The 121,896-nt window shown below is 42.1% G+C and overlaps 1 protein-coding gene and 1 pseudogene across 1 annotated transcript; one reads left to right on the forward strand and one right to left on the reverse strand.

Moving 5' to 3' along the window:
• Positions 1-14,754: 14,754 nt before the first annotated feature.
• LOC137498557 (uncharacterized) lies at positions 14,755-15,782 on the reverse strand (annotated as a pseudogene).
• Positions 15,783-37,316: 21,534 nt separating this feature from the next.
• LOC136865462 (uncharacterized) lies at positions 37,317-121,537 on the forward strand. Its single transcript, XM_067142408.2, has 4 exons — positions 37,317-37,473; positions 102,967-103,089; positions 119,459-119,591; positions 120,965-121,537. Exons 1-4 carry the CDS (start codon positions 37,382-37,384, stop codon positions 120,971-120,973), a joined length of 357 nt encoding a protein of 118 aa, XP_066998509.2. The 5' UTR covers positions 37,317-37,381; the 3' UTR covers positions 120,974-121,537.
• The last annotated feature ends 359 nt before the right edge of the window (positions 121,538-121,896 follow it).

Raw genomic sequence — 121,896 nt, forward strand, 5'->3', positions numbered from 1 at the left:
AACCGTAAAAATTGTTACTAGGACATACAATTGACAACAATAAAATAATAAAAATAATAATATATTTCATAAGTTTTGTAATTCATTCCAGCTCGGATGTAATACTGCTGTTGCTAGAACATGGCTCATTTTCTATCGACGATATGAAATATCCACATTCATAAATTGTAACTGTACAATACAGTGGTCATGGAGTTCCTGGATCACGTTTACTTCAGGTATCAATTCGTAGAGTAGTTTCTGGGGTGTACAGGTGAGTAATGCCCTGGAGTCAACATTCCAAGAAGTTAACTTCCTGGCAAACGTTCGGGGGAATTATGAAGAGTCGGTCAGCGTACAATCCCAACACAAGTCCAGATAAACTACACACATTTTAGCACAACCTTCTGAAATCACATGACGATGATCATTTTGTAGAGAAAAAGGAGGTGCGTGTAAACTACAAAATGCTACAGTAGGTACACATATTTCTTTAGATCTGAAAGCACTATAAAGGTAACAACATGCTGCATTGCTTCATGTATTTCAGTAAATTCCATAGTATAACTAAAGAACCTTTCTAAATAGAGCTGTCGTGCACATTCTGGAGCAAGGTCAGTATGATTCGTTTCACTTGCATGTGACTAAGATATCTCATATCCACTTTCGAAGTCGAGCTGTTAAGTCACGCTTTGAGATCCTATACCGGTGCTAACAATGGCCATTCTGATTTATATCAATACTTTTTCCAACCTTCTTCCAGGAACGTTTTGGGACAGCACCTTATTTCACTTATGGTATGTATCCTTATAACCATCATCTACTCATTCAAGGTATCTCTTGGGTCACCGGAGCCATCCTGACTCATTCTGAGTTTTATTGGGAGTTTAAGACCCGACTCAACGCGATTTTCCACTCTAGTATCCATCGAAATTTAAACCTCGGCCGTGTCGCTGGAAATTCCATAACTAATCCCCTAGAATAGTCACGTGCCCTGTGGCATCTGTTCTAAACTGTATGCCCAAAATAATTACAGTTTCACTCACTGCTGATCTCACACTACTAGCCCTGGTTATTGTAGTGTTCTTACGCTCATAAATAATCGGGATTCATCTGTGGATGGAGGTGGTAAAACACTTCCACAGTAACCCCTGCCTGTCGTAAGAGGCAACTAAAAGTGGATCTCAGGAGCTCTCTCAACTTATTCCAGGCTCCTCACTTCCGTCTTTCCTGTCCAACCTCCCCTGGTCGACTCTTGTTCTCTTGCGACACCGACGGTATTAGGTTTGCGAGGCGTAGGGAGTCCTTAATGTTCACGCCCTTTGTGACTTCCTTTGCCTTGGCTGGTAGCTTCAGTTGTAGAGATATCGGTTCTCTTACTCTTTCCTTCTCATTAGTGTTTGTCCGATTGCACTTCCTCTTAAAACAATAATCAGTATAATATTTGAACATGAATCCCAAGCGACAGTGGTAATGCGCCTTCGTTAGTAAAAAGGTGTATTTTAAATTATTTAATTATAATTTGGTATATATTTACATCTTTAATAATAATAATAATAATAATGTTATTTGCTTTACGTCCCACTAACTACTTTTTAAGGTCTTCGGAGACGCCGAGGTGCCGGGATTTAGTCCCGCAGGAGTTCTTTTACGAGCCAGTAAATCTACCGACACAGGGCTGTCGTATTTGAGCACCTTCAATTACCACCGGACTGAACCAGGATCGAACCTGCCAAGTTGGTGTTAGAAGGCCAGCGCCTTAACCGTCTGAGCCACTCAGCCCGGCTATTTACATCTTTAATCAAGTGACAAACATAATAATCTCCACTAATTAGAAAAACGTGTGTAAACGTTCATTTACATCACTTGCTACCTCCAACTCTGTCATATGTCTGTTCGTCATTTCCCTTCATTTCCATGTTTAAGCATGGTTTTAATCATAATTAAAAAACATTGAAGATATCTGCATGGTAGTATATTTTATTTGTATGAACAATATACTCAAGATTCCTTACTTGACACAAGTATTTAAAGATTTAAAAATTAATTAGTAGTGCAAAAAGTATGACTGATTGGAAAGTAGTATTTTCTGAAGAAATATCTTAAGAGATTCTAGAGTATGTCTGTTAGATTATCAGCCTGCAGTCTGATTTCATCCTCAAATATCGGTTATCGGAAACCCGTAAAAACAAAACGGATGGCGGAGTGAAAATGAGGTGTACTAGGCAAGATAAAGAATGAGTTTTCCAGAAAATGCTATTTCAGCACGGCTGGCCCAATGAGTAACACTTTTCATAACACTCTGACGCAATTTCTGTGTTCATTACTCAGCACCACCCATACCCAAGCAGCTTCATATTGTCACCGACATGGACGAGTCTGGGACTTCGGTGGAAGCTACATTTTGCTGTGGGCTGTCCCAAGAGACGGATGAAAAAGTACTGCATCCATCAAAACACGCATGTCTAGAGTATGACTTTCATATATTTTCTTTATTTCATTAAAACAACTTCGTAAATATTTACGGGGTAAGTCCCATTTATATGCAAATAAACAATATGAACATTTTTATCAACTATTTATTAGAAATTACTTGAATTTTCAAAATGGTAATGAATATGTGTTGACCATGTAAAATATTGTTAAAGTAACACTTGTACTTCCGGAGCTATAATCTGAATACTAAATGTAAACTAATGGAAAGTGCACCTACCCCTTATTTTGTACGTATGAAGCGGTTTTTTTTTTTTTTTTTTTTCGGTATCAGCTGTCGGTAACTTTCCGCGAATTTTGCTATAGACTGAAAATGACAATAAAATTTCCAATTTATAAAGATCAGTTTCCCAACTTGAAGAAATTTTTCACTTCAAGTGTTGGGAAAGTACAATTAAGCCAAGATAAATGGCGTAGCAATATTAAATTTTACAGAAGTTTTTTAATTTAATTTCGTGTGGCTATTTCTAGCCGAGTGCAGCCCTTGTAAGGCAGATTCTCCGACGAGGGTGGGCGGCATCTGCCATGTGTAGGTAACTGCGTGTTATTGTGGTGGAGGATAGTGTTATGTGTGGTGTGTGAGTTGCAGGGATGTTGGGGACAGCACAAACACCCAGCCCCCGGGACATTGGAATTAACCAATGAAGGTTAAAATCCCCGACCCGGCCGGGAATCGAACCCAGGACCCTGTGAACCGAAGACCAGTACGCTGACCATTCAGCCAACGAGTCGGACTTTACAGAAGTGAAGAACAGTGTAGATATTGTAAAGATGACTCCTCTCAGCAGGTCAGCAGCATTCAGCCGTTCCTTTGTTGCAAATGGAGCTAGAATATGGAATTCTCTCCCCCACAACATTAGAGCCATACAATCCTTAAATTCCTTCAAGTTGTCTTGCCGTGAGCATCTCCTCGATATGTGCCGCCAGGCTGAATGAATCTGGCAGAGTGAATGTGTGTATGAATGTACGTTTACTGTGCTTAGGGTATTTAGTGTCAATCAACTTTTAACTTGTAACGATAGTTTAAGACATGACTAAGAATATTTATAGAGTTTATGTTATTTTGTTTCACATTTTGTTTCTAGTTTGTAATGGTAGTTTTAAGATAAGATTATGAATATTGCTCTCAGATGTACTATGTTAATGAAGTGTGGTTAAGTGTAAGAGAGGACCATGAGTCCTAACTTCGCCACTACAAATAAAGGCAAATATAATATAATATAGCAGTGTTGAAAAGCTACAATATCTGATACAAGAACAGTGGATCAAGGAAATAGACTTAGTAGCAAATCTATTATAAAACATATTTCAGAGAACACTACATTAAATTAATGATGATACTACCAGCTTTTTTTCCCAGGTCCGTCTCCGATGGGATGTAATGTTTTCTAACATAAGCTAGAACAAGTTCATTAAATTCACATTCTGCCTCTCTCATTTTGGGCTTTGACAATATGCATGTGGCAGATAGATGAGCAAAGCTTCTTACGCAGCAATTATCTGCGTCTCTGTGATCAGGACCGGTGTAAGGGTGTCAGGTTAGCTCGGATCTGACAACATCGCGGCTAATGGGAAATCTCCTACGTCAATTCCCAGCAGGCTTCTTCAGTGAAGTCTAGGTTTACTGTGGAAGCAGATGATGGTGCCGTTGTGAACTCGGCCAGGCTTCACTCTGGGAACTCAACATTCAGCTATTTCCTAACAGCAGAATGGGTGAGTGGCCCAGTTGATTTGGCTCTCACCTTAGAACAGAATCGCTTTTGAAAGTGTCTAACTACCAGACGTCCGAGCTAGCAGATTTACTAGCGCAATGAAGAACCACTTTCACGACAACGTTTCAGCATTTAGGCGTATTTCGTAATCGATAGCAATTATTATTATTATTATTATTATTATTATTATTATTATTATTATTATTATTATTATTATTATTATTATTATTATTATTATTATTATTATTATTATTATTATTATTATTATTTCCTAACATTTTACCAATTATTTGGGGTCATCACAAATATGGATTAAGCCCTTTTCTCGGTCATATGCCGTTCCTGACACCTACTAGGAAGAGGAATTAACAAAACGCAGACAACATCCCTATCCCTGCCGAGAATCAAACCCGAGGTTGTATGAACCGAAGACCAGTATATTGAACATTCGTCCAAGGAACCTATTATTATTATTATTATTATTATTATTATTATTATTATTATTATTATTATTATTATTATTATATAATTACAATATATAATTTTTTACAAGTTGCTTTACGTCGCACTGACACAGATGTCGACGCATATAATTCTTACAGTATATAATTATACATATACATACATTATCATTATAGACTGTTATGCCTTTCAGCGTTCAGTCTGCAAGCCTCTGTGAATTTCCTAAATGTCGCCACAATCCTCGATTTGCAACTAGTGTTGTGGCCTCATTTAGTGCTATACCTCTTATCTTTAAATCGTTAGAAACCGAGTCTAACCATCGTCGTCTTGATCTCCCTCCCTCCATAGCAGAGTCTATTATTCTCCTAGGTAACCTATCCTCCTCCATTCGCCTCACATGACCCCACCACCGAAGCCGGTTTATGCGTACAGCTTCATCCATCGAGTTCATTCCGAAATTAGCCTTTATCTCCTCATTCCGAGTACCCTCCAGCCATTGTTCCCACCTGTTTGTACCAGCAATCATTCTTGCTACTTTCATGTCTGTTACTTCTAACTTATGAATAAGATATCCTGAGTCCACCCAGCTTTCGCTCCCGTAAAGCAAAGTTGGTCTGAAAACAGACCGATGCAAAGATAGTTTCGTCTGGGAGCTGACATTCTTCTTACAGAATACTGTTGATCGCAACTGCGAGCTCACTGCATTAGCTTTACGACACCTGGATTCAATCTCACTTACTATATTACCATCCTGGGAAAACACACAGCCTCAATACTTGAAATTATCGACCCGTTCTAGCTTTGTGTCACCAATCTGACATTCAATTCTGATGAATTTCTTACCTACTTCGAGAGGCTAATTAATAATCTTCATCATCATCATTTGAAAATTTATCGCGAGTTTACCGACCAAAATTCAATTGATTATATTAACTCAGGCTAGGTAAGACTGAAAGTTGTAGCTCCTAAACATATCATCTTCCATTTATTGATCACTTCAAACAACAAATACCACCAGTGGCTGCATACTTAGAGTTTAGAGGTAATCTCATGTGTACAGAATGTGCTTGAAAAAGGTTCCAATACTTACAGGGGTGATTTTCCGTGGTTTCCCATTTTCACACCAGGCAAATGCTGGAGCTGTACCTTAATTAAGGCCACGGCCGCTTCCTTCCTATTCCTAGGCCTTTCCTCTCCCTTTATCGCCATAAGACCTATCAGTGTCGGTGCGACGTTAAGCAAGTAGAAAAAAAAAAGAAAAATACAGAGGAGACAGCACGCAACAAACGAAGAAAGAAAAGGTCCTATAAACATTGGTCACAAACCCAATATATTTCAGAGTTATGGCCCGCTACTACTACCACCATCAATGATCACCATGTCTTTGATCTACTCTTCACAACGTGTGCTCGATGTGATCGCCATCCATTGCAATGCAACCTTTCACCCTACGTCACTTGGAATCGCGCATTTGGTGAAACACCCCTGGCTGTTGCCGTATTTCATCACAGGCATTGAACACGCATTCTCGTAGTGTACCTACATCATTTATGGGGACCTCTTATACCCTGGTCTTCATATGTCCCCCAAAGCCAAAAAATCTTAAGTATTAAGTTCAGGCGAACGGAGAGGCCAAGGTACTGGGCCTCCCCAACCAATCCATCACTTACGGAAGACCCGCGTTAGGTGTTGCCTAACACTACGATGAAAATGGGCCAGTGCCCCATCATTCATGTACGGTACCACATTTGCAGTCGTTTAAGACCAATGATTAGGTAGGAAGATATTTCCGTCTTTTGCTGCATACAACCCTCCATAAATTATTGGAACATCATGATCACTGATAGGATAACTCCGAAAATACAGGGTTTGGGACCAATATTTACGGGACCTTTTCTCCCTAGTTTGTTGCGTGATACATCCACTGTAAATACTGGAAACGTTTCCAAGGACACTCTGTATATACAGTATAATATCCAATTCCTGATCCACCGAGCTCGATAGCTGCAGTCGCTTAAGTGCGGCCAGTATCCAGTATTCGGGAGATAGTAGGTTCGAACCCCACTGTCGGCAGCCCTGAAGATGGTTTTCCGTGATTTCACATTTTCACGCCAGGCAAATGCTGGGGCTGTACCTTAAGTAAGGTCACGGCCGTTTCCTTCCCACTCCTAGCCCTTTCCTGTTCCATCGTCGCCATAAGACATATCTGTGTCGGTGCGACGCAAAGCCAATAGCAATAGCAAAAAGTTCCTGATCCCTCAGTGGTAGACTGTCGGCCTACGGCTCGCAAGCCAGTGGGTTCAAACCTAGCAGAAATAGTCCGACTTTGAAGTCCATTCAGGACTCCAGGCAATTTTTAACTCAGCCATAGATAGTTCAACAGAGATCCATTACTCCGCCATCTGGCAGAGTAAAACGGAGCATTGAAATTGACATGCAGTCGGCCTTGTTGTGAATATACGGGGAATACGTCACCGTATACCTTACGTAGATAACACTGTTTTATTCAACTACTTATTTTACAATATGGCTACCGGTCAGATCATATATATATAACAAAGGATATCCAAAGATGTGTCTCTCCCGGGTAGTAGCAACTTTATCTGTTCATCTCGAATCCCCAACATACTCCCCACCCTGGTCAATGCGAGCGCCGTCCGTCTTGGAGACCACAACTGTCCGGGCGTGTCCATCTCGTCCATGACGTAACTCCACGACACGGGCCTTATTCCACATATGACGTGGTCGGTGATCTTCCTGCAAAAGGACGATGTCTCCTACTCTGACGGCAGGGCGCGTTCCTCTTGGGCGTCGTACTTGGTGGAAGTTTTGCAGTTGCAGCAGGTACTCTTTATTCCATCGTTTCCAGAAATGATCCGCCAGTTGCTGCTGGAGTCTGATTCTTTGGTGGGAGAGTTTGCCTGGGGTTCAGGTCCAGAGGGTAGTGCAGTGAGTTTTCCGCCGACGAGGAAATGTGCTTGAGTAAGAACATCTACGTCGTAATCCTTGGTCAATGGTCTGGAGTTCAGCGCGGCTTCTATAGATGTCTGTACCGTCTGCAGACTGTCTTGATCTACTGAGGTTCGTCCCAGAGTCTTCCTCAGACATCGCTTGGTGGAGTCAATCATCCTTTATCACCAATCTTTGGATATCCTTTGTTATATATATGATCTGAGCGGTAGCCATCTTGTAAAATAAGTAGTTGAATAAAACAGTGTTACCTACGTAAGGTAGACGGTGACGTATTCCCCATATATTCACAACATTTATTTTGTTGCCGAGACCCGGGAAGTAGCATCTTTATCCGTTCATCTCGAATCCCCAAAAAGCCTAAATACCTCAAATCAAAATGCCTGCTCTGGTAGTTAAGACCTTTTAACTAGGAATACCTTTATTCGGATGATCTACTTGTTCAAAGTCGATATACGGACAGTGTTATTAACAGTCGGATAGAGCATACGTGGTCGCAGTTGCCATATTCTTATCTTTCCCTCAGTCCAGAAGATCGTGATCTTGAGGATATATCTGGCAAATGGATTGCTTGTATGAAAGATGTCTTGGAGGCACGTTTTATGAACGCTTCCCAACATGCAGGAGCTCATCCAAGTTTCCTTTTCACAGCCACATTTCCTAAAATCATGTGCTTTACAAGGCTGCCTTCCCTGCGTCGCGTGATGTGACCAAAGAATTTGCTGTCACAGTTCCTTCAGGATGGACAAGCTGGGAGCCTACGAAATGCTTCCCAAGGAAAGCGAACCGTTCTTCTCCAGCACCACATGTCAAATGAGATCTTCATATATGGAGCTCGCAATGTTCACAATTCAGTGCCGTAGAAGAAGACAGAGAACACCAGGGCTTGTAGGCTACTAGTCTCATGTTTTCGAAATGGAGTGATCCTTTCAAATAAGATTTGCAGTTGAGTCATGATCTTCTTGGCCATGATAATCCTAATCCTGATCACTACTTCACAGCTGTTATTGCTAGTAATAATATCACCAAGGTACAACATTTCTGAAACTGTCTTCATTTCCTTGGATGCGTTTCTTCGGTCAGTTGCCACAAATAATTGTAAATGCGAAAAATCTTATTTATATCTTACATATATCGTTCATCTACTTGTGCATCTTGAACCCCTGTTAGTACAAATAATAACTGTCTGTTAGGATAACATAGAAATGGTACTATTTTTTTTTTTTTTTTTTTTTTTGCTAGTTGCTTTACGTCGCACCGACACAGATAGGTCTTATGGCGACGATGGGATAGGGAAGGGCTAGGAGTGGGAAGGAAGTGGCCGTGGCCGTGGCCTTAATTAAGGTACAGCCCCAGCATTTGCCTGGTGTGAAAATGGGAAACCACGGAAAACCATTTTCAGGGCTGCCGACAGTGAGGTTCGAACCTACTATCTCCCGAATACTGGATACTGGCCGCACTTAAGTGACTGCAGCTATCGAGCTCGGTACTAACAATTATAATCTCATTGTAAATTGTCATGTAACATTAATAAAACTATAACATCTGAGCTTAATAACATTAGTAGGTGATACTTGGGATAGTAAAAGTTCCTCCAAGAAGTGAGTAAAATCACACAATAAATATATATATATTTGCATATTTGTGTTGTTCCATTTTTGTTGTTTTTATTTGAGTCATTAGTCCATAGACTGGTTTGATGCAGCGCTCCATCCCACCCTTCCCTGTGCTAAAATTTTCTACGTAACCACTACATCCTACATCTACTCTAATTTGCTTGTCATATTCATACCCGAGCCGGTCTTGCCACCTACACATCCCTCAAAAACCAACTCAACAAGTCCTGTGTATCTTAAGATGTGTCCTGTCATTCCCTCTCTTCTTCTCGTCAAATTTTGCCAAATCGATTTCCTCTCACCAATTCGATTCAGTATCTCTTCATTCGTGATTCGACCTACCCATCTCACTTTCAGCATTTTTTTTCTGTAACGTCACATTACAAAAAGGTTCCATTCTTTTTCTTTTTGAGCTGTTTACCGTCCGTAATAATAATAATAATAATAATAATAATAATAATAATAATAATAATAATAATAATAATACCAGTAAGATTTTCAGATATTTGTGGGGTAAGAAATCAACGACAAGCTGGGTCAATGAAGTAAGAAAGGATTTAGAAAAAAACAATATAACAACAGAAGAAATAAATAATAGAGAAGGCTTTCGGGAAAAAGTATTGAAAATAGAAGGATTCCAAGGTAGGAAAGTAAAAAAGACTGGTTCAAAGTGGTCTGAAGACAGAAAGAAGAAACATAGTGAACAGATGAAAGCGTACTGGAAGAAAAGGAAAAAACAAAGAAGAAGGAATTGAAATTGGCACGTGGTCCTCTAGTGGCCCATTCGAAAGAATAATTACCATAATAATAATAATAATAATAATAATAATAATAATAATAATAATAATAATAATAATAATAATAATAATAATAATAATAATAATCGTATGGCCTCAGCTATCGTGTGCAGACATTTCGATTTAACGCCATCTGGCTGTCTGCTCGTCAATTTCGACGTTCCGTTTTTCTCTAGGCCCACTAGATGGCAGACCGAGTAAACCGAAACTCTCTTGGGTGTCCGTGGCTGAGATTTTAATGAATTTTGTCGGGTAAAACACCAAATGTGTCACCAGAGATCTTTTACATGCCGACATCGTACGACATGGAGTGTCGAATGGACTTTTTTCCGCCCTTCAAAAATCCGACTACCTCTGCCGGGTTTGGACCCGCTATCTTGGAATCCGGAGGCCGACACTCTACCACTGATCCACAGAGGCAGCTTTTACCACATTTATCGGTGGTCTGTTGACACCAGGCTGACATATTTGAGCACCTTTAAATATCACTGGACTGAACCGCGATCGAATCCACCGTGTAAAGTTCAAAACGCCTGAGCCATTCAGTCTGGTTAGAGAAGGTAATCTCTTCTGAAATGGGTTCTAGGTACGACCCTGAGGAACTCGGAATAAGATCAGAACAATGGTTTTGCCTCATTATCGCATTATACTCACGAGTGGATTTCCCGATTAGTCGCACCTTTTTATGTTCCCGTAAGAACTGGAGGTGGGGAGTGTGACATTCCCACGAGCAGCTCTGACGCTGCTAGTAGAGAAAGAGAACGGAGAACTCAGAGTAGAACTTCTTTCATACTGGTCATATTGGTGACTCAGTTTATTGAAAACTGTTAGCGTGATTGCAGATCCTAATCGCCGCAGGTTTTCCTGTAAAGTATAACTTTCTACCCTTGTTAGAGTACAAGTTTCCTGCATGTAGTTTGAAACTTTCGTCGTCGCACTGCCAGACAGCCAATTCCCAGTAACTTTCTCTCTCAAATTCTGTATCCGTAAAAGATTGTTCTTTCCAAGAGGCGTAATAACTCAGTGATTCTCACTAAGGTGATCTAGGTTGAAATTGTGATTCATGGATCTGAGATTATTTTTTCAAACATGAATTTCACTCTCCTGTGGTTTGATCGCATTATTGGAAATTGTTTCGTCCTGGGACAACTAGGTCACCAGCCACGTGTACTTCTTTTTATTATTATTATTTTTATTTCCAAGACTAAAGTGATGTAAGTAGGCAAGAAAAGGTAAGGGTGTATTCTGCCCGAAGGCAGGTCCGAACCTCCGCAGAGGCGTGTCTGAGCTGGAGTTTACGTACGGTAGGGTAGCCAGTTCCTTTCCGCTCCTCCATTCCCTTACCCCACACCAACAGAGCGTGGCAACCCATCTAAATCTTTACCACGCCCAATGCTGCTTAACTTCGGAGATCTCACGAGATCCGGTGTTTCAACACGGCTACTGCCGTCGGCACAGTAGGCAAGAAACCTCAGAGAAATGAATGTGAGGTTGAGGATACAAAACTGGAACAGGTAGATCATTTCAAGTATTTAGGGCTTGTATTCTCCCAGGATGGTATACTATAGTATAGTAAGTGAGATTGAATCAAGATTCAACAAAGCTAATGCAGTGACCTCGCAGTTGTGGTCAACAGTATTCTGTAAGAAAGAAGTCAGTCACCGAGCGAAAGTATCTTTAAACCGTCTGTTTTCAAACCAACTTTGCTTTACAGGAGTGAAAGATGAGTGGACTCTGGATATCGTATTCATAAGTTAGAAGTAAGAAACATGGAAGTAGCGAGAGAAAGAACAGGTGAGAACATTGACAAGAGGGTACTCGGAATGAGGAGATTAACGCTAAGTTAGGTATGAACTCGATTTATTAAGCAGTAGGCATAAACCGGCTTCGGTGGTGTGATCCTGTGAGGCGAATAGAGGAGGACAGAAGAATAATAGACTCTGTCGTAGAGAGTAAGAGTAAAATAGGCTAAGTAGAGAGAGATCAAAACGACGATGGTTAGACTCGGTTTCTAATTATGAAAAATTAATAGGTTTAGAACTAAACAAGGCCACAAAGCTGGTTGCAAATTCACAAGAAGCTTGTAGACTGAACGCTGAAAGGCAGAACAGTCTTAATGAATATGTACGGTAAACGTCGTGTTTTAGATTTGTATAGATAGTAGCACTAGCCTGGTTCATTTTATTAACATTTGTATGCACATTGTCAGAGTTATAGGATACCTAGCAGGCAAGAAAGTTAAGAGAGTGTGACTTTACACCGGACGTACGTTGACCGAGGCAGGGCGGGGCGAGATAGGAGGAACGGGGAATGAAAGTCCATGTCAAATGACCAGAAATTACTAACAAGTTGTTCTTTGTCTACAATTGTATATCGGTATGTTCTGTGTCCGACACTCCCCTGCCTCCTCGCAAGCTGGGAGCCTGCTCGATGAGTGTTAATCGCGCACCGGTTCCAAACTGTGGTCACCTGGTCAGGAACTTAAACTTTCTTAGGTTTATTTCTATGGCTCGAGGATTCGTCAACATTAGATTTCATCCTAGGTAGAGCCAAATTCTCACACACGCGCAGGTCGTAAGACCTGCACTACGCCATTATTATTATTATTATTATTATTATTATTATTATTATTATTATTATTATTATTATTATTATTATTATTATTATTATTATGTACCCGCGACTTCGTCCGTGTTTATTAATTCGCCCGTTAGATATCTTAAACCAATTATTATGTTTATAATATTTATTATTATTATTATTATTATTATTATTATTATTATTATTATTATTAACAAATACATCGTAGTTGGGAAATATCCCGCTGGCAATGATCACTTAGGCCTACATCAGTGGATAATAAAGTTAAAACATAATCTTACTTGAAAGCAAAATAAAAACATGATATTTATTACCACACATCGTTTTTACGTAAATCGCATGAATTATATTATCTTATGTATAATTATATTGTTAGTTTCAATGCTTAAGATACCGAATAATGTTAAAACAATATAAAACACCACATTGTATAAAAATTTTTAAAAAAATCCTTTATAGAGCTTCCGGATAAGCTATGCTAAGTGTCCTTCAGTTTGGAGCTAAGATGTACAGAGTGTTTGCCTTTCCAACTCTTGAACAACCCACGTACAGTTGACCATCGGAGAAGCACCGTTTCCGAAGATCGAGTCCTGCAACTTAAAGCGATTGTCCTTGTGTTTTGTTGATGCACATAGTAAAATTCAAATGAACGGGGACCTGTAGACGTCTAAATTGAAACGATATATCCGAAGAGATGATTTGAATAGGGTTAAGAATACTGTCTGTCTTGGTGGTCCATTCTTCTTGTTCTTCTTCTTCCTATCCGTTTCGGATTTTGGCAGCCATCTTGACTGTGCTGTTCTTGACACCTGCTTTTCGGAAAAACTCTAGTCCAAGTTCTGATATTTTGTAACCGTCCAACACATCTCTTTCCCGGTATTTTTCCTTGAAGATGAAACATTTCTCTTTTACTTGAAGAATAGATTGTAGGAAATGGTATCTACTTTCACTCCTCATAATATGTCCAAGGTATTGATGTTCCTTGTTTCAAGGTGGTCAATACTTCCTCGTCTTACTTCATTTCCTGGAGAATACTAGCATTTTTGACATGGTCTGTCCACCGTAGCCTCAATATCCTTCTGTACAACCACATCTCGAAAACACTCTGTCAGAGTGCATGTTTCAGCAGAGGGTAGGGAACACATAGCAGCGCAGAAGTCTGGCCTTCGTAGTTATTGCTAGTCCATGATTTCTAAACAGATCACCCATCTTCATGAAAATTGACCTATATTTTCCAGTTCGAGACCTCGCCTCATTAGAAAGATCCCACTGGTCATTTATGGTTGTGCCAAGATAATGTGTACTTATGTACTTGTTCAATGAGATTCTGGTCTATCTTAAAATGGCACGCAGAGACTCTGTTCTTACTGATTATCATCGTATTTGTTTTCTAAGGATCTACAACTAGACCATATTCATGGCTTTTTTATATAACTCTATACTGACTATATTGACTATCTGCAAAAAAATCGTGTCGTAGGCATAGCGAATGTTATTTATCTAGTTGCCATTTAAGAGCACTCCAATCTCCGCCTCCTCGAGAGCTTCCTTGAAGATATATTCTGAATCCAGGTTCAATACGTGTACCGAAATGCATCTCTCACCAAAATAGAAATCTGGACGTTAAGCAGTTGAACCTGTGATCACATTTCGTAACTCAAACCCGAGAGTTAATGTATGTTAGCCGATTCTACCACTCCAGTCTTCGCACGATGAATACATATTCAAATCATCATTCTTAAAGAACTATCAGAGGAATGTTCTGATGGTGAAAAGCAAATGTCTGTCTTATTTTTACCCTTTAACAGGGAGCACAGTACAGGATATTTTTCGAATGTGGCCATAGCCTGACAACACACTTTTTTCTGTTCCGGTCGCATGTCGGACATAGCCTGCGTCAGCACTTTCGTATCTGTACTATGTGAAAACGAGCGAAGTGGAAGCGTGTCCCAAGGACAACCAGGTTCTCGCTCTGGAGCGAAGAGAAATATTATCTTTCGGTGCTGAATACATGGATGTCATTGTGATACATAATTGGTGAAGAAAGAACACTGAGAAGGACTTCTTCTTCAGCGTTTGTCCCACCTGGTGGCAGGGTCCACTGTGTTGATTCGTTGTCTCCATTTAATTCGGTCTCGGGCCATGCCTGGATGTAGCTTTCAGGTCGTTGAGCACTGTATCGGTCCATCGCTGTCTTGTCGTCCCTCGGGCCACTTTCCAGCGACTTCCAATGTATACACTGATTTTGCCAATGTATTGTCTTCTGCACGCAATACATGCCCAAACCAGAGAAGACGGCTTTCCTGCATTTTCTTCTGGATCGGTGCAACGCCAAAACGTTTTCTGATATCATCGTTTGAAAGTCTAGTGATGCCAGCTGTCCGCCTAAGCATCTTTGTCTTCATGACGCTAAGTCGACGTTCTACCTCCTTTGTAGCTGGCCAACACTCGGTGCAGTAGAGAGCGACAGTCCGGCTCCATGGCTGAATCGTTAGCGTGCTGGCCTTTGGTCACAGGGGTCCCAGGTTCGATTCCCGGCAGGGTCTGGAATTTTAACCGTAATTGGTTAATTTCGCTGGCACGAGGGCTGGGTGTATGTGTCGTCTTCATCATCATTTCATCCTCATCACGACGCGCAGGTCGCGTGCGGGAGTCAATTCAGAAGACCTGCACCTGGCGAGCCGAATTTGTCCTCGGACACTCCCGGCACTAAAAGCCATGCGACATTTCATTCAGAGAGCGACAGGACGTATAACAGTCCAGTAGATCTTAGATTTCAGATGATCCTTCATCCGACGGTCACAGGTGACGCCCGTTATCATTTGCCACTCCATCCAGGCCGCGTGTATTCTTGTGTTGACCTCGTTAGTAAGTCGGCCATCGTCAAAGATTGTGGAACCAAGATATTTAAATTTCTCTACTCGTGTTAGATCTTCACCGTTAACGTGGATGCTTCCAATTTCTCGAGGATCTAATGTCATGTATTCTGTCTTCTTTTTGTTGAGGCGCAGGCTGTACTGCGCCAGCCGGTTGTTCCACTCTTCTGTTTGGCGCTGGAGATCAAGCTTATTCTCAGCAGCCAACATGACATCATCAGCATAGAGAAATGCCCATGGTATTGGCTTGTGCAGGTCTGATGTAACAGTACCCATCACAAGAATGAACAGCTATGGTGGTAAGGCAGAGCCTAAATGGACTCCTACAGTGATGTGGAAATCATCGGACGCTCCTGGGGTAGCTTGAATATAACTCCTTGCTTCTACGTAGAGCATCTGTACCCACTTAACAAGGTGCTCTAGAATGCTATGTTCTCGTAGCGCTAACCAGATTAGGTCATGTGGCACTCGATCAAAGGCCTTCTCAAGATCCAGAAAATCGAGATGAAGTGGCTTATTGTTTTCATGGTGTTTCTCAACTAACAGCCATGCAGCGTGGATTGCATCTGTTGTGCCACAATTTTTCACAAATCCAGCTTGGTTCGTTGTAAGTTTCGCTATCTCGCGAATCCTTTTGTCAAGAATACGTTCGAAGACCTTCATCGCGTGGCTCAGAAGTCTGATCGGGTGATAATTAGAACAATTGGCAGGATTTCCCTTCTTCTTGAAGATTGGTACGGTAATGCTCCGTCACCAGTCTGATGGTATTTGATATTTTTTGATGATCTGGTTGAAAAGCTGTGTTAGCCATACTGCCGCATCCCACTGTTGACAGTACCAGAACTCTGCCAGAATACCATCGAGGCCGATGGTTTTCCCTGCTTTCATTTCCTTCAGAACAGCCTGGACTTCAGTAACTTCGATTTCCTTCGCTGGACCTTCAATAGCGAAGGTGATTGGGATTGGTGGGTGGGGAAATTCTTCGGCTGAAAGTTTCTCAAAATAGCTCCGCCAGCATTCTCGCGCTTTCTTCCAGTCGACCAGCAGGTCACCTGTTTCGTCACTGATGCCGTAAAAACGTTGAATGTCTTCCGTTTTGCGGTGCCTCAATTTGAGTAGCCGGCAAATGTGCCGCTCGCCTTCGTTGACGTCCATCACGCTGTGTCAGGGGAAATCTGGACTCTTCTGTGAACAACACAGGTCACCATTGGCGAAGTTGCCAGTTGACGTGTGTACAGGCAAACAGAAGGCGAAGGTGAGCTGCACGATGGTGCTGCGTTAAACGGGGCACTCGAACAGGACGTCTGGGTCGTCAGGACACTTTTCTTAACCTCTTCCTTACTGTATACTAGCAAGGCTCAGTAGGGCCATACATAATTCAACGTGTCAAGTTGTGCATATATCTCTGCATATCGCTTTGCTTTTGTTACGGCAATGACCTTCTTCGCTTCACTACGGGCTGATTTTTAGGCATTCAAACGAGACGGTGTTTTATCTGAAAGAAACTCATGGTGCAGCTGTTTCTTTTTCCGCACTGCATCTTAAACAACTTCATTCCAAAGCCAAGTGTCTTTGTCAATCCTCCGTCGTCCTGGTTTAGTTGTTACAAGAACAGAGCGTGCGGCTTCATGAACGCCGTATTTCAGTTTAGTCCAGCTCTCTTCATCTGTGGTGATTGGGGGCACTGTAAGTTTTGTGACAACGTCGGCCTCTTTCTCCTTCAAACGCCACCATCTGATTCTTTTAGGTCCATTTCTGGGTAAGAATTCGGCTCTTGGCGACTTCATCCGTAGCTTACAGATGACTGGTCGATGTTGCATCGCGACAATTTCGTAAGAAATAACTTTTGTATCTAGAACATCTTTGAAATTCCGTCGTCTCACAAGGATGTAGTCAATCTGAGTTGCATTGGAGCCACTGTAGTACGTGATTAGATAAGTATCGTGCTTTTTGAACCAGGTGTTCGTCTGTAGGAGGGAAGAGGATGTGACCTTTAATTAGGAACAGCCCCAGCATTTGTTTTGTGAGAATGTTGGAAACCTCAGAAGACTATCTTCAGGGTTCCGATGGTGCAGTTTTAACCTACCAGCTCTCAAATGCGAGCTAACAGCTATACCGCCCGAAACGGGCAGCCAGCTCGCTCAATTAACTTCTTCTTTTCCTTCTGTCCCTTCACCCCCTATCAATTCTCAAAAATCAACTCCGCGCTGTATGCGTAGCGTGTCTGCCTCTGCCCTGGGTTCGATTCCAGGACAGTCCGGGAATTGTAATTCTGAAGTGAGAGCTGGAGCGGGGGTCCACACAGCCTCATGAGACCACTTGAGGATTTGGCTGAAATGAGAGGCAGCAAACTCGGTCACCAAAGCCAAGTGATACTGCTGAGGATGCCGTTATGCTGACGTCGTAGCAGAAGAGAAATATCTGCAGGCCACCTAGCTGTACAGCAGTCGTCTTCCAAAGCCAAGACTCAAAAATGTGCCAAGAGTTTTTTAAGTCCCCATCTTTTTATTTCACTTTTTCTTCACAGTCTACAGATAACATTCTAATATTATTTCCACTTCTAAGATATTGAGAAAGGAAAGAAATGTCTTATAGAACATTACATAACACACCGATGGCAAGTGAATTGCACAATTCAGTACCGATAAACAATAATAACATAAAAGGAGGTAGTCCACCAATGCAAGGACAACGACGCTTCGCGAGAGTGTTAACAGCAGATTAATCCTTTTTCTCATGCAACCTGTCAATCTCCCTTGTAACACTCGCTCGCCCGAGGGGTGGAAATAACAACCCTCGCCTGAAGAGTTATTACACTTATTTTTACGCTGCAAAGCATAAATTTCATCACGATGACCGTGGCTCAAATCCTAATCAAGTAAGTGACAGTTTCAACACTTCGTACTAGTGGTTTGAATTCCATATACAACTGTTGGCTCAATGGCTTACAACTTATACGATTTATACTTACGTAAAATTCCAAGCTTGCTCCAAGGAAGAGAACACTGAACTGTGTTTCAGGATTTTTTTTTTTTGGCAAGTTGCTTTACGTCGCACCGACACAGAAATGTCTTATGGCGACGATGGGACAGGAAAGGGCTAGAAGTGGGAAGGAAGTGGCCATGGCCTTATTTAAGAAACAGCCCCAGAATTTGCCTGGTGTGAAAATGGGAAACTACGGAAAACCATCTTCAGGGCTGCCGACAGTGGGGTTCGAACCGACTATCTTCCGGATGCAAGCTCATAGCTGCGCGCTCCTAACCGCACGGCCAACTCGCCCATTGATTGATTGATTGATTGATTGATTGATTGATTGATTGATTGATTGATTGATTGATTGATTGATTGATTGATTGATTGATTGATTGATTGATTGATTGATTGATTGATTCTGCCCTGTAATATTTGAACGTGCTCACACATGCCACACTTACCAGCACGTAAAATAATTCGTTGGAGACAACGTACCGGCACCTTGGCATCTCCGAAAACCTTAAAAGTAGTTAGTGGGACAAGAAACAATTTACATTATTATCATTCCTGACAAAATTTCGTCGAACACTTAAGTGTGTTAGTACGGCGGTAAATAGACAGCAAATTATTATATTATTATTATTATTATTATTATTATTATTATTACGTCAAAACATCAGTAAAATGTTGGGGGGGGGATGATTAATGCTCGAAAAATGCAAACATTATTTCTTTAAGGATTACGCAAGCGATACACAATGACTAAATTTTAAAATTCGCACGGCTTAAGAGTGTGATACCTAAGTGACTAGCTGAGTGACTGGCTGAGTCACTAGCTCTTCACCAAGGTCATCGAAGTTTCAGTCCCTGTGAAAAGACAGAAGTTGAAGTGGAAAAATCTTGATCCAGTAATTTGGAATTCGCGGAACACTGTAAGTCATGTGACTTATGATTTAAAGTAAATAGTTAAGTAAACTTCTTGCATGGTTTTGCTTCGCACGTCATAGGATTACCTCGTTTATACCCACGGAGATCTTTCTAGAAAGGATGAATCACTTCACGAATACCAGCTACACACCGTCATTTCTTTTGAGTCGGTAAGGTTTTATGATAGTTAAGAAATAATACTTCTCTTTTGACTATGCTTCCACATCTACAATACTAACAATTATGTAATTTGTTTAACGTTCGCCTCCTCCCTCAGTGGACCGAGTTCGATTCCCAGTACTGTCGGAGATTTTTAAGAAAGGTGGGAGGGCTAGTATGCGGTTAAAAATGGTATATGCTCAACTCCAATGGGGGTGTGCCTAAAAAGACCTGACAACGTGACGAGTATACGAGTTTTAATGTAATGGTTACCGTTATTAGCTTCCGTCCTCAAAGACACAGATTCGATTCCTGGTGCCACCAGAAATTTTGGATTGGCAGCAGGAGGGCTGTTATATAGTTAAAAAGGTACATGCTGCTCACCTCCATTGGTGGAGAGTGCCTGAAAAGAGCTGCACTACTTCGGGACGAGGGCACGAATGTTCACAGATGGCCAATGAGTGTCAACTCGGAAAAACTCTGGAAGTCATCCGCTATTATTACTATTTGCTTTACGTCCCATTAACAACCTCTTTCACTGTTTACGAAGACACTGCGGAGCCACAATTTTGTTTCACCGCAGATTTTTTAATGTGCCGGCAAATCTACAGAAACGAAACTGGAGTATTGGAGCACCTTCAACTGCCACCGCTGAGCTGGGACCATACCTACCAACTTGAGTTCAACAGACCCGCCTGATTCCCTCAGCTCGTGTCATCTGTAGGACTTCGTAAATTCGTATAACCCGTTGGAGATATTGTGTGATATAACTTGGGCAAGAACTTCATATTATTTACATCTAATTATCTGTATACTTCCTTTGACGTTATTAACAGAGTTCAGTTCAGACACTCTCAATGATTGTGCTATCCGCTGTGTCGTCGTGTACACTACCGTTAGTTCCACTACTGAGAGCAGATAAATATATTTTATTGTATCTCTGTTGACGTTATGTACAAAAGTAAATAGCAGCGGAATCTTTGTGTTGGTTGTGGAGGCCTATGACGGAGTGAAGGGCAAAGGCTTCCGCTTTTAATAACCTCAGCATTAAATGAAATATAGTGATTAAATCAATGCCTAGTCACATTCCGTCGTACGATGAATGAACGTCGGGGCTATGTGCTTCTTCGGAAGTATCTATTTCGATACCAAACATCGCGACTTAATATGGAGAGAAAACTGGAAGATTTCTATATTGGATCCTCGAAATTTATTTTGTACAGTAGCTGAAAAATATAGAGCTAGTTACAGATATGATAATACAACCTCGGAAACTTTATATGAGTCACTTACGCGAAGGATGACTACAACATGGTAGCCATCGACCCCTAAAGTTATAGTTTAAGGCAGGGCCTCTCAAACGCCCAAAATCTCACGCTTGCAAATCGAGGCGCAAGAGCTCCGTGCACTGTGCATCGGTTCCATTCGGCTTGGCTCGGACCAACGCTTCGTCTCTGGGCTACTCGGCTAAGCTCGGCTCAACTCGGCTCGGATTTGGAGCGCTACGGAGCAAGTGAGGAAGAGGGAGACAGAGGGAGCGAGCGACACAGGCGTGGGGAAAGAGAGATACAGCGCTATTGCTCCAAATCGAAGAGTGGGGTCTGCACTCTGGGCAACCAAGCGAAGTCGTCTTTTGCATCAGGCGCATGCACTCTAAGAGGCCCTGGTTTAGGGTGTGCTCACGGAGGGGCTACATTGGAACTAAGCGCGGCAAACCTCTCTTTCCCGATTGGACAGCCACAAGCCCAAGCGGGGTACACCTTGATGGTTTGGAGAGGAGATGTGAAGAGCTATCGTGTGACAGCGATCGGTCAAAGGTACAATACTATATTACTTGTTGCATTCCAGTGTTCTTATTCTGGTGCTATTGCAATTAAAGGTTCTTATGCTGTTACTGAGTTACTAGTCAGTGTTTATCATCCTTGTTACATAGTTAATACGCAATAGCCTTGTGCTTCTGTATTTCGTCCCATATCTTGTTGTCTTGTTGTCTTGTTGTCTTGTTGTCTTGTTGTCTTGTTTCTTGTTGTCTTGTTGTCTTGTTGGCCAGGTCTATACAATACACATGTAGTCCCTAACCTGTTAGAGGAGAGATCCTCACTGGGACAATATGTAAGTAAGGGTAGCATCCTACTTCACAGAATTTTCACCGAACACGTTCAAACCTTTTAAGCAAACCTCGCACCTATGGCAGTAACTGAGTCCCACCCACATTTGACAGGCGAGGGCGATCTTGGAAACAAGTTGTCGAATGAAATAGAATTCGATGGGTAGCTGTCAATATTAATAGAGCTTGTGGAAGAAAAGAACTAGAACTGGCTGATAAGCAAAGAGGATGCGTCTGGATATGTTAGGAGTTAATGATTTTCGTAAAAGAGGAGATAACGAGGAAATTACAGCAGATTATAAAATATTCTTAACAGGTATTAAAGAGGAAAGGGCGAGTGTGAGGTAGGACTGTTCATCAGGAATATTGTATGCAACATAGTTTCTGTTAGGCACGTAAATGAGCGAATGGTGTGGGTAGATTTGGCTGTAGGAGGAATCAGGACGAGAAGTGCCTCAGTGTATTCACCATATGAGGGTGCAGATGAGGATCAAGTTGACAAGTTTAATGAAGCATTTAGTGACATCGTAGTCAAGGTCAACAGCAAGGATAGGATAGTGCTCATGGGCGATTTCAATGCGAGTGTTGAAAATAGGACCGAAGGATACGAAAGGGTGATTGGTAAATGTGGGGAAGATATGGAAGCTAACAGAATGGAAACCGTTTACTGGTCTTCTGCGATAGTATAGGTTGTAACTTATTTTTGATGATAATAATAAATAAAATCACGAATAAAAATATAAAAATAAAATTACTCAAAAACTTAATAAAATTAATAAGCATAATTAACCGAAATGTCCGTTGTATGGGCGCCAGAGTTCACCAGAATGGATCCCTCGAATTTAGATAAGAGCATGATAAACTGTATATCCCAGGGCGTGTACATAATGCTGCGTACTGGTACATCTGCTGCAGGCCTTACCTAACCTCCTGAAAACGACTAATTAGGTAGGAACTGCACCTAGGTTCATCAATAACACTGATTCTAAAATAGCTAACTATATTCTTAACAAATTCCGTGCATGAGCATCTCATCAACATACAACATTATACATATAATACACACATAAAATATTGCTGGAAGACTCCATATTTACAACAACAACAACAATAATAATGAAAATCGTGGGAAAACGAAAGCGAGAACTAAGCTACCATTTGTAGATAGTCCGATGAACAATGTACATGTATGAAGATAAATACCCTTCACTGTCTCTATATCAATTCGACTTACCGATTCTCATAATCGGCAGTTATCACATCACACAGATACTGTACCTTGTACTACTGTGTTCGCATATTTTAACACTTGTAAAGATATATACACACGCCTGTCGATCCTCAACATAAATTATGGAAAGTCTGAGATAGCTTTCACCAACATATAATGCTAGGCCGCCACAAGTGCTACAATACTTAATGCGCAAGCACTCTCCACAATCAGTCACTTTCCACGAACATAACAAGACTACGCTCCACGAACGTTTGAAGTCCAGCCCATTGCAGCCCATTGTCACTCCAGTACCGTGTATCAGCACCACTTCCTTCCCGTACAGTGCGTCAGTTGTAGTTCTCTTATACAGTGTCACTGGTTGTAGTTATCTTCCTTCTCGTTCCTTTACAATCACCCTTACAATCACCCTTACAATGTCTTTGGTTGCCGCCGTATGATCAACCTTTATAGACATCAACATCCCCCTCCTCTCAGATGATACGTCTGGATTGGTGCTTGCCAGCCAATCATGGGTGGTCCTCTTCTCAAGCCCAAGCCCTGAACTACTTCTTCCTCCCAAGACAATAACAAACTCTGGGGTATATTCCATGAGTCACCAAATTTTCCTAACACAACAACAAGCTCATCTCATCAGGCTGGGATATATACATGATCCATGAATTTCCCGACACAAGTACATCACAACAAACACTGGGGTAGCCATATGACTCATTCAATTTACCAGAGTTATTAAAGCAATGTTTTCCCATTCGTGCAAAACAAATTACTCATACCTACATATGTGGATATCTTCCAGCTTACCAATATAACTGGCAAAATATACAAATGAAATACTGATAATAATAATAATAATAATAATAATAATAATAATAATAATAATAATAATAATAATAATAATAATAAATCGAATACTGACAATAATATCTATAACTTCTACATATAATTCGGGGGTGTGATATATGTACTATCACAAGGTTTAGCAGTTACGAGTACATTCTTCAAGCACAAAGTTCACTGCTACACATGGGAGGCTAGTAGCACCAGTTCCACAATACGCTATATCATAACCGACTTAAATTCAGGAAATCTGTTAGTAATGTGGGAGTTTTCCGGGGATTTTTCGATGATGCGTACCACTAACTAATCTGTGGTGAACCAAGTACCCCTAGATCTAAGAGAGAAAATGACATCTGTCTGCAGACTAATAAAGGCAGAAAGTCTCCAGGACGAGGGAATTAGACAGAAGTGCATGGGTATGATTAGTGAAAGTTCCAGACAATGGACAGTAAGCAGGTTCAGGATATAGAACGAGAATGGATGGCATCTCGGGTTCTGTAGTAGAAACAGCAAGGGAATGCCTAGCAACAATTGCATGTAAAGACGGGAAAAGATGAACATCTTGGTGGAATGATGAAGTGAGAGCAGCTTGCAAATGTAAAAAGCGTATCAGAAATGGCTCCAACCAAGAACTGATACCGACAGGGAAGTGTATGTAGATGAAATAGAGCTAAATAAATAGTTGTTGAATCCAAGAAGAAGTCATGGGAAGATTTTGGTAATACGGCAACCTGGAAAGGCTAGGTCAAGCAACAGGGAAACTTTTCTGCACAGTATAACCTAATCTCAGAAAGGGAGGAACAAAAGGAAATGAATGGTATTTTGGGTAAATCAGGTGAACTCGCAAAGCATTCAAGGGAATCACTGGACAGGTGGAAGGAATATTTTGAAAATCTTTTCAACTTAAATGCAAATCTTCCTGATGTTGTGAACAAGCGAGTTCATGGGGAGGAGGACAACGATGTTGGTGAAATTGCGCTTGAGGAAGTGGAAAGGATGGTAAACAATCTGCATTATAAAGCCGCTGGAATATATGAAATTAGAACTGAAATGATGAAATATAGTGGGAAGGGAGGGATGAAATGACTTCATAGAGTAATACGATTAGCATGAAGTGGCACACAGTGAGGTACCTTCTGATAGGACAGTAATTGTCCTTTCTACAAGCAAAAGAACAGGAACGATTGTAAAACCTATCAAGATATATCATTGATCTGTATTCCAGGGAAGTTGTTCACTGGGATTCTGGAAGGGAGGGGGCGATCAGTGGTTGAGAGTAAGGTGGGGTTTATGACCACAGAAGGGCTGTCGGAATCAGATTTTCAGCATGGACCAGGTAAATGAAAAGTACTACGAGAGAAATAGACAGTTATGTTTATGTGTCATAAATCTAGAGAAGGCATATGACAGGGTACCAAGGGAAAATACACTGACTGACAGAGCAAATGCAACACCAAGAAGGAGTGGTCAGAACTTTATGCCAATTGCAGGGTAGACTGACGTCACTGAGGTATGCTCATGATGTGAAATGCGCCGCTGTGCTGCGCACGTAGCGAACGATAAATGGGACACGGCGTTGGCGAATGGCCCACTTCGTACCGTGATTTCTCAGCCCACAGTCATTGTAGAACGTGTTGTCGTGTGCCACAGGACACGTGTATAGCTAAGAATGCCAGGCCGCCGTCAACGGAGGCATTTCCAGCAGACAGACGACTTTACGAGGGGTATGGTGATCGGGCTGAGAAGGGCAGGTTGGTCGCTTCGTCAAATCGCAGCCGATACCCATAGGGATGTGTCCACGGTGCAGCGCCTGTGGCGAAGATGGTTGGCGCAGGGACATGTGGCACGTGCGAGGGGTCCAGGCGCAGCCCGAGTGACGTCAGCACGCGAGGATCGGCGCATCCGCCGCCAAGCGGTGGCAGCCCCGCACGCCACGTCAACCGCCATTCTTCAGCATGTGCAAGACACCCTGGCTGTTCCAATATCGACCAGAACAATTTCCCGTCGATTGGTTGAAGGAGGCTTGCACTCCCGGCGTCCGCTCAGAAGACTACCATTGACTCCACAGCATAGACGTGCACGCCTGGCATGGTGACGGGCTAGAGCGACTTGGATGAGGTAATGGCGGAACGTCGTGTTCTCCGATGAGTCACGCTTCTGTTCTGTCAGTGATAGTCACCGCAGACGAGTGTGGCGTCGGCGTGGAGAAAGGTCAAATCCGGCAGTAACTGTGGAGCGCCCTACCGCTAGACAACGCGGCATCATGGTTTGGGGCGCTATTGCGTATGATTCCACGTCACCTCTAGTGCGTATTTAAGGCACGTTAAATGCCCACCGCTACGTGCAGCATGTGCTGCGGCCGGTGTCACTCCCTACCTTCAGGGGCTGCCCAATGCTCTGTTTCAGCAGGATAATGCCCGCCCACACACTGCTCGCATCTCCCAACACGCTCTACGAGGTGTACAGATGCTTCCGTGGCCAGCGTACTCTCCGGATCTCTCACCAATCGAACACGTGTGGGATCTCATTGGACGCCGTTTGCAAACTCTGCCCCAGCCTCGTACGGACGACCAACTGTGGCAAATGGTTGACAGAGAATGGAGAACCATCCCTCAGGACACCATCCGCACTATTATTGACTCTGTACCTCGACGTGTTTCTGCGTGTATCGCCGCTCGCGGTGGTCCTACATCCTACTGAGTCGATGCCGTGCGCATTGTGTAACCTGCATATCGGTTTGAAATAAACATAATTATTCTTCCGTGCCGACTCTGTTTTTTCCCCTACTTTCATCCCTTTCGAACCACTCCTCCTTGGTGTTGCATTTGCTCTGTCAGTCAGTGTATGTATGTACAGTATGTTACAGAATTTCTACACGACGCTTACATAGGTAGAGAGTCTGTTACATATGGATAGCCAGAACTATGTGGTCAGGGGCAACAGTACTTAATAATCTATAGTGCGGTTCTAAGGCATAGATAATAAATAAGCGTGTGTTAGTTCAAAGTGAAAGTGTTATTTAACCCCAAGTGATAGAATTAGTGAATGTAAAAGATACAGTATTAAAGTGTATGAGTTCATTTCAGGATACCATGTGTCCACGGGGAAATTCTAAGACTTGTGTTTATATATGAAACCGGTGAAAGGCATCACGTCAATATGTTAAATTACATATCATCGGAAGTTCAGTCCTCGCTTTATTTTCCAACTGCTTTTGTTACAGGATCATTTTGTTGCGTATTGGGAGAATCTTCCAGCTTTTATTTGTTTCTTCAGTGTGTATATTTATTGTATGTTGATGAAGTGCTCATGCATTGACGATGGTCATGTCAGAATATAGTTAGTTATTTTAAATTAGTGGAGAAGTTATTGGAGTACCTAGGTTCAGCTCCCACCCGTTTGATTGTTATAGGATTAGGTAAAGTTCTTAGTGGATGTACTAACAGGCAGCTTCATGTACAGGTCCTGATGGACGAGAGAAAATTGTCATGCTCTATCTAAATTTGAGGGATCCATTTCGGTGAACTCTGGCGCCCAAATTAAATACATTTCAGTTATTTTTTTAAAAAACATGAATAATATTTCAAATGGCACACAGGCATGAGGCAAGTATTTCAATAATATTACAAATGGCGATGAACGTGGTTGCAAGTTAGATTACAAAAAGGTTCTAAACGTATGGCTAATAAATTAAATAGCAGAATTGAAAGATTTCAGAAGGACCAAGTCCCATGTGTGACATTGCACCCATGACCCCACCAAGAAGTGCGAATGAGCAGTGGATGGTGATGATGAAGAAAATGAAGAAGATAAATTGGTTGGAATTATGAACCTCAGACGCAGTGATGAGAAGCGAGTGACGATGTAAGTCAGTTGGCATGCACCTCAAATATGAAAGTTTACACCATCATTAAATATACATACACCGAGTGAGTTGGTCGTGCGGTTAGGGGCGCGCAGCTGTGAGCTCGCATTCGGGAGATAGTGGGTTCGAACCCTACTGTCGGCAGCCCTGAAGACGGTTTTCCGTGGTTTGCCATTTTCACAGCAGGCAAATGCTGGGCGTTGTGCCTTAATTAAGGCCAAGGCCGCTTCCTTCCCACTCCTAGCCCTTTCCTCTCCCATTGTCGCCATAAGAGCTAACTGTGTCGGTACGACATAAAGCAACTTGTAAAAAAAATAGGTATATAGACATCCAATGTAGAGGTAAATAAACCGACTACACTACCTAATTCTTCTTCTTCGCCCTTTTCCCAACTTATTGGGCCCGGCACTTGATGTAGATTTGGTCCAATTTTACGGCCGAAATCCATTCCTTACGCCAACCGTATGTGTACGTATGTATTCATCATTGTATGTCTCTGCGGTGATTGTTAGCATGGTGTGTTGTGTGTATATTAATTAAATTGCTAATGCTAACCTGGTGCAGCCCTTGTGAGGCAGACCTTCCCACGAGGGTAGGTGCCATCTGCTGCGTGTGAGAAGCTAAGTGTTAGTGTTGTCGAAGATAGTGTTGCATAAGTTATAGAAATGTTGAGGACACCGCAAATACCCAATCCCGAAGCCAAGGTTGTTTAAGACAAAAATGCATTGGTCTCGCCGGGAACTGAACCCGGAGCCCAATATCCGAGGATCAAGATGCTGACCACTCAACCATAAGGCTGGTGTGTGTATATGAGGAGAAGTGTATTAAGACAATCACTAAGACCCATTCCCTGAGCCAGAGGAATCATCAGACGCAGTTAAAATCCCCAGTCCGGCTGGGAATCGAACACGCGACTCTCTGAACCGAACATCAGCAGTTGTCCATTCGGTTAAAGAGCGGGACACGATATGCTTCTTCAAATAATGCCTTCAAATTTCTATGGAAGTGTCCCATAACCACATCTGATGGATATTCCTCGCCTTCGGGCTGATGGTGCAACACCCAGGAGGTTTACACCACAGTATCTAACTCACGATATGGTGAATACACCTAGAGTCATCAGGAAGAGAAAGAGTATCTTGAAGAATGAGTCATCACTTTCCACTAGGTTTACAAGTTGTCACGTAAAGGAAGTCACCGTCGTTGCAGTCAGAAACGCCAAGTAATGCTCGTCCATTATTGTGTTTACTATGTTAAGGTGTTGTTAAGCTGAGAGTGTAGTAATTTATTTTAGGAACGATCATAAACTCACACAACGGCTTACATTCAGTTACGAGAGTTTATGAAGCGTTCGTTATCAGTTTTAAAGATGAGCTGTAGTCATCTTACATAACACATTGCGTATGCTGTTGTAATCACTGCTGCATATTCACTCATCCTTACTTCCAGCCCATCTTTCTTGCCTTCTTTCAATCGAACGGCTACGTGAAGTAGTTCGCTAGGGTTCGATTCCTGCAGACTTCTGGCATTTAAAAGGGACTGGGAAGGAAGCTACCATGGCCTTAATTAAGGTACAGCCCCACCATTTGACACCAGGCAAAATAAGGAACCTCAGAAAAACATCTTCAGAGCTGCAGACAGCAAGGCTCCAACTCACTATCCCCGAAGGCAAGCTAACGGCTACATGGTCTGAACCGTAGCACTCTCTCTCTGTGTTCCTTAAAATCTACGGGAATTATTATTATTATTATTATTATTATTATTATTATTATTATTATTATTATTATTATTATTATTATTATTATTATTATCTTTGCAACTTATTGTTTTTCCCATTTAGATCCAGGAATGTGTGTGAATACTTTTTGTTTATCTCCTTGACTGAATGGTTAGAGTAGCGGCCTTCGGTTCTGGCGGTCCTTAGCTTGATTTCCGGTTGAGTTCGGGCTTTTTTGTTAATTCTTCTGGATCGGGGACGACGTGTTTGTTGTCATCTTAAGCCAAACTTCTTAATATAGGTTACATATAATACACATCCAGCCTCCACAGAAACACGCAATAGTGAATAAAATTCCTCCACATTGGGTTGGTGATATAAAGGGCATTTTGATCGTAAAACTGAGCCGAATCCACCTGCGGTGTAAACCCTAAGTAAACTCGTGTCCAGGAAGAACATATCTGAGTAACGTTTTTTTAATATCATGTGCATTATTGTAGTATTAATTATCTGAAACTGGGATTTTAAATGATGTGGTTAGATTTGAAATGAGGAGTATTGCTGTATATTTTTTGGCATATATGAGGAACAATTCATGGGAATACCCATAGTTGTTGATGTCAGCCTCATGAACATGTGAACTCAGAGCTCCTAAGGGAATACGTACATCGCCCCTTTCTACCTCTCATATTTCTCCTCTTCGCGTCATGGTCACAATTTTTCCACGGGGGTTCTGAATTCTGACACAGTGTTTCCTTACTCATGTCGAGGAATTATTCCATGTTTCGAATCCCACAAATTCAGGCCAATACTAACCTTTACAGATACCATTTAGTACCTTCCATACATAGCAGACGTAGTTTACCAGATCAGAAAGCGATTTGTGCACAGGTTTTAAACAAATTACCACAGGGGTGCACAACTTGTGAAATAAAAGACGATTATGAGGCCCCATTGCTTTCACTTATTTGTAGCAAGTGCCTGTATTTCATTTCTCCCGGCCGACGCCTCTTTGTCGATACAGTCGAACCTCGATATCTCGAACCTCCAAAACTCGAATTTTCAGGATCTGAAGTAACTTAAATTTTCCGGCCGTTTGTTCTGTTCTTCACGTGTATTTATTTCTCTATTGCTCGAAATTTGGTTACTCAAATTTCTAGATTTCTTGAAGTAAATATTTCCTCCCTTGAAGCAAAAAAATACCCTGTAACTCGAATTTTGTGCAACATTAACAGTGCAATACGGCATTTGTGGTTTGTGAGGAACAGCTAACAAGTAAGGAAAGATCAATCAATCAATCAATCAATCAATCAATCAATCAATCAATCAATCAATCAATCAATCAATAAGTCAATAGTGATCTGCCTTTAGGGCAGTCGCCCAGGTGGCAGATTCCCTATCTCTTGTTTTCCTAGCCTTTTCCTAAATGATTTCAAAGAAATTGGAAATTTATTGAACATCTCCCTTGGTAAGTTATTCCAATCCCTAACTCCCCTTCCTATAAATGAATATTTGCCCCAGTTTCTCCTCTTGAATTCCAACTTTGTCTTCATATTGTCATCTTTCCTACTTTTATAAACGCCACTCAAACTTATTCGTCTACTAATGTCATTCCACGCCATCTCTCCGCTGACAGCTCGGAACATACCACTTAGTCGAGCAGCTCTTCTTCTTTCTCTCAATTCTTCCCAACCCAAACTTTGCAACATTTTTGTAACGCTACTCTTTTGTCGGAAATCACCCAGAATAGAAGATTTACAGTGATGCTGGGAGCTAATATGACGCGAACCGAAAAACTAAAATTTCTAATGATCCAAAAATCGGCGAAGCCTCGCTGTTTCTCGGCTGTGAATCAATTATCAGTCACGTACGAAAGCAACCCCTGAAGTGAGAGATGACAATCTTCATTTACGAATCTCGGCTGCGTGGTATTGACGAGAAGTTTCAACGTGAAGGGAGGAAAGGTTAATAGAAACAAACGGAGTCCGCCTCTGTGGTGTAGTGGTTGGCGTGATTAGCTGCCACCCCCGGAGGTCCGGGTTCGATTCCCGGCTCTGCCACGAAATTTGAAAAGTGGTACGAGGGCTGGAACGAGGTCTACTCAGCCTCGGCAGGTCAACTGAGTAGAGGTGGGTTCGATTCCCACCTCAGCCATCCTGGAAGTGGTTTTCCGTGGTTTCCCACTTCTCCTCCAGGCGAATGCCGGGATGGTACCTAACTTAAGGCCACGGCCGCTTCCTTCCCTCTTCCTTGCCTATCCCTTCCAATCTTCCCATCCCTCCACAAGGCCCCTGTTCAGCATAGCAGGTGAGGCCGCCTGGGCGAGGTACTGGTCATACTCCCCAGTTGTACCCCCGACCAAGAGTCTGAAGCTCCAGGACACTGCCCTTGAGGCGGTAGAGGTGGGATCCCTCGCTAAGTCCGAGGGAAAATCGACCCTGGAGGGTAAACAGATGATGATGATGAAACAAACAGAAGAGACTGTTGGATTTTTTCCAAAGGTGTTAACCGAGGTACGTTTCTTGTTTCACTACTGTATGTGCTGTATCCTGTCTTCTAGAAAGTTACTATAATAAGGGTGATGCCATGAAATAGAGTTTGTTCGAATATTTTTAAATACTGTTAAAAATAATGTACTCAGTATAAGCCAGTAGATACGTATGATTCAATTATGTGCTATACATGCTCAAACGGTACTCTTTATATCTCAAAACTTTGTTAACTCAAAATAAAATTTGGCTCCCAAGATGACTCGAGATATCGAGGTTCCACTGTACTTTTTTATTTATTTTTTATCATTTTTTGCCAGTTGCTTTACGTCGCACCGACACAGATACAGTAGGTCTTATGGCGATGATGGGACAGGAAATGGCTAGGCATGGGAACGAAGCGGCCGTGGCCTTAATTAAGGTACAGCCCCAGCATTTGCTTGGTGTGAAAATGGGAAAATACGGAAAACCATCTTCAGGACTGCCGACAGTCGAGTTCGAACCCACTATCTCCTGAGTACTGGATTCTGGCCGCACGTAAGCGACTGCAGCTATTGAGCTCGGTTGTACTTGTTTTAACGGCGTGCGAAGAGTACGGAGTCCTCCAATTGCCCACATTTTATGGTCGTTCTTTTCCTTTATCTCAACACTCCATTCTTCAATGGATTGGAATTCTTCCCCTTATTCTTATCCTTCTGTAGGCATATGGTTGACAACTTCGTTAGCATAAATCCTTGGTGCAACAGCCCATTGATGACATCCTCTACCCTATTACTTGGCTTGTTTGACCGGGTAACTTCGAAAGAAACACCTCTTACACTGATTCATTCATCAACAATTTCATATAGTTGCTTCACATACGGTTGGTCAGGTTTCGATTCGTGCATCAGGTTAACACAATTATTACAATGCCACGGACCTGGGTTCAATTACCGGTTGGACTGGAGATATTTGGTTCATTCCTTTGACTCGGGGGCTACATATTTGTTATCGGTTTAATACTCACTTCTTGATATTGTTGACACTTCCAACCACCACAAAAACACGGAATAGTGAATAAATTACTTCATATAAGATGGTTTCCAGTACTTCCCACTTTATCGATTGTATTATTGGTTTAATGGTTTATTGACTCAGACAGGTCTTATGGTAACGATGGGATAGGACATGGCTAGGACTGGGAGGAAGGGACGGTGGCCTTAAGGTACATTCCCAGACAGCATTCGTTTGATGTGAAAATGAGAAACCACGGAAAACTATCTTCAGTGCTGCCGACAGTAGTGTTTCAAACCACAATTTCCCGAATGCAAACAGTTACGTGACTCGGATCACGCAGCCAACTCGCTCGGTTCCCCACTTTACCCCTAGGTGAATGTAATGATGGCAGCCCAAACCTAATCTTTCGGCTTTCTTCCCAATCATAGCCTCAATGAATTACAATAATGCGACATGCCAGTATAAATATTACAGCTAAACAAGTCATGAGACTTCACATGCACTAAGCACATGAGACTGATGATCACGATGTCCCATATCTCTTACAAGAAACAACAACACAGTAATTCCAAAAATGTTCCAATGCACAATACATGTATAAATGTCACACAAACATACATGCATACATACATACATACATACATACATACATACATACATACATACATACATACATACATACATACATACATTGATGTTTATTATAGACCGTTATGCCTTTTAGCGTTCAAGTCTGCAAGCCTCTCTGAATTAACCAAACGCATCCACAATCCTCCACTTGTAACAAGGTCTGAGGCCTCGTTTAGTTCCTTGTCATACGTTAAAAAATCATAACCAGTAGCGGCTCGTAGCTCAAATGGCAGCTGGAGCTAATGAGGGTATTATTATTAATGCAGTTTTTGTTTCTTCTGCTGTTGTATATACAATCATATTAAGCCTTGTCATTACACTTTTACTGGCAGTAACAGTACAGTTGAAATGAAATGTCGTGTGGCTTTTAGTGCCGGGATATCCCAGGAGGGGTTCGGCTCGCCAGGTGCAGGTCTTTCTATTTGACACCCGTAGGCGACCTGCGCGTCGTAATGATGATGAAATGATGATGAAGACAACACATACACTCAGCCCCCGTGCCATTGGAATTAACCAATTAAGGTTAAAATCCCCGACCCGGCCGGGAATCGAACCCAAGACCCTCAGAACCGAAGGCCAGTACGCTGACCGTTCAGCCAACGAGTCGGACACAGTACAGTTAATCATGCTTGATTCTAATGCATGCTAATAATAAAATATGTTAAAAGTGAGAGCGTACCGAATTTATAAAGGAACTACGCTCGTCGATTCTTCTGCGGTGCAAACTATTCACTATTTTAAACGCTACATACTAATCACTGTTGAACAAAAACTATCCAGAACTTATGTTCTCCACCACGCAACTGCTGAAAGCGAACTGTAAACTAAAATTCGCAACGTGTCGAAAGCTCTCTGTGAATGATCACAAGGACATGTTACATGAGGTTAGAAGAATATAAGTGAGTTTGCAATAACATCGCCATAACAACCGCCGTTACAACTCCGTCTACATTGTCCTTTTTTATTGTGGGCATGTCAAAGCTAGCCCCTAGCTTGACATTTTAAAATGTGTTGAAACTTTCACTCCCTCAAAGGTTCACTGATCTTCAAAACAGTCAACAATACTCACTGTGAGAAGTGAGAGCGAATTAGCCCCAGTGTCAGGATAAACGTAGCCTAGAAAACACATAGTACAATCATACTTTCATTTTCTCATATCATTAATTACTTCAGAACAGTGGTCTCATTAAATTAATTATCTAAAATATGATTAATATAACATTTCCAAAGTCTTTATGTCCGAAAATCTGGTGGGGCTAAGTCCCTTTAGGCCTTAATGACGCACCGCCCCCGATTATAACAGTTTTAATCTAAGCTAATTCAGTTCCACTTATAAGAAAAACAAAATATTATTTTATATAGAATTAGATTTTTTCAAGATTGAAATTCAAAGCACAGCCAATCAGCATTCCTCCAAATAATGTCTAAGAAGTATCGTGGGAGAAATACTGAGGAAAACATTCACGATTATCATCGTTTATTACACTGACATAAAGAAAGACAACTCTTCCGCAGAAACATGCACTCCACTAGTCGAATGATGCAGGTGGATCATTTCATCGCCTCCTGATGGAAATTGAACTCGAAATGAAACAGGTTTGGAAAATTCTAAATTCCCATGGAGGGATGATATGTTTCTGACATTTTTGACATGCTCTATTGGTGAAAAATATCTAATTCCCTCCATGGGAATTTAGAATTTTCCATTCGGAATTGCTAGGCGGGCAATAATTCCATTGTGGAGATTTATCTCCCGTATGCAGTAATCAGACTGTGCCTCTTATAAGGGCTCCTGATAAGTTCACCTGCATACACCCCAGCGTCTGATGAGTCTAGTGTCAGACCTAAGACGAAACGCTGGTTAATAGAGCAAACGCCTGAAAAGCCTTACATCCGATATGTTTTTGACATTTTTGAAACAGGTTTGACCAGAAATCGATCGCTTCCACTTATTTTCCGTCAGAATCTTTCACAATCTAATAAAACACGTAACTGCAGAAAAATGTATCGTCCTTATCCTTCTCACTCCATCATGTACAGAATGTAACGCTAAGGCAGGCCTAGCTTTTAGAGGACACGTTCCTCACGCGCAGAAGAAGGAAATGTGTTATATGGACGTGAACCTGGAAACGTTTTATTTCCATGTTCGTTTCCTACAACTTTATATATTACATTGACCGTGGGAAACACGTATCAGCATACCACACGAAAATCTTTCTTACATGAAATGTTACAAATGCCCTCCGTTAGCATTGGAACATGCAACTCGCTGCACCTGGAAGCAATGCGGCGTCGAGTTTATGCATATACAGTATCAATGCTAACATGGAAATAAAGCATTTGCGAGCCCATGTCCTTACAACATATTTTCTTCTTCTGTGTCTGAGGAATGTGTCTCCAAAGTTTGGCCATGCCTTTTTTGTTACACCCCGTATATTTACAGAAGGGGAAGTTCATAGACCAAGCGAGTTAGCTGCGTTGTAGCTGTAACAATCTAACTCCACTATGGATAGTCCTGAATATGGTTTTCCGTCGCTTCCTATTTTTACACTAGGATGTACCTTAATTAAAGCCTCAGATGCTCCTTTCCCTATTCTTAGCTCTTTCCTTTGCAATCTGTCAGAAATAGTGCAACTTCAAACCACTAAAAAAAGTCATAACTCTTCTTCTTCTTCTTCTTCTTCTTCTTCTTCTTCTTCTTCTGCTGCTGCTGCTGCTGCCGCTTTTTCCGCTCTCGAGAAGGGGGAGCCACGGGTTCGAAATGTCTTACATGTCGACTTAGACCAGTGTTACGGTCGGATGCCCTTCAATACGCCAACCCTATATGGAGGAATGTATTCACTATTGCGCCTTTCTGTGGCGGTTGATAGTGTGGTGTGCATGTGAAGAGAACTGTGTTCGGGTAAACACAAACACTCAGTCCTTGAGTCAGTGAAATTCACCGTACGTAGTTAAAGATCGCTGACCAGGCCGAGAATCTAAATCCAGGACCCCCGGAACTGAAAGTCATGAGGTGAACCCTTCAACCAAGAAGCCGAACTGAAGTCCATAACTCCTCGTGACTTAATAAGTCGCACTGTCCAAACCTATCAGGTATAAAACAGCAATTAATTTCTACCAAGAATTACATCACATTTAATTTTGAGAATAATAATAATAATAATAATAATAATAATAATAATAATAATAATAATAATAATAATAATAATAATAATAATAATAATAATAATAATAATAATAATAATAATAATAATCGTATGGCCTCAGCTACCGTATGCAGACATTTTAATTTGACGCCATCTGGCTGTCTGCTCGTCAATTTCGACGTTCCGTTTTACTCTAGGTGCACTAGATGGCAGACAGAGTCAACCGAAACTCTCTTGGGCGTCTATGGCTGAGATTAAATTAATTTTGTTCGGTAAACACCAAATGTGTCACCAGAGATCTTTTACATGCCGACATCGTACGACATGGAGTGTCGAATGGACTTTTTTCCGCCCTTCAAAAATCCGACTACCTCTGCCCAGTTTGAACCCGCTATCTTGCAATCCGGAGGCCGACACTCTACCACTGATCCACAGAGGCAGCTTCATTTTGAGAATTTCGGATGCATTGACCGGAATTCGGCCCATGGTCCAATGGTGAAAAGATAGCAATATAGGAACAGTATCCTCAGTGGTTTTGCGGAGATATTTTGTGAGGTTAAGAGTGACTCCCCTTCTAAAATGGGAGGTTGTGAAGAAAGGTCAAGTTCAAAGGGAGTCTGGATAGGCGAAATGTGTTCTCCACAATCCTCCCCCACTCGCTTCCGTCACCAAGCCGGCGCGGTGTGTTAATATATAGCGGCGCGCAGTGGAGCCCGGACAGTTACTCGCGGTACATCAGAGCTACAGACACTAGAGAGCGCTCTCGTCTTCATCTGTCCACAGGTAGCAGCAACCATGAGCAGCAGTTCACGTCTGGCCGCCAGCCTTCTGGCCCTCTTCGTCTTGTTGGCTCTCTTGGCCCCGATCAGCCACGCTGCCCCCTACAGGTCAGTTGCACCACTATCATTACTTTATCGTTCTCTCGGATGACATGCTTCGAGAGAATTATGGTCGTACAGTTAAGTTTTTGTGCTATGAATGTTTATATTGGTATTGTTTACGTCCCACCGTCTCAGGCAGGGGTTATGGCAACGATAATACAGGACAGGCGTCGGACTCGAAAGGAAGCGAACGTGACCTTATTAAGGTACACCTGTCTGATGTGTAAACGGGAAACCGTGGACAAACATTTTCAGGGCTACCTACATTCGGGTTCGAATTCACCATCTCCCGAATACAAGACAACAGCTACACGATGCGAATCGTACAGCTAACTTGCTCTGTTTTTTGTGCTATTAAAATAACAAGAATAATCGCTAATGGATAAACAACAGGTAAAAACAATGGCAGGTGGATACACACAATGTGGTGATAAAGGTTGTCAGGAATGAACTCTATGGATGAAGCTTTGCGTATGGGCTGGATTCGGATTCGGTGGTGGGGCCAGGTGAGGCAAATCGTGAAGAATAGGTTACCGAAGAGAATCATGCTCGGACATAGAGGGTAATAGAGGCAGAGAGAGCAAGGTAACGATGGTGAGACCCGGTTTTACACCCATTCAGACCCATTGTCCACTGTTACATACAGCACATTTGTACTTTTCTCTAGCGCTTTAAATGTTATTTAATATGATACAATAGATATTTTTCTAAGATGTAGCCTCCGAGGCTCAGGCGGCAGCGCGTCGGCCTCTCACCGCTGGCTTCCGTGGTTCAAATCACGGTCACTCCATATGAGATTTGTGCTGGACAAAGCGGAGGCGGGACAGGTTTATCTCCGGGTTCTCCGGTTTTCCCTGTCAACTTTCATTCCAGCAACACTCTCCAATATCATTCAATTTCCTCTGTTAGTCATCAATCATTGCCCCAGAGGAGTACGACAGGCTTCGGCAGCCGGCACGATTCCTATCCTCGCCGCAAGATGGGGGCTTAATTCATTCCATCCCTGACCCGGTCACTGACTGGAAAACAGATTGTAGGTTTTCATTTTTCAGATATTTTTCTGATATGACTTATCTTCTTTACATTACATATTCATAAGTGATTAAAATAAGGCAAATACACCGTATATAGCCTCTTCTCTGTAAAATAGAGATAAATTATATGCATCAATAGAAAAATGAAAATATTTGTTCATGCTTACGATTTTTTTTTTTGAAAATATTTCTCAACTCGTGAGTAAAAATTCTGGCCTTGAAAGGGCTCATGATTTAAAGGTAAGAGGTGTGGAACAAAACAAGACCACAGAGTTAGTTACAAACAGACAGTTATAGAGTTGCGTAGTTAATTCACAAAGGCTTGCAGACTGAACGTCAGATAGCAGAACAGTCTATATTGAAGATGTTTGTATGCATGGATGTGTGTATTTTTGTGCTAGAAGAAACGACAGAAACTGTATAAAATTCTTATTTCTAAATTTCATATTTTAATTTCGGGTAGTTTTCCATTCGATGCATTCCATTTCGAGTTCCAATCTTCTTAAACTTAGAATTATTATCATCTAGTGCATTATCAGGTCAGTTCAAAAATTTCTTCGTTTCTCATGTACTAAATTGAATGCAAGGCAATACAGTTGTAAATTTTTAACATTATTGTGGGGAGTGGAAACATCTTCACACAAAATGATTGAGGAATTCATAGCTGGATATCTACCTTAACGGATGGGTACGGCTTCGATGCCAAGTCGGAAAGGATATAAACGATTATTCTACCGGCATTTCCATTTCTTTCAGCTTATAATAGAAAATAAGAGTCACAGTAGGTCTGGGGGTACAAATGCAACCCGGAGTAGAGCTGGCTACTCCATCTCGCTGAGAGGCGAAGTCAAGTACCTTGCACGATTCCATAAATGTGATGAAGATGGGTTTTGTTTTATCTTGTAGATACGAATTCATAACTGTTCCAGACATAGTCTAATAAAAATACTCATTTATTCCCCTGTTAACATTCTATGAAGTTAGTAGTTTCTCCTACCATCGTTTCTGAAAGGATCAATATAGACCAAGATTAAAGTTTTTAAAAATCTAATTTCATCTAGTTCAACTTCTCATATCGTTGTTTTGGGGGGAAATGCAGGGGTAAAAGGATACTTCAAATAAGGAAACATAAGTCCTGGTTGGAAAAAAAAATTGGTATGCCGTAGATAGGTATTAGGCTATGCACTGATCATCATCATCATCATCTGTTTACCCTCCAGGTTCGGTTTTTCCCTCGGACTCAGCGAGGGATCCCACCTCTACCGCCTCAAGGGCAGTGTCCTGGAGCTTCAGACTCTTGGTCGGGGGATACAACTGGGGAGTATGACCAGTACCTCGCCCAGGCGGCCTCACCTGCTATGCTGAACAGGGGCCTTGTGGAGGGATGGGAAGATTGGAAGGGATAGACAAGGAAGAGGGAAGGAAGCGGCCGTGGCCTTAAGTTAGGTACCATCCCGGCATTCGCCTGGAGGAGAATTGGGAAACCACAGAAAACCACTTCCAGGATGGCTGAGGTGGGAATCGAACCCACCTTTACTCAGTTGACCTCCCGAGGCTGAGTGGACCCCGTTCCAGCCCTCGTACCACTTTTCAAATTTTCGTGGCAGAGCCGGGAATCGAACCCGGACCTCCGGGGGTGGCAGCTAATCACGCTAACCACTACACCACAGAGGCGGACCTATACACTGATGCCTCGCTAATTTGTGATTTGTGGATAGCTATAGAGGGTAGAACATTCGTGCTAGTGAGATTGTCACCCGGTTACTCCTCGTTTTAATTAATATAACTGAGGCCTATCCCCGTGGTGTAGGGGTAGCGTGCTTGCCTCTTACGTGGAGGCCGCGGGTTCGATTCCCGACCAGGTCAGGAATTTTTACCTGGATATGAGGGCTGGTTCGAGGTCAGCTCAGCCTACGGGATTAGAATTGAGGAGCTATCTGACGGTGAGATAGCGGCCCCGGTCTAGAAATCCAAGAATAACGGCCGAGAAGATTCGTCGTGCTGACCACACGACACCTCGTAATCTGCAGGCCTCCAAAGTGCAGAGCCCCTGGGACCCCTTTTAGTCGCCTCTTACGGCAGAAAGGGGATACCATGGGTATTATTTGGAAACGAAGGTCCTAATAGACTATTACCCTACGGTTTTCATAATAATAACAATATTGGTTACGTCCCGCTAACTTCTTTCACGGTTTTCTGAGACGCCATGATGCCAGAATTTTGACCTCCAAGACTTCTTTTACGTTTCAGGAAATCTACCGACACACGGTAACGTATTTCAAGTACCAATGGACTGAGGTGGGATGAACCCGCCAACTTGGGCTCAGAATGTTGGTGATTTTATCATCTGAACCTTTCATCCACGAGTTTATTTGTATAATAATTGCTACATATATTACGCTTTTGTAATAGTTTTCCCTACTTTTCCTTTCTGTCTTTGCATGGAAACGGTGTAGGCCTAAGAGCCAACTACGTCAGACGGAAGTGAAATACTCACTGCTGAATGTAAACATACTGAATCATCTGCCTGAAGTATGGTCAGATCCTCAACAGCTTCACTATCAATTGTCATACGTAGCGTAATTCCTCGTTATTTCCCTCACCAAGTCACAAGGTGCTATTACATATCAGTCTGTTAAGCCCACTGCAATGCATACACCAACCGACCGTATGAATGACACGTGCACACCACTCGTATCAAGAACTGGCGGCATAAAATATGTTATTAGTGTGGCACGTACGTTTGCTACGTTCATACCATCAAAGTCAAGGACCATTCTGAAACAGATCAGTGAAGTAACAAACTATTTATCACAAAAGCTAGATCTCGGTTATTTTCATTACTGTACAGAACCAAACAGCACTCGATCCTTCGTCGGTAAATTAGAAAAAGTTACAAGGCATTTGCGAACACTGACTTGTGGTCTACGGCAGTGTGAGAGTTCCTTTCTCATCAAAGTACTTTCTTCTTTCTGTACCTGCCTGATTAAATGGCGGTAAAGATATATTTACAGAAGTCGAATATATGTAAATTACAAATCTTATAACAAAGAAGTCAGCACAAGCAAAATAAATACGATTCTAATCTTAAAAATGGATAATTTGAACACTATTCTACAAACGCTGCGTCCAGAATTCGTAGAAATCACGCGCCTAAAAATGACCTAAAACGGCATATCACTTTTATCTTTCGTTCAAATGTGGGGCTTTTGAGGAATAAATGCAATGCATAGGTCTAAGTATTTATGACGTGCTTCCACCCCAAGACTCAAAAAATAATTTCAGTTCAATTTCGAGATATCAAAACGTCCGGTAGTCATGGAACGTGGATTTAGCTGCCATAGTCTTCAGTAGCAGAGTGAAAGGTTCTTCGTAAGTTGAACAACTCACTACCAAGAGACGATATAAGAAATGCCCCTTAAGTGGAATATCGAAACCAATCATCACACGATGATTATTTTGTGTTACCGGATATAGTAGCAGAAGAGATGGCCACAGGGATGGGACATTTTAATTTACTGTATTTCCTCACCTTCATTCAAAAGTGTTGAGATGAGAAGTGGAAATTTATATTTATCTTATCTCACTGCTTCACAGATATTTTAATTGCCTAGGTCTAGCGCTAGTGTTTATTCTGTGTCACATCCTGCATTCATATATTGTTTCTATTATTAACGTTTTTTTCACTTTCATATTTGAGTGTTCTTCATCCCTGCTTCTCTCTCTATTATTATTATTATTATTATTATTATTATTATTATTATTATTATTATTATTATTATTATTATCTTCCCTTTAGGTTTCAACTTATTTCATTGCATTTTATAACAACATAACAAATGTATACAGTATTAATGTAGCTCAATATGCATCTTTTTAAGGACATATTCCTTGCTGAGTTATTCTACATCGATTTAACACAACATGAAAATATAATTAGTTTACCAGAGAGAAAGGTCTAAACTATATAACGATATATGTGACAGAGAAAGTTCGAATAACGAACAAGTTGGCCATGCTCTTACGATCGCGTAGCTGTGACCTTGCATTCGGGAGATGGTGGGTTCGAATTCCACCGTCGGCAGCCTTCAAAATGTTTTTCTGACGTTTCCCATTTTCACACCAGGCAAATGCTGGGGCTGTACCTTAATTAAGGCCACGGCTGCTATCTTTCCAGTTCTAGCCCTTTCCCATCCTTGCGAAAACCTTCGATTGTTAGTGCAATGTTGAAATACTACTAGCAAAAAAAAGCTACAATAGAGCTGTAATAGTCACACGAAACATAAATATCTGCACTTCGTTAAGAAATTAGCAGCGGTCTGTAAAAGTGCAGTTTTAAAAATCGGCCAATAAATGAGAATAATAGATCAGGACTTCATAACTTTGCTAAAACTTGTTACAACAACATTAAACAAGTGAGAATAAAATTATTATTATTATTATTATTATTATTATTATTATTATTATTATTATTATTATTATTATTATTATTATTATTATTATTATTATTATTATTATTATTATTGTGTCCGGCTCCATAGCTAAATGGTTAGCGTGCTGGCCTTTGGTCACAGGGGCCCCGGTTCGATTCCCGGCAGGGTCGGGAATTTTAACAATCATTGGTTAACTTCCCTGGCACGGGGGCTAGGTGTATGTGTTGTCTTCACCATAATTTCATCCTCATCACGACGCGCAGGTCGCCTACGGGTGTCAAATCAAAATACCTGCACCTGGCGAGCCGAACCCGTCCTGAGATCTCCCGGCACTAAAAGCCATACGCCATTTCATTTCATTATTATTGTTATTTCCTGTGACTATTAATGTAGCCCTTGTAAGATATGCGTTATGAATGTGGTGGGTGGTGGGAAAATACGTGTTGTTGTTTTAGGAATATTGGGGACAGCAGAAACATCCAGTCCTCGAGCCAAAAAGAATTAGACATTTAAGAATTAAATCCCTCGGTCCGGCCAGAAATCGAACCCAGGACCTCGAGAATCGAAGGCTAATACGCTGATCGCTCAGCCATGGAGCCAGGCATTATTATTATTATTATTATTATTATTATTATTATTATTATTATTATTATTATTATTATTATTATTATATTAAAGGACAGTTAAAATCCGAAGGCTGCTCCATACATTCAATGTCTACTTTTTGAATCTTAAAATAGCTATTATTTTGTGTTCTGTTACGTATAACGACATAATAACAGCCATGAGATTTCTTGCCCTGCAGAAACTCGCTACTTGTGTGCATAGAGTGGTGACTACAGACGTCTAGCGGAGTCCAGCACTGCTTCCACTTCCTTCTGGCTTCCTCACTTTCATCTCTCCAATCCCTTCTCGCAGCTTGTTCTCTTCCCATTACCTCAGTACTGGGTTGACGAGGCCTAGGGAGCCTTTCATTTTCATTGCTCATGGAAAAATGGCATATTAAATGTGGTATTGCACATATTAGAAGGAAGTCTTTTTTCGCTGCTATTTGCTTTACGTCGCACCGACAGAGATATGTCTTATGGCGACGATGGGATAGGAAAGGCCTAGAAAATGGAAGGAAGCGGCCGTGGCCTTAATTAAGGTACAGCCCCGGCATTTGCCTGGTGTGAAAATGGGAAACCACGGAAAACCATTTTCAGGGCTGCCGACAGTGGGGCTCGAACCCACTATCTCCCGATTACTGGATACTGGCCGCACTTAAGCGACTGCAGCTATCGAGCTCGGTGTGTCTTTTTTTCGAAATGTTATGACTTGCTGACAGGAAATCAAACCCACGTCATTCTGAATGTAAGATACCCGTCTTTTCTGTCTGGACTTAGCAAGTAACGTTTAATTTTCCTTCAAGATTTTGTTCAGGTTTTCATTCTCAAGTTGTTCCTCACAATGTGCAATAGTCTTTGAAACTTTTGAAAATTTTTGTCTCTTAAAAGCCCTGGAACATGAACTCAAAGTTGTGGTTTTGATTTTGTTCCGAACTTCTCATTCTTCCATGTAATCTCCATCTTGTAAATAATCCGGCAGCTCATAGTTCTTAAGGCCAAAGTTATAATCGTTCACTTGCTATGTTCTCCCTTTTGTTGACATACTCTTAGAACCTACTTATTTGAATGGTTTCCTTAAGGCTGCGAGCTCGGTGATGCGGAGGTCTTAAGAGAGTAATCAAACAGACTCTTCAGCCGCTCTTGAAGTAGCCTTCTTTCTCGATTTCAATTATTGGATGGGCGTTCTGAATCCTCCTCAGTTTCATACCAGATTTGTTCCGCTATGAATGAAAAACTTCGAAATGTTTTTCATTTCTTCCTTTGTTCTTCAGATCAGCATTTTTCCACTGGAATCATCCTAAAAAACCTGCATAAGCAAATCAGTACTGGTGTGCTTGGTTTTCACAGGAGGATGTAGATTCGATTTTCAGTCATGAAATCAATCAGTTTAGAAAACTTTCAACTTTTCGTCGGTACATGGCTCTCGACGTCACGCAGACTACAACCGACATTATAACCACAGTAAATCCTAGAGTTAAAGCGGCCAGGTATAAAATGGAGAAGTTAGGTACAGCGGAACGCTTTAGTTCTCACCACACTATGAGTCGGAATGGACTGGATGTGTATGGTCTATTTTTCTTTGAATCACTGTCTTTCTATGTGAGATTAGCGGATCCTTAAGTGGTCTGCAATGATATGCAATATTTTACTTTCTCAATTTCAATTTTACAATCATGCCAATTTAAAATATAGCCTTGCCCACAAGTGTTTGACATTTTAATAATGTTTAATGTTATGTTTTAAAGTTATTTGCTCTACGTCCTACTAACTACTTTTACCGTTTTCGGAGACGCCGAGGTGCCGGAATTTAGTCTCGCAGGAGTTCTTTTACGCGCCAGTAAATCTACCGACACGAGGCTGACGTATGTGAGCACCTTCGAAAACCACCGGACTGAGCCAGGATCGAACCTGCCAAGTTGGGGTCAGAAGGCCAGCGCATCAACCGTCTGAGCCACTCAGCCCGGCATTTGTCATTTTCTGTTGTCCAAAATTGATCATTGACTTCCTAAAGATCCTCTACTGTTTGATCCCTCTCTCGAAGTCTCGGTCTACCCAGAGTCTCTTACGACTTGGCTGTCCAGTAAGGCTTGGTGTACCGAGCGAGTTGGCCGTGCGGTTAGGGGCGCGCAGCTGTGAGCTTGCATCCGGGAGATAGTGGGTTCGAATCCCACTGTCAGCAGCCCTGAAGATGGTTTTACGAGGTTTCCAATTTTCACACCAGGCACAGCCGCTTCCAACTCCTGGCCCTTTCCTATCCCATCGTCGCCGTAAGACCTATCTGTATCGGAGCGACGTAAAGCCACTAGCAAAAAATGGGAGGGGGCTTATTGTTGTAGATCATCATTTCGCAGAATAGGCTATGTCCAAAGCATCTCAGACGTCTACTCCAGATAGTAACGCTTACATCAGAGTCTATGTAGGTCGTTCGTATCCAGGTACTGTTTTCTTCTGGATGTCCCAAACCTATCCTGAGAATTTTATTTTCAAATGTTATGAGTTATGAGAGATGGGTAGATTTTCTTAGTTAAGACTCAATTTTCAGGTCCATACAGTAGCACTGATTGGATCATCCATCCTCGAAGTGTTTTTTTCGTGGTTTCCCACTTCTCCTCCATGCAAATGCCAGGATGGTACCTAACTTAAGGACACGGTCGTTTCCTTCCCTCTTTATTATCTATCCCTTACAAATTTCCCATTCCCCCACAAGGCCCCCGTTGAGCATAGCAGGTGAGTTCGCCTGGGCGAGGTACTGGTCCTCTTCCTAAGTTTTATCTCCAACCAATGTCACGCTCCAGGAACTGCTCTTGAGGCGGTAGAGGTTGGATCCCTCGCTGAGTCCAAGGGAAAAATCAACCCTGTAGGGTAAACGGTTTAAGAAAGAAAGAAAGAAAGAAATGTTTCGGGCAAGTGACTGTGCTGGTCCGGCTTCTTACCTGAGTGGTTGGCTTACCGGTCTTCGTTTCAGAGGCCACGCATTCGATTCCCCTCCAGATCGGGAATTTAACTGCGTATTGTTAGCTTCTGAATGTATGTGTTCGTCTCAATACACACGTCTTCATCTACACATAACACAGCACACTGCCAACCACTACAGACACACGCAACAGTGATTACATCCCTCCACACATATGGGCATTGCGAAGGTCATCCAGCCGTAAACCGCAGCCAACTCCATAGAAATTGGATAAAAGACCAGGAAGAGGACAGACTATACTGAACTCTCGAAGAGTTATGAGCTGCTGAACTGTGTTTCCCAACAGCTGACGTGTCCAAAACCGCTTTTTCCCAGCTCTGTGTAAACGTTGAGTTCTAGGGTTTTTTTTTTGTTTTTTTTTTTACGTCGCACCGACACAGATAGGTCTTGCGGCGACGATGGGACAGGGAAAGGCTAGGAGTGGGAAGGAAGCGGCCGTGGTAAACCACGGTAAACCATTTTCAGGGCTGCCGACAGTGGGGTTCGAACCTACTATCTCCCGAATACTGGATACTGGCCGCACTTAAGCGACTGCAGCTATCGAGCTCGGTAGTTCTCGGTTCGAAGGCTAATCCGTTTTCTAACTGCTTCACCATAAACTGTCATTAACACTCACTGAAGAAGCATACTAGAGAAATGAGGACCATAAGAGTTTTCCATTTCTTTCCTCAGTTCCATGGCATCACTGATTTTTAAGAGAAAGCACAAATGGACAACCATCCTCTCTTAACACCAATCATGGGAAAGATGGCGTCATTCTGAAGAATGAGGAAGGAAGAGCCATTAAGAGCGTGAAAATGAAAGACTCCCTGGACCCCGGCAACCTAATACCGTTAAGGTCGGAAGAGAACAAGAGTTGACCAAGGACGGTTGAATAGGAAAGATAGAAGTGATGAGGCTGGCACAAGTAAATCCAAGCAATGTCAAACTCTGCTAGAAATCCACCGATGACCAACCTACTCTCCCAAATCCAGAGCCGTACGTTCGGTCATCTCTTATGACAGGATCTTTCAAGGGCAGGGTCTGGAAACTCCGTGGCTTTAAGTTAAATATCAGCTTTTTCCTGGAGGGAACACTTCGAAGATAGCCAAGGCTGATTACATTCAGTTCCAGACCTCACGTCAGACATCGAAATTCTGGCTAGCCGGGAATCGAACCTAGTAACTTTGGAACCAGAGTCTCGATACATACCCTGAGAACATGACGTTAGTTATCTATTTACATTACACAATTTTATCAAACGACATGTATTATCCTAGATAAACTTCAATTGACTAATGTTATTCCAGAATGACCTTTTCATTCGATTTAGGTAGGTAGGCTATTTTCAAGCATATTGTTACAGTTATTGTTTCGTGTCAAATTTGAAATAAACATTTTTGAAGATATTGTCAGGCGTACTTGGACTGAAGGGGCTTGTCTAAAGTGAGCAATTACACAGCAGATCCCTTCTCATATTTTCTACGTCGTACTTGTTTGCCATTGTTCTAGAGCTTTTGACGTCACGTGACAGCGTGTGTTCTCCAGAAACCACGATAAAGAGAAACTGAAGGGAGGATTATGGCTAACTTACTAAGTCAAGAACAAACTGTCAGCTTTGGGTAGCTCCAAGCCTTTGCCATGCCTTACTTGTCACACGAGTCCTTTAGGTTGGCGGTCAGACCACAGGCTACTCTGTCCGTCTCAAAATGGTGGTCACCAAAGGCAAATGGGCGAATATAATATTAATTCCTTAAAATATCTCACATATATCAGATGTCATATTTAATTACTAGACGAAGCTATGAGGATTTGAAAACTCATTCAGTTGTTACATCACGGTGAAGTCAGAAAAACAGTTTATTTCCAATTTCATTATATTAGAAATAATTATTATCATGTTAAGATTTCAAATAATTACAAAGTGAGGGATTAAGCTCAAATTGCATTTATTCTGGAGGATCATTTTTTTCAAACGGATGTCCTATGGTAGGAGGATGATCTGTAGAATTGGAACATGGCCTGTTACTCTGAAAATAATAGATTACACGGTTCAATTAACGTCTCTACTTAACCCGATTCCTGCCAAGAGCCGTCAAGTATAGAACTACGGCTAGCAGTGAGCTGTAGAAAGTTTCTGGGCTGGCGATACACTTCACATAAAGCTATTAATCTCACAACTACGAGTATCCCCAACCACCAACACCCCCAACTCCCCCACCCCACGACCACGATCATGACCACCACCACCATGACACTACAGCCGTGACGGGCCTTGGCCTACCAAGTGACCGCTGCTCAGCCCGATTACGAGATGACGTGTCTTCGTTATCCTTGACTTTCTACACCGGGGCCACTACCTCACCGCAGATAGTTTCTCAATTGTTCTCATGTAGGCTGAGTGGGCCTCGAACCAGCTTTCAGATCCAGGTAAAAGTCCGTGTCCTGGCCGGGAATCAAACCCGGGGTCTTCGGCTAAGAAGCAAGCGTACTACCCCAAGACTGCTGGGACGACTGCTACGACTATTACGGTACTGTTGTCAAAAGCTGAAGTGGTGCAGAACCAATCCATAGCATTTTAAAGCATACTACCCTGGTCACTGTCCAGCCCATCGTTCCTCGATCTCCACAATATCTGCGACGCAGCTCACTTGTAAGCTACTTCAGCAGACAAATAACCTACCGTTCTCCCACGGCTCCACGCTGCCCAGCTGGACACACTGTACGCATGTGTGCATACCTACCGGGGGCTATATCGGAACGCATCACAACCCTCAGTTGCCGGAGGGCAGAGCTCAGGGCCAATATGTGAAGCTGTGGGACTGTGGTTTAATTCCGTCCACGGGCGTTGATTTGTGTGTTATCTTTAGCTCTTATTTCATTTAAGCATGTATTGAATCACCATAAATAATACTAACGTTTCAAAAACTAAGTCAAAAGCAAGTAAGCTTGTAGTTTTATTTCACACTACGTCGAATTTCGGATGTTTATTTACTTCAAAATAGCGTGGAAACTGTAACTTCACGATACTGTAGTTACTTACCGCACTCAACTTCTACCAGCAAAAGAACATACCATCAGGAATCTTACGTTGGCTTCATTGCTCATGTGGGCGAGTCAATACATATATCGACTGATTCTTTAATAATGTCGATTCTTTCTTGGATGCTGTCGACTCTTGGAATGGTCGGCCCTGAACTGAGCATAATGTTTTCATCTTAATATTACTCAAATGAAAAGAAATTCAACATAGCGTTAAATAAAGTATTGTATGTTATACAGGCGGGAATTTTCCATGTGTTAGTTTTGACATTTCTGGCCGAGGATTCAGGCTCACGTCGTACATAAAATCTCACTTTCGACCTTTCAACGTAAGTAACTATTACGTTAGTATTGATGCCGTGCTCATAACCACGAGATCCCCAGTTGTGCCTGGAGCCTTAGCGGCAGAGACGCGATCATAGCCACGGGAACCCTAGTTGTACCTGCCTTAAGCGGCAGGAACATGATTTGTCATTACAAAAGTCCTACGTGAATTGTCCGTATAATACAAAAGGTATTCCAGCATATTTCAAAATTATTAAATCTTGAATATACGATTGAACAAGACCTAAACTAATTTAAAATAAAATATAACCTGAGATGGATAAAACAGTGAAACTTTCCACGTACCAAATACTCATCTCACCACTACATTTAACAAACTTTAAACGTTTCAATGAGATACGTGTCGGTCAATTTACCCCGTCGTGAGCGAGAGGAAATAAAATGTACACATCATCAAACTGATTCCTGAGTCCGATGTCGACCATTCAGTAACTGCATCAGGATTTACGAGGTCGATGATCTCACTGAAAGACCCTTAAAACAACAATCATCATCATTAAAATGTGATTTTAATCGACTTCACTTTTGATATTCCCGAAGCTGAGATTGCCCCGTTTCAGATTTGTCCCCATTTATCAGCAACTCCATAAATCGAACTCAGATTGGGAAACTACTGTACTACGCTAACCTATAAACTACGACGGCGACCAACAGAAATTACCACTAAGTAAATTCCATGGAGGTATGGAATTACTGTCTCCTACTTATGCCCATGTTAAGTGCAATTAATAATGTTATTTATTATCATCTCTTAACTGATACAGGTTTAAAGAGGTATATAGTGGTGTCAAACTTTTGTCCCACAGAAGTTCCATAACGTACCAGAAGACAACGACACGAAGTTGTCACTCGCAAATCATCAAACGCACTGACTTTAGCTGGGATGGACCCAGCGATCTAGGGAATAGGAAAACAACAGCTAACCTACTGCGCGATATGTTGAAAGAATAAGTTTTCACCTATATATCCTGTCCGAAAATTGTTTTCTTTTCATGGTGATAATGCAATCTGTACGTCGAGATTCTAAGCCACATCTGAGAATCTCTGTACAGTTCTCTTTCAATTTCCGTGAATGTATTTTATTTCAGATCCTCTGATTATCTACCACTCAGTCTCGGTATGTTAATTAATTTTGAAAATAAAGACCTAATTTCGCTCTCTCTCTCTATCTCTCTCTCTCTCTCGCTGTCTTTCGCTCTCATGTGGTTTCATCATTAAAAGGAATTGGAACGTGCTGCTGCGATATGGCTGAATGCTTTACTTGATCGAACTTAATCGAATGCAATCCATTTATGCAGATCCACGATACACTAGAAGGCTTACTCTGACATTGCAGCATGCACTGTAACATCACAATCACGTGTGGGTGCTAATGGAGTGATGAGAAGTGTTAAACAACAATGTATGATTTTATAAAGGAAAGAATCGTTACGTAATTCTAAACAGTGACATCTAAATCGGTCCCAACAAAAGCCACTTTTTTCTCATTCCGAAATAAGATGCTTAAAAGACGACCGATTTGACCATCCAGCAATGCTTATATAACCTATACGATTTATCCTGTATCAGATCCGTGTATAATCCCTTCCAAGATCTGACACTATCAATGAAATGAGATAATGCAGAACACTTTCCCCATCACTAAACAGAAGGGTGCTAACAAAAATTTAGATAATGTTTAGCGAGTGAAGTATAAATGTAGTTTTCACTTATTAGGAGAGATCTGGAACATGTAACGCAAGAGTACCAGGTTAATCCCTGGTGCAAAGGCGGCTAGGTATAGAGTTAACTACTCTATCCCCTCAAGTGTCGAAGCGGAAGTCTTTACCTTCCACTCCTCCAAATAGCTTCATGGCCTGTGCGAAGATGCCTTTTTTTTTAACCACACGAAATCTAAGGACTGCTTAAATGCATGTGGGGCTTTATAAATTCAAAGTCACGTCCCTGTGGCTCCGATTCCAAGTGAAACTACAAGCTTACATGCTTTTTACTAAGGACGGGTTATGTAAAGCCGGCCCCGTGGTGTAGGGGTAGCGTGCCTCCTCTCGCCCGGAGGCCCCGGGTTCTATTCCCGGCCAGGTCAGGGATTTTTCTATCGACCTGAGGGTTGTTTCGAGGTCCACTCAGCCTGCGTGATTATAATTGAGGAGCTATCTGACGGTGAGATGGCGGCCCCGGTCTCGAAAGCCCAGAATGACGGCCGAGAGGATGCGTCGTGCTGACCACACGACCCCTCGTAATCTGCAGGCCTTCGGGCTGAGCAGCGGTCGCTGGAAAGGCCAAGAGTGTCTAAATGCATGAGAACCGCATCAGTGCTGACACGTTACATGAGAACTATCGTTGCAAACCGTATTATGTCTATCTCTGGACAAAATTGAGTCTGATACGATATGAAATGCATGTAATAACAACAGTGCTTTCTTTTTTAATTGTATAGGAATTTGACCAATTACATGTCCCCTTTTTATTGTTAGAACCCGATTACCATATTGTGTTAATCAGTGTTATGGCCAGAACTTTTTAAATTTTTTTTATGAAAACCAGTTTTTTAAGTGATTTCATTTTCAGTGGATTCTTAATACAGACACAACGTAGTTACACTTCCGTTTGAGTGTTTAGAGATCACTTGCAATGTGTGCTGTAAAATTCTGCTCTGTGGACATAACACGGTTTGCAATAAAACTCCTCGAATATCCTCTTGGCAAAATATTGACATTAAAGCATCTCTTAAAAGCTATGGTAGTTGAGAAGATGTAAGAAACATAGCAGACAGGTGCGAACCCATTTGTCTCCATAGTTTGAATGTAGTCGCCCTCCAAGCTACTCTGGTCACTCAGAAACTATAATGCTGTGGGAGAATAAAGCACAATTGTTTTGCGATATTTGATCACTGTAGATTGTGCTGTACTGTAACATGTGGCGAGAAATAGTGATCAAAACTGATAGGCTGTTCGAGTTTATTGTCCCATAGGAGAAACATAAAAAGTCTACGGAACAAAATTCCAACATCTCGATGTCTGTTAAAAACTCATATAATAATAATAATAATAATAATAATAATAATAATAATAATAATAATAATAATAATAATAATAATAATAATAATAATAATAATAATATATTTTGCTGTTAGTTTTACGTTTCACAAACTCAGACATGTCTTATGATGACTATGGGACAGGACCGGGCTATAACTGGGAAGGAAGCGACCGTGGCCTTAATTAAGGAACAGCTCGAGCATTTTCCCGGTGTGAAAATGAAAAACGATATTCAGGGCTACCAACAATGGGCTTCGAACCTGCTATCTCCCGAATGCAAGACGGCAGCTACATGCCTCGAACCTCATAGCCAATTCACTCAATAATAATAATAATAATAATAATAATAATAATAATAATAATAATAATAATAATAATAATAATAAATAATGTAAAAAAAGAAGGTTTCGTGCCTGAAGATTTTAACAATGTGACATTTCTTTGGATGACTACATCCGAGGCAGATTATTTAGAATCTACGTGTTTTAATAGAACAATTGCATTATGGCTCTCAGAACAGCATCTCAATCCTCAGGTCCCTACATACCTCTCAGGGTTCAGGATATTACTTTCATCTGTGTGGTACGAGTAATTTGAGATTCATAGCTCCGTGTCTCACGTTTTCGTTTGTGAGGCACAGTTCTGAAAGGAGGACGAGATGTCCAGATGGACACAAAATGGTGACGCAACTCAGCACGGAACTCGATCAACGGCTTTTTTTGTGCCGACCAGCACATAGCTGGGTAAGACGAGAATGATGAAAGATCCGGACCGTTTAACTCATAAGAGAACAAGCAGCTGATACGCGTTCTGATTGTTTAAAGAATGTGGAGTAGAGATGGTATGACAAATAACTATCTACGACTTTATCACTGTTACTTATGTCACAGTCACGACTTGCCTTATTGACCGATATAACAGTACCAGTGATCAAATCCTGAACTGGAGAATGGACACAGGTATCCAGTCGTATTTAAGACCAAATAAATGACATATTTCACATTTTAAATCACGTTTTCCACAGGCCAGTGATCGATACTAAATAAAGTTTATGAGTTATTTCATAACTGGAAATGCAATAGGTTCTAGTTCAATTTGTTGTGTTTTTTTTTTTTTTTTTTTTTTTTGCTATGGGCTTTACGTCGCACCGACACAGAAAGGTCTTATGGCGACGATGGGAGAGGAAAGGCCTAGGAGTTGGAAGGAAGCGGCCGTGGCCTTAATTAAGGTACAGCCCCAGCATTTGCCTGGTGTGAAAATGGGAAACCACGGAAAACCATTTTCAGGGCTGCCGATAGTGGGATTCGAACCTACTATCTCCCGGATGCAATTTGTTGTGTTACTGGTATTAATTTGCCGGCCCCGCGTTGTACGGATAGCATGGCTGCCTCTTAGCCGGAGGCCCTGGGTTCGATTCCAGGCCAGGACAGGGATTTGTACCTGTATCTGAGGGCTAATTCGAGGTCTACTCAGTATACGTGATTGCAATTGAGGAGCTATCTGACTATGAAATATCGGCCGCGGTCTAGAAATCTAAGAATAACGGCCGAGAGGATTCGTCGTGCTGACCACACGACACCTCATAATCTGCAGGCCTTCGGGCTGAGCAGCGGTCGCTTGGTAGGTCATGGCCCTTTGGGGCTGTTGCGCCATGAGATATGGTATGGGCACCGATATTTTTTTTAGTTTACAGGTATTGAAAATAACTTATATATACACTGACTGACAGAGCAAATGCAACACCAAGGAGGAGTGGTTCGAAAGGGATGAAAGTTGGGGAAAAAACAGAGACGGCACGGACGAATAATTGATGTTTATTTCAAACCGATATGCAGGTTACACAATGCGCACGGCATCGACTCAGTAGGATGTAGGACCACCGCGAACGGCGATGCACGCAGAAACACGTCGAGGTACAGAGTCAATAAGAGTGCGGATGGTGTCCTGAGGGATGGTTCTCCATTCTCTGTCAACCATTTGCCACAGTTGGTCGTCCGTACGAGGCTGGGGCAGAGTTTGCAAACGGCGTCCAATGAGATCCCACACGTGTTCGATTGGTGAGAGATCCGGAGAGTACGCTGGCCACGGAAGCATCTGTACACCTCGTAGAGCCTGTTGGGAGATGCGAGCAGTGTGTGCGTGGGCATTATCCTGCTGAAACAGAGCATTGGGCAGCCCCTGAAGGTACGGGAGTGCCACCGGCCGCAGCACATGCTGCACGTAGCGGTGGGCATTTAACGTGCCTTGAATACGCACTAGAGGTGACGTGGAATCATACGCAATAGCGCCCCAAACCATGATGCCGCGTTGTCTAGCGGTAGGGCGCTCCACAGTTACGGCCGGATTTGACCTTTCTCCACGCCGACACCACACGCGTCTGCGGTGACTATCACTGACAGAACAGAAGCGTGACTCATCGGAGAACACGACGTTCCGCCATTCCCTCATCCAAGTCGTTCTAGCCCGGCACCATGCCAGGCGTGCACGTCTATGCTGTGGAGTCAATGGTAGTCTTCTGAGCGGACGCCGGGAGTGCAGGCCTCCTTCAACCAATCGACGGGAAATTGTTCTGGTCGATATTGGAACAGCCAGGGTGTCTTGCACATGCTGAAGAATGGCGGTTGACGTGGCGTGTGGGGCTGCCACCGCTTGGCGGCGGATGCGCCGATCCTCGCGTGCTGACGTCACTCGGGCTGCGCCTGGACCCCTCGCACGTGCCACATGTCCCTGCGCCAACCATCTTCGCCACAGGCGCTGCACCGTGGACACATCCCTATGGGTATCGGCTGCGATTTGACGAAGCGACCAACCTGCCCTTCTCAGCCCGATCACCATACCCCTCGTAAAGTCGTCTGTCTGCTGGAAATGCCTCCGTTGACAGCGGCCTGGCATTCTTAGCTATACACGTGTCCTGTGGCACACGACAACACGTTCTACAATGACTGTCGGCTGAGAAATCACGGTACGAAGTGGGCCATTCGCCAACGCCGTGTCCCATTTATCGTTCGCTACGTGCGCAGCACAGCGGCGCATTTCACATCATGAGCATACCTCAGTGACGTCAGTCTACCCTGCAATTGGCATAAAGTTCTGACCACTCCTTCTTGGTGTTGCATTTGCTCTGTCAGTCAGTATATATATATATATATAAATCGTCAGGGCTGCCGACAGTGGAGGTTCGAACCCACTATCTCCAGGATGCAAGCTCACAGCTGAGCGCCCCTAACCGCACAGCCAACTCGCCCGGTTTAATTTTTTTAAATTTCAGGTTAAACAAGATATCACTTTTTTTTCTAGTGACTTTATGTCTTACCGGCACAGATGGGTAGGTCTTATGGCGGCGATTGGATAGGAAAGGTCTAGGAGTTGGAAGGAAGCGGCCGTGGCCTTTTAAAGGTACAGGCCCATTATTTGCCTAGTGTGTAAATGGGAAACTACGGAAAAACATCTTAAGGGCTGCCGACAGTAGGATTCGAACCCATATCTCCCGGATACAAGCTCACAGCCGCGCGCCCCTAACCGCACGGCCAACTCGCCCGGTGATATCACATTTAGATAATTACATCTTGTAATTGTCTATATATATATATATATATATATATACGGCATTCACTAATGAGCAATTGAATTAGACATACGTGGCTAGTAGCGTGTAGCATGCCTTGATGGCGGTGGCGCTGCGGCGTGGCATGGACTCCAAAAGACACCAGAAGTGTTGGGGAGCCATACTGATCCATGATCACTGCACAGCCTCCCACTATCCACGAAGATTGGTCGGAGCAGGGTCCAGGTCACGCGCATCCCTCTTGATAGCATCCCAGATGTGTTCAATGGGACTGAGATCGGGAGTCCTCGGAGGCCAGGCAAGCAAGCACCTTCACATCCGTGGAGTACTCATAGACCCGGTCAGCCATAGCTCGGAAGCATTATCTTGCTGTAGGTACGGGTCACCTGCAGGGTATTGGAGGCGAACAAAGGACGAACAAAGTTGCAGAAACGTTCGCCGGTGAGGGAAGTTATCAGGTGTACAAGGGGTCCAAATTTATCCCACGTGAACAGTCGCCATGCAAGCGGTCTGACTGTACTCAGATGGCAAGAGGGATCCATTGCCTGATGTGGTTGACGACTTACTCGTACCCAGAGATGGACGTGTACCGACTGGTACCTGGACTCATCTGTCCAGCCGACCTTTTTCCATACTTGGAGCGTCCAATGGCGATGTTCCTTTGCCCATGTCAGTCGTTGTGCCTTGTGCCGGGTGTCAAGTAGAGTTACCCTCGTGCAACGCTTGCTTCTGTACCCCATGGCGTTCTTAACACGACAATGGGATAGCAAAGGGAAGGTTCAGCCCCAGCATTTGCATGGTGTAATGGGAAACCATGGAAAACCATCTTCATGGTTGCCGACAGTGGAGGTTTGAACTCACTATCTCCAGGATGCAAGCTCACAGCTGAGCGCCCCTAAACCCACAGCCAACTCGCCCGGTTTAAAATGTTTTAATTTCAGGTTAAATCACATTTAGATAATTACATCTTGTAATTGTCTGATTGCGATTTTTTATTATAGCTTTCTTTTCCCCTTATTGTGTACCTTGCATTACGTCAATATATATCTATGTCACCGATCTCGATAGCTGCACTCGCTTAAGTGCAGCCAGTATCCAGTATTCCGGAGATAGTGAGTTCGAACTCCACTGTCGGCAGCCCTGAAAATAGTTTCCCGTGGTTTCCTATTTTCACATCAGGCAAATGCTGGGGCTGTACCTTAATTAAGGCCATGGCTGCTTTATTTCCACTCCTAACCCTTTCCCGTTCCATCGTCGCCATAAGACCTATCTGTGTTGGTGCGACGTAAAGCAACTTGTAAAATAAATAAATAAATAAATAAATAAATAAATAAATAAATAAATAAATAAATAAATAAATAAATAAATAAATAAAAATGTATATATATGTGTGTGTGTGGGGGGGGTTGTTACGAGTATATCATGGGCTCTATCACACTTTCTCATATTGTCTTTTTATTCCACTCCAGAATGTGTTATGTTGGGCTATATTGTATTGTACTGTATTAGTGTGATTAGGTGCCATCCCCGGAGGCCCGGGTTCGATTCCCGGCTCTGCCACGAAATTTGAAAAAGTGGTACGAGGGCTGGAACGTGGTCCACTCAGCATCGGGAGTACAGGAGGGTTCGAATCCCACCTCAGCCATCCTGGAAGTGGTTTTCCGTAGTTTCCCACTTCTCCTCCAGGCAAATACCGGGATGGTACCTAACTTAAGGCCACGGCCGCTTCCTTCCCTCTTCCTTGCCTGTCCTTTCCAATCTTCCCATCCCCCACCAAGGCTCCTGTTCAGCATAGCAGGTGAGGCCGCCTGGGCTAGGTACTGGTCATTCTCCCCAGCTGTATCCCCCGCTCCCCAGCTGTCTCACGCTCCAGGACACTGCCCTTGAGGCGGTAGAGGTGGGATCCCTCGCTGAGTTCGATGGAAAAACCAACCCCGGAGGGTAAGGAGATTAAGAAAGAAGTATTGTATTGTATTGTATTGTATTGTATTGTATTGTATTGTATTGTATTGTATTGTATTGTATTGTATTGTGCTATTTATGTCATACTCTATTGTATCATGCTGTATGATATTATCACCTATTATATGAGAGAGAATTAGGTACACTAAATGGGACTTCGTGTCCCCATAAACAATAAACAATAAACAATCAGTCAATCAATCTTTTGCTCACTCCAGCTCACCTGTTATGTGACGTATTACGGTTAAACTGCTGGAGGGGCAGGACTTGTTATAACGGCCTTCAAGGTCAGCGCCTTGCAGAGCACGCCAAACGACTCGCATATAGAGAGGGAACGCGTAATAGGTAATGAATTGTGGTAGGCCCAAATTAGTCACCAAGTGGCAATGAACTGTCATGGGAAAGAGCGGAGTGAGGGGTCTCAAATTAGATTGGAGGACGTACAAAGGATCATAATTGGCATATAAAAGCATATTATTATTACCCACTTAGAGCAGAAGAAGTCTTACTTCCTTTACGTCACACGTCGCAGATAAATAGTTCTTTACAAGACGTTTGAAGGAATGGAGCGGGGTACATTGAACTTCATCTAGCACAACCGAGTGGAGAGGACTAGCTAGGAAGGTACTTTTTCCATTTCAACCCAGACAAATGACGGAATTATACGGAACATATAGGCCTCGATGAACTCCAACACTAGACCCAGATCAGAATAACAAAGACCTCTCGTATAAAGCAGCAGGACCCACAATAACGAAGACCGGGCAAGTTGGCCGTGCGGTTACGGGCGCGCAGCTGTGAGTTTGCATTCGGGAGATAGTGGGCTCGAAACGCACTGTCGGCAGCCCTGAAAATGCTTTTCCGTGGTTTCCCATTTTTACACCAGGCAAATCCTGGGCCTGTACCTTAATTAAGGCCACGGCCGCTTCCTTCCCACTCCTAGGCCTTTCCTGTCCCATCGTCGCCATAAGACCTATCTGTGTCGGTGCGACGTAAAGCAAGTCCATCCCCGACTAGTCCAGGTATTTTAAATCTGGACTGAGGGCTGAAACGGGATTCACTCCGTCTCGCATGGCAAACCGAGGAACTACCTGATACTACAGGCAGAGCACCCGAGAACGAAAGTCAAGGACCATCTGCTTGGACAGCAGTCGTCTTGGCAAGCCAACGTGCAGTTTTATATTTTTTCTTTTATTTATTTCTTGCTGGCAGTTTAACGTCGCACTAACACGTAAAAGGTTTCGCCGACGCAAGGATGGGGAAGGGCGAGGATTGGGAAGGTAGAAGCCGTGGCCTCAACTAAGGTACAGTTCCAACATTTGCCTGGTGTGCAAATGGAAAACCATCTTCTGGGCTGCCGATGGTGGGATTCGAAACCACTATCTCCCGAATGTATCCAAAATTGTATGTGGCATGGGTATTTTTCTTATGAAGCTCAACATTGAATATGAGTCCGGTTATAGAAGCTGCATATTTAGTTGCTGCACCAAGGATGTGTTTGTTTTGTTTTGTAATATTTATTTTTCTACTTGAAAACGCTCATAACGTTTCGGATATCCCAGTATTTTTACTGCAAAAAGACTTTTCAGTCTAAAACAGTCAAGGCATTTCCTGGTTCACAAACTACAAGTGGTCCTTGTTTTTAATTATTCATTCCGTACGTGAAGGGATACAGCCCTCTCGCAGGCCAGAAGATGTGTAGTGGTGATTTGAGGTGCGGAGAAGGGTGAGGGAGGATCGGCCATGGTTTATAAAAGGATTCGTCTCGGCATTCGCCTTAGTGTGGAAAATGGAAAATCGCGGAAAACCATTATCAAGACAGCGGACAGCCCACTGCCTCCCGAATGCAAAGCTGTAGAGCCGAAGCCTGCTGTGCTCGGTGAGTGGTTCTTTACCTTCATGAAGACTACAAGAGATGGCACTGTGGGAGGTCACTGTAAATTCACCCGTCACTTTTTCGTATCGTACAGCTGAATAACAGATTTACCGGTAACTGAAATAAAAACTGCAAATGTAAAAGAAGTGTATTTAAACTTTAAAAATTAAGTATTATTTGTTTACTACTAAAACGTTTGCATTCCTCCACTGAAGGGGGAGGCGGGCCTCTTAGACGGTGACGACGTCTCTCAGGCCGGGAGGTTTGTTACGGTGAAGGAGATGTTCGGAGAAGGTGAGGGGGTTAGCGGCCGTGGCCTATACTAGAAACTGTCCCGGCATTCGCCTTAGTCCAAGAGAATGTAAAACCACGGAAAACCATTCTCAGGACAGCCGACGGTTGGGGCCAGTCGTGAGGTCCAGCCCTTTCCCGTCTCCCGAATGCGGTAGAAGCTCGGTTGGCCGGTCGGAGTGCAGAGCTGTTGGACCACTGATCAGCCGTGGCCACTTAAGGTCCGAGACCCACTCCGCATCTACCGACCTATTTGTTTACTGTAGTCTAATGTCCACATAAACCGTAGCCTAAGTATCGTGTGTCTATCAGTATCAGTATCATACTCATATCGGTTTGTGTCTCCGTCTATTGGTTCATTCCGAAACTACGTAGGCCCTACGTGGTGTTAGCTGGCTTTGTGAGTCACTTATTTATCGAGTGATTAGGAAGTTTACACACACATGAAATTACCGTAATGTCACGCTATACACTTGAAAGGATAGTGGCAACGACTTGAACTTTTAGAGTGAGAAGGTTCACGACGTCGAGAAATCCGAAACTGAAGGTGTGAGAGAGCTTTCCAAGTACAGCATTCCTTTTACGAGAGAACTGAGTTAATTAAAAGGTTTTCAGACCTCGATGAGACAGTAGTGACACTTGTGGTGGGTGATCTGACACTACCCGTACTGTAGTTCGGCAGGAGGCTTGTCTCTTAGAAAACATAATGGTACTTCACTGCAAGTCGACCTCAAACCCTCGATGAGGCATCACAATATGTGCGTACGCTACAACAGATAAGGATCCACTTGAAAGGCTGCCTTATCTCTTCAGTGTCATGTTTAATGCGTAGTACTCTCTCTGTGTCATGTGTTTTCAATAGAAAACAGCAAGTCATGTTTCCACAACTTCCTCAATCAAGTCATTCAGGGAGGCAGTAGAACAATACTGAAAAAACCAGTTCAATGTAGTAAAGACTACATTACATAGAAGTAAAAACGTATTGATATATTGTAAAATGTAATGTATTTCAGAGTTTACTCTACAAATATCCACGAATGAACTGCCGTCATAATCATGTATTCTCAGCTACCACTGAAACTTCTACTGCTATTACAACTACCACATTCGTAAGATGGTGGGTTCGAATCACACCATCGGAAGTTCTAACCGCACGGCCTACTTTCTCGGTAACGTGACTAAAAGCTCAGCCCTCTGGCACGTCGAACTCCCGCTTCTCCAACAGGGCATAACTTCTTAATGACACGCGACCGCCTCGCGCGCATTCGTCACACCGGACTGTCTCACAAATGACTCCAGACAGAATGACTCAAACTGGCTTCGTTCTTTATGTTGGCCAGTGGAAGATTATCACAGTTTCCACTTCCAGATCATTCTGGATGCCTTCTTCATTGATATACCGCCTTTCACGAGAGTTTAATCCTGATGTAAACAAATAGGCGGAGCACCTTTCCTTTGCACATGGGCATACACGTAGTTGATTGGAGAAACAACAGTCGCACTCACACGACTGTATGCGAACTCGAAGAAAAGGAGTACGTCGCATTAATTTTATTTTATTTTATTTTATTTTATTTTATTTTATTTTATTACATTTAGAGAGTTTGGAAGAGTAAGTAATCAAATTAAAATATGGTTGTCATGTATACCGGTATATATATAGTTCTGTTTTAATAAAATAGTGATTAAATAACGAGATATGAAGGCAGAAGGCGTGGTGTAATGCAGAAAGTCCCAAGCTGTACAGCAGCAGTCAGTATTCATAGTGAGAGAAATGGAGCAAGAGGTAGGACCATCGCGTGTAGCACAAAAGGGGAAAACCGCTCAGAAGTGACCATAGGCAGTGCATTGTGAATGTGTTCAATAAACTAAGTGAACAGAATCCAGGTTTAGTCGTTTATTCAGAAGTTCAGATCTTCTCGCTGTTGTATGCGATGCGCAGCTCTGTGTGTCTGAACACGAGACGTTGACGGGGTGGAGGTCGGTACTACACGCTCAGCGAATCACAACTCTTTCTTTGGCGGAGGCATGGACATACCATGTTTGCATCAGGATTAAACTCTCGTGAAAAGACATATAGTAAGTTTCCAGCTTCTTAGAAGCTCCCTAATCGCGAGCCTCAACAATTCGCTGGATCTTTTGTTTTGCTCGCTGCTGGCCCCGCACACATCGTCACCTTTGCGCCAGGACTGTCACTTCTCGTCGGCATTGTAGCCTTCCTCCGCCGTGCGCCGCCCACACCCACACACACATTTGATCTTCATCGTCCCACTATTTATATCCGAAGCATCAATTCTCCATGGCCGGGCGAGTTGGCCGTGCGGTTAGGGGCGTGCGGCTGTGAGCCTGCATCCGGGAGATAGTGGGTTCGAACCCCACTGTCGGCAGCCCTGAAGATGTTTTTCTGTGGTTTCCCATTTTCACACCATGCACATGCTGGGGCTGTACCTTAATTAAGGCCACGGCCGCTTCCTTTCCACTCCTAGGCCTTTCCTATCCCATCGTCGCCATAAGACCTATCTGTGTCGTGGCGGCGTACAGCAAATCTTAAAAAAATCCTCCATGACTACAGTACACGTGACTACATGTGACTACGCAATCATACATTAGTCAAAACGTTTAGTTTTGTTTTTGTTTTCCTTTTTTTTTTTTTTTTTTTTCATTCAAGCGCTTACAGACGAACTAGAGAGTTTTATGGACCAACAACGACGAGGATGATTTGAACTCACTTCCGAATCTCGACATGGACCGCCTGCCAGGTGACCTATCCATAAGAGAGGGCTCATGATGGAATGATGGGCAGCATTGTTAGATTCACGTGCCACCCTCGAGGTTCCTTGTAATTCGGTCATATTTTAACATTTCATTGATACAAATCTTCGGTCGTCAAGGTTAATTCATCCTTTGTAAATTATGTATTTATTGTCCGTGTTTTTAAGATTTTGCCGTCCTAAAACCTGTCCTCTCCCCTCCATGAGCCGGCCCTTGAGTCGTCTCGGAAATCTTCTGCTCCCTTGTTCTGAATATTCTCCTAAATAACCTAACCTCTTCCATTCATCTCCTACGAGTTATGGCCCCTCCCTCGAAGACGTTTATTACCGTTTCATCCAAAGTGTTTACTCCTAACTTAATCTTATCATTATACCGGTGGTGGTGGTGATTATTTTAAAAGGAAGTACAACTAGGCAACCATCCTCTATATAACACTAATCAGAGAGATAAACCGGAAGGGATCCGACACTTCGAAAAACGAAGGTATCGGCCAAAGGAAGACAAGGGCCCCGAAGGACGTGAAAATGAAAGACTCCCTAGGCCTCGAATTCTCTAATACCTTCGAGGTCGGAAAAGAACAAGAGTTGACCAAGGGAAGTCGGATAGGATACATAAAAGTGAGGAGCCTGGCACAAGTATTTGGAAGCAATGTCAGTACTCAGCTAAGGGCCCCGTAGTTGCCAACCCACGCTCCAAAGTGCAGAGCCCCTGGGGCCCCTATTAGTCGCCTCTTACGACAGGCATGGGATACCGTGGGTGTTATTCTACCGCCCCCACCCACAGGGGGATATCATTATACCTTCCTGCCATGTTTTGCTAGGCTCATCTAAGTACGTTGACGTGTTCACTCTGACTTCAGTTTTCATTTCGTCCTTGTGTGTACTTTCCTGCCATTGTTCGCCATTCCTAGACAGGTAACTGGAACAGAGTCCATCAACCTCGCAAAAACAACTAACAAACTGTCTAATATGGGAGACAGAGGACCCGGTCATAAGAGTCAAGTAAAAAGGCTTGGATGGTCGGCATACTGACCATGTGCACTCCATTATCTTCAAACTATTTGGCTCTTAATGGACTATATGCTCCAAGGGTTTGGTTTGATGTTCCTGATATTGTTCCCACCTGATCGCACCCCACATCATTCTCAACACTTTCATGTCAATTTCCTACGGCTTATACAGAAGATAGGAAACCACAGGAAACCATCTTTAGGGCTGCCGACATTGGGGTTCGAACCCATCCATCTCCCGAATGCAAGCTGATAGCTTGACCCAAACCGCGGAGCCACTTTCTCGGTAGTATTAAAGTAAGGAAAGTCATTTTTAGTATGGCTGACACTGAAATTTGAGCTAATTTATTTTCTGAATCTTGTCCACCGAGACAACAAGGTGTTGGCATCATCTGGAGTATAGTAATAGTAGTAGCAGTTTATCCTGTTCTATGCCCGGCTCCATGGCTAAATGGTTAGCGTGCTGGCCTTTGGTCACAGTGGTCCCGGGTTCGATTCCCGGCAGGGTCGGGAATTTTAACCATCATTGGTTAATTTACCTGGCACGGGTGCTGGGTATATGTCTTGTCTTCATCATCATTTCATCCTCATCACGACGCACAGGTCGCCTACGGGTGTCAAATCAAAAGACCTGCACCTGACGAGTCAAACCAGTCCTGGGATCTCCCGGCACTAAAAGCCATACGCCATTTACTTTTAGGTACTCTCATTACGTATTTAAATACCAGAGAGAGACAGACGGTGAGACAGAGGTCTTTCACAGTTTCATCGCTTAATCCCGCGTTCAAGTCTCCGTCAGTGCGTGTGGAAAAAATGCTCCACTAAGGTGAGGTGAAATACGATTTCGTTGGAATCTCCAGCTCGGAGTTTACTAATATGGTCCCAACCTGTGATAATTACACCGAATTCGGGCCCAGCCTCTTAATTAATTCGGCACCGTGAATATTACTAATTTGGCCCCATTCACCAACAGTATTTTCCTTCTCATTATACACAGACTTAAGACTGCCAGCATTGTTATGTAATTGTCGGTATGGTAAAACATAGTGTTGGTAGATTTTTTCAATGTTTGGTTCCTTTTGTCAAAATTTACTTAAAATGGCAGTTAAAAATGTGTTGATTTAATATTGTTAAGTGATGGGAAGACATTTTGATGACACACTTCGAAAATAGTCATACCAGTTGAAGGTGCGATTTTGTAATTTTAACTTTTATTGCATTAAAATGGATTGATTTTGTTCAGCCTTCCTTCGTCTTATTATTATTGTATTTCACAGTTTCACATATATCTCACATTGAACACTTTTCAAACTGTCAGTAACCCTAAATATGTGGGAATAAAGAGAGTAAAACAGCCCGTTGTGTTTAGAATGAACATATTCGGATTCGTTTGTAGTGAGCTTGTAATGAAATCTTCCCGCATGGTTGGAAGAAGGGAACTGTAACCAGCTACCTGTAGCCAACGTCCTGACTGACACTTTTCAATTGTCTTCCGAGCTGTATAATACAAACTACTACAACATTTAAGTTAGGTGTTATACAAGGAAATCTCAAACATTATATCAGCTTAGCCAGGACAGAGTTAGTAAAAGTATTGAGACTGAATTAGGATTTCTTTAATTCCCAACGATTTTCGCTATGGCCGAATTCGTATGAAGCCCTCCAGCTTCCTTCTCATTTCAGTAATGTTCTACTACTATTTACCTGCCACTCCAGAATGTGGTGTTAATATTATTGATGCTGTTGTCGATATCACACTGTTAACGGCTTTAGACATGATAAATAGTCCTGTGATATAATGTAAATGAGATTTGTGTAATAATATCTGTTTCTGCGATAATTGTTCTGGTATGTACATTTGGAATTACTTTGGGCTAGAAATGGGGAGGAAATGTTATCATCTTGATAAGGATACAAGTGCAACCTTTGTCTCGAACACGAAAAAAGTGCACCTTTCCAGGAAGCCTCCATACCTCGAAGCTAAAGGGTACCCTGTCCACCGAGACAACAAGGTGTTGGCATCATCTGGAGTATAGTAATAGTAGTAGCAGTTTATCCTGTTCTATGCCCGGCTCCATGGCTAAATGGTTAGCGTGCTGGCCTTTGGTCACAGTGGTCCCGGGTTCGATTCCCGGCAGGGTCGGGAATTTTAACCATCATTGGTTAATTTACCTGGCACGGGGGCTGGGTGTATGTCTTGTCTTCATCATCATTTCATCCTCATCACGACGCACAGGTCGCCTACGGGTGTCAAATCAAAAGACCTGCACCTGACGAGTCAAACCAGTCCTGGGATCTCCCGGCACTAAAAGCCATACGCCATTTACATTTCATCCTGTTCTATGGTAGTATTACGCGTACTTAAAATACCTTACCAACCCAATATTATGTAGCCTAGTCTGAATTTTTTACTGGAGTTTGTTGGTGTAGTACCTGTTGTATGAGACCTGTCGGAGATAAATGCGCACATTCATCCATAGATTGATTTCTTTCATTTGAACATTAGGGGCAGGTGGATTCTGTTTTAAGATCGAGTTTTGTTGGTACAATATTGAGGAGATGTTACACTCTAATTAGGAAGCCAAGGTGAAAGTAATAAGAGTCAATTTGCAATGACAACGTACATCTCCTCCAGCATGAAATAAGCCAGTATATGACACATAAATCTTGGATCAATACATAACTGACTCTGTTCAGCGAATGCATTGCCTAATATCTTGTGTTACCCTGGTGCATTTATTTACTAGTGCATGAAGTTACATCCAGTACTGTCTCTTAACGTAGAAAAAGTGTTCTAGCGCGCATACTCCAGTTTGTGCATTCCTCACTCAGTATGATTAGGACTAATTTCTTATATTTGTGAGCTTTACTTAGTCAAAATCCTAGCCAATTGGCTGGATGGTTTGAATCGTGTAGCTGTTTGCTTGCATTCGGTGGATTTGGTGGGTTCGAATCCCATTGTCGGCAGCCCTGAAAGTTAATATTCCGTAATTTCCCGTTTCTACACGAGGTAAATGCTGAGTATACCTTAATTAAGACCACGGACGCTATCTTCCCAGTCCTAACTCTCTCCTAGCGCAACGTCTCCGTAAGACCTCTCTGGGTCAGTGCGAAGTATCATCAATAGCAAAATATATATATTGGCGGTAGGCTGTCACTATTGTAATGGCCGCACTTTTGAGGATTTTGTAGATTTACTTACTAGAAATAAAATACAAATATTATGTGGATAATAAATTTTATTCAATAGAACGTGGTACACTTGGAATGTGGGTAATAACTCAATCAGACACTACTGATCTACATTTAAGGCAGTCGCCCAGGTGGCAGATTCCCTATCTGTTGTTTTCCTAGCCTTTTCTTAAATGATTACAAAGAAATTGGAAATTTATTGAATATCTCCCTTGGTAAGTTATTCCAATCCCTTCCCATAAACGAATATTTGCCGCAATTTGTCCTCTTGAATTCCAACGTTATCTTCATATTGTGATCTTTCCTACTTTTAAAGATACCACTCAAACTTATTCATCTACTGATGTCATTCCACGCCATCTCTCCACTGACAGCTCGGAACATACCACTTAGTCGAGCAACTCGTCTCCTTTCTCCCAAGTCTTCCCATCCCAAACATTGCAACATTTTTATAACGCTACTCTTTTGTCGAAAATCTCCCAAAACAAATCGAGCTGCTTTTCTTTGGATTTTTTCCAGTTCTTGAATCAAGTAATTCTGGCGAGGGTCCCATACACTGGAACCATACTCTAGTTGGGGTCTTACAGAGACTTATATGCCCTCTCCTTTACATCCTTATTACAACCCCTAAACACCCACATAACCATGTGCAGAGATCTGTACCTTTTATTTACAATCCCACTTAAGTGATTACCCCAATGAAGATCTTTCCTTATATTAACACCTAGGTACGAGTACTTTCAATGATCGCCTAAAGGATCTTTCACCCCATCAACGCAGTAATAAAAACTGAGAGGACATTTCCTCCATCTCACAACATTATCGAGGTCATTATGCAGTTAAATAAGTTGTAACTTATTTATTACTCTGTACAGAATAACATCATCTGCAGAAAGCCTTATCTCTGATTCCACTTCTTTACACATATCATTGATGTATATATAAGAAAACAAAGGTCCAATAATACTGCCTTGAGGAATTCGTATGTGATATGAGAAATGAGCGCGCGAGTCAACACAGCGCCATCTTGTGGCAGAGTATGCGTGTGACGTCACCACACATTTTGCCTTACTTTGAAGCGCTATTTTATGAAAACTGCGTTACAGATTCTTTTTGCAACAGGTAGCCTCCTATGTCAATTGAGACATTAAACATAATCGTAAATTAAAAATTAAATGCTCTCGGCGATATATGCGTTCTACCCAAACACTAAAAGCGTCTTAAAATTTTTCTTTGCATGTATCCGTTGCCGAGGAACGTAAGTCCACGTTAAAAAGGCTTAGCCAAAAGTAGTGAGGATACAACACTTTAATTCTTGAAATTGTTTCATACATTTAAGTACAACTAAAATCTGCAGAATACTCAGCTTCAGCAGTTCCTTGTGAATACAAATACCACAAGATTTCCTATTCCGAAAGTTAAGTAAATAACTCTGTCAACGAAGAGCATCCCTGTACGAATTTAAGCTAACATGTTTAACAAACAAAGCTAAAACAGATTTTCGTGGTTCATTTTCTAGCAAGTTATCTGTCTGCCTTTCAAAACGAGATAACGTCTAAGCGTTCAGCGCAATTTCATGAGGAATTTTTCACATGACTAACTACGAATTACATCAAAATCATCATTTTCATTTCCGCCGGGCTGAGTGGCTCAGACGGTTAAGGCGCTGGCCTTCTGATTCCAACTTGGCAGGTTCGATCCTGGCTCACTCCGGTGGTATTTGAATGTGCTCAAAAATGCGTTAGCCTCGTGTCGGTAGAATTACTATCACGTAAATAAAAGAACTCCTGCGGGACAAAATTCCGGCACCTCGGCGTCTCCGAAAACCGCAAAAGTGGTTAGTGGGATATATAGCAAATAACATTATTATTATTATTATTATTATTATTATTATTATTATTATTATTATTATTATTATTATTAATTCCCCTTGTCCAGTTCCTGCCAGGTTGGGGTGCTGAAGGTACATTCCCACCGTTGCCTCTCCTTCCACCACTCCTCTTCAGTAATTGTATTCCATTCTAGTCTTCTTTTTTCTTATACTGTTCTTGACAGATTCCATCCATCTTGCTCTGGGCCTTCCTCTTGCCCCCTTTCCCTCTATCTTAGCCTCCAACACTTTTTTTTGGTATCCTTTTCTCTTCTATGCTCATAACATGTCCAAACAATCTCAATTTATTCTTCTCCAACCTATCACTCAATTTGTCTATCCCTATATCTTTTCTGTCCTCAACATTTCTTACTCTGTCTTTCCTTGTCTTCTCCACCATACTCCTCAGGAACTTCATCTCATTGGGTAAATTTTACTCTCATCTCTTACTGGCAAAGTCTCTGATACATACTTTAATATAGAGGTATAGTACATCTTGTAAATTATCATGTACGTTTTACATCGAAATATTTAACTTAAAATAGCTTATTAGAGAAATTATTTTCAAAATCGTTTGAATGACTTGGACATGACCCGGTGATGATCGTTTGTAGCTCAGTCACGCCAAAACTACTGGACCAATTGGACTGAAATTCGGTTTGTTTTGTTCTGTTGTAAGATGCTTTACTGTTTTAATTTACCGCCAGTTATATGTTGGTATGTAACGAACTGGCATATTATGTTTTCTTTTATCTTTCCTATTTTAATCCAGTCGTACCTTTCACTGACGGTTTAATATCGCACTAACACAAAATAATTTTTGGTAGTGGTATAGAAGAGAGCTGGGGATAGGGAAGCCAGAGGCTAAGATCTTTAGGATAAGGTCCGACATTTCCCTGATATGAAAGTAGGGAAATAATTTTCAGGTACGTTGACTCTGGGGTTGGAACCCACTACAGTATCTTTCGAACGCAAGCTTATAGCTACACGACTTTTACCACGTAACCGGGCGAGTTGGCCGTGCGCGTAGAGGCGCGTGGCTGTGAGCTTGCATCCGGGAGATAGTACGTTCGAATCCCACTATCGGCAGCCCTGAAGATGGTTTTCCGTGGTTTCCCATTTTCACACCAGGCAAATGCTGGGGCTGTGCCTTAATTAAGGCCACGGCCGCTTCCTTCAAACTCCTAGGCCTTTCCTATCCCATCGTCGCCATAAGACCTATCTGTGTCGGTGCGACGTAAAGCCCATAGCAAAAAAAAAAATGTACCACGTAGCCAACTGAGGTGGTTCCTTTCTAATGAACAACGGCTGACCCTTAATCTAGTAGAAATACATACATAAATCTAAACCCCGAAAACACCGATTTTTATCCGATAGACATCACATGTTTATATAATAAGGTATACTGAACTGATGATCACAGTCTCTCAGTATGTTGAAATGAAACCTTCCCCAATCAAGCGTGAACTATAACACTTTAGTCACACCCGTGAGTATAAAAGCAATGAATCAAAAATACGTAACTCCCATCAGAAATCGGTTCTTACAGCGTCAAGGACCACAACGTTCACATTCTTCACAGCAATTATTTCCACTCTCTAGACAAGGGCTTACTCGCGTCATAGTCACGCACACGGTGACAAAGTACCCTAACTTATGTCTTCAATATATTACAAATAATCTCTGAGGTGTTTAACACCAATTACTTTTTAATTTTTCTTTGCGTTACTCTCAAGGAATTATCTACAAAACCATAAGGCAGACTTGAGAATAAATACCGTCTAGTAGACACCAAGGGCGGTGACTTGGGCAGTGATATAAAGCGTCATTGCTGCATGATACCGTCACTGACTTCGTACCAAGGTAGCCACGGCTCGAATCCTGGTTAATGCATGTAGAATTTTTAGAAAAACGAATGACCCCCATGACTATGACCATGATATTAACAGTCGCGTAAAATAAGTTTTCTTTTTTCATTCTAAGAATTGTTATTCTTGTTGCTGATTAATTTTACGGGGGCTGAGGTGTTCCACCATTAGCCCTGATTCCTTGTGAGAGAGGGAATTGACTGATAACCAGTAGTACTGTGAGATCTTTAGTGGAGGGAGGAAATATAATTGGGAGAATAATGTAAAAAGATGCCACGACCTATGAAGTATTATCCTTTAAGATGCGGTGAAAATCTCCTATCCAACCAGTAATCGAACTTAGGATCCCCTAAACCGAAGGCTGCGACGTTGAACGCTAACCATTCAACCAAAGAGTCGGAGTATTATTACTATTTTTTGATTCGTTATGCCCAAATAAGGAGCACGTGTGAACTTATTTATCACAACGTTTCTTCTTGTCTTCCCAAAACCTCTTCATCCTTTCGCTGTGCTCCTTTTTGCGTTCTTTCGTCCATCCTGTAGCTTGTCTTTTAGTTTGATTAGCAAATTTGTGTTAGGTTATGAGATTTCTGAATTTTTTCTGTCTTGCAAGATTTCTTCATTTATACCAATTTCCCGAAGATCTTTGTTTATTTCTGTAAGTCAGTTGTGATTTTTTATAGAAATACTGCGATATTTAGCATTTTCTTATTAGCCTATTATTATCCATCCTGATCAGGTGACCATAGAATTTTAATCTTTTTCTAACGGTGTCTGTGATTTTTTCTGTTACATTTCCTGTGATTTCCTTTGCATCAAAATACCATTTTCGCATTTAGGTCCTAGAATTTTTCTGAGAATTTTCCTCTCTTGTTTTTCGATGTTTTTATTTGTGATCTGCCACCAATTATTAGAGTTTCTGATGCATAAAGGACTTCTGGTTTGACAACTGTGTTATAGTATCGTAATTTTGCGTTTTGGGATATAGATTTTTTGTTGTATCTGCTCCAGACAATTGTGTATGCTTTTTGTAATTTTGTAATTCTTTCTTTGTTTGCTTGCTGATTTATCCCGTTTGGTTATATAATATCGTTTAGGTATTTGAATTTATCTAGGCTACTTGGGAGATTTTTCCATATCGAGTGATTAGAGGATGGTTGTTAAATCCTGATTTTACCGAGCTCGATAGCTGCAGTCGTGCGGCCGGTATCCAGTATTCGGGAGATAGTAGGTTCGAACCCCACTGTCGGCAGCCCTGAAAATGGTTTTCCGTGGTTTCCCATTTTCACACCAGGAAAATGCTGGGGCTGTACCTTAATTTAGGCCACGGCCGCTTCCTTCCCACTCCTAGCCCTTTCCTGTCCCATCGTCGCCATAAGACCTATCTGTGTCGGTGCGACGTAAAGCAACTAGCAAAAAAAAAAAATCCTGATTTTGTACCTTCCATATACTTCGTTTTTCATGTGAAATTTGCAGACCTGTTCTTGCCGCTATTTCACGAAGTTTTTCTACGGACTGGAGTGTTTCTTGTTTGTTGTTGGAGAGGATTGCCAAATCATATGCAAAGGCGAAGAAATATAGGTGAATTTTGTTTTTTAGTAGTCTACCAATATTGATCCCTTTAGTTTCATTTTTCCACTCCCGAACCACTTTTTCCAGAACTAGACTGAATAGTAGTGGTGATAATCCGTCACCTTGTCTGACCCTTGTTGTAATTTCGAATGGCTCTGAAATTTCTCCTAAAAATTTAATTTTCGCTGTTGTGCCTGTTAGAATTTCCTTGGTCAATTCCCTTGTTTTTCTGTCGACTTGGAATTTCTTAAGTATGTTGAATAAAGTCTGTCGGTTTATTGAATCATAAGCGTTTTTGAATTCAACAAAGTTGATTATTGTTTGTTTCGTCTTACGAATTTGTAAAATAGATTTTAGGTTTAAGATTTGTTTTGGGCATGATCTTCCTTTTAGAAACCCTCCCTGATATTCTCCAATGAGGTGGTCGGTTTGTTTTTCTAATCTATTCAATAGGGCTTTAGAGAAAATTTTGTAGACGATTGATAGTAAGGAAATCCCTCTGTAATTGTTTATATCTGATTTATCCCCTTTCTTGTGGAGTGGGTGAATTAGTGCACATTTCCAGTCTTCTGGAATTTTCTCAGTATTCCAAATGTTCCGTATGATTTCTTGAATTGCGTAAGCCATTTTCTCACCACCTCTTTTCAACATTTCAGCAATTATTCCATCTTCTCCTGGTGCTGTATTATCTTGCAATTCTTGAATTATTTGCTTGATTTCTTCTAGAGTGGGAGGTTCTGAGTCTGGATTTGGTGTAGGTTTCTCAAAGGTTAATTGATTTTGTGGACTTTCGCAATTTAATAGACTTTTAGAGCAGTCTGTAAGAAGTTTGCAGTTTTCTTTGTTATTTGTTTCTAATGATCTGTCTGGACGTTTGAAGCAAAGACTGGACGCTTGGTAATTTAGGAGTTCTTCTTTAAAATTTTTGTAGTAGTTTCTAGAGTTGTTTTTTCTGGAAGTCTTGGTCTATTTCCTTCAGACGGGTTTGGTCTTGTTTTCGTTTTTCTGCTCGAACAATTTTAGAAGTGTCCTTCTGTACTTGAAGAAATTCTTGCCTTTTAATTTCAGATTTATGAAAGTCATATTTGCCATGTTCTAATTCTTAGACCGAGCTCGATAGCTGCAGTCGCTTAACTGCGGCCAGTATCCAGTATTCGGGAGATAGTGGGTTCGAACCCCACTGTCGGCAACCCTGAAGATGGTTTTCCGTGGTTTCCCATTTTCACACCAGGTAAATGCTGGGGCTGTGCCTTAATTAAGGCCACGGCCGCTTCCTTCCCACGTCAAACACCTTCATGTCCCATCGTCACCACAAGACCTATCTGTGTCGGCGCGACGTAAAGAAGCTTGTAAAAAACTATAATTCTTAGTTCTGTTGCTTTGTCACAAATGACATGTCGCATTATTATTATTATTATTATTATTATTATTATTATTATTATTATTATTATTATTATTATTATTATTATTATTACTATTAGTTGTTGTTGTTGTTGTTGTTGTCGATCCTCAATTGTGCAAAGTATTTTAAAAGGTTTCATATGGTCTGGTACTGAACTACTCTGTCTCGCAAGGACGGCTGATAAACTGCCTGTGACAGATGAAGGAACGTAACGTAATATTGGCCAATTGGCCACCCTACCTCATGTTACAATTTGGGTAATTCACTTTGACAGATGTTACAGTAAGGTGGTGGTGATTATTGGTTTAAGAGGAAGTACAACTAGGCAACCATCCTCTATATAACACTTATCAGAGAGAAATAGGAAGGGATTCGACACTTCGAAAAATTAAGGTGTCGGCCAAAGAAAGACAAGGGCCACGAAGGGCGTGAAAATTAAAGACTTCCTAGGCCTCCAAACAAGAGTAAGTTGACCTAGGGGTTCCGATAGGATAGATGAAAGTGAAGAGCGTGGCGCAAGTAAGAGGAAGCAATGCCACGACTCAGTTAAGGGCCCCGTGGTCGCCATCCCACGCTCCAAAGTGGAGAGCCCCTGGGGCCGATGTTACAGTAATATAAGTTTCTCAGAAGTGTAATCTGGTAAATCAGATTATATCCAGAGTTGTTGATTCTATGATGTGTGATAAACAGTGTGCCTCTTGTACGACAGGAAACAGTATTGACACTATTAACAAAGATTGGAGGGTCCGATTCAGTACCGTAAATTATATGTCATTATTATTTATTCAATCATTACACATTAGGGAGTAGTTTCGATCCTTCCACTGGGTCATCATCAGCCTCATAGCATGAGTCAAGGCAAGCCAATGTGACATATCGAATATTGATGACTGTAAGTTGCATATAATGTCTCTTCCTATTGTGATTGAGGCTGATGATGAATCTAATATGTAATGATAGGTAGGTGGACCCTTCCAATCTTTGTTAATAGTGATAATTCTCAATACGGACCATAATAAAATTAATTTCACAGGACAAGAAACAGTGAAATAAGTTGGATGTACCGTCAATTTACGCATTAATGCGGGCACCTATTGCTAGTAGCAACTCGACATTTCATCGCTTGAACAAATCTCGCTCCTGCAAACTGCTTTGATAAACGCTCCATGTCTCCTGCTTCGCGTTCATTTCACGGTAGGAAGTGTTCATATTACTTCCAGCTCGCTGTACTGTAAGCGTGACGGACTTCTTCCACGCCTAGGGCTCGCGTAACCTTCTTTCTCTCCGTGATCAAGTCATTACAACAAGTGTCTTGAGAGAAAAATAACGAGATAATCTGCACGTCACAACATTAATTAGGAATCGGATTTCTGTGTAATGTCATATTTTCATCCTGATCTCGTTTTACAAACTTAAGTTGAATTAAATGCATTTTCAGCTGTTATGAACACGATAACACGGTTTTTATTTTAATATAAATGCTTATTATTATTTATTATTATTATTATTATTATTATTATTATTATTATTATTATTATTATTATTATTATTATGCTGCTGCTGCTGGCCTTTTCCCAATTAATTCGGTTTGGCACTGCAGGTGTTTGAGTCTAGTTTTGCGGACCGATGTCTTTCCTGACCCCAACCCTTTGCGAAGGTGAATATTCACTATAGTATGTGTTTCTGTGGCGGATGGTATTGTGACGTGTTGCGTGTAAATGAAACACAAACACCTAGCCCCTTAGTCATAGGAATTAACCAGACGTGGTTAAAATCCCCCACCCGATCGGGAGTCGAACCCTCACACCCTCTGAGTGAACCGTTCAGCCAAAAGCCGGAGAGCGCAATAACACATATGCTATTGGGAAATTTCACCCTCTCAGTAATTTCACGGATCTGATAACTACAGTGTTGTTATATTCTGAGTTTTAAACGAATTACCAGACAGTGATACAACCATTCGAGGTTAGCAGTATTTTTTTTTTTTGTAATAAAATATCTTCTAGAATAATTTCAGTGTTGGAGAAATTATACATTTCGAAGCACGAATGTTATGCATAACATCACCCTATGCATTTATAATGATCATCAAATGAAAACATTTCTCTCTCTTGTGCTTGGACTTTCAAATAGTAATTGTTATTCAAATTGATACCTCATGTTGCTTTATAACGTGACCCAGTGCTTTGAGTTAACAAATAACCAAAACGTCATCTTCCATACCCAAAGCACTGGTTCAAACAATCTTTTGGCCTTCAATATTGTGTATTCTGTCTATCTAATAGTGCGTATTTAAAAACAAAACCTCATTGACAGGATCAGCAAAAGGCAATCCAAGTGCCCGTGATAACGAGCTACCGGTCTGAGTGGCTCAGGTAGTAGAGCGTTGGCTTTCTGATCCCAGGCCAGTGGTTTTTGAAGGTGCTCAAATAGCCTACGCCGCCAGCCTCATGTTGGTAGATTGTGTGGCTCGTAAAAGAAGTGCGGTACAAGATTCACCATCCCCCTAGCTCATTGTCATCATCATCTCACATCCAAATGCGCAGGCCGCCTACGGATGTCAAATAGAAAGACAGACCTGCACCAGGCGAGCCGAATATGTCCTCTGACACTCCCGGCACTACAGTACAAGCCAAACACCAAATAAAACAATAAAACATAAAATTATTGTTGAATTCATACTAGGCTCCATGACACGTTCGATCAAAAATTATATTCAGTACAAAGACAATTCCTTAGTCAAGGATATATTTAGAGTATCTGTAGCTATTCTCGCCCGGAAGCCCCGGGTTCGATTCCCGGCCAGATCAGGGGTTTTCTCTCGACCTGAGGCCTGATTAGAGGTCCACTCAGCCTACGTGATTAGAACTGAGGAGCTATCTGACGGTGAGATGGCGGCCCCGGTCTCGAAAGCCCAGAATAACAGCCGAGAGGATGCGTCGTGTTGACCACACGACCCCTCGTAATCTGCAGGCCTTCGGACTGAGCAGCGGTCGCTGGGCAGGCCAAGGCCCTTTCAAGGGCGTTAAGTGCCGTTATGTTTGGGTTTTGTTTGGTTATCTGTAGCTATTATAAGGTGTTTTAGAGTAAATCTGGTTGGTAGTGCATTGACATGGTGTCTAAACTTACATGTTTAAGACAATTAATTGGGAAGGAAGTTACTGTGGCCTGGGAGGGAGGCACATTCTCAGAACAACGTATTCAGTCCATTAAAAGTAGAACGCCGAAATGCTCATCTCTTTAATCTATCCGTCGGTGAGTGACAACGTTGTTGTGATTCACTGCGGAATTACCTATATTTATATTTGGTTCCCTTCCTGACTTCATTATCCATTTTCTATTAAGGGAATGGGGACACCTTGATCACTGGCTCTGTGTTCTTTTCATAAGCTGTCGAATCACCAACATAGCACACTTGTAGGCACTCACTGTTTCGTGGTGTGCGGCACAGTTTGCAGGACTGTGATTACTGCATGACCTCGTCCTAGTTATAACTCTCGTTCCTACTTACAACCCCGCCTACACTCTATACAGAAGTATTTAATTCTTATTCCTTTTATTTGACACTTCTGCTTAATCATATAACGACGGCTCTCTGTTTAATTAGTTGCCTACATTCCGGAACAGTAATCTCTAATTAATACTGTGTCACAAGCACGCCACTGAATCTCTCTGCCAATAAACACTGCCTAAGGTTTAACGCTTTTAAAGAGTTCAATTTTCATTACATTTTAACGAACTCTTGTTGCATTTTTCTTAGACTGCAGACATTATGATGGACTCACGCTTTTTTTTCCTTTCCTGGTCATTTTTCAGTCGTCACTAAAGGGAATTAATCCCAGTTTTACGTTTAGATGCCCTTCGCAGCGCCAATTCTATGTGGAGCGATGTATTCACTATTGCGTGTTTTGGCAGTGAAATAATTGAATTTCGTGTGGCTATTTCTAGCCGGGTGCAGCCCTTGCAAGGCAGACTCTCCGATGAGGGTGGGTGGCATCTGCCATATGCAGGTAACGGTGTGTTATTGTGGTGGAGGATAGTGTTATGTGTGGTGTGTGAGTTACAGGGATGTTGGGGACAGCACAAACACCCAGTCCCCGAGCCAAGGAAATTTACCATTTAAGGTTAAAATCTCCGACCCGGCCCGGAATCGAACCGGGACCTTCTGGACCAAAGAAAAGCACGCTAACCATTTAGTCATGGAGCCGGACGGTAGTGAAATGTGATGTTCTTAGATAAAGGGGAGTATTAGGACGATCACTATCACCCAGTCACTGGGCCAGAGGAGTTAAAATCCTCGGCCCGCTCGGGAATTGAACCCGTGTCCCTTTAAACAGAAGATCAGTACGCTGACCATTCGGCCAAGAAGTCGGAATCGTGGTGGTCTAACTTTGTCTGTGAATAATGTCTGATAACTAGACTTCGAATTTTTAGGCAGTAATAATAAGAATGCAAACTAATTTGGTTATTAGGAGGTGTCCTCTAGCCCGCTCTTCCGTTATGTAGCAAGAGTAACATGAATTCTAGGAGTTCTGATGGGCCGTACCCCTGATCCATAACATAACCGTTGTATAGGATTTTTTTTTTTTTACTAGTGGCTTTAAGTCACGCCAACACAGATAGGTCTTATGGCGACGATGGGATAGGAAAGAGGTAGTAATGGGAAGGAAGCGGCCGTGACCTTAATTAAGGTACAGCCCCAGCATTTGCCTGGTGTGAAAATGGGAAACCACGGAAAATCATCTTTAGGGCTACCGACAGTGGAATTCGAACCCACTATCTCCCGGATGCAAGCCCTAACCGCACGGCCAACTCGCCCGGTCTAATATATGTTACCCGCTTCAATTAAGTTTACAATCTAACCTATTACTACCTAAAAATCCGGAGTTAACAATATTTACTGTTGCCAATGCCTCCGTGGCTCAGGCGGCAGCGCGCTGGCCTCTCACCGCTGGATACTGTGGTTCAAATTTCGATCGCTCCATGTGAGATTTGTGCTGGGCAAAGCGGAGGCGGGACAGGTTTTTCTCCGGGTACTCCGCCTTTCCCTGCCATCGTTCATTCCAGCAACACACTCCATTAACATTTCATTTCATCTGTCAGTCATTTATCATTTCCCCAGAGGAGTGCGACAGGCTTCGCAGCCGGCACGTTTCCTATCCTCGCCGCTAGATGAAGGCTTCATTCATTCATTCCATTCCTGACCCGGTCGAATGACTGGAAACAGGCTGTGGATTTTCATTTTCAATGCCATTGTTATACTGGATGATATTTTACAGACTGAAACGAATTCATACGGGAATATTTCTAGTGTTGCTAAGATGGGCAGACTTTCGGAGAGGCAAGGTGTTGTCAAGAAGAAGTAACTGAAATTTTCATCCCTTCCCGAGTTGGAATCATTCTCAGAATCGGCATGTGTTAGTGGCCACAGTTATAGAATATTGGTAATAATAATAATCGTGAAGGTATCGACCAAAGGAAGACAAGGGCCAGGAAGGGTGTGAAAATAAAAGACTCCCTAACCATCGCAAACCTAACTGCGTCGGGGTCGGAAAAAACAAGAGTTGACCAAGGGAGGTCGGATGGGATAGATGAAAGTGAGGATCCTGGCACAAGTAAGTGGTAGCAATGCCAGGACTCAGCTAAGTGCCCCATGGTCGCCAAACCACGCTCCAAAGTTTAGAGCCCCTGGAGCCCCTTTCACTCGCCTCTTACAACAGACAGGCGATAGCGTGAGTGTTCGTATGATCTCATCTACCGAGTTGTAGACCTAGAGTGCTGTCATCTAGTCCTACCAATTGCAACATTCCGACTGTGCTACTATCTAGCAGCGAAGACGGAATTCAATTCGATGGTCCCAATGTCTGAGTCAGATAATTTTGTTGGATGACACCAAGTGCGCCACCAGCGATCTTTAACACGCCAGCAACAATGACATAATAATAATAATAATAATAATAATAATAATAATAATAATAATAATAATAATAATAATAATAATAATAATAAAGGCATGTGATCTCCGGATAGGCCTCGTGCAGGTCTTTCAAGTCGACTCCCAAGAGCGACCTGCGTGTAGGCCTATATGTGAACGGGGTCCTACATAGAATGAAATCTGATATTAAATATGGCACAAATGCCCAGTTGCCAAGCCAAGAGGAAATGACCAGTGAAGGTTAAACTTCTTGACTCGACCGAGAATCTAACCTGGGACCCCTGGGACCAAAGGCCAGCACGCTAACCAGTTAGCCACAAAAATTCGCGTCCTCATCCCGAGGTAATGCAACTATTTTAAGGCACGTCCCTATTGGAGGCAAGCTGCATGTACCTTCTCAACCACACTCACCATCCCTTCTTCTTCTTCTTCTTCTTCTTCTTCGACCGCCTTCCCCACACCTAGATGGGCTGATGGGTATGAACTATGTTACACACGTCAACGTTTTACGGCCAGATGCCCTTTCTGACGCCAAACCTAAGTGATGGGATGTATTCACTATTGCGTGGTTGTGTTGTGTTGTGTTGTGTTGTGTTGTGTTGTGTTGTGTTGTGTTGTGTTGTGTTGTGTTGTGTTGTGTTGTGTTGTGTTGTGTTGTGTTGTGTTGTGTTGTGTTGTGTTGTGTTGTGTTGTGTTGTGTTGTGTTGTTCTAATATGAGAAATAAGGGCATGCTGGCCTTTGGTCCAAGGGGTCCCGGATTAGATTTTCGGTCGAGTGGAGAAATGTAACCTTCACTGGTCACTTCCTCTGGCTCGGCAAATTAAGTCACAAAAATGAGTACAGAAATTCGGCAATGTGAGGTATGTGACAAATTTATGCAAGCTGAATTGCATGAAATGACAATTAGCAGAAAGTGTATCTCGTGGCAATTCTTAAAGGTGCCATTTACTATTGCCGAGCAGGACAGACCGTACAGAGAGCAAGCAAGCTTTGACTGTTTATATCGTGGTCATAGCAACGCGACATCCAGTTTTGCATGAAATACCAACCATACGGACATGACTTTTCATTTTAAAAATCTGGCTGGGATTCAAATCGCAACTGCCTTGATGAGAATTCAGTGACTATGTCACACGGCTATCATGCCTCTCTATAAAGCGCGAAAGAAACGTAAACGCAATGTCGCAAGTGTATACATTCATGTTGAAAAGAAAACTTACGAATGTGTCCCCTCACAGCCTATCAAAATTTTAGCTTTTGACATTACAAAGGATTCTGTAACCCGAAAGTGTCCTGAGAGAGGGTTTTTTTTTCTTTTTTCTTTTTTCTTTTTTTCGGAATAACATGGAATGGATATCGATTGAATAATTTTGATGAACATGCTACTCGTATTTTTGTGTTGAACCGGACATTGCTGAAATGGTACCCTTGAGGCAACTTATTATGAGCGGTGATTGCTATCAGCCGTAACTAATGTACGGTAAATGTAACAGTCAATATGTCGGTCTCACTCTAGAGCTCGTATTTACACCGATCACATCTCCCAGAACTGATAATACTCCCTTCCGTGTTCGTTATCTACCTTTGATATTATTCATCCATTACGAATGCCGTAATTGACGTAATTGAAATAGACCTACAACTGGAGCGATTCTCACCTTAACCCTTTAAATGGCAAGTATAGATATTTTTCGATAGTCCCGGCTGCTTTGTAGTACTAGAGGCGAAACGCTGTGAAAATGAAGTGAAATGGCGTATGGCTTTTAGTGCCGGGAGTGCCCAAGGACAAGTTCAGCTCGTCAGATGCAGGTCTTTTGATTTGACACCCGTAGGTGACCCGCGCGTCGTGATGAGGATGAAATGATGATGAAGACGACACATACACCCAGCTCCACTGCCAGCGGAATCAACCAGTTATGGTTAAAATACCCCACCCTGCCGGGAATCGAACCTGGGACCCATGTGGCCAAAGGCCAGCACGCTAACCATTTAGCCATGGAGCCGGATGGCGAAAAGCTGTAGTTTAGTTAGAGTACGTTTTTTTACTTCTTGTGGTTGTTCAATGAACAATGTTCTGAAAAAAAGATCTGAGGATGTTCTTTGTCTTTCTTATCACCTTCCTGATTCCCCTGTGGGTGGGGGCGGTTGAATAACACCCACGGTATCCTCTGCCTGTCGTAAGAGGGGACTAAAAGGGGCCTCAAGGGCTCTGGACTTTGGAGCTTGGGTTTGCTACTACGAGGCCCTCAGCTGAGTCCTGACATTGCTTCCACTTACTTGTGCCAGGCTCCTCACTTTCATCTATCCTATCCGACCTCTCTTGGCCAACTGTTGTTCTTTCCGACCCCGACGGTATTAGGTTCCCGAGGCCTAGGGAGTCTTTCATTTTCACGCCCTTCGTGGCCCTTGTCTTCCTTTGGTCGATACCTTCATTTCTCGAAATGTCGGATCCCTTCCATTTTTCTCTCTGATTAGTGTGATATAGAGGATGGTTGCCTGGTTGTACTTCCTCTTAAAACAATAATCACCACCACCACTCACCTTCCTGACTTCCCGTTTCGCCATATTTTGGCGGGAGAGTATGTGCTCTACTCTTAAGAGACAAATGATCTTCACAAGAAAAGATGTCGGCGAAGAGGCTAGACAGTGCTCGCGACAATAAATAATCTTATTCTTATTCTCCTTCTCCTTTCTTGGCCATCATTCCAATTATCTGGAACCGGCAGTTCCACTGCCAGTTTTACTGCCGGATGTCCTTCCTTTATGCAAGGATGTACTGTATTCATCTTGAATGTTTGTTGTTGTTTGTAGTATCGTCAGCGTGATGCTATCCCCAGCCGCTTCCTTGACAGAGTCCACTGCCTCTTATAAAGGATAATTCTTCAGTTGATCCCATGAAGCTGGGGAAACCCATTCACAACTAAAATCCTTGGACGATTGGGAATCGACTTCGGAGCCTATACGTAAGAGGCAAAAGGTGGTGGTGGTGATTACTGTTTTAAGAGGAAGTACAACTAGGCAACCATCCCCTATATAAAACTAATCAGAGAGAAAAAATGGAAGGGACCAAACACTTCGAAAAATGAAGATATCGGCCAAAGAAAGACAAGGGCCATGAAAGGCGTGAAAGTGAAAGACTCCCTAGGCCTCGAGTGCTCTAATACCTTTGGGGTCGGAAAAGAAGAAGGGTCGACCAAGGGTGGTCAGATATGATAGATGAAAGTGAGGAGCCTGGCACAAGTAAGTGGAAGCAATGCCAAGACTCAGCTGATGGCCCCGTGGTCGCCAACCCACGCTCCCAAGTTAAGAGCCCCTGCGGCAGGGGATAAGTGGGTGTTATTCTACCGCCCCCACCCACGGGGGGGTTAAGAGGCAAAAACACGCTACGTACGCATACGTAATTAATTAAGGATAGTGTTGATGTGACCAAGGGTACCATTCCATCACTTGTTGGAAACGAGGATGAACGTGAGTGTCTTCTATATTGTACTCTCTAGAATGAGTATACCGCCAGTTTGCGCAAACCAAGAGTCAAACCTGATTAATGAAGCAGGAAACTAGCCTACATGACAGAAGCGCAGTCGCAGTTCTTGCATCCGGGGATATCCATATATATTATAACATTGTAACCTATTCAATAAGCATCATTCGAAGCTGCTGCGTAGGTGGCAGAGGTTGGACTTCCAGCAACTACAGTGACATTTTGTCTGTGGTTAAAATCCCACGTCAGATCACTCCTTGGTTTTAGGCGTGACCGAGAACACAAAGTATAGTAAGTAGGCTATGAGAACTCCAGATGTGAAAGCAGATTGTTATTCTACATTAACACCTCATTTCCTGTTCACCTATTCGACAAACACTTCTCGTGTTGTAGATAAGTTCGTTCAGCGCTCTCTATTGAACAGGGTGACAATATCCTTGGAAACGTGAGTGATCTAATCCCACCTTCAACAATTCCTCAAATGCTTTTCCCATTTTACCCTCATACAAATACTGCATCGATACCTCCCTCGTCCTTCATTGATTTTATATATATATATTTTATATATATATATATAACATTATTTTATTTGGACATGCATTTGCTGCACAGCATAGCGTATCTAATCATTACAATCAAGGTCCCAAAGAGAAGAACAGGTGTTCTCTCCAGAGATTATACATCTCTGTGTCCTTACGCTGATGTTACCAACGCACTCAATGTTTCAAAATACACTACAGTTAGTTTATGAATATGACGAGTTTTTCCCATTTTAGAGACTTGGAAAATCGTAAGTACCGAGAGTGTTGGCTGCGCCGTTCGCCTATGTAGCTGTTACCTTCCATTTGGGAGATAGTGGGTTCGAATCCGACTCTCAGCAGGCCTGAAGATGGTTCTGTGTGGTTTCCCATTTCCACACGAGGTAAATGCTGGGGCTATAGCTTAATTAAGACCACGGTCGCTTCTTGCCGTATCCCATCGTTGCCATAAGACCTGTCTGAGTCGGTGCACCGTAACACCAATGGCAAAAATAGGCTAATATTATCGTAGGCATTATCTCTTGCATATATACAATAAGCGCTAACATACTTGGATTATGAAGCAAATTATTTTTGCAATTTTACGTGGCCTGACCACCATGAAATAAGAAGCCACAGGCCGAATAATTTTAGAAGTAACTCATGGATATAAATTTCTCTTTCGAAATTTTCTCGTGCATTGAGTGGGATCCTCTGAGGATTTCTCAACTGTGGGGGCGTGGGGTAGTAACAATAGAACCCCTACCTGAGACTGGCATTGCTTCCATTTACTTTGCATACAGGTCCTCACTTTCATCTTTCCTTGACGACCAACCTGTGGGAGAAGGCAGATAGTACATCCACGACATCCTCTGTCTTTCATGAAGGGACTTTCAACTTGCGAGCGTGGGATTACGACTATAGAGTGCCTAGCTGATTCTGGCTCTCCTTCCCCTTACTTGTGGCATGCTATGCTTCTCTTTTCATCTTTCCTATTCGAACTCCTGTGGTCAACCGTCATTCTCTTTCGACTACGACAGTATTAACTTTGCGACGCCGATAGTTCGCAGTTCTTATTATTTTGATGATAATCTCAATCTTCGGAAAAGTTGGAACTGTTTCAAGTTATTTTCTATGAGGAATGTTACCTCCTAGTCTTCCTCTTAAAACACCAACCACCATCACTATCTTCGGGCATTACTTTATCTTTTCTTAATCTGACTGTATTAGAATTTTAGAAGTATAGAGACATCATTTTCACACCCTATTCTTCTTTTATCTATGATTCGAATTAATAAGGCACCTCGAAATGGGTTGGGGAACCACACGAACCTCTTTAGGAATGGTCAGCGCTGGCGTTCGAATAATGTATTTGTTTTGGTTTCATGTTTTGGTTTGTCCGGCTCCATGGCTGAGTGGTCACCGTCCTAGGGTTTGATCCTCGGGGACCGAGGTTCGATCCGCGGCCTTGTCGAGGGATTTTAATCGTAAGCAGTCCGGCTCCATGGCTAAATGGTTAGCGTGCTGGCCTTTGGTCACAGGGGTCCCGGGTTCGATTCCCGAACATGTCCTCGGCACTCCCGGCACTAAAAGCCATACGCCATTTCATTTCATTTCATCGTAAGCAGATAATTACCTTGGCTCGGGGAATAGATTTTGTGATATCCTCGATATTCTTCCGACTCACAAACCGCTCACAATACGATCCTCCGCCACAATAACACGCAGTACCCTACACATGCCACACGCTACACACCCTCTTTGGAGGGCCTGCTTTGCAAGGGCTGTGCCAAACTCGAATTATTATTATTATTATTATTATTATTATTATTATTATTATTATTATTATTATTATTATTATTATTATTATTATTATTCAAATGATTGCGGTTGCCAAATCGACAAAGAAAATATAAATAAAACAAATAAATACAATGAAAATTTAGTGCATAATATAATTACAATTAAGAATAAACTATAAACAATAATTCTAATGATAATGTAGAGAAAACAATCCTTCGTGAAAAAGTACAAGCAGATAAAATACTTTAATTAGTTTAATTAAGTGGGTGGAGCGTAGAGGAGATGCCTCACGATCGATATCGAGGCTTTCAATGCATGTATTCCCTAGCTTACAAAGCATACCAAAGCGTCGTAAGTAGGTGACCAGTAGTTCAGAAATGGCGCCCCTTGCACCTATCATGAGCTCTATGACTTCCATGTCCTCAAGGTTGTACTTATTGAGGTAATAGGGAATGGTAAGTGAGTGTTATCTTTTTTTTTTTTCCTTCGTCGACATCAGGGGGCTGTTGTGCACGTGATTCAAATTTAATTGTCGGATCGAGAATGAAACATTTTTTCTCCTGGGTTTGAAGGCGACCATGTCGATTAGTCTCGTTTCACCGCCAACTGTAAGGCCTTGGGCCCAGAGGCGTAATGTAGGGCCCGCAAGGCCTGGAATGCAGGCGGTACCGGGCCTTTAGGGTGCCCCGCAGACTCTTCGCAAATAAATAGAAATAGTATACGAACTTGTAACTCAGTCTCGAACGAGATCTCTCTGCACGAAGTTACTAATAAATTATGCTTATCAGTTCTGCCATTCGATCTTTTTCAAACTTTATTTAAACATTTTTGATTTAATTTCGTCCCTTTTTGTTTTTGTTTTCCTAATAAAATAAATTATTATAACCGAGACTTCGGTATCAGTTACAGAGTATAGTTCTGTAATTAAAGTTAAGTTCGAACATATAAATTGTGCATGGTTGCAGTTCAGGATCTCAGCCGTTAAACCACGAAGGCAGTCAAATAAAACTACTAAACATTATTTTTTAATAATCTAAAGATAACCAATAATCCCTTTGTTTATATAACTTGACGATATATTGCATTGTTTCTACCTTCTGTAATGAAACTTACATTAGTTAATCATAGGCTTTTACAATTTCAGTGGGGGGGGGGGCGATTTTTTATTTTGGCAGGCGGATCCGAATCGCATCCGTTATGCCCTTGCTTGGACCTCTTCATGTTAACCTTTTCCACGTAACGTATCGGCCCAGAAAGAACGGATGCGATGGCGTCTGGTGTTCCGTAGACATTCGCCGAATGGGCAAGATCCTAAGACGTGTGCCAAAGTTTTAATCTCACCGCAACGTCTGCAATGGTTACCGTCTTTGGATCTGCCTGGTATGGCGCAGTCAGCGGCTATATTCGCTGTACACTCATTGCTTGCGAGTCCGTCCTGTTTCCTTATCCACCGGTTCACCGGTTGGCTGGAGTAAACTCCTGGTATAGGCATACGTCTTTGCCTTCCTGGTTTCATAGGCGCCATTTTTTTTAATTCCTGGTCTCTGAAAGATCTCCTCAGTTTCGTGGTATCCATATCCCAAAAGCCGTCACGAGTCTGCAGTTTCTTCGAGATTTCTCGTTACTTCAATGTTCTTATTGCCAACTTTGAGGATGATGTTAACAGCTATTGATCTGTTGTAGAGCTGTTTCCCACCTTGCGCGAAAAACCACTTTGACGGAATAGATCATTGCATCCGGTGTGTCAGCTGGAAGTAATAAAATCTCCCTGGGAGTACTCTTAATAATTTTGTCGACATCACTTAAAAATCGTTGGGGATTTTTTTCCAGTGGGGTGGAAAGGTACTGATATATCAACGTGGGACACAAGGATGAATTTATGATGTTAAACTTTTGATCAGGATGCATACGGTACTGTCTTACCATAGAGGTGAGGAACTAAACCAGAGGTTCCGGGACTTAATTAAAACCCCTGATATGAATGTGCAGATATTCTGGAAATAACTTGTCCTAAGAACGCCATGTTTGCGCCGGCATTCGAACCTTCGATATCTGAATAGTGAATTTCTCTTTTCCACCACACGTTTTGTCCGATTTGTTCTTGTAGTCTCACAGGGAATTAATAATAATCTATAAATTCCTTTTTAACCATTATAGGCCTACCCAATTTTTACCATAACAATATATCAAAGAAGTCCAGAACCTCGCTGTTCTCAGTTACGTGTGTAGTTAAATGTATTACTGAGTGATGCATTACTCATACTATTTCCTGGATACCCTGAGCATTCATAAACAACGTGGCAGACTGTAAAGGGATGAGCACAGCTGTAGGTGACTGACGCGGTGGTGCTAATCAGTTCGTTCAATTAGGACTGGACTCTCGGAGCCCCTTGTTTCGCGTAAGTACAACAGACTGTTTGGCAGATGCCCAATGAAGTTCAGATTTGGCTGTATCAAGGAGAGGAAATTCTATTATAGGAAACTGTCACGAGATTTTATTGAGAGGAAACCCTTATGAAATAGAGATTTATACAAAGGTGTACCGAACTAATTACTCTTTTTTAGGTGCTGTCTCAATTGACTGGAGTGTTATTTGCAGTGAATTTGCCCAGGTCTTACGAACAGAAGCCCTTCCTGGAGCCAACTATTTGTGGGGGATTTATTCACTATTACGTGTTTCTGTGATGGTTGATAGTGTCGTGTGTTGTCTGTTGAAGAAGAGAAGTGCATTAAGATGAAAGTAAACACCCAGTCTCCGAGCCATAGGAATTAATCATATGTAGTTCAAATTTCCGTCCCGGCCGAAAATCGAATCCAGGACCCTCTGATCCGAAGAGCAGTATGCTGACCATTCAGCCAAGGAGCGAGACTTCCGAACAAATTACTAAAACTGAGTTTTTTAAATATGTTGCTTTACGTCGCACCGACACAGATAGATCTTATGGCGACGATGGGATAGGAATGTGCTGGGAGTGGGAAGGAAGCGGCTGTGGCCTTTATTAAGGTACAGCCCCAGCATTTGCCTGGTGTGAAAATGGGAAACAACAGAAAACCATCTTCGGGGCTGCTGACAGTGGGGTTCGAACCCAGTGTCTCCCGAATACTGGATACTGGCCGCACTTAACCCTCAAGCACACGCGCCAGATCTTAGAACGCAGACACACGCGTCGGGGTGCTTTCCACCCCACATATCATTGTATTGTAAATATGAATTACTGTATGAATTGGTTATTTTAAGATAGATTGTAAGAATGACTCTTTCTGCGGGGATCCAGCCAGAAAGTTACAAGAGCGGGGAGATCACAGAAAAGTTATTTGTACATTTCACTAGGAAATAAAATGACCTGGAGTGATTCTACCCCATACGCGTGTGTTTGAGGGTTGAGCGGCTGCAGCTATCGAGCTCGGTAAAACTGAACATCTAAGTATGTTAATTTATCCATACATTTGCTATATTTTGGATTTTTCCTTCAGTTGAGCTACGTCCTAACACTAAAAAAGGAATCATTCCTATACCATTCTAATGGATGCAATGACCATTTGGTTCGGAACACCATTTAGGACAAGATGCGGACGGTCACCCAGGCAGCCTTGGATAGGAACCTGAGATAGTAGTGGTGGTGGTTATTTCTTTAAGGGGAACACAACGAGTTAAACATACCCTTTTAACACAAATCATAGAAGAAAGAGGTGGAGGTACGACCCTTCGAAGAGTGAGGCTGCCAGCAAAAGAAGGAAAGGGCCACGAAGGGCGTAACATTGGAGGACTCTCTAGGCTAATCAAACCTTATACCGTCACTTGAGCGGTAAGTAAAACGATCAGCCAAGAGAGAATACTGTTGAAAAAACATCCTTAGTTGAAAATGGGACACTTTGGACACTCAAAACACGACGTCATTGCACAATGTGTCATAAACAAAGTGCTCTCTGGACATTCACTAAAATGGCTACGTGATAATTAAGCGTCCTACTGTGCAGTATTGCCACACCTCACATGGATAACAGCTTCACAACGTCTTATCATGCTTTCTTGACAAGGCACCACTCTTCAAAAAGGGCGGCTTCAAGAGTTTGTAGTGTCTGGAGTGGTGGATTTCTCGTTTGGATGCTTTGCTCCAGTTGATCCCAGATTTGTTTGATCAGATGCAAGTTGAGACTTCCGGATGGCCACACCATTCGTTGCTCACGGTGCTCTTACAGGAATCCCTGAACGATGTTGGCATCAAGCGCTCTAGCAATATCTTACTTGTAAACCGCGTTTTCTCCAAGCTTCCTCAAGTGGGGATTCATATGTAGCTCTCAGATCTCGTTTTTGCACCGTCGATCAGTTATAGATCCATTGCGAATGATTAGGAAACCGGTTTCGTGTCGAGACATGGCCGCCCCACCATTAGAGATCCACCTCTATAAGGAACAAAGTCCGGTTTCATGGCTAAATGGTTAGCGTGCTGGCCTTTGGTCCAGAGGGTCCCGGGTTCGATTCCCGGCCGGGACGGGGATTTTAACCTTCATTAGTTAATTCCAATGGCTCGGAGGCTGAGTGTGTGTGCCGTCTTCAGCATTAGAATTCATCACAGGTAGGGCCCATTCTCATAGACGCGCAGGTCGCCTATACGGCGTCAACTCTAAAGACCTGCACCCGGCCTCTTTGGAGGCCACAAGCCATTATATTAGCAACAGAAGATTGTACAGCTGTCGGATGAAATTCCTCCCCACGTCATCTCCAGTCTCGCAGACGACCATCTGAACTATATAACGCAAAATTGAATTCATCTGAAACCAGCACAGGACGCCAGTGTCTTAGCTGTAAGTACAGATATGATCTCTAGCAAACTGCAATCTCCTGCCATGATGTCGTCTATCCAGTGCATGTATTCTAGCGGGTCGTCGAGATCTTAAATTGTCTTCTCGAAGTTTTTTCTACCTCTTTGATCACTAACTCGTACTCCAGAAACCTGTTCTAGTGCTCGTGCTGTAACGTGATGGTTTCGGAAAGCTTGTAGACTCACAAAACGATCTTGCCCAGAATGCTCTTAAATGGGGAGCGTGGGTTTGCGGCCACGGGACCCTCAGCTGAGTCCTGTCATTGCTTCAACTTACTTGTGCCAGGCTCCTCACTTTCATCTATCCTCTCTGAACTTTCTTGATCAACTCTTGTTCTTTTCCGACCCCGACAGTATTAAAGCATTCGAGGCCTAGGCAGTCTTTCATTTTCACGCCCTTCGTGGCCCTTATCTTTCTTTGGCCAATAACTTCACTTTTCGAAGTGTCGGATCCCTTCCATTTTTTCTCTGTGATTAGTGTTATATAGAGGATGGTCGTCCAGCTGTACTTCCTCTTAAAACAATAATCATCGTGTGGCTGCCCGTGTCAGGGCACCTGGCAACTTCCAGTCTCCTGGAAACGTTTCCACGGATACCAGATCGTATTATGAGCAACGCCTAGCATTCTAGCAACGTACAGTACCTCTGCGAGTAACCTTCTTGAAGCAGTGTGAGTGCACGATAAATGCTTCTCCTGTTACCTACCTCGTACCACACAATTGACCATGACTTGTAAACACTACATACTACATTGACAAACCTTCACACACACACACTTTCAGCTGAAACTGACACCTCCCATCCATTCAGATTGGATGGAGTCCTCGATTATGTTAACAGGACATGGTATTGTCGTAATAGTCCAATCCTCATCCCACTATGCATTCGTATAATGTACAGTAGTTAGGAATGTCTAAAGATGTGACGAAATTTCCTTTTTGAGGAGTATGTTTCAAGGATGATCGATTGCACAACTGTCGAATGTAACATCATTCCTGTCCCTTTAAAATACTCAGAAAGTAAGCGACCGTGGTCCATTACAAAAGTATCATCTGCTTGACGTCCGGCTCCATGGCTAAATGGTTAGCGAGCTAGCCTTTGGTCATAGGAGTCCTGGGTTCGATTCCCGGCAGGGTCGGGAATTTTAACCATCATTGCTTAATTTCCCTGGCATGGGGGCTGGGTGTGCGCGTTGTCTTCATCATCATTTCATCCTCATCACGACGCGCAGGTTGCCTACGGGAGTCAAATCAAAAGACCTGCACCTGGCGAGCCGAACCCGTCCTGGGATCTCCTGGCACTAAAAGTCATACGCCATTTCATTTCATTTCATCTGCTTGACCATGGAATATCCTTCGAATTGGACGTAGTGACAGACCTCTGTAAGGACCACGGTTCAGATTTGATTTGAGTAGGTACCGGTAGAGATATTTCGATAGTATGAAGTGTGGTCTAGTGAAGACGACACTGACGCAGAATATTCTTCAAGGAGTTCAATGGAGCCCCTTCCCCAAATCGTAGTGACCTAGTTGTTAACATCTTGTGAATCAAGCAACCAATTTGAAACAATCAAATACCTGTGATACTTGGCGTGAACATCTGAGTAATGAAAGGTACCTAGTTGCTTTATGATGCCACGCGGCAGAGCAGAACTGTGACGTGATTGACGTGAGTGAGTTACTTCTGACTCACTTGCATTATTGATTGAGTTCAAAAGTGGAATGTTAATTATCCATTCGAATTGCTAGAGAATCACATTATGTGAGAAATGATAACCGCAAATCAGCTGGAGTTTGGACCCACGAGCACACTCAGCTACAGCGAACAAACTGGGTAATTCCGGCCTAGTGAAGATAAATATGCCAGCTGCGATGTTTGGAAAAAATTGAATAACACAAATGTAATGACATTATTTTAACACGCAATTTCTAAGTGAACGCGAACCACAGTTCCAACTTTCTTTCTTTCTTTCTTTCTTTCTTTCTTTCTTTCTTACTTTCTTTCTTTAGACTTTTTGAGTAGCGCAGTTGATTAAGTTCCCATTAGTGTACAAATTTGAAACAATGTTTACTACAATTCTGAATGATAATAATAATAATAATAATAATAATAATAATAATAATAATAATAATAATAATGCTAAGCGTTTAACGTTCTTTCACTTGCTTTTGGTCATAAAAAATGCTTCAGTGTTCGGAATTGTGCCCTGAAAAGGTGAATTTTAACGTAAGTTTATCAGTTAATTTATTTATAGTAGTGTCTCGTGCCTGAATTATTAAAAAAGTTAAGGAGATATATTGAACTGAAGTACTTGACATTTGCACTCAACAAATGTTTCTTCATAATTTTGGTGTATTTATATTTAGATAACCTAGTGACTATTTGTGTGACTTGAATTTTTAAGGGAATGAATATCTACAGTAATAACCTGAATGAAATGCAGTATCATTTCTAATTATCGCATAAGTGATAAAGAAATAGTTTTTGAAAATTCTTAAATCCCGAAAGAAATATTGAGACGCTAGAAAAGTCTGTTATATATAGTTTTCCAAACATCTTCTTGTAAGCCACAATTAATGCAGGAGTGTCAAATGGCCAATTACTTCACTTCGCAAATCCGGACTGAGTAGCTGAAATGGTATAGCACTGGACTTCTGAACTGAAGTTGGTGGGTTCGATCCCAGCTTAGTCCGAAGGTATTTAAAAGGTGTTCAAATACCTCAGCCTCGTGCCGGTAGACTTGCCGACGGGTAAAAAGAACTACTGCGGGCCTGCGGAACAAAATCTCGCAAGCTCTATGCGTCTCCGAAAAGCGTAAAAGGCAGTTAATAGGACTTAAAACTATTCTTCCTAAGCACACACCGCCAAAATATTCTAACACCTAGTGTATAATCAATCAAAACCAGATTCGCTATTTGTTTTACGTCGCACCGACATAGATAGGTCTTATGGCGACGATGGGATAGGAAAGGCCTAGAAATAGGAAGAAAGCGGCCATGGCCTTAATTAAGGTACATCCCCAGCATTTGCCTGGTGTGAAAATGGGAAACCGCGGAAAACCATTTTCATGGCTACCGACAGTGGGATTTGAAACCACTATATCCCGGATGCAAGCTCACAGCTGCACGCCCCTAACCGCACGGCCAACTCGCCCGGTGAAACCACAAGAAGTGTGTTTCTGAAATTAAAACATGCTGTGTGAAACCGTGACCTCAGATTCGAAACTCTTTGACTTGTCGTGAAATGTTTGTGTTAGCGGTGCTGCTTTGCGGTGTTGAAGATGGACGCTATGGACGCTAAAGACTTCTTCAATAAACCGGCTGCAGGCCTTTGAACTGTGAATGTATCGCAGAATGTTCAAGATCCCACGTCATACGAGGAGGTACTTCGTCGTGCCGGGAAATCATGTAAAATCTTAACCCTTGGAAAAGATAGAAAAGCAACCCTTTTCTTCTTCTTTCTGACCTTTCCCCCAGTTTATTAGGGTCGACATCTAACATGGATTCGACTCAGTTTTACAGCCGAATGCTTTCTCTGACGCCAACTCTGTACTGAAGGATGTATCCACTTACCGGTATGCGTGTTTCTGTGGTGGTTTGTAATGTGATCTGTCGTGTGTAGATGACGAGAAGTATATAGAGACGAAGACGAATACAAACAGCCAGTCCCTAAGCCAGAGGAATTAACCATACACAGTTAAACTCCTTGACCTGACCAGGAATCGAACCCGGAGCCCTCCGAACAGAAAGCCAGAACGCTGAACATTCTGCCAAGGAGTGGCCTATTTCGGTCAAATCTTCCGAAATTACAAATACAGCCTGGTACAGATGATCCCAGAAAGCAAAGTACGAGAGAAATCTGGACGTGGGAGAAGGTTCACCCTGGGCGCGGAACTTCCGTCAGAGGTTCGACATCCACGATACGGCAACTCGACACGGAAAATACAAGATAGGAACAATGATTTCATAATTGTTGCGAGCCTTGTGTGAGAAGGAGGAGGAGAAGAAGAAGAAGAAGAAGAAGAAGAAGAAGAAGAAGACGACGAATAATAAGAATAAGAAGAAGAATTTTTTGTTATTGGCTTTACGTCGCACCGACACAGATATGTCTTATGGCGACGACGGCACAGGGAAGGGCTAGGACTGGGAAGGAAGCGGCCGTGACCTTGATTAAGGTACAGCCCCAGCATTTGCCTGGTGTGAAAATGGGAAACCACGGAAAACCATCTTCAGGGTTGCCGACAGTGGGGTTCGAACCTACTATCTCCCGAATACTGGATACTGGCCGCATTTAAGCGACTGCAGCTATCGAGCTCGGTAAGAAGAAGAAGAAGAAGAAGATGATGATGATGATGATGATGATGATGATGATGATGATGATGATGGTGGTGGTGGTGGTGGTGGTGGTGGGTATAATGCCACTAGTCGCTACTACCACACTCAAAACAGCTACTGAATGTTTCTTTAAGCACTTCGATTAACTTGTTTGGTTAGAGGGCTTATTCCCCAGTGTCAAGTGTAAAGAAATGTCCAGTCTGTCGAACGGAATTCATAATATGAAAGAAACTTTAAGATAGAAAATGTGAAGCAAGAACTATTTTTTCGTATTAGTGTAACATCACACTAACACATCGAAGGTTTTCGACGGCGCAAGGATGGGAAAGTGATAGGATTTGGATGGTAGCGGCTTAAGTAAGGCACAGCCTCGGCATTTGCCTGGTGTGATGAAACTAGAAGGTTTTTAAACATAGAATTTCGTCCGCCTCCTTATCGTGACAGCACAATTAGCTGCTGTCCTGAGAGGCTTGGGTTCTATTCCAGGTACTGCCAGATATCTAAGAATGGCAGGAGGGTTGGCAAATGGTTAAACTGGTACATGTAGTTCACTTCCATTGGGGCTGGGCCTGAACAGATCTCTGCACCTCGAAACGACGGTACAAATTTCCCCTTCAGTAGTGCAAAGGTTAACGCCGTTAGCTGCGGTTCTGGGAGATCAGTATTCGATTCCCGGTACTGCCAGAGATTTAAGAATAGCAGGAGGGCCGGTGTGTGGTTAAAATGGTACATGCATCTCACCTCCGTTGGGGGTGTGCCCGAAAAGACTTGCACCACTTCGGGATGAGGCCACCAGTTCGCGTTTTTACATCATATTCCTAAAATGCAATTTACCTTAGATATACGTGCACTACTTGACTCAAAAATTGAGAGGACTAGCTGGGAAAAAAGCCTCTAACTTATAATTTTAATCCAGAGGCTGCTGGGGAAAAGTAAGGTAATGTCATTTTGCAGTCATAATTTGTGAGGTCGTTCAGCGTGGTCTCAGTTCGATTTTTTTTTTTTTTTTGCTAGTGGCTTTACGTCGCACCGACACAGTTAGGTCTTATGGAGACGATGGGTTAGGAAAGGCCTAGGAGTTGGAAGGAAGTGGCCGTGGCCTTAATTAAGGTACAGCTCCAGCATTTGCCTGGTCTGAAAATGGGAAGCCACAGAAAACCATCTTCAGGGCTGCCGACAGTGGAATTCGAACCCACTATCTCCCGGATGCAAGCTCACAGCCGCGCACCCCTAACCGCACTGCCAACTCGCCCGGTAGTTCGATTTTTAAAATACTTTCGAACAACAATATCAGCAACATATTCTACATTTGGTTTTTGACAGATTTTGACGTTTCATTACGACTAACACCGAAAAAGTGGGGTTCGTACAACAGCTGTGATTTATGACGTCGTAGGGACCCATTTCAAGGCATTTGGGCTGCAAACCTCGTCTAAAACGACATTGCGCTGCTTGAGTGCTCATTTTAATTGACCTCGTCTCCTTTATCACGGCCTGTGTTTACTGGACGGCATTTTTCCTACATTCTAAATGCAGTACGGACTCGATAATCCTAACACTCGGTAGTCCGAACAAGCCAGCGAGACCACACCCTCCCGCCCACAGTAGGCTACTTATTCAAACATGCGCACCACTCGACGGCCGCTTAGAATAGGTATAGTATGTAGTAGGTTACACTTGGTTGCATAGGAGTATTATCGCATTGATTTTCGTCGTTTCGTCCTTTTCATATTTTCTGTGTTTAACTTCTCTTGCTTGTTAGAATAGTATTTTTGATAGTCAAGTAGGATGACCCCGCGTAAACATAAGAGTTTGAGCCTAGGAGACAACGCAGATGATCGAGAATGGGACCAGCTATTCTGTAATTGCTGTGAAATTCGAGATGAGCAAATCAATGAATAGGACATGAAAAGGAACAAAGGCACCATAAGGAAGTGTTCATAACCACAATGGAAGCGGTGAAAGTTTTGAACATAGCTCGTCTATGGGTTGAAGAAACCAGCAAAGATAATGGTGAAATTATGCTGCTGCGGCGTATGTGAGATTACGCATTCGATTAAAACCTGAATAGTAATGTTCGACAACAACTTAATGACATTTTCAGTAAATAGGAGCAGTACAGTGTGTGGTAAGAAAGATTCTGGCGTGTTTTGCCATACATAGGTTTATACGTTGTGTATTCTGTGCACGTACCGAGCAAGTGGCCGTGCGGTTTGGGTTCGAGACCCACTGTTGGCAACCCTGAATATGGTTTTCCGTTGTTTCCCATTTTCACACTAGGCAAAGTTTGGGGCCGTGCCTTAATTGAGGCCACGGCCGCTTCCTTCCAACTCCTAGGCCTTTCCTGTCCCATCGTCGCCATAAGACCCATCTGTGTCGGTGCGACGTAAAGCCACTACCAAAAAAAGAAAAACAAGGCCAAAAAGAGTAAGTTAGGTACTATTCCGGCTGGAAGTTGCAATGGAAAACAACTTTCAGGATGGCTGGGTTAATACGGTACTTACATCTCTCTTATTACCTACAACGTTAATATATTAACAGGAGAGGGATAATGTAGTGCTGAAGGGCAAGTCAGTAGCGTGTAGCAGAGCGAGTAGTGTGATCGTGGCCGTCTCTATAACACGTCATGAGAGGTGCATTATATGTAAACATGAAACTTGAAGGAGGGGGATCGAGACTCGCCTCCTTCCCTCGTTACGCATAATGTGTATGGTTTTTAAACTGAGACATTAAAAAACCAGTTTGCAGATAGTCAGACGTCGTTTCAGTTTTATTACTAGACTGCCTGAAGTAACTTTTCTCCTAACTAGTAGGTACTTTGCTTGTCAGAATAATAATAATAATAATAATAATAATAATAATAATAATAATAATAATAATAATAATAATAACAATAAACCAGAGTGCTCTTTAGCATGTTCGGGGCCCTAGACCTAAAATTATATAGGGGCCCTTGGTAGTTGTATAATATGTATATTAGGGTGGTATTTTATGAAGATATTTTTGTAAATTGATTATACTATATATTATTTACAAATGTCTTTGCTAGTGAATCCTATACATATTTACATATTTACATATTTACAACACCTTAAGTAATAAGTAAATAAATAAATTAAAAAATGAATCTCCTTAAATAATTGTCATGATTAAACTACATCTAGAGACATTTACATACTCATATTTTTATATTTTACAGAGAGTACCGGTACCTTACATTCATGACATCGTTAGGTCACGTCTAATTTTAGACTGGGGTGAGTGAGAAAGGTCTACTGATTCACCCACCTCATTAAGTGACTTTAGCGCCCTCAGCAGCCATTAGTTTCGATTTTTCACCTGTAGTCTGTATTATGCTAATAAAAGCCAAGAGTGAAATACAGGTCGTTATTTCGTCCAGTCACAGTTTACTGGAATTTCCTCTTTCGTTAACGAATGTCGATTGTTCTGGTAACCTCAACAGTTAACGCTTCGCGCGGCCCCTTGTAACCTCAACGGAAAATGACTGACAGCCGACCGCTGATCTCCACTGGGCAGTAAGCCAAGCTTAAGAACACAATTGCACATCAGTTTGACAAAGAGAAATATTTAGGATGTAAATCAAAGTTAATTTATGTTATGCAGTTATTGCTGTTTCATGTAAGTTATAGTAAAGGGTAGGCAGAAAGTAACTAGGTATTCATTAATGGCTGTAGACAAACTGGGGCAAATATTAGCAGTTAGGAATTGGAATAATTTACCGAGGGAGATGTTCAATAAATTTCCAAATTCTTTGCAATTATTTAAGAAAAGACTAGCTAAGCAACAGATAGGGAATCTGCCAGTGAACCTCAGAACATTTTCTTTTCTCCCGCAGCTTGATTTTTTGTTATTAAAAATGCCCGATCCTACAACCTAAGACTTCGATTATTGGGCATCTTGCATTTAATATCCCGATGTCCGATTTTAAAATCGGTCCCATCTTACAGTCCTGACATCTGGTCACTAGACATCCTCCATGTTGTATCGCATCGTCCGACAAGGAATGAAATAATTTTACTAGTCTATTATTTGTGCAACTGAGTGTCCGACTCTTTTTCTGAATGGTCAATATCGAGTCCTTCGATTCGGAGGGCCGTGAGTTCGATTCCCGACTGAGTTGGGAATTTTAACTGCGTCTGGTTAATTCGTCTGTTTCGGGGACTGGATGTTTGTGTTTGTCCTAATACACTCCTCTTCGTTTGCACACAACACACCACACTATTAACCAGTTCAAGAAACACGCAATAGTAAAGATATCCCTCGCCATAGGGTTGCGTCAGGAGAGCCACCCGACCGTAAAACTGTGACAAATCCCGTATGTGTGATCCCACTAGGGTGTATGAAAAGCAGTGGGGGAAGAAGAAGAAGAAGAAGAAGAAGAAGAAGAAGAAGAAGAAGAAGAAGAAGGCTTGTTCCTCTGAGTATCATATGCACCATCACGATGCATCATTGCAAACGTAGAATGGCACGGTTCCCCCGTTCTCTTCACCAATGGGGTTGCAGCCCGAAGGCCTGCAGATTACGAGGTGACGCGTTGTCAGCCTGATGAATCCTCTCAATCGATATTTCTGACTTTCTAGACCGGGGCCACTATCTCAGCGTCGAATAGCTTCTGTATTGTTCTCACGGTAGGCTGAGTGGATTTCAAACCAGTAGTCAGCCGCAGATAAAAGTCCCTGGCCTGGCCGGAATCGAACCCGAGGCCTCCCAGTAAAAGGCAAACTCACTACCCCTAGTTTGTGAGACTGACAAAATAATACGAGGAAGGAAATTAGGGCAAAACAATACTGCGGCCTTTCGCTGCGATTTAGATGGATATTTCTTTACTATTTATTGCCTTTCCTTTAGGCTACTTTCCAATGGCGATACGAGCCTAGTGCCTTCGTGAACTAGATTCAAAATCACTCCCAGCAAAATGACACGGTTGAATAATTCGTGCGGGTTGAATTGTATAACTTTATATGTACTGGTTCTGACATGGAACAGACGTATTCAAACCTTCATATAATGGAGTTACAGTAATTGTCTCCACTCCAAGCAAAGTTGGTATTGTGTTGACCAAATTAATGGTTTGAAACCACCCGTGTCAAAGTAATCAACATATATCATATTGGATTATACGAATATATACAGCCTTAGCTCACCTTTAAGTACGAAGGCGCTTATGTACTGTAGTTTAATTTCTCATTATTAGATTTTCTTTCGAGTTCTAATTAAAAAGAAAAGTGTTCTGAGATAACACTAAATTTTGATTATCTAGAAACGACTTTTGTAAAGATGTTTTGTGATCCCTCATCATCATGTTGAAGTTTCAGCACAATTTTAAAAAATGTCAACCTCGCTGAGATGTTCAAATAAAATGTATCATTACATCTCTAGTGTGTAAGAAATACGTATTACATAAAATCTTATAAAAATATATTTGCAAGAGATTTTACCAAACTAGTAAAAATGAATGATTCTCAAGCTCTCAAAGTTACCTAACTTCTATGCTAATGTAAAAGTAAATGAAACATACTGTCACACATAGGCTACTGTATCTTTAAACATAACTCCCAATTACGGTAAATACAGCAAGGTTACATTGGCCCCCGATTATAAACAATTTTTTCTAACCAGATTGTCTTCTTCTTCTTCTTCTGTTACTACATCGCATGCCCCTAGTCATTGTCACCTAAATAGTATTGTAGAGTATTTATTTTATTAGTTAGTATAAATTGCTTGCTTACTTTTTGTCGTGTGATCTTTGCGTAACATCCTTAAGACAACATTTTTTTTCCTGTGATTTTTTTTCTTCACAGAATGCATTGTTATACTTTTGCTGATTTTTCATTTTTTCATAAATAAGAGTAAAGCATGGCTAAGAAATGAAGGTGTAGAGACTGTTGGTGTGAACGGCCATTGGCTAATGTTTTAAGGTGAAGGAAATTAGGGCAAAGGTCTATATTCAGAGGCAGAGGTCAGAACAGCTGTCGGTGGGAAATAGGTATGAGTCACTGCAGGTAGAAAGGTAGAGGGAAGATGAGGAAATGAAAACTTAGGAAAGGAAAATGTAGTTTAGAGGATAGGAAAGAGAAGATGGAACAGGGTCATGGGAGGTACAAAAGGGAGTAGGAAGTAGGCTAGAGTCTTGTCCAGGAATTAGGTTAAGGCCGACGCTAAGGAAAGTAGAAGAGGAAGGTGGTAGTTTTATATTTTCACGTTGGAACCAACGATGAAAGGCAAGCTGGTTCAGGTATCAACATAGCTAGGGGATATGTGAGATCTGGTTAATGCAGCAGAAGTTTAAGAGAGCTGAGATTGTTGTCAGTGTAATACTGTTAGGAGAGATGCTAACTGGATGAAATTATAGGGAGGATATGTGGGAAAATGGGAGTGAGATATGTAGATATTAATGGGTGGGTAGGAAATAGGGATCTACGTCCAGATGGCCTACACTTGAACCGTTGTGGTATGTTAGGGGGTTTGTTTATAAGGGTTGTAGGGAGGTACATACAGGGAAACGGGGAAGACTAGGGAGCGGTGATGAGAGCACAGGGAGCTAGAAGTCAAATAAGGGTGACAGAAATGTTAGTGTTCAAGTAAATTGACCTTGCGGTTATGGCTGCATAGTTGCGAGATAGCATTCGGGAGGTGGTGGGTTTGAGTCCCACCATCAGCAGGCCTGAAGACGGGTTTCCTTTGTTTCCCATTTTATATCAGGCTGTACCTTAATTATTAAGGTCATGTACGCTACCTTCCCAATCCGAGCCCTTTTCTATCCTTGTGTCGCTGAAAACCTTCGATGTATTAGTGCGACATTAAGCCACAATCAAAGAAAAGTTAGTGAAACACTGTAGAATTATAGTAAGGAAAGGAATATAATTAAATAATTTAATAGATTTATATTTACCATAGAGACACGATAGGAACGGTAGGGTGAAGGGGGTGGGGTATTTATACTGATGAAAGAAGAACTCGTAAGCTACAAAAAATCTTAAGGATGAGAAACATGAAATTCTAGTTGTACTGCTCACTTCTAAAGATAATAGGTAATTTGATGTTGGGATGTACAGGCCTGAAAAGGGTGGTGCTGATGCTGATGCGGAGTAATTTGATAAGATAATCAGCTATATGGGAAATGACACGGAGAGCAACGTGATTGTAGCGGGTGATCTCAATTTACCAAGTGTCAATCTAACTCTGTTTCTTTCTAATCTGCACCTCCTTCTTAGTCTTTTCATTTCTCTGTTATAATATAGCGGGTCTTTATCATCCCTTACCACCTTTAAAAGAACATACTTGTGTTCACGTTTCTCAACAATTACTTTAAACCCATCTCACAGCCTGCTTAAATTTTTATTTATCGTTTTCCACCGATCATAATTGCTTTTTAAACTCCCTCATGCCTGTCTTATCAGCAATACGGTACTGCCTAATAGTCTACTTTTACGACCTTCATTTCTATTACATATATTTTTAACTACGAAAAAAAAAACAGCTTCGTGATCACACCATGTATTACTCCAATTTCCCTCTAGAGCTCATCTGGTTTTACCAGCACCAAGTCCAGAACATTCTTCTCTCTACTTGGTTCCATCACTTTCTGATTCAGCTGTCCTTCCCAGGTAACTTATTTGCCATTTGTTGGTCATGCCACCTCCGCAATTGGCATTCATATTTTCATAAGGTACCGATATGTGATATGTGACATAATTCTGTGTGTGAGAAATGATTAGCGTTATTAACTGAATGTTTTTTTTTTCTTCTAGCAGACAGAAGCGAGTATCAGATCAAAGGCTAGCAGAATTGGAAACTATGTTGGCGCTGAACAGACTTAAAGGACGTCTTGTAACAGTACCGGTAGGATTTGGCAAGGTGGACCCTAATTATCTGTGAGTATCAATTTTTTTTTTTTTTACCAATATTATTTATTTACTTTTGAGTATTCCTACATGTATAGCGCAGGCAGTAACTGTTTTGTGAGATGATGTACTAACTGCAGGCCGTAGGGTTTTCTCTTTCCAGCCTAATACAAATCGTTTCGTGTAACGGGATTTTAACGTCAGTCATATCTCTAATTTGGAAACCTAAAGCCTACACCGGGTATCTCACCTAAGAGTCATCAGGCGCCTTTAGTCTGGTGTTTCGGAAGATATTGTCAATCAATTTCGTTTTTGTAATGTGTCGGTAGAATGTCCGACTCCATGGCTGAAATGTCAGAGTTGTGGCCTTCAGTACAGAGGGTCCCGGGTTCGATTGCCGGTCGAAACGAGGATTTTAAACGCGTCTAATTAATTCTTCTGTCTCTAGGACTGGATATGTGTGCCTGTCCCAACACTCTTCATATTCAGAAAATACACCACACTACCAACCACCACAGAAACACACAATAGTGATTACATCCCTCCACAAAGGGTTGGGTCAGAAAGGGTATCCGGCAGTAAAACAGGGCCAAATGCACATGTTCCACACAGTTCGTGTCCGCGACCACACAGGTTTGGTAGAAGTGGCAGAAGAAAAATAATGATGGGGTGAAAGTTCCTTATGGGGATCACTGCAAGTACCTAGGTGTAAATATAAAGAAATATATTCATAGAGATAATCACATAAATGGGATTGCAAATAAAGGGTACAGATCTCTGCACATGGTTATGAGGGTGTTTAGGGGTTGTAGTAAGGATGTAAAGGAGAGGGAACATAAGCCTCTGGTAAGACCCCAACTAGAGTATGGTTCCAGTATATGGGACCCTCACCAGGATTACTTGATTCGGGAACTGGAAAGAATCCACACAAGACAACAGCTGGATTTGTTCTGAGTGATTTCTGACAAAAGAGTAGCGTTACAAAAATATTGCCAAGTTTGGGCTGGGAAGACTTGGAAAAAAAGGAGACGAGTTGCTCGACTAAGTGGTATGTTCCGAGCTGTCAGTGGAGAGATGGCGTGGACTGACATTAGCAGACGAATAAGTTTGAGTGGTGTTTTTAAAAGTAGAAAATATCACAACATGAATATAAATTTGGTATTCAAGAGGACAAAATGGAGCAAGTATTCATTTATAGGAAGGGAAGTTAGGATTTGGAATAATTTACCGAGGGAGATGTTCAATAAATTTCCAAATTTTTTGCAATCATTGAAGAAAAGGCTAGGTAAACAACAGATAGGGAATCCTCCACTTGGGCGACTGCCCTAAATGCAGATCAGTGTTGATTGATTGATTGATTGATTGATTGATTGATTGATTGATTGATTGATTGATTGATTGATTGATTGATTGATTGATTGATTGATTGATTGATTGATTGATTGATTGATTGATTGATTGATTGATTGATTGATTGATTGATTGATTGATTGATTGATTGATTGATTGATTGATTGCATCAACACAAAACGTCGTTTAGCTTCTCACTGCAAACAGAATATTGTTAACAGTATAATTCTGTGCCCAGTCGATAGAGCAGCTCAAATTAGTCTGTTGTGTTACTCCGTTCAAGGATCTTTATTGGCGGTGACAGCACAAGAGGAATAGCTTGTATCTCCAGCAGCGGCTCAGTGAGGCAGCAATGTGACAGTAGTAAGGAGACAGCACGGGACGCTACAAGGCAGCGTAACCAGGAAAGCTCTACTGTCACCGTCAACAATAATATTCGTGAAAGGAATATCGTACTAGACTAATTTGAGGCTGCCCTATTGATTTGGCGCATAAAATTACACTTCAAACAACATTTTGTTTACAGTGGGAACCTAAGCGACGTTTTCCGTTGACACTGGACGTCTCACGACGTATAGGATATGTAGATTTTGGTTTGGGCTTACTCTACCTACACATTTAAATTGAAAATATCTTCTGAAACACCTGACAAAAGGCACCTAACGATTCTTAGGATAGATACCCAGTATACTTTTTCCCTTTGTTTAATAATTAGTGGGGGATGGAAATTTATTCATTTTTGTGAGTATGCAACTCAGCGTTAGTTACGTGTTGTGCTTCCTCAATAGTATAACTGATTTCAAGTTAATGATATTCAATCTTTTAAAGTATCCGCTAAAAATTTCGGAATGTACCCTTTGACACCTATCATTATTTCTATAAGCTCGATGTTACCGCTAACAATTATTATAATTTTTCGGTGGAAAGACAGCTTCTTTGTATATCATTATTATTATTATTATTATTATTATTATTATTATTATTATTATTATTATTATTATTATTATTATTATTATTATCCAATAATTTGTAATATTGTAGGGCCTACCGTTGTGCGTTTAAGCATAGCTTTTGAGATTTGTATTATGATGGACGGCCGTGACTTAAAATTTGAGAAAAATGTGAAGAATTCTCATGAATAAGAGCCGTAATCTGGACTTCGACTCTCTGAAATGTGTATCTACCCAATCCTAAAATGAAACATTCTCGTGCTCGGCTGTGGAGGTCGATGAGTTTTGGGGGTTTTATGGGTGCGTCGTGTAATAATATTAGCACGTGTTGTACTGATGTTCGACGCTCATGATAATTGAACATCCGTAGGAATTTCCTGCACTGCATGGTGTATTTGTTAATGGTTGAAACACCCATAAGGAATCAATTACAAACTAGCCGAGTTGTACAATAGAGATTAAGACATTAACATTATCCTTTGCTTGTTAGTAGAAGAATTTTGTGTCAGAAGGAAGAGATGCCATCTGGTATGCTAAAGACAGGGAGGGATACAAAAGTAAATGACATTTCGAGCGTGACTGTAGACGTCTCACGAAGACAGGATCAAGAGTAGCCAATTTATACAGCAAATTAGTTTTACATCCCGCCTTGTCGCGACTTCTAGAAATGAACAGCGTAATTCCACATTTCTATTGAGAATGTGTTCGACATTTAGAACGTCTCACTTCAGCAATGATCTCTATTATAGAAACTCAGATGGATTTTAGACAACTATGCGGAGCAAATAGCTTTATCTTAACGTCCCACGAAATGATTCTTCCATGTAACGAATTTATTGTTGCGGGTATGTAGAAATGAATTAAAGCTACGAGCATGATCTCTGTTGAAGAAACTAACGAGATGGGTTTTAGATAACAATGAAATGAAATGGCGTATGGCTTTTAGTGCCGGGAGTGCCCAAGACAAGTTCAGCTCGCCAGATGCAGGTCTTTTGATTTGACTCCCGTAGGTGACCTGCGCGTCGTGATGAGGATGAAATGATGATGAAGACGGCACACACATACAGCCCCCGTGCCAGCGAAATTAACCAATTATGGTTTAAAATTCCCGACCCTGCCGGAAATCAAACCCACAGTAACTGGACGTTATTTTCCTCTTGGTGAAATTTAAGCTACAACCTGACTTTTCACTCCGTTTACCTTCATACCATTGTCTTACTCTCTGTCGTACGTTGTCGAGATCGTTTTGCAGTCACTCACAATTTTTAAACTCATTTCTTACTCCATACAGTACACCATCATCTGCAAAAGGCCTCTTCGGTGATTCCAGTTCTTTACTCTTATCATTTATATACATAAGAAAATATAAAGTTCCTTGCGGAAACCCCCTCTTAATCATTACAGGATAAAGTATTGCTTCACCTACGCTAATTCTCTGAATTCTATTTTACAGAAATGACACTCTGTTGTCTAGCCCAATAGCCCTCATTTTTGTCAGTAGACTCCCATGATCCACCCTATCAAAAGCCTTGGATAGGTGAATTTGACCTCCTGAATTTAAAATATCTGGTACAACTTGCTGTAATCCTCCAAATTGCTCCTCACTGGAATAACCTTTCCGAACTGCCTTCTACCATACCAGTTATTTATTTCTCAAACGTGTTTAATACACTGACTGACAGAGCAAATGCAACACCAAGAAGGAGTGGTCAGAACTTTATGCCAATTGCAGGGTAGACTGACGTCACTGAGGTATGCTCATGATGTGAAATGCGCCGCTGTGCTGCGCACGTAGCGAACGATAAATGGGACACGGCGTTGGCGAATGGCCCACTTCGTACCGTGATTTCTCAGCCCACAGTCATTGTAGAACGTGTTGTCGTGTGCCACAGGACACGTGTATAGCTAAGAATGCCAGGCCGCCGTCAACGGAGGCATTTCCAGCAGACAGACGACTTTACGAGGGGTATGGTGATCGGGCTGAGAAGGGCAGGTTGCTCGCTTCGTCAAATCGCAGCCGATACCCATAGGGATGTGTCCACGGTGCAGCGCCTGTGGCGAAGATGGTTGGCGCAGGGATATGTGGCACATGCGAGGGGTCCAGGCGCAGCCCGAGTGACGTCAGCACGCGAGGATCGGCGCATCCGCCGCCAAGCGGTGGCAACCCCGCACGCCACGTCAACCGCCATTCTTCAGCATGTGCAAGACACCCTGGCTGTTCCAATATCGACCAGAACAATTTCCCGTCGATTGGTTGAAGGAGGCCTGCACTCCCGGCGTCCGCTCAGAAGACTACCATTGACTCCACAGCATAGACGTGCACGCCTGGCATGGTGCCGGGCTAAAGCGACTTGGATGAGGGAATGGCGGAACGTCGTGTTCTCCGATGAGTCACGCTTCTGTTCTGTCAGTGATAGTCACCGCAGACGAGTGTGGCGTCGGCGTGGAGAAAGGTCAAATCCGGCAGTAACTGTGGAGCGCCCTACCGCTAGACAACGCGGCATCATGGTTTGGGGCGCTATTGCGTATGATTCCACGTCACCTCTAGTGCGTATTCAAGGCACGTTAAATGCCCACCGCTACGTGCAGCATGTGCTGCGGCCGGTGGCACTCCCGTACCTTCAGGGGCTGCCCAATGCTCTGTTTCAGCAGGATAATGCCCGCCCACACACTGCTCGCATCTCCCAACAGGCTCTACGAGGTGTACAGATGCTTCCGTGGCCAGCGTACTCTCCGGATCTCTCACCAATCGAACACGTGTGGGATCTCATTGGACGCCGTTTGCAAACTCTGCCCCAGCCTCGTACGGACGACCAACTGTGGCAAATGGTTGACAGAGAATGGAGAACCATCCCTCAGGACACCATCCGCACTCTTATTGACTCTGTACCTCGACGTGTTTCTGCGTGCATCGCCGCTCGCGGTGGTCCTACATCCTACTGAGTCGATGCCGTGCGCATTGTGTAACCTGCATATCGGTTTCAAATAAACATCAATTATTCGTCCGTGCCGTCTCTGTTTTTTCCCCAACTTTCATCCCTTTCGAACCACTCCTTCTTGGTGTTGCATTTGCTCTGTCAGTCAGTGTATAATCAGAACGAATGTTTTCTCAGATCTTACATGCAACATTACTGGCTCGTAATTATCCGTGTTATGTGTATCACCCTTTCCTTCTATACAATGGGACTACTATAACAACTTTCCGTTCATATGGTATAGCTCCTTTATGCAAATAGTAATCAAATAGGTCCTACAGATTCGCTACTATATCCCAACACCATCCTTCGCCGTCCAACGGTTTTTCTACACCGTAACTCAGGAACGCAGGGCAATCCCTGTTTAAAAAGTGTTCTGACCAGGTGGACAGAAGAAATTCCGAGAGGTATCACCTCAGGGCGAGCTCATCGTCAGTCGTACTGTACTTCCTCAGACGACCGTAACACCATTCTTCGTTATGCATCGCTATTCACCTTATCGTCCAGCTACCACTACAGCAACGACCACGACAGCCACTACCACCACCGCCACTGACTTCAGTCAAACAGCTACAGCAGCTTACCACTCAGCCATAATGTCTAGTTTTGCCGCTCCTGACTACCAGGCGAGATTTCTTCCCACGACAACAGCTTCGCTGGGGGACAACACTACAGCTCACTTCCAGTTTAAGAGGTTTTCTCCACAGTCTGCTCCGGAGAAAGAACAAGCCCCAAGACGCCTTGCTCTGGACCCGAACCCTGCACCATCGACAGACAATACAAGTGCACCTCCGCAGTCCATGGACGCCATCAATCAGCCCATTTCTGCCAATTCTCCACCCACCACCACTACCCCTTCTCCACTCGAACTTTCATCCGTATCCGGCACATTTATTCCGTTTGCTCCAACCTACCCCCTCAGGAACGTATTCATTTCTACTCTCCAATCCTGCCCCCGAGTTCCAGTCTCCCAACGCCATCTTCTCCACCCTGCTCAGATTTAATATGCGCCGTGAGGATATAGCGGACATCTGACGAACAACTGGAGTCATCATTCAAATTAATGGGGACATCGCGGCCACTCAACTCACCACTGCAATAGGAGCTCACAAAATTGGATCAACTCCCCCTTTTCAAGTCCTCTCTCCTCAATCCATCAAAACTCCCCCGTCCCCAACACGCTACCGCCTTCTCAGCTGTGTAATACGAGGCGTTGAGCCCTCTATTACAGAAGAAACAATAATCTCCGAACGTCACGCGGAAGGCATCCCAGTCAAGAAGGCATTCAGAATTAAGAACTACACGGGTCCCACCTATATGGTGAGAATTCTTCTGCCATCGCCCGAAGATGTCGACCGTGTTTTGGCCAGCGGGGTCTCTATACATGGACACCACCATAAAGTGGAACCATCTCGTGCCCCACCACCTCAAGCCATCCGGTGTGAGCACTGTCTCATCTACAATAATCATACCACCATTCAGTGTACCGCCAAGACTCCTAAATGTGGACATTGCAATCAACATCACTCTACACCCAGGTGCCCCAACACGCATCAACCCCCGCAATGCCATACTTGTGGGGGTAATCACGCAGTGTATTCTCGCCGCTGCCGTCGCCACCCTGCACCACCTCGAAATCAACCAGAACTCATAGCCCCTATCAGAACCATTGATCCACCTACGTCACCTAGCCGTTCCCTTTTTCAAATACCTACAGTAGAGGATATAATTCGTTTTGTCACCATTTCGTTACTAAATAATATATCCATCCCTACAACCGTCCCTTAGTCCTCACTCACTTACAAACCGCAGCAAACCAAACATTCAATCTTCATTTTCTCACCTCCCATTCCGGCCTAAATTCGTATTTCAACTTTACTCCCTTAGAAACCCTTGTCTGAACACATCCTCAGCCCCCTCAGCTCATGCACCCACATCATAGCATCGCATCCTCCCCACTATTTTTAATCACCGACTACACTTACATCCTGTTAAATGTCGTCTTGTGAGTGCATCACGAATTTAATGTTACTCTTCACATATTGGCCCCTCTATCTTCAGAAGATCATCATGGCGAAGGAATCAACGGAAAATTTCTAACCAGTACTGTGTTAAACTTTAGAACTTCATACATGACTGTAAAGATAAAACACATTAATTTATGTTCATATCCCAAGTACTGTCAAACTGTAGACCATATTTATATATCAATGTACATCAAAAAAAATTATATGCCCTCCCCCATATACTGTAATAAAGCTATCCCGCTTTCACTACCCCGGAAATTACAATGCCATTCCCTCCACCTCACCTATCCATCACTCCTTCCATACCACACCATCTCTCATGGCCAGAGAGAGGGTGTTGCCCTCTAGGTGGCCCGCCCCACCCCTTCAGGGTGGGGAATGAAAACATTTGGAAAAATCCCAACCCATTGCCTTTAGTACATGCCCAAAAATCTTATCCGTTCCAACTGCTTTTATAGTTTTCAACTTTTTAAAAAATATTGTTATTATCATAGGTAAATTTCAGCATTCCTATATCTCGCAACTAGCAAAGTGAATGCTGAATGCAGTCCTTTCAGCATAACTAAAACATTATATCTTATTTTCTTTTAAATGTCTAGTTTCTGTGTGAGACTTTCTTAACAGTTTCAAAACGCGTGATTTTCCATTGAATTATTCATGCATGGCCTTACCTAAAACTTTTTTTTCTTTTTTTCTTTTTCATTATTGACCTTTCATTCTTAATGCAATATTTTGCTCAGCACTTCGTACTTCTACGAAAGTGTTCGTCTGAAATGTTTCTAGCACTTCTAGAAAGTTGAGTAAGTTATATGTGGATGATGATGGTAGAAGTTTATATTAAAATGACATCAATGTGGGAATGGGAAACATAGAAATCAGTGGACATGATAATGAAGCTGAACACATCCAACGGGACCGTTAACCTGATATCCAGATACCTGATCGTATTCCAAACTTCCCACCAAACAAAAACAAACAATGACAATGACAGCCACTAGTCACAATGATCAAATCCGAATGGAAGGATTCGCCTGCTACCTAGAAACAATCAGTAAAAATTAGACAAAATTAACTTCAATCCATAAATAAATTATTGATTAAATAACTAGTTTTCCGAAATCAACATTAACAAAGAAATCTTTTACACTGAATTAATAGCAGTTCAATCAGTGCTTTATAATAATGCTAATACATTTGTACTCATGGGTCAAACGAATTCTGGAAAATCCATGTTCATACAATCAGATCTAGAGAAGGAAATAGGACAGGATTTCCCTATAACCAGTTACAATCAGCAACATAAACATTATTCTAAGAACCACTGATTGACAAAACCAACGCTGGAACTTGCAAACTCCTAGAAGAGGCTATAATTCCAACGGACATTCAGAAAAAGAAGACATACACAGATTTCCTATCTTTTTATCCACAATAATGAACTCACTTTATGGTGGGGATTTTCCGAATACGCAATCATCGAACAACGAATCAACTTCAACACTACGATTCGATATTCATGGAGATAATGGCATTAATCTACCACCTTTTCTACATTTAAATGACGACTTCTATTTAAAAAATCTTACGATGGGAACCCGACCAATATAACTACCTGATTTCCCAGAAACATCCCTCAGCGAAAGAGGGACCGAAATAAACGAACACATCCGTAGATACTCGACCGTTTACGAACAATGACGGTCGAAGTTTCCGACGTGCTTTACGTGCCTTTTAGGGTGCGTACTCACTGGCGAGCATATTCTGAGCCGCTCGCGAGCACTGCTTGAGGCATTTGCGCGCGAGCAGGATCGATCTGTGTCTTGTTTCCATCAAAAGATGTCTCCTGAGCAAGAAAATCTACTTTTCCAGTACTGCAACTACTTTCCTCTTTGCTTCTTTCCCTCTGGTGTGACCCCAAGAAAGATTTTTTTTTTTTTTTTTTTTTTTTTTCCGCGGGTCATCCAATTGTACCAATATCCTGCCATGCATCCTCTTTCACATTATTTTTAAAGTGATCCCAATTTTTTTGGGTCCCATAAAACAGAATATACCCGATAAGTGTCTATCTTCATCCGACCACGCCGCCACGCCCGCAAGATGCTCACTAGTCACATACACACTTGCGTGCTCGTTCTTTTGCCGTCCACACTGAAATGAAATGGCGTATGGCTTTTAATGCCGGGAGTGTCCGAGGACAAGTTCGGCTCGCCAGATGCAGGTCTTTTGATCTGACACCCGTAGGAGACCTGCGCATCTTTATGAGGATGAAATGATGGTGAAGACGGCACATACACCCAGTCCCCGTGCCAGAGAAATTAACCAATTATGGTTAAAAATTCCCGACCCTGCCGGGAATCAAACCCGGGACCCCTGTGACCAAAGGCCAGCACGCTAACCATTTAGCCATGAGCGCAAGCATCCCTTTATGCTCGCCTAGAAAACCGACTCCAGTCGGCTCAAGACCGAGCGGCTCAACGAATGCTCTCATTACGCTCAGAACCCCGTCTACACTTGCGAACACGGTAGTGCCGCTCAACTCACAATATGCCCGCAAGTGGGTACGCACCTTTAGAGCGCAACAGCTTTAACTTATGCGGTGGCGCAGTGGCTATCGCCGCGGTTTCACACTTTTGCGCCCCGTGTTCGAATCCCGGGTATTTTTGATGATGATGATGCTTGTTGTTTTAAGGGGCCTAACATCGAAGGTCATCGGCCCCCCGGGTATTTTTTGTTTCATTTATTTACGTATGTCCTTTGGCGACTATTACACGAATATTTATCAAGTTAGTGGATACAAGCGCGTTATGTTGATTGTAAAATTACAACTTAGGGTTTCACAATAAGGGTTTTATGTATTTATTATAGTCCGTCTCTATGATGCAGTGGTTAATGTGATTAGCTGCCACCCCCGGAGCGTAGAGCTATCCACTCTACCCCACTAAGTGCCGAGGTTACGGATACTGGAAGCCTTTTCCTTCCAACCCTCCAAGGGCCTTCATGGCCTGTACGGAGATGACTTTGCTTTTCTTTCTTGCCACCCCCGGAGGCAGGGGTTCGATTCCCGGCTCTGCCACGAAATTTGAAAAGTAGTACGATGGATTGAACGGAGTCTACTCAACCTCGGGAGGTCAACTGAATAGAGGTGGGGGGAGAGGGGTTCGACTTCTACCTCAGCCATCCTCGAAGTCGTTTTCCGTGGTTTCCCACTCCTCCTCCAGGCAAATGCCGGGATGGTACCTAACTTAAGGCCATGGCCGCTTCCTCCCCTCTTCCTTGTCTGTCTCTTCCGATCATCCCATCCCCCCACAGCAGGTGAGGCCGCCTGGGGAGTTACTGTTCCTCTTTCACAGTTGTATCCCACCGACGCAAAGTCTCACGCTCCAGGACACTGCCCTTGAGGCGGTAGAGGTGGGATCCCTCGCTGAGACCGAGGGAAAACGAAACTATATAACAACAAACACTACAATATCAAAAATGGCTTTCACGGCAATTGTTAAGATCTGCGGTCGTGAAAGCCATTTTTGATATTCTAACTCCAAGGGGAGTAATACTTTTTGGAAACGGAGAATTCACTTCTCCTTTAGCAGGTTAGCAATCCCTATTTGCTAACACGGCGGGACCATGCGCTTGGTCTGCCACTGCTAAGCAGAGTCCTGGAGGGGCGTGCCAGTCCAGCTGACGAGCCCAAATGGCACGTCTGGGCGAAACTCTGCAAAACGCACACGGCCTAACTACCTAAAAGCTGGTTCTATTCCTGTGATTGTAACACTACAATAATTTTAAACTGCATTCAGACATGCCCTAATTGCAATATGACCGAGCTCGAGCTGAAGTCGCTTAAATGCGGTCAGTAACCAGTATTCGTGTGATAGTGGGTTCAAAACCACTGTCGGCAGCCCTGAAGATGATTGTTTGTGTTTCCCATTTTCACACCAGGCACCTTAATTAAGGCCACGGCCGCTACCTTTACACTCCATTCCCTTTCCTGTCCCATCGTCGCCATAAGACCTATCTGTGTCGGGGTGACGTAAAGCAACTTGTAAAAAAAGAATTACAATATATTATTAATACACGCAAACAGAAATGAAAATTGCAATTAAAATTTGCAATTTGCAAGAACCATTCAAAGATTACACAACAAAGCTAAATGCGTAGACAGATTATTATTATTATTATTATTATTATTATTATTATTATTATTATTATTATTATTATTATTAGCCTATTATTATTATTATTATTATTATTATTATTATTATTATTATTATTATTATTATTATTATTATTATTATTATTATTATTATTATTATTATCAATTTAGGAAGGCTCGGCTTGTGCCGGTAACATAACGGGCTGACTCGGCCTAAGCAAGGAGTCACCCTCTTGATTATGAAACTACAGGTACATATATGTACAAATATTTACAACAGAAATAATTACAACATATACATTTATACAATAAATACAAACAACTTCAGACTTCTTATGTCCCCGTTTTGGGAATCTGTTCTTCAGTATTACTGGAACTGCGGCCTGGAACTTCATGCTGTTTGACGTGAGTCAGAGGAAAAGTCGTTCCTAGGAACTTTCTCACAATGTGGCAAGTGCTCAGGAGGGTGGCTTTCTGTAGTTCTACGTACAGTATGTGTGATGATGCAGGTTTAATGCGGCCAGAGAGCTGTGCAAGCATTTTGGAATAACACCGGTACATAATATTACTATTGGAACTGTGGTGACTGACTCTAGTTTCCACAGGCGTATTTCTATTGCCAGTTCTGTGTATTTTGATATCTTTGTGGCTATTGTTGTTTGCAGATTGGAGGTATTTGGACAAGCAATTTCTATAAGGGATGCGGATCTTTTTGATTTATCGATTAGAATAATATCTGGCCTATTGTTGCTGAGCGTGACATCGGTTATGACTTCTCGGTCCCATAGTAGTTTATATGAAGAGTTTTCGAGAATGGGTGGAGGTGTATATTTCCAATATGCAGTTGATGACTGAAGAAATCCACATTTTACAGAAAGTTTCAGGTGAATGATTTTTGCTACCTGATCATGTCGGTGCTTATAATCGGTGTTGGCCAAGTGTGGGCAACCAGAGATGACGTGCTGTATGCTCTCTGTAGTTCTGGAACAGCGGCGGCAGTTGTCTGAGACAACTGTTGGATCCTTCATGATAAATCTACGGTAGTTCCGTGTAGCAATTACTTGATCTTGGATGGCCAGAACAAATCCTTCTGTTTCTGGGAAAAGACCGGAGTAGGTCAGCCAAGCGTGCGACGCAGGTTTGTCGATATGAGGCTGATCCAGTTCATGGGGGTATTTCCCGTGAAGAGGTTTTCGCTTCCACATGGCCATGTTCATCTCTCTTGTAGGTGGGGTAGAAACAGGCATTTCTGGCGACGACAGATTGAGAGGTGTATAGTTTATATCAGCTATGCAAACAGCATGATGAAGACACGATGTATCAGCTCTCGAGTGGAAATATTCTCTTAGACTTGATATCAGATTGCTATGTAAATTGACAATGGATAAAGAAGCCCCTACCACCTTCTGATCTCGGGAGTGTAAGACGTTCGGTTGCAGATTTAGGATGGTGTATATGGTACCGGGTGAGTGAAACTGCTGTTTTCGTTTGTAACTGCTGAAGTTCTGTTTGGGTCCATTTTATGATACCAAAGGAGTATGTGAGCAGTGGTACGGCGTACGTATTGACTGCTTTGGTAAGATGTTTAGCTGTCAGTTTTGATGATAGTACCTTGTTGAGACGTGTTATATATTGCTGCGTGACATTTCTCTTGATGTCGGCGTGTTTCATACGAGTGCTTATTATTATTATTATTATTATTATTATTATTATTATTATTATTATTATTATTATTATTATTATTATTATTGTACCGGGCGGTACACCTCCACTCCGCTAATTTAAAATGTGCGCCAGTTGAAACTCCTCTGCTGGAGGAAGTCTGAACTTTATCTACGCTATTAATTCTCTACTTTCTCAGAAGATGTCACCACGTGGAAAATTTTGAGTTTTTGAACTGTGTCATTTTTGATGTGGTTTTGTTTCACTTGAAGTAAGAAGTGTGAACTTTCTCTTCTAGAGGACACTACTGAAGATCAACAATAGTGCAACCTAGTGCGGAGTCAAAGAACTATTTTGTTGGAGAAATTTTTATTTCAAATGTTTGTTCTTTGCTAAATTTTTTTTAGTTATTGTTTAAGTTGGCTGTATACCCCTCTCTTTCCCCTTGTTTTGCATTTAACCAATCCTGAATTTCTTTTAGTAATTTCCGACCAATCCGATGTATTTCCCCCCAACTTGGATATGTTTCTGTAACCTAGCCAATAAAATAATTGTGGGCGGGTGTTTTCATTCCCCTAACGCCTAGAACCTTCCACGAGAGGATATAAACTGCTGATTTTTGGGTCTCTGCGCCACTTCTGTTCCATCTTTCAGTGTGTTAAGTACATAGCAGGGGGCGGGAAGCGCCTCTTTCTTCGGCAGCGGTCAACAACAAGGTAATGGCCGATTAATAACTTCTTTCTTTGCTAGCTCAGCAGTTTAACTTTCGGGGCGGGTTCTAAGCGTTCAACCATGTAACCTTTTCCTAAAATGTAACTACTCTTTTCATATATTCTCTTTTAAAACGACATATCGGGATAGAGAGTGCTTAACCCTCTCGAGCTCCCACTCACATCGTCTTGAGGTGAACTTATTTTTCTCAACCAATTCTTCCGTAATGTAATGTAAATTGCTATTAAGTCACCTCTGTAGTATGGGATTAGCCCTTGTATTAACGGCCTAGTGCCAAGTAGGTCTTAAGCAAAGTGTATTAGGAGTGCAAGTTCGCCTCCTCTCAAATTGTATTTTAGAGGTCATGTATTAACCTTCTTGTCATTTAACAGACCTCAGTAGGTTGGGTATTTTACCCCTGTGTATATGTCCTTTGAGGACAGCTTAAAGGTGGAGTTCGGAGTGGCCTATGATAGGCTTGTATTTTAGGGGGAAGTTGCCCTTTCTTGAAAATTGTGTTTCTGCCTCAAGGAGGCTTTTGGGTGTAATTGGAAGCAAATGTTTCTGGCATGTTTGGGGGTTTTCGGCCCCTTTGTTGTATGGTGTTCATTGTAAGGTTGGGCTCATTGCTCAAGAATTATGTTTCTGACTTTTGAAGCCCCAAATGGGGTACCTATGTAAATGTATTTTTCAATCGTGTTTCGGCTACTAAGTACCTGTTCTATTTGTTGTTACCTAATTTTGAAAAGAAAATATAACCTTGTTAAATTTTAAAATTAATTTCACTTTAGTAGCTTGAGACCTATTCACCACCCAGCACCTTCTTTCATGCATAACTACCACAAAAACCCGGTAACAATTATTCTTATTATTATTATTATTATTATTATTATTATTATTATTATTATTATTATTTCACCCTAATATGCTCTAATAGAAATGAAAACTGCCGCTTAGTTCTTTCTTCTTCTCTCTTAATCTGCTTACCCTCCAGGGTTGGTTTTACCCTCGGACTCAGCGAGGGATCCTACCTTTACCGCCTCAAGGGCAGTGTCCTGGAGCTTCAGACTCTGAGTCGGGGATACAACTGGGGAGGATGAGCAGTACCTCTCTCAGGCTGCTATGCTGAACAGGAGCCTTGGTGGGGGATGGGAAGATTCGAAGGGATAGACAAGGAAGAGGGAAGGAAGCGGTCGTGGCCTTAAGTTAGGTACCATCCCGGATTTACCTGGAGGAGAAGTGGGAAACCACGGAAAACCACTTCCAGGATGGCTGAGGTGGGAATCGGACCCACCTCTACTCAGTTGACCTCCCGAGGCTGAGTGGACCCCTTCCCAGCCCTCGTACCACTTATCAAATTTCCTGGCAGAGCCGGGAATCGAACCCGTGCCTCCGAGGGTGGCAGCTAATCACACTAACCACTACACCACAGAGGCGGACGCCGCTTAGTTTAATGCTGAAATATCGAAAGTGTTACTGTACACAAGGATAACACACGAATATAGTAGGCAGGATACTATCTAAAGTAGGCCTACTACACTACAATTCTCAACTGCACTTAGGCGGTTTATAATTCTTTTTCTGCCTGCTCACTAACACAAGAGAGATTTTTACCCTACCAGACAAATATTACGCAATGATACAGTAGCACGGTAATTTCTGATAATATAACTATAGGTACACTACAATGATTCTAGCATTTAGACGTATCCTAAATACAATTGGTTAATTGAAACAACAGACATTTAGTTATACTAAATCTATATTATAAACTAATTCTCGTTTTATTCCTACAACTAACAGAAATGGAAATTGCTCTTAAATGCCAGAATATCCCGGGTGCAAGTATAAATTACGCCGGAGACTTGAACTAACTACTCAGAACTAAAATTAAGTTTCGAAATACCGAAATCAGCTGACTACTTTTTTTCTTGACTAAACTATACCGTACCCTTTTCCTCGACCGTAGGTAGCTAACAATGAAATATTTGAATACGAAGAGTGGCAATAATTATTATGTGATACCAATCAGAGAAAATCCTGAATGATAGTGCCAGTAGCAATTTCGTTTTTCTTTTATAAATTGATATGGCCACTACTTTTCAATGTAGGATACTTCATGAACTACCTTTATAGGAAATATATTTTGAATATGAATTCCAACTAAATATCATGTATAATTTATTCCTCGTCGTAAGTTGAAAACGTTAGAAACGAGACCTTGAGAGGCAGTTGATCCTGGGTTTCACTCGGCCTGCACGAGAAATTAGTACCAGATTGATGCCCGGGGGTTTGTGGGGCTATGATCTTAACTACTGTAATCCCACTTAGCGCTAAGATTTCAATTAAGGGAAACGTTTACTTTCTATTTTTTCCACAGGCCTCCATGACCTATAATGAAGATGGTTTTGTTTTCCTTTATATTAATGGTGTTTGTAGAATCATTCATCAGTTTGTGATTTAAGGAGAATGCGTTGATCAATTCACACTATTCAACAAATATGTGTACATCCAGGTTGTAATTTTTATTTCCATGATCTGTTAAGCATCTTTCTATTTCTTTCTTTTTTTTAGAGGACGTCGCCGACGTTCGGACGATAGCATGGCGGCGGAAACACTTAGCGATGAGGAACTGAGTGATTTGTTAGATGTTCTTCGGCGTCCGGTGCGTCCCGCATGGCTTCCGGATTGGAGTCGGGCCTTAGAGGTAAATAAAATGTTCAATATACGTTTCTTTAATTGGATACTTCATTAATAAAAGCACAAACATAAAATACTTGCCGTTAACTAGGCCTACTCTTGATTGAGAATTACTACAAACTTCAAATGTTTCTTAATTTTTCTTTCGGTTTTAAAGTACTTAATATGTCGACCATTGTGAGTTGCATACTTTGATGGAGGAGATAAATTTCAATAGCATCAACGAATTCGGAACTTCTATTTTCTTTTTTCCCTTTTACAAGTTGCTTTACGTCGCACCAACACAGATAGGTCTTATGGCGACGATGGGATAGGAAAGGGCTAGGAGTGGGAAGGAATCGCCCGTGGCCTTAATTAAGGCACAGCCCCAGCATTTGTCTGGTGTGAAAATGGGAAACCACGGACAACCATCTTCAAGGCTGCCGACAGTGGGGTTCGAACTCACTATCTCCCGAATACTGGTTACTGGTCACATTTAAGTGACTGCAGCTATCGAGCTCTGTTCGGAACTTCTGTACCTTCTGTCCTTTCAGTCATTTCGGACAAATACCATACGTTTCTTTTGAACTGCTCTGATCCATAATCCAGTTTATCACTTTCACCCTTCCTTCATACATTGTCTACAAATTCGTTTAAATTACTTACAGGACCTTGCTAAAGAATTCCGTGGTTAAGCTTCCTGACTTCCTGAACTCCAAAATTTAGTTTGGCATTTGTTTCTCATTCATCCCATTTAATTTGTTCGAAGAATATCAGCCAGTTTTTCTCCATTACATCCCGCAACTACGAAAGAATTAGCTACCGGTACTTTCTGTAGTCTGGTCTTATACATAATTACAGCTACAGATACAACAGATTCCGTAGTGACACATATTATCAGTTTCTATAAAAACAAATATGAAGGACACTGATGACCCAGCGGTTTCAACATATTAATATGAATCAGTAACAATACGTTTCATCTTTTTAAACATTAAAATAATTATATGTAACGTCAATATATTGGTACATGATTTTCTGAAGCACGTAAGGCTAATTAACATATCAAATCACTTATAACATTTAACAGCAAATACTAATAGAAATCTGAAGTTCAGCACATGTCAAGCTACTTCCTTATAAACCGTACTCTTTATTTTACAGAAAATCTAATACCATTATAATGTTCACAGAATACATTTCTTTAATTAAGTTACATTCTATTCGTCCAATATGTGTACCTATATCTCTTTTTCGACACCAACATTACTTTTACCTAAAAGTGATATGAGAATGCTACAACATCTCTAAAATTTACTTTGCCATACTGTACTAATAAAAAGACAGCTGTGAATGGCATGGGTTCATTCTTCTACAAAAATATTTTCTTTCCTTTTTCAGGTGCAGTGAAGTTCGCAACGAATGAAGTATTTCCATCATCAGTGTATGCATGTGTCATCTCTGTAGGCAACTTCTCAAGAGACACCAAACCTGTGCTTTAGCCATACACAATAATATCGAGGGCTCTAGAAAGAAAATGACAGACATTGCTGATTTATCTTCATTCTCATTTCCATTTATTTATTTATTATTTCATTCTTCATTTAATTTATTTCAAATATTTATTATTTTTATAACGTCATTTTCATATAAATATGTACTTAAATTATAAATCCCATGTTTTATTCAGTATCTAAGTTCACCATACAAATGATCAAGCCATTGTTGTATTCTAGTCAACAGATTTTAGTATTATACGTTAACATTTCCGTAGTATTAGCTTTGAATGTGTGATCTGTGTGCATGTGTACATGTATTATATGTGTGAAACTTTATGCCTATTATTTATCATCAAAAATTATTTAATGTCTCGTGTGGAACAAGAAATCCCCTATTTAATGCAGATCATTGTATGTATTACTTCAGTTCATAATTGCTCAAAAATGAAAATAAATGTTTACTCTAATTAATGTATCTGATTGGACTTCAGTGTTTTTGCTTTTGTACCTTTCAGTCATATTTCAATAAATGTTTTTCATTGTAATGTCTGAAGTGAACATTTGTGTCCACGTTTTCTTTTCCTTTAAGCGAATGCAATTTCCCATGCCATAAATCATTCCTCAACACTACAAAATACCCAAAAAATCACTTAATACAAAAATATTAACACATTATGACCAAAACCTTTTGATAAGTTGCGTCAAAGGCAATTGAGCAAATAATTCCGTTTTTTAAAAACTCTAATCAATGGCTCCAGATGACAATATAGGCCGCTTCCTTTCATATCCCATCGTCGCCATAAGACCGATCTGGGTCGGTGCGACGTAAAGCAG

Source organism: Anabrus simplex, chromosome 1, assembly GCF_040414725.1.
Source record: "Anabrus simplex isolate iqAnaSimp1 chromosome 1, ASM4041472v1, whole genome shotgun sequence".
NCBI classification, from domain to species: Eukaryota; Metazoa; Arthropoda; class Insecta; order Orthoptera; family Tettigoniidae; genus Anabrus; species Anabrus simplex.

Excerpts from the sequence above, each read along its gene's own strand:
- LOC136865462 (XM_067142408.2), top strand. The coding sequence starts at position 37,382 with ATGAGCAGCAGTTCACGTCTGGCCGCCAGCCTTCTGGCCCTCTTCGTC. Across the intron at positions 37,474-102,966 it reads AGCCACGCTGCCCCCTACAG|CAGACAGAAGCGAGTATCAG; the intron begins GTCAGTTGCACC and ends TTTTTCTTCTAG. Across the intron at positions 103,090-119,458 it reads AAGGTGGACCCTAATTATCT|AGGACGTCGCCGACGTTCGG; the intron begins GTGAGTATCAAT and ends TCTTTTTTTTAG.